General features: G+C 34.3%; 8 protein-coding genes and 2 pseudogenes across 12 annotated transcripts; 3 read left to right on the top strand and 7 right to left on the bottom strand.

The window, feature by feature from the left end:
* Nucleotides 1-39335: 39335 nt before the first annotated feature.
* LOC145607247 (uncharacterized) lies at nucleotides 39336-40565 on the bottom strand. The gene has a single exon (XM_081662966.1). It carries the CDS (start codon nucleotides 40563-40565, stop codon nucleotides 39336-39338), a length of 1230 nt encoding a protein of 409 aa, XP_081519092.1.
* Nucleotides 40566-55719: 15154 nt separating this feature from the next.
* LOC145609093 (uncharacterized) lies at nucleotides 55720-58391 on the bottom strand. The gene is made up of 2 exons (XM_081664658.1): nucleotides 58266-58391; nucleotides 55720-56329 (listed from the first exon to the last, which is right to left on the bottom strand). The coding sequence occupies exon 2, from the start codon at nucleotides 56287-56289 to the stop codon at nucleotides 55861-55863; it is 429 nt and encodes a 142-aa protein (XP_081520784.1). The 5' UTR covers nucleotides 56290-56329; nucleotides 58266-58391; the 3' UTR covers nucleotides 55720-55860.
* A 2165-nt stretch (nucleotides 58392-60556) lies between these two features.
* On the bottom strand, nucleotides 60557-65544 carry LOC145609709 (protein CYTOSOLIC ABA RECEPTOR KINASE 5-like). 4 transcript variants are annotated; one of them, XM_081665171.1, is made up of 8 exons: nucleotides 65388-65544; nucleotides 64268-64442; nucleotides 62344-62600; nucleotides 62116-62242; nucleotides 61721-61994; nucleotides 61297-61429; nucleotides 61082-61165; nucleotides 60557-60996 (listed from the first exon to the last, which is right to left on the bottom strand). In XM_081665171.1, the coding sequence occupies exons 2-8, from the start codon at nucleotides 64356-64358 to the stop codon at nucleotides 60862-60864; spliced, it is 1101 nt and encodes a 366-aa protein (XP_081521297.1). In that variant the 5' UTR covers nucleotides 64359-64442; nucleotides 65388-65544; the 3' UTR covers nucleotides 60557-60861. The 4 variants fall into 4 exon arrangements, with proteins under 4 accessions (XP_081521297.1, XP_081521296.1, XP_081521298.1 ...); XM_081665170.1 differs by having other exon boundaries at nucleotides 65383-65537; XM_081665172.1 differs by lacking the exon at nucleotides 65388-65544 and adding an exon at nucleotides 65027-65204.
* Nucleotides 65545-71401: 5857 nt separating this feature from the next.
* Nucleotides 71402-72136, bottom strand: LOC145607246 (uncharacterized). The gene has a single exon (XM_081662965.1). It carries the CDS (start codon nucleotides 72134-72136, stop codon nucleotides 71402-71404), a length of 735 nt encoding a protein of 244 aa, XP_081519091.1.
* A 4545-nt stretch (nucleotides 72137-76681) lies between these two features.
* On the top strand, nucleotides 76682-79270 carry LOC145607245 (putative truncated L-gulonolactone oxidase 7, mitochondrial pseudogene; annotated as a pseudogene).
* Nucleotides 79271-80351: 1081 nt separating this feature from the next.
* On the top strand, nucleotides 80352-85358 carry LOC145607243 (L-gulonolactone oxidase 2-like). The gene is made up of 5 exons (XM_081662964.1): nucleotides 80352-80621; nucleotides 82556-82978; nucleotides 83554-83809; nucleotides 84272-84373; nucleotides 84622-85358. Exons 1-5 carry the CDS (start codon nucleotides 80352-80354, stop codon nucleotides 85356-85358), a joined length of 1788 nt encoding a protein of 595 aa, XP_081519090.1.
* An 855-nt stretch (nucleotides 85359-86213) lies between these two features.
* LOC145608793 (uncharacterized) lies at nucleotides 86214-89382 on the bottom strand. Its single transcript, XM_081664390.1, has 2 exons — nucleotides 87057-89382; nucleotides 86214-86834 (listed from the first exon to the last, which is right to left on the bottom strand). The coding sequence occupies exons 1-2, from the start codon at nucleotides 89115-89117 to the stop codon at nucleotides 86409-86411; spliced, it is 2487 nt and encodes an 828-aa protein (XP_081520516.1). The 5' UTR covers nucleotides 89118-89382; the 3' UTR covers nucleotides 86214-86408.
* A 3492-nt stretch (nucleotides 89383-92874) lies between these two features.
* On the bottom strand, nucleotides 92875-98104 carry LOC145608557 (guanylate kinase 3, chloroplastic pseudogene; annotated as a pseudogene). The gene is made up of 2 exons (XR_014105835.1): nucleotides 96951-98104; nucleotides 92875-93139 (listed from the first exon to the last, which is right to left on the bottom strand). The product of XR_014105835.1 is annotated as a guanylate kinase 3, chloroplastic pseudogene (transcript).
* A 22381-nt stretch (nucleotides 98105-120485) lies between these two features.
* On the bottom strand, nucleotides 120486-122990 carry LOC145607242 (protein FAR-RED IMPAIRED RESPONSE 1-like). The gene is made up of 4 exons (XM_081662963.1): nucleotides 122886-122990; nucleotides 122560-122601; nucleotides 120932-122399; nucleotides 120486-120778 (listed from the first exon to the last, which is right to left on the bottom strand). The coding sequence occupies exons 1-4, from the start codon at nucleotides 122988-122990 to the stop codon at nucleotides 120486-120488; spliced, it is 1908 nt and encodes a 635-aa protein (XP_081519089.1).
* Nucleotides 122991-123478: 488 nt separating this feature from the next.
* On the top strand, nucleotides 123479-136864 carry LOC145606839 (putative ubiquitin receptor RAD23a). Its single transcript, XM_081662682.1, has 14 exons — nucleotides 123479-123603; nucleotides 125303-125367; nucleotides 125489-125610; nucleotides 127279-127440; nucleotides 129208-129246; nucleotides 129324-129415; nucleotides 129497-129538; nucleotides 133495-133672; nucleotides 134009-134143; nucleotides 134219-134284; nucleotides 135255-135302; nucleotides 135391-135500; nucleotides 136262-136340; nucleotides 136413-136864. Exons 3-14 carry the CDS (start codon nucleotides 125545-125547, stop codon nucleotides 136527-136529), a joined length of 1134 nt encoding a protein of 377 aa, XP_081518808.1. The 5' UTR covers nucleotides 123479-123603; nucleotides 125303-125367; nucleotides 125489-125544; the 3' UTR covers nucleotides 136530-136864.
* Nucleotides 136865-144179: the final 7315 nt, after the last annotated feature.

Below are 144179 nucleotides of genomic sequence, written 5' to 3'. Positions count from 1 at the left end.
TATTTTATTATGATCTTAGTAATAAGTTTTTCAAGAAATTTGTGTGATAATAGCTAGAGAAAACAAGTCTCAGAATTACAAGGCTTTTGTGTCGATGATTTGGATTTTGGACCGTGTGAAAAAAAATGCTATCTAATAAGTTTTGCATTTAGTTGTAGATTTCAACTTTATTACAATTATATTTAGTTGATCATCAAGGCCTCTGGTAGTTCATCGCTGCTATGTTAAAGAAACTGTCGCAAAGGTCATCATTCAAGAATACATTAGTCATTAGATACATAAAAATTCAATATTTTCGGCATTAAATCGATGTTGTAAGAGTACTGTTATCTTTCATTGTTAAACTCAAGAATATTGTGGAGAAAACGGCTTCGCCTTTATATTGATAATAATCACATATATATACACAATACATAACTTGCCTAAAACTCCTAACACGATAAACTTGCCAAATATACAATATTAACATAAATATAACAACCAAACTCTAATACTCCCCCTCAAGTTGGAGCATGTAAATCACGAATGCCCAACTTGCGTAAAAGAAAACCAAACTGTTGTCGTCCAAGAGCCTTGGTAAGAATATCTGCCAACTGATTACCTGTCGAAACATATGAGGTAGAGATATTACCGGTTAACAACTCATCACGAACAAAATGACAGTCTACCTCTATATGTTTCGTACGTTCATGAAACACCGGATTCTTAGCGATATGCAAAGCCGACTGATTATCACAAAACAACTGCATAGGCTTTGAATGCTTAACACCAAGAACAAACAACAACATTTTCAACCATTTTAACTCACGAGAAGTGAGAGCTATAGACCTGTATTCGGCTTCAGAGGATGATGTGGCGACAGTAGGTTGTTTCTTAGTCTTCCAAGAAACAGGGGAACGGCCTAAGAAAACGAAATAACCTGACAAGGAACGCCGACTCAACAGACACGCCGCCCAATCACTATCACAAAATGCCGTCAAGTGCAAATCCTGCGTTGGTCGCAACAAAATACCTTGTCCCGGACTACCCTTCAGATAGCGCAAGACACGAATAGCCGCATCCCAATGAGAAACCTGTGGAACACTCAAAAACTGTGCCAAAACATGCACTGAGTAACTCAACTCCGGTCGAGTGACCGACAAGTAAACCAAACGACCAACCAAACGACGATATTGTTCCGGATGAGCGAACGGCTCACCGGAAGCATGTGCAAGACGATGATTCTGCTCCATCGGAGTATCAATGGGTTTACAACCCAACATTCCTGCCTCAGTCAAAATATCTAGAGCATACTTTCGTTGAGAAAGAAAGATGCCCTCGGGACTCCGAGCAACCTCGATGCCTAAAAAATACTTAAGCAAACCCAAATCTTTCATATAGAAGCATTTGCTCAAATAAGCTTTAAATCGAACAATGGCATCATGAGAGGAGCCTGCAATTATCAAGTCATCGACATATACAAGAACATGCAAAGAAACGGTACCCTGTACATAGCTAAATAGAGAGTAATCAGCATATGAGTTTTTAAACCCAAAAGCTCGCAGAGCACTTGACAGTTTTGAAAACCACTGTCTCGGGGCTTGTTTCAAGCCATATAAAGATTTCTCCAACCTGCAAACTTTGCCAGGTGTCGGAGTACCGTACCCTGGAGGAAACTGCATATATACTTCTTCATCCAAATCACCATGAAGAAATGCATTATGAACATCCATCTGATGTAACTCCCAATTCAAAGACACAGCAACAGCTAATAAGATACGTACCGTAGTCATCTTTGCAATTGGAGTGACATTTCATTATAATCAACACCTTCAACCTGACGGTTGCCAAAAACAACTAAACGAGCCTTGAGACGTTCCACTTTTGATTTGTCGGTGTACTTGATTTTACACACCCAACCACTACCAATAGCCCTCTTGCCTGGAGGAAGATCCACAACGGTCCATGTGCCATTGCGTTCTAGAGCATCAATCTCATCCTGCATAGCCTTACGCCAACCGACGTCTTTAACCGCCTCTTTGAATGAAGGCGGTTCCTTTCCCTTAGTGATCGTCGCCAGAAAACACCTGTGTCTGTTAGAAAAACGATTATATTCAACATGACAAGCTATAGGGAAAGGTTTACTTGAGGAATGTGATTGAGGAGGAACGACAGTTGATGTAGATGGGTCTATATTTTCTGTGATGATAGTGTGAGTAACATAATTCCGATGCCACGAAGGGGGACGTTTCTCACGATGACCTCGACCCAAATTATCCGAAGAACTCCCCCTTAAAAATTCTGGATCAATAAAAATATTTTCGTCGACAGTTCCTTGCTCAAGAACAACTCCCGAGCCTAAACCTTGATGATTAACCTCACCGGAGCTACCCGAATTTTTCTCAGGCGAAGCTGCTGAACTTTCCGGCGAGTCTTCCACCCGCGGTGGCGGAACAGGTGGCTGGGTGGGCACCTGCCGCTGCTGACAGGGGCTGCTGGCAGGTTGGGCAGGCCTGCGCTGCTGGCTGCCACTGGTCTGGCCAGCTGCCGCTGGATTTCCAGCAGGCTGACCAGTGGCTGTTGCTGGCTGTTCCAGCGGCCTGCCAGTAGTCGCTGGCTGCTGAACTAAAGGAGGAGCAGGCTGCTCCGCAGCCAGGTTGCGGCTGGGCAGCTGCTCCCGCGGCCTGGTTGCGGGTTGACTGTTCCGGCCACGACATCCCCAACTTGAGCACCATTTTGCGTCTCTATAAACTCCATATCATCCTCCCACATCGGAGGTGATGCAAAATATTTTTCCCATTGCAACCGACGATCATCCGGAAGGGAATCAAGATAGGGAAACTGATCTTCGAAAAATTGTACATCCCGACTTACAAAAAATTCATTCGTACTTAAATCATAGAGACGCCAACCTTTCTTTCCGTGAGGATAACCAACAAAAATACATTTACGACTCCGAGAGTCGAATTTATCCTTAACCCGAGGACGGTTCGCAGCATAAGCATGGCAACCAAAAACTCGTAAACCATCATAAGACGGTACTTGACCAAACAAACACTCATGAGGGGTTTTACCATTCAAAATCGGAGTAGGAGTGCGATTAATGAGATCAACGGCCGTCATAACACACTCACCCCAAAAATATTTAGGCAACTTTTCCTGAAACCGAAGAGCACGAGCCACATTTAAAATGTGACGTTGTTTACGCTCAACTCTCCCATTCTGTTGAGCCGTGTCAACACATGTCGTTTGATGCAAAATGCCTTTCTTAGCAAAGAAAGAACCCAAACTAAGAAATTCCTGACCATTATCACTACGAACCACCTTAACCTTACGACCAAACTGAGTCTTAGCCATAGCACAGAAGTCACAAACCAACTGAGAAGCTTCATATTTACCAACCATTAAAAACACCCAAGTAGAACGCGAGAAATCATCAACAATGGTAAGAAAATACCGAGCATCACAACTAGACAAAATCTTATTCGGACCCCAAATATCACAATGAATCAAATCAAATATACCAGTTGCTCTACTCACACTCAATGGAAAGGAGTTGCGGGGTTGCTTCCCCATAAAACAGATATCACAATCAAACGAACAACCAGAAGAATTATCATGATCATGAGAATTACGAGAAACTCCCGGAAGAGAACTAACCACTTGCATTGATGGATGACCAAGACGTTTGTGCCATAACAAACTCGCATCAGAAATCACCACTTTGTTTGCTTGAGGATTCCGAGCACGAACCGGACGAAAAATATAGACCCCATCACACTGCTCCCCCGCTCCAATCAGGTTCCTCAAACTGCGGTCCCGAATAATGCATAGCTTGTCAGTGAATATAATAGAATAGGATTGTTTTTCTAACAACTGAGACACAGACAATAAGTTGCATTTAAGAGCAGGAACATAAAGAACATTATCAAGAGTTAAATTATCAGATAGAATAACTCTCCCTTCTTTTGTAGCAGTAGTGCTCTTCCCATTAGGCAAACCAACAGGCGACGAAATATCAGATAAATGAGTAAATAAATCAATATTACCAGACATATGGTTTGAAGCTCCAGTGTCAATTAGCCAATCGACTGAATTATAGGTGCGAATAGACGAAGAACTCGAGCACGAAATGACAGATAAAAGTTCTTTCCATTGCGCATCAGTGATAGTAGGAACACTCCTACGATCTGCGTCGGTAATACGCTCAAATCTACGGTTAGATTGAGCCCCCATTACAAGAGAACACCAATCGAGCTCAATCAACAAACTAACTCACACGATGAGAAACGGAAATATGAGCTATGAAACCACGATGAAAATGCAACCACACGCACCAAAACCAAACTAATCACCAAAGTAAGGCAATAAGGACACCAAATTGCCCAAATTCCACCACAATTACAAAATCCAACCAACTTGCTCCAACAAAAGAACTAACAGCAAGTATGAAACAAAAAACAAAAAAATAAGAGGCACTAAATAAGAGCCACCAACTGTAATATCCTCTAAAGAAAAGATACTACGTACTAGAATGCACCAACTAGTCCTTTCGTTGATAATAAAAAATAGCAAATACCAACCTTAACAAGAAGGATTAATATTACCATACGCAAGGACAAACCAAGAGGTTGGAGCACACACGAAACCAAGCAACACCTAGGCAGCAGCAAACGCAAATCGGCAGCGCAACAAACCCAAGCCAACAAGTGCAACACACACTAGAATGAAACCAAACCCGAACCAAAATAGAACAGCAACTCAGCAGCACACAATGATGTGCACCACAACAAAATCAAACCAAACTCCACGTACACAACAAAGGACCACGGCAGCAGCACACCACTACACCAGCAGCGCACCCACGTAGCAACTAAAACCACAACACACGCACCAAAGCACGCAGCAACACACGCAAACCAAAAACAGAACGCTCAAGAACAGAACGCACCAAGCGAAATAGCAGCACCCACACGAGGCACCACACACAAACACGCACACACACCCAAGGATGCGTATACCAAACCAAAATAAATTAGGGTTTGTGAGCCCTAATTTAGAGAAAATAAACCAGAATTTGTAGAAAAATAAAAAAAATCGAAGCCAAATTTCTCAACCAAACAATGAAATTTGCGGAATTAAACAAGAACTAACCAAGATCGATGAAAAAAAAATCTCTAGAAATTAGAGAGGCCTGATACCATGTTAAACTCAAGAATATTGTGGAGAAAACGGCTTCGCTTTTGTATTGATAATAATCACATATATATACACAATACATAACTTGGCTAAAACTCCTAACACGATAAACTTGCCAAATATACAATATTAACATAAATATAACAACCAAACTCTAATGTTCATTATTAAAATTTGTTCATTATATTAGTTTATCTGCACGTATGAATTTTATTCAAGTACTCGTATCATATTTCTATTTATGATATACTTGGTCCGAAAGATTGATCCATTGCCCATTAGGAAAGTATTACCAAGTATCGGCAATGTATTTTACGCTATGTGTTATCCAAGTATGTTTTTCTTATCTTAAGATTAGGGTCTTTTTGGGAGGCCGGGATAACCTTAGTTTGGTTATAATGTACTCCAAACATGTGTATTTTATACCTCCGTTTCGTATTATTATAAAAAATGGTATTAATTATGAGATATAAAAAATTCTTTTGTTTTAAATTATAAATAACAGATCGGAGGTAGTTATAGAAATATAATGTATTAATAATAAAAAGGATCAAGAACCTAAGACACATGTAACACTTAAAAAAAATGAAGAATTCTAATCACTAAAATTGACATAACATCGGCGTTTCAGCACCTAGCACTCTAGCATTAGAATTTGTTATATAAACCTGGTACACCCAAGTAACCCAAGGTTAGTGTTTGCTTTTCATTTAATGATTAAATAAAATAATCATCAAAATGAGAATAAAATACTCATGGGTGTACGATATACCGGGTGTATATAACAAACTCTCCTCTAGCATTATTAATAATGAGAGCTCCAAAAAAAAATTATTAGTAACTAATAATAGTATAAACCGGATATTTAATACTCAACATATAAGTAAATCCCTACTTTTTAAAAAGTATAAGAATGTAAATACTTATAAATAATGTGAGGATAGTTATATCCTCAAAATGTTAGTTTACCTATGATAATCCCCTCTTGATATGATATTAATTGTATCTAAACTTTAATGATTTAACTCTTATGAATGGAATATAACCTCTAACATGTTTATTTACTTATTTGCTGTTAATTGCCTTTTTTTTAAAAACTATTAAGTACATTGTGCGGACCCCTAAAAAATCTGTTTGGATATTTTCCATCATTAATATTTTCAACAATTGGAAGGGTCTCCAAACATGGCTAGGTATGGCTCCCGCATCGTGCGCGTTAGCTAGATCTGACAAACGGGTCGTTCGGGTCGGGTACGGGTCGGATCAGTTTGGATCGGATCAATTTCAGGTCAATCAATATTCGATTCAGTCGGGTCGGGTTAATTCGGGTCAATTTTGGGTCAATGGTAATTCGGGTCGGGTAAAATAGAATATACTAAAATAGAATAAATAATATCATTAATAATTAGAAAGTATAGTTATCCGTTTAGTATAGTTATCAAACTTTTGGTTTACTGCCTAAAATAGAATATAATTTATTTTCTTACAATAAAAATTACCTAATATCTTTATTGTAACTTGGCCCCAAAGAATACTCCGTATAAACCTAAATGTTATTATAAATGTATGTAAGAAACTATTACACTGATCATATTTCCTTTTGATCTCTATTCTTATTACCCTCCATTGAGTTTGCCCTTACTCCATTATTTCCCTCCATCTTATTTTTTTCCTCCGACTTGTAAAAGTAAATTAGACACAATGAAATCCATGAAGCTTGTAAAATTCACCATTGTTTATCCATCGTTGAATGAACCAGGAAAGACAATCCGAGCTACAAAATTCGTCAATATACCTACATCTTTCTTGAATGATTCCAAAAATATAACCAAACCCTTGAATAATTCTTCTACACAAAAACCAAAAACCCTAAAAACTCAAAAGAGTATTACCAAACCCTTAATTTCTAGTCACAAATCAAATTTACTTAAAAAACTTAAATCAAAATCCTTCAAAGAAGTGACCGCAAAGAGGAGTACATCGATGCCGCACTTGATCAAGGCTTCCGGTAATTCATCGCTGCCGCGTAATGGGATCGTCACAAAGGCTATCGGAGGTAATAAAGCTGTTGTTGTCTCTAAGGCCGTTGCTGTTCGTAATGTTCCAACACTCCCTCAAAGTGTTCTTGAGAAGAGAAGATATAGTAGAGATTACTCTTTCTTACTTGAAGCGAATTGAAGAAAATCATCAAGAATTCAGATGATATGTTGTTATTAATTAGTTAGTTTTGGAATATGAATTATATCCAAATTGAATCTTTACGTTCTATTGTACTAGTATTGTTCTGTTTATTTTCAAGAGCTTTCTAAATTGATGCCTTGTTTTTCTAAGAATTTTCTTTACCATACAATTATTTTGACAAAAGGGCTAATGTTTATTGTTTTGGAATAGTTTGTAGTTTTGTACTAATGCTGCTTCTGTACTTACGAATAAGAATTGTCAAGTTGAGTAGTTTGTCATTAATTGCGTCATTTTTTATATTCTATGTGAATTGTTTTGGAGTATTAGATTTTATCTGTGTTAATACATCATATATATCTAAGAATATGATTGAAATATAACATGTGTACATAAACTCAGGCTTTACTTGAAACGGCGAAATTGGCTCAATATAATAGAGACTGCAATTGATACGACATTAATAACTTATATAATGACCTAATTGTATCATTTGAATTTATAAAATACCACCCAAAAAAAAATAATATACTTGTAAGAACGCCAAAATTGAGGCAATTAGCAAAGTTTCTTTGTTAGTTGATGAGGTTTTATTATAATTAATTGCCTTGTTGGTATTATTTTTATCCCTTAACTGCTTAACATACAATAATATAAAGAATTCCAAAATATATGATACTCGCCATGTGCTTTAATCTATGTATTTATGCAACTATTAATCAACCAAACTCTACTAGCTTAGTCCATTCTTTTATCAACTCTAAATCAATCAAATCTTGGTATATTTTTTTTTTAAATATCAAACTACACTAATTTGAATTATTTATCATCCAAAAAATATATGCAAAAGATAAATGATACAGTACTTTATTAAAAACTTTAAAACAGAAAATGTATAAAAGTGACATGCATGAATCATGATGGACCATTAAATTCTTAGTGTTCTAGACAAATAATCCTTCGTTTTTTTAAGCTACACCTTTTATTTTCGCCCGTTTTTTTAAAGCTACATTTTCTCTTTTGAAAAACCCTTGTAGTTTAATATTATATCGTCACCCACTAATGTTGTACAATTTCTCTTAATTTATTACTCAATCTTCCAATAGTCCCCACTCAATCTCACATCAATTACTAAATGATTGTCATGGGATATTTTGTGAACTAATTTCATTGTTAAGTATAGATCTTAGAGGTTACTGTGATGGCGCATAGACAAAGCCTAGACCACCCTTCCACTAAGTACTAAGCAACACAACGTACAACAACGAGAGCAAACACAAGAACACTTTAATAACTTTGAGAACGAGAGTACAATACAACACAAAGTGCTCAAATGAAATGTGCTACGGGACAAGAACTTTAAGATGGAGAAATGAGGTTTCTATCAATGGATTATGGGGTTAGGAATAGCTTTCTTTCTTCTCCTCAAAATGTTAAACCAAAAAAAATTATAAGTTATTAATAATTGAGAAATTGTGAAAAATAACCTTTTAAGTGGTTGACTTTTTGAAAAAGTACCTTTAATTTTAAGTGAAGAGTTGTGAAAAATTAAAGGACCTTTTAAATTGTATTTATTTTGTATGGGGTACTAGGGTGAGCTTGCTTGGTGGTCAATGCTGAAACTAAAATTATGGCTTAATTTCTATGGATAAGGCTAGGAGTATCAAAACTGGTGTCTAAAATTATGGTTTTTAAGTAGGTTAATGTTTATTATTCTATTTTTTAAGCATATTAATATAATGTTAAGTGTTATTAAGTCAATTAATCATGTTTTTATGTAAGAAATAAATAATTCGTTTCATATTATTTACAATGATTATACATTTTTCGACGTAATATTGACCATTAATATCTCTCTTTAATGGTCAATAAAAATTATTTTATGAAAGTAGACATTGTGATGAATTTGAATGATAGCATTTTTTAAAAAATGAAGGGAGTAGTAATAGTTTTGTTGTTCATCGCCAAGGGTAAATTTTACTCTAAGTTAGATGCTATAGACAGCCTATAGTTTGACTTTTCAACAATTTATATGTCTTTTGAATTTCTTTTTACCAATATCGTGTTGCAAATAAATTAAAGGTTAATATGTAAGATGTGATTAAATTATTCTCAATGTATATTTTCGCTATGTCAATTTTTTAAAACAACTTTTACAAGTTTATAGTTTTAGGAATAGATATTAATGGTTACAGTTACCCATCAACAATTATACTAATGACCTGATGCATTTAACATAGAATGAAAGGAATAACTTGCTTTGGGGTTACTAAAATCTATAAGATTTTTAAAAAACTGATAAGCTATTTTATAAGGGATATGTTTTGTAGAAGGATAATAAGTGGTTATGCATATGATGATTGATGAGTGGTTTTAGATTTCACATGTAGATAACAACTTTTATTAATTTGTAAATATATATGAACTTTTTTCTTTGTTTATGTAAATGTAACTTTGTTTTATATTAAAATAAGGTTTGATTATTTATTAGGGGTAATTTTAATTTTCAATATATAATATTCATTTTATAGCAACTTTATTATCCGCCTAGCACTTGCTAAAACCTTACCAATATACTTGTATATTTGAGAGAATCTAACAACCATCTAACAATGTTCGATCTTGTTGGAATACGTATCTTTTATAGTTCCTCCGTTTCTTAATATTATTGCAACAAAGGGTATTAACTGCGAAACAAAAAAATTTCTTTTATTATAGATAATAAATAATGGAGGTAGTAATTACTAAATATTAAAAATCAGAGTGTAGCTATATATTAAAAAGGTTCAAGAACGTAAGACAAATGTAATTATACGGAGTTGCTAATTTTCATGGTAATTTTTCATATTTTCAAGTGTCTTCCTAAACATGATCAATATCTTTGTTTGTATTAAAATAATTTCATTAATTATATCTTTGTTTGTATTTAAATTATTTTCATTAATAATTAGAAAGTATAGCTATCCAATTTTTTTAGCTTTAATTTTTCATAGATATGAATTTTTGATTTATTGCCTAAAATACAATACAATTTATTTTCCTTCAAAAAAGATTACATAATATCTTTATTGTAATAACTTGGCCCCAAAGAAAACTCTGTATAACCTAAATGTTATTATAAATGTAAGAAACTGGAGTATTAGTTTTGATCTCTATTCTTACCCTACCTCCATTACGTTTTCCCTTACTCCATTAATTATTTCCCTCCATCTTATTTTTTTCCTCCGACTTGTAAAAGTAAACTAGACACAATGAAATCCATGAAGCTTGTAAAATTCACCATTGTTTATCCATCGTCGAAGGAACCTGGAAAGACAATCCGAGCTACAAAATTTGTCAATATACCTACATCTTTCTTGAATGATTCTAAAATCATAACCAAACCCTTGAATAATTCTTCTACACAAAATCCAAATACTTCAAAAATTCTAACACAAACTCGAAAAAGTATTACCAAACCCTTGGTTTCTAATCATAAATGGAACATACTTAAAAAACTTAAATCTTTAAAGAAGTGTTCACAAAGAACGAAGACGCAGTTGATCATCAAGGCCTCCGGTAATTCATCGCTGCTATGTTAAAGGAACTATCGCAAAGGTTGTCGAAGACTCGAAGATAAGGGTGTCGTTCTCTAAGGCCGTCGCTGAGCGTAGTGTTCCAATACTTGTTCTAAGTGTTCTTGAGATTACTCTTTTTCAATTGTAGCGAATGTTATAAGAATTAATTTGGAATTTAGCATACAATAGATACATAGAAGTTCAATGTTTTTGGCTTTTGTGTCGATGATTTGGACCGTGTGAAAAAATGCTATCTAATAATTTTTGCATTTAGTTGTAGATTTAAACTTTATTACAATTGTAATTATTTATTTATTTATTTTTTGAAACAACAATTGTATTTGTTCTATCTTTACTATTCATCAAAATATCATTATTCATAGGAAATTTTGATTTTTACCACTTCAAATAACGACTTTGTTGAATTTACCACCTTCCAAAAAAAAAAAAAAAAATTTACTTTACCACCTCATAAAAAAATAAAACATCACTTTTACCACCAATCACCTCCAACTATTGGATTCCGTCCAGAAATCCGTTAGTGGGGCCTACCTTGCACACGTGTCGCCATATTATTGGGTAAGTTTTAAAAAAAATAATAAAAAAAACAAAAAAAAAAATTTAAAAAATCCCCATCAATCAACCGATGGTCCCTGCCACCGTTAGGACCCCCCACCTCCGGACCAGCTACGACCAGCCCCACCTCCGGACCGGCTACGAACACCGTCGGGAACCATAGCCACCGCACCGATTTCGACCCCCTTTCCGCCAATTTCCGACCTTAAACCCTAGCCAACACCTAATAGCTACGACCAACCCCGCCACCTTACCGCTACCACCGCACTGCACACCACTGCCGCACCGATTTCGACGCCCTTTTCCACCAAACCCTAGCCACACCTAACAGCTACGACCAACCCCCACCACCTAATCGCTACCACCGCACCGAACACCACAGTCGGCAAAAAGTCAATGACCGGAATCCAATCAAAGGACCCTCGCCACAACCCAAGTGCGATAAAAGGACCTTTAATGCCACATTATTTATTTAAATAAAAGAACCTTTACAACAGTAAGACCTACTTAAAAATGACTTTGTTGACAAAATTTTCTAATGATTATTTTCATAAGCAAAAACTTTTTATGCAATAAGTGTGATTATTGCTAGAGAAAATGAGATTTAGAATTACAAGGCTTTTGGATTGATGATATGAATCGTGTGAAAAAATGCTATGTATCTAATAATGCAGTTTGGCACTTATCGTAGATTTCAACTTTATTATATTAATATACGATATATCTGTAGGGTTATATTGAGATATAACATGTAATATTACAGAGAATGATAGATGAACAAAATATTAGGACCGTTAATTTAACCAACATGACTTATATATAATCTATAACTTATACTAAAATAGGATGAAATCAAAAATGTTACTCAAAGGGGTACTATTGTATTTTAATACTGCCATACAACTTTCTCTTCCCTCACTCCTTTTCTACAGTTCTACCTCAAGGCTTCACCACAACAACTACCATCACAACCATGGTGCTGCAACTCGACCTCACTTCTTCATCACCGCAACCACCATCTCTCTGCCGAACAGGGCGGAGCCAGAGGGAGGGGGTTGTGGAGGCCCGACCCCCGTGGCCCAATTACCGGCATTGTTATATGCATACGTGATTTTTTTTCCCCAGAGTAATATAGAAGAATAAGTTATGGATATAAGTAAGCAAGCAAACATATAGCTCAGTGGATGGAGCAACTGTACAAAGGCCCATCAAGTATGCTAGCAGGTCATATAAGTATGTTCAAGCATTGTTATTTGCATACGTGATTTTTTTCCCTTCAATCTTATACAAATTAAGTTTTCCCAAACATTTTTATTTCAATTTAAATTAATTATTTCCATATATTTCTAATTAAATGAATTGCTTAAAATACAATTTTATTAACACAAACTTTTAAATAAATCGAATGTACAATAAATATTGTACATCCGTTATAAAGTTACCCCTAAAATAAGCAAAAGTTACCCTAATATGGATAAATGTTACCCTAACATAAATAAATGTTACTAAGTATTTATACTTTATTGATAACAGTTACCCAAAAAATTGTAAAAGTGACCCTAAATTTGATAAAAAGTGACCCTCAATGTACAGTAAATTACTGTACACCGTACCGGATGTATACAAAAGTTATTGTTTTATTCAATACAAAGTATCTAATTTGCCATACTTGTGAACGTCAAATCTAATTTATAAGTGTTAAAGCTTAGAAGTTTTTCCAAACATTTTTATTTCAATTTAAATTATTCTTTCCCTATATTTCTAATTAAATAAATTTCTTAAGTTAAAATACAATTTTATTAAAAATTTAATTTTCCATACTTGTAAAAGTCAAATTAAATCTAACTTATAATAGTGTTATAACAAATTTTTATCATGAGAAAAATGTAGAAAATAAAAACTAATTTACTTAGCATATATATATAGGTCTCCACCCCCCTAAATTTTATTTTTTGGCTTCGCCCCTGCCGCCGAACACATCACCACAACTGCCACCATCATCACTTCTTCGCCCTTTTTCGAAAATTTAATTTAATTGAGGGAGCTTTAATGGAGGACAAGGTCACCCATTCCCTTAGGGGTATATTAACCATGCCATTAATTTCACCCTTCGTTCCTAGGATTTTCGTTTTGTTCTGATGTGGGTGGAGATCGGGGGAGGTGGGTGGAGATCGGGGAAGCTTTTCCTTTGTTCTGCCATGGTGTTGTGAGCTTGAGAAATGACGTAGAAGAGGAGGTCGATGGGGGAAGAAGAAGATCAAAGGTCGATGGTCGACAGGGATAGAGATCGGTTGGACATATGGTGGATGTGTTCGGCGTAGAGATGGTGGTTGTGATGATGGTGGTGGATGTGGTGGTTGTGATAATGGGAAGGAAGAAGGAGAAGAAGCATGAGTCAACAATAAAAAATAATACAATATTGTCAAGGTTACAATTATTTATAATTATGCCATTTGAGTAACAAATATTGTTATTCAGAATGAGTAACTGGGGCTAGCCCCAAAAGTAGAATAACTGACATTATTTTATTTTAAAACTAGATTAGTCTTGTGCAATGTATAACATTACAAATTTCTTTGAAATATTGAGTATATATTTTATGCATTCTTATTACTTAATTACCTCATATATATATATAAGAAACATAGAGTATATATTTAATGAAGCATAAGGGAAAGATGCATTAGCTATAATGTTGGTGATAGAAGGAAAATAAATAAATTAAAGAGTATAGATAACTTGAGAGGATGTGAAATTATATTTGAAATTTGAAACCAAAGAAAAATATAATGACAACATATTTTATTTAGGCGGGAACTTGTAAAGCCACATATGGTGTCAGCGGTTGTTACTTTAATTATACAAGCTGTGAGACACACGCAAATTGCATGTGCAACATAAGAAATTAATATGCACAGCTCGATTCTCTTTTTTTTTTTTTTTTTTCCCTTAAAATATTATCTACCTTATTCTAATAAATAAATTAATAGAAATATTAGTGGGTTTATAAATTGATGAAATCATAGAGGTTAAAAGGTAAGATAAAAATTAAAAATAAAATAAATTAAAGGGTGGTAGTTTTTTTGTTTTTTGTTTTTGTTTTTTTTTTTTAAAAAAAATGGTAGGTATATTTTTTAAATTTTGGTAGTTTTCTTTTGAAAATTATAAAAGATGAAAGGGGTATTTTGGGAAAGTAAAATTTATCACCCAAACCCCCCTTTCACTTTATATATTACTATAGATTTATAGAATTATAGATTAGACACATGTTATTTTGTCATTTAAAATTTTCCCTCCAAAACTATAAATGATGTCATCATTTTGTGATTTTTATTTTAGTTTATTAAAATTTTGATTAGCTACATAACTACATTATTATAAGGATATAAATTTCCAAAAATCGGTATATTCTCTCTAACAATTAATCCGTATAATTTAATTTTTCTTCATTAGGTTCTCCAACATCATTCAATTTTTCTATAAGCTCTATTGATTTTTAATATTTGATGTTTTTTTAGGCTTTTAATTTTGGTATGAAAAAATAAACAAATTTAAAAAAATTTATATGATCAAATCGTACATCACACATTTCACACGTCACTAATCTAGTGCCCTAATAATATAGACATGCTCATCTTGATATATACACTAATTATCTAATCAAAACCGACCATCTCGATAAACAAATGTCACCAAATCTATTCACTTGGGAGATACTTTTCTTATCTGATGATTAATCTTTTCGCTTTATATTATTTAAATAACACAAACTTTTAAATAAATCGGATGTACAATAAATATTGTACATCCGTTATAAAGTTACCCCTAAAATAAGCAAAAGTTACCCTAATATGGATAAATGTTACCCTAACATAAATAAATGTTATTAAGTATTTATACTTTATTGATAAAAGTTACCCAAAAAATTGTAAAAGTGATCCTAAATTTGATAAAAAGTGACCCTCGATGTACAGTAAATTACTGTACACCGGATGTATACAAAAGTTATTGTTTAAATAATAACTAATTAACCTTCTTCAAAAAAAAAAAAAAAAAAAATAATAACTAATTAACCAACTATTTTCCTTATTAACTATTTCACTACAATCTCTTATCTCTATTTATTACAATTTAAGAATTGATTTCACGCGTAGCGTTGTTGCTTAAGCTCAATAAATTAATGATTGAACTATTTAAGTAAGAACAATTTAATTGTTTAATTTTGATCCGTTTCTTGATAATAACCAAACTGATTATTTTATTTCCTAAATTAGTTAAACATATATAATATTCTAAATCTAGGTCTATCCATATAAATCCGATTCTATTTACTCTAAATTAACTTTTTTTTTTTTTTTTTTTTTTTTTTTTTTGAAAGGACTCTAAATTAACTTAATTAGGCACAAACTCCAAAGTAACTTTAGCTACAAGTAATGTATTACCTCTTCTTATAAATTAACTTGCCCTCTGTCAATTTATTTCTCCAATTTAACCTACCTTCATTTTCTTTTTTATTCATATTTGATTTCCCTTTCAGTTCTATTTTCCGATTCAAAAGTCTTCTAACCACAATGAAGTCCACAATGAAATTAGTAAAATTCACCATTGTTTATCCATCGTTGAATGAACCAGGAAAGACAATCCGAGCTTCAAAATTTGTAAACTTACCGGAATCTTTCTTTAATGATTCCAAAAACATAACCAAACCCTTGATTACTTCTACACAAAAACCAAATACCCTAAATACTAAAAAGAGTATTACCAAACCCTTAATTTCTAGTCACAAATCAAATTTACTTAAAAAACTTAAATCAAAATCCTTCAAAGAAGTGACCGCAAAGAGGAGTACATCGATGCCGCACTTGATCAAGGCTTCCGCTAATTCATCGCTGCCGCGTAATGGGATCGTCACAAAGGCCGTCGGAGGTAATAAAGCTGTTGTTGTCTCTAAGGCCGTTCCAACACTCCCTCTAAGTGTTCTTGAGAAGAGAAGATATAGTAGAGATTACTCTTTCTTACTTGAAGCAAATTGAAGAAAATCATCAAGAATTCAGATGATATGTTGTTATTAATTCGTTTGAGGAAAAAAAAAAATAGTTAGTTTTGTAATAAGGCTTACAAAAGAACGAGATACATCCAAATTGAATAAAATCATTCTGTTTAGTTTCGAGAGATTTTTATATTTATGCCTTGTTTTCTTTACCACACAATTATTTTGACAGGCCAAAAAAAAAAAAAAAAAAAAAAAACCTACAATTTTTTTGACAAAAGGGTTAATGTATATTGATTTTTAATTAATGATTATTAATTAATGTTTGCCTTGTTAATTTGTTATGTTAATATATATGCGAGTAAGAAGTTTTCTCTAGATACACGTTTTTGGAATAGTTTGTACTAATGCTGCTGCAGTACATACGAGTAAGTTTGTCGAGTTAATTAGTTGTTAATTATGGAAGAAATCAAGGCTTCGCCAATTGCTTTAAAAACTCACAATGAGATCTATGAAGTACTCCGTATTATATTAATTGCGTCATTCTTTACCTACTGCTCTTACTACTAGATTTTATCGGTGTTAATACACAATATATCTCTTAAGAATATTATTGAAATATAACATGCATGTAATATTAGGCTTTACTACATACGAGAAAACACTGTCCCAATATAATAGAGACTGCCCACCAATAGTTAACCCAATCTTACTTCCCTCAAAAAAAAAAAAAAAAAAAAAAAAAAAAAAAAAAAAAACCTTAACCCAATCTCACATCATAATATATTTGTTGTGTTATTAAAAATTTGATCCGTTTCTTCAAAACCAAACTGTTTATTTTATTTCCTAAAAAAAACAAATGTAATTATCCAATTCTAGTTCTATCATATAAAATCCAATTCTAGATACTCTAAATTAACTTTTTTTTTTTTTTTTTGAAGGGATACTCTAAATTAACTTAATTAGGCCCAAACCCTAAAGTAGCTTTTACTAAAAGTAATGTATTACCTCTTCTTATAAATAAACTTACCCCTGTCAATTTATTTCTCCCATATTACCTTCATCCTTTTTTTCATTCATAATTAATTTCTTTTCCTTCCCTTTCTGTTTTCCGATTCTAAATTCTTCTAACCACAATGAAGTCCATGGAATTGAAATTAGTCAAATTCACCATTATTTATCCGTCGTTGAATGAACCCGGAAAGACAATCCGAGCTTCAAAATTTGTCAACATACCAAAATCTTTCTTTAGTGATTCCAAACCCATAACTAAACCCTTGATTTCTTCTTCACAAAATCTAAATACCCTAAAAACTCAAAAGACTATTACGAAATCTTTGGCTTCCGGTCATAAAACAAACATACTTAAAAGACTTAAATCTTTAAAGAAGTGTTCACAAAGAACGAAGACGCAGTTGATCATCAAGGCCTCCGGTAATTCATCGTTGCTATGTTAAAGGAACTGTCGCGAAGGTCGTCGAAGGTGAATTGAAGGTGAAGGTGTCGTTAGTTCTCTAAGGCGGTCGCAGTCTTCCAATACTTCTTCTAAGTGTTCTTGAGAAGAGACAGTAAAATAGTAGCTTAGAGATTATTGTTTTCGGCATAAGATGTTATACTGTTATTTTTCATTGATCACATTGGTTAATTAGGTTATTTGTACACGTTTGAAGTTTATTCGTGTACTCGTATTATATTTAATTTCTATCTGTGATATACTTGGTCCAAAAGATTGATTGATTAATGCCCATCATATTCATTTCAATCGGAGGTTTCTTTGTATTTCTTTTATTTCGAATGAGAAGAATGCGTTCTATTTATTTTGTAATTTATTATGTTTTTTCAAGAATGAGAAGAATGCTTTTCAAGAAATTTGTGTAATTGTTGTTAGAGAAAACCAGTGTTAGAATTACAAGGCTTTTGTATCGATGATTTGGACCGTGTGAAACAAAAAAAAATATTATCTAATAACACACTTTGGCACTTGATTGAAGATTTCAACTTAAACACTATTATATTTGTTTTAATTTTATTTTTTGAAACAAGAATTATATTTGTTCTATCATTACTATTCGTAAATATGTTATTTGTTATACGCTTAAAATAATAATTTTTAACTATTGTCATTTTGTATAATTAAAAAAAGGGGAGGTTACCATTGGTGCGTAGTAAAAGTTGGGGGTTACCGTTGAGAAATTTCCTTATATTTGTAAAAAAATTCATTCAAAAAATCAACTCTTTTTGCATGTTGAAAATAATGTTTTTTTTTTTTAATTTTTTTTTCTTTTTGCTTTTGATAGGGAAATTAATTTTGGAAAATAAAAAGATTTTGGGAATTAAAATGACTAATTAAATAAGAAAATTAAATTTGGAAAATTGAAGGAAGGACATTAAATGATATGAGTCAAGGTTCATTACGGAAAAAAGTGGTGAATTGTAAGAGGTGAATGCATAATTTCATATTCACTGAATACACAGACAACGTATATCTATCAAAGAGTCAAAGTATTTTTTTTTTTTTTTTGACAAATGAGTCAAAGTATTTTGAATCAAAACAAAATAAAAAAAAAAAGGAAATTTTGACAATTACCACATTCTGTTATGTCCATTTTAGCAATTACCACCTTCTATTTTTTTATTTGAAAATTACCACCTTCTATTTTCAAAAACATCAAAAGTTACCACCTTCTTGCCCCCCAACTACCACGTGACGTCATTTTGGGCCCATATTTTCCCTTTTTACCTTATTTCCCTCACATTTCTCATTCCTATTTGGATTCTCATCTCCCATTTCACTTTTTTTCCCCCAAACCACCAATAATTGTTCGTCAATTTTGATTTAGAGGAGTGAATTGAAGTGTTTTTGATTGTTTGGGGGAAAAAAGTGAAAGGGGGGATGAGAATCGAGTTAGGAATGAGAAATGTAAGGGAAATAGGGAGGAAAGGGAAAGAATGAGCCCAAAATGACGTCACGTGGTAGTTGGGGGGCAAGAAGGTGGTAACTTTTGATGTTTTTGAAAATAGAAGGTGGTAATTTTCAAATAAAAAAATAGAAGGTGGTAATTGCTAAAATGGACATAACAGAAGGTGGTAATTGTCAAATTTTCCTAAAAAAAAATCAAAGAGTCAAAATATTAAATGGGCTGAAAATGGAAAAAATTGTCAAGAGGAAGATTTGAACCAGGGTTGCGACCATTAACATAAGCTAGGGGCCCTCTGCTTGTTATAATAATTGTATTACCCAGGCTCGTTTTTGAGATTTTGGTGGCCTAGGGGCAAATAAAAAAATGGACCCTAATGAACTAATGTTTGAATTAATTATTATATTAGAAAAACTAATCAGTGTGCAAAAAAAAAAAATAGTACTCCTTATATAATAATTTCTAACGTATTAGAATGATTTGCCCAATTGGTGTTAAAAATAAATAAATTACTAAAATAGTGTTCACTTAAAAATATTTCTCAAAGTAGTGTTTATGTAGGTTCGGAAATAATTACAAAGCTAGGAATTAAAAATTAATGGCTAATACAATCCAAATATATATATGTATACCATTAAATTCTTTATTTTTAACGCTTACAGTATCATGATCAGAGTATGGATTATGAATTTCGAAGTAATATAAATGTTTAAAAATTTCTAGCATTTTTGTTATGGACATAACCTTGTCAAAAAACTTATATATAACATGATATATAATGCATTATTTAGACGGATTTAAATTATCAAAGGGAACTCAATCACCATTCTTGAAACCAAATGCTATTTCTACAATGCAATCAATTTGGATCGGAGATGGTATTACTTTCTTACAAAATAGCTCAGAACATGTCATACTAGCTAAATAAAAAATTCAATTTAGCACCATTTTTTATGAATTTGGAGATGATGATCGAACAACCTTCAAAGTATAAATGTGTGCTCATGCTTCAAATGAAAATTTGAAGAGTCATGTTGGCCAAGAAGTAGAGTTGCAAGCTCCATTTGATCCGTTAAAAAGTAGACATGCAACATTATTAGTAAGAAAAGTAATTCCCTTTGAACAACTATATATACATATAAGAAGCTTAATAATCTTAAAAAATTAGCTAACCTTGACGAACAAATTTTTTTATTGTGTCCCTTTGTCGACAAACACTACATGTCACCTTTGCCTCGATTACCTTCATCTGTCTCATTTCGTAATCTTTGGGAAAGAGGTCGTCCGGGATCGAACTACGCTTGAGACTAGCATCAGCAACAACTTTTGGTCCATTATAATGTGTCCAATAGTCTTTGTCAGGGATAGGATTAAGTAGTACTCCGTAAAGATATACTCATATACATTACCGTAAAGAATTTAATGGTATACATATATATATTTGGATTATATTAGTCATTATTTTTAATTCCTAGCTTTGTAATTTCCGAACCTACATGAACACTACTTTGAGAAATATTTTTAAGTGAACACTATTTTTGTAATTTATTTATTTTTTAACACCAATTGGGCAAATCGTTCAACGTATTAACATTAAAGAATTAAAGCCAAAAATCATTTAACAATAAAAAATTTCATTTCAACAAAAATAATGTAAATTAATTTAAGTTCAATAATAATAAGGAAATTTTGATTTTTACCACCTTCCAATAACGACTTTGTCGAATTTACCACCTTCAAAAAAAAAAAGATTTACTTTACCACCTTATAAAAAAATTAAACATCAGTTTTCCCACCTCGTCTGAGCTCAGGTGACGGAAAACGCATGGGGACCCACCATAACGGCTACTTTTTGAATTTATCCCCAATTTCTCTCGATTTCTCTTCTATTTAAACCTAGGTTTTCATTTCTACACACCAAATTCTTCAAATTTGGGATATTTTTTTTTTGCAATTTTCTTGACAAATCAGTAGTTTTGGCCAACCTTAACAATCCTAAACCATCAAATTGTGAAGCAATCAGTTGAACTCTTCGACATCAAACATCAATCAGGTAAGCAATTTGTGTTAATTCTGTTGTAATTTTTTGCAAATCTTTGTGCGATTTTGATGCATTTGCTTAGAGTAATTGAAATAAAACGCTTTGTTATATCAATTCAACCCCAATTTGATTTAAAATATTAGGGTTCATGCAACATTAAATTAATTTGGGGTTTTTTGATTTTTTAATTGGATACTGAAATTAGGGTTAGATAATAGTGATTGGTGTTGAAATACAATTAATTTCCCTCCGCCTGATGAAGATGACAAGCAAATCTGATGTGTATCAATTTTGTGGTTCCAGCGCGATTTCAACCACCCAAACTAGTTTAGGGTTTCGGTTTTTACAGAGAAAAAGAGAAAAATCAAAGGAGAGAGAAGGTGTTACAGTCAAAGGAGAGAGGGACGAAATTGACGAGGAGGTGAGAAATTGATTAAGGAAGGTGAGAAAAGGAGGAGAGAGTGGGAAATCGTGTTTAAATGAAATAAATTGGAGGGAAGTGACAGTTAGTGGGCCCCACTGGCAGTTTCCGTCACCAGAGTCAGGGTGGAGGTGGGAAACCTGATGTTTAATTTTTTTATGAGGTGGTAAAGTAAATCTTTTTTTTTTTTGGAGGTGGTAAATTCGACAAAGTCGTTATTGAAAGATGGTAAAAATAATTAAAATTCATCAAAATAATTTGAGTTCAGTAAAAATTCAAATTATTTCAATAGAGTAAAAATACGGTGAAGTAAATTGCGCCTTATATTGAGTTATACTGTGCATGTAATATTTTTTTTAAGGAATTGTACGGTTTGTACAATGTAATATTACAGAGAATGATGAACTCAAAATTGAGACCCTAAACCAACGAACGTTACTTATATACTGACCATCTCGATACACCATGCTTATCTAATCTAATTGCTTGGGAGATACTTTTCTTTCAAAGACTTATCTTATCCGCTAGCTTAATCCCTCCACTTTATATTATCAGGACAACTTTTTGTTTTTGATCCGTTTCTTGATAGCAAAACTCTATATTTATTTCCTTAAAAAAATCAAATGTAATTATGGAATTCTAGTTATATCTATCTGATGTAATACAAATTCTTAAATGGACCTAATTCACACTAATTTATTGTAGACCACTAACATAAGAAAATACAGTTGTTTTATTAATAAAAAAAAAAGTCACTATAATTAAAAAAAGTCATTGTGTTGAAATAAAAGTCATTTTAGTAATGCATAGGTTATAAGAGATTAATTTTTGTTAATGAAATAGTTTATCTACTTGTCACTATGTTAAAATTAACGTCGTACTTCAAGTTTACATTAATATTAAAATTAAAGGTATACAAGTTTTAATAAAGGTTACTATATTAAAAACAGAGTTACTATGTTAAAAATAAGGGTCATTATGTTCAATATAATGTCAATTGCGTGTGTATACACCTCGGATCCACAATAATATTATTGTAGACCATTGGTCCACACAAGTCTTACTGTGGAAGCCCCTTAAAATTCAAATGTAATAATTTTTTTTAAATTATTTGTTTTCCCTTATTCCGAAGTATTTTAATACATAGTACATATATCATTTATGAAGGTATGTATTAGGATTCTCCATGGTAATCAAGCTCAAAGCAGTAAACATTGTGTGTGAACAGTACATCACTGCTTTTGATCAAACAAAAACTATAAAGATTGATAAAACAGCGATACTATAACAACAGGCCATAACTGTACGTATGAAAATCATATATAAATCTGATCCAGCTAAATCATCAAGGTAATGATGAGAATTATTACCAATCTTCCGAAATGTTTGAATTCGATAAACACGAAAAATGACAACGAAAACACAACCAAGTAACAATTAAACTACTGACAATCTAAGAAGATCATCAGAAATAGGAAAATTTGACAATTACCACCTTCTATTATGTCCATTTTAGCAATTACCACCTTGTATTTTTTTTTTTGAAAATTACCACCTTCTATTTTCAAAAACATCAAAATTTACCACCTTCTCCACCACATGACGTCATCTTGCCTATTTCCCTCCTATTTCCCCTTCCTCACTTCGATTCTCATCTCCCTTGTCTCTCTTCACCATTAATGGCAATCAATTCTTCCCCACCCACCTAATACAACCTGAAAATTTACTCCCTATTGTCACATCCTTTCTCTTCCTCATAATTCTTGGTCAAAATAGTTGCTAAATTGCCCAAAATTGTACCTTGTTCCAAGCGCAGTATCATAGTACAATTGGGTTGGAAATGTCATTGTTGAAGGGGGGACAAGCTAGGATTCTCAATTAATTCACCAATTGAACACCCTCACCCCTAATTTGATTGCAAAACCCTAATTTCAACCAGGTAATAATTCACAATTTGTTGTCAATTAGTTCACCAATTGAACACCCTCACCCCTTATTTGATTCGCAAAACCCTAATTTCAACCCTAATTTGTTGTTAATTTGATTCCCAAAATTACAATCATGCATAAACCCTAAAACGCATTGAAAACCCCTAAATTTAAGAAATTAAGATGAACAACATATCTTTCTTTTGGGAATCATTGTCATGTTGCAGCAACCACCAATAATTGTTCGTCAATTTGGATTTAGAGGAGTGAATTAAAGAAATCTGATTTTTTTGGGGGAAAAAAAGTAAGAAGATAGATGAGAATCGAAGAAATGGGAGGGAAATATGAGGGAAAGGTAAAGGGTGGGGCCCACGTGACGTCATGTGGTGGAGAAGGTGGTAACTTTGGATGTTTTGGAAAATAGAAGGTGGTAATTTTATAAAAAACAAATAGAAGGTGGTAATTGCTAAAATGGACATAATAGAAAGTGATAATTGTCAAAATTTCCTCAGAAATAACCTTAAGCTGGTGCTGCCGAATTTTCTTCTTCCTCTTCGCAATCTTGTGCTGCCGAATCTCTTCCTTCAACTCCTTCTTCCTCTCTATGCACGCCTTCTTCAACTCTCTATCTCTCTTCTGCTGCTCCAACGCCCCCAAAATCCGACTGGGCCGACCCTTCCGACCAATAAATGCCTTCTTTGGATCGTCAGTGGATGAAACTGCGGCTCGTTTTGCTGGTAGATTCACGATTTGATTGCCGTTGTCGTTGTCGTTGTCGACCTCTGCATCAAAATGAGCTGTTTCAGAAATAACAGATTGAGCTTCGGGCTTTCGTTTTGCCTAGAATATTATCTCCCAAATTCTCTGTTTCCATAGTCTTGTTCCTGTCCAAAATCGAGTCTTGAGAATCACTCCCTTCCTTATTATTCTTTTCCAGGATTTCCTCATTTTTCTATCTCCATTCCCTCCTCCTTGTGTAAAATACCAAATCTCCACCCAGAATTTGGCTTTTCTTGATTTGGTATTTCACTTGGTCTAAAATACCAATTTTTTTTTTTTATTTTTTTTTTTTTTTTTGGAAACGTAACAAATATGAATATTAATCCGTCTTATTTCAACACAATCATATTTACTATATCCTTACTATTCGTGAAAATATTATTTGCTATACGCTTAAAATAATAGTTATAGAATTATTCTCTTGGTATCAATCAATCAATCAATTTAAATACTACTAAAAGCGAATCTAAAGACACACTTGTCAATATATTATTAAATAATTTCCCGCCAAAAGTACCGTCTAAAAAAATTATTGTTATGTAAGGAAAAAATAAATTATATCTAAATTATAACATAATTTGTTTTACATAAAATATAAATATTTTCCTATAAGATTAAACTATCCATTATAAATTTATTATTACATGTATTTTAAATATTTTCTCTTACATGCTTTTATTTTTAATATACTCTATAATTTTTAATACTCAAGTCATTATATCAAAAAGTTTATAATAAAATTGTCAAAAATATTTAACAACCATGCATTGCACGGGATTTAACCTACTTAAGATATATAACTATATAAATTAAAACATTTACTTCCTCCGTTATTTCTTTAATTTAATCGTAATAACACCGAGAGTTTCATGTTTGTAAATGCACATTTTATAACATTATTAATATAAACTGGATCATCAAGACTAAAATTTCGTTCATTATTCTATGTCATTGCCTCGTAATGTTACTATATATATTATATGTCTAGATACGCACGATAACAATCATAATTAATTGGAAATTTTGTCTAGAACTACCCTATATATAGGGTTATTTGTGAACAACTACCCATTATTTCATTTGTTTAAAAGTACGCGGAAGTTACAACACGTTTGGCTAGCACTACCCGCTATTGTTTTCCGTCCAATTAAGACGTCATGGGCTCACTTTTTCACTTAATTAACTCTCCTAATTACCTTCTATCTCCTCCCTAATTAACTTCCCCTCAATTCTCACTCAAAAAAATCTAAGAGAACATTTTTAACCAATTAAACAGAAATTCTCAATTATTCATGTAATGTTTCACAGATTCCTTTTAATTCATTGTTTGTTGTATTTGTTTACAAGTTTTAATTGAACACAATTAACGTAATTAGGGTGTAAATTAGTGATTCGGATTAGGGTTTATGGATTCAAAAAATTTGGGGTTTTGATTTTTTAGGTTTAGGGGTTCAATTGAGTTCTTGGTTTCGGTTATTTTGACTTTGAGATTGAATTTAATTGTATTTTAATCATTAATTAGTCATTGTAATTGGTAGGATGTCTCATTGGCCATTGTAATTGGTAGGATGTCTTAATTGGGGGTTTTAATTTCTAGGGTTTAAGGAGAAGTTAATTAGGGAGGAGAGAGAATGTAATTAGGGATTTAGGGTTTTATATAAGGAGTCTGGTCAGGAGTTAGTCGATTAATCAGTTGGGGTTACTTAAGGAGTTCGGTCAGGAATTACTCGGTCAGGGGTTACATTAAGGTTCAATTAGGGGCTAATGTTACTCAGGCAAGGGTTACTTAAGGGGTTACCCGATCGGTCAGAGTTTCAATCATGGATTACTTGAGGGGTTACTCGGCAGGAGTTGTCGAGTAATTTGAGTAACCTCAGTAACTCAAGTAACCTCGACCCTAATCGAGTAACCCCCGCATGAAACTTGAGTAACCCCTGATCGAGAAAGTCGAGTAACCCCTAACAGAGTAACTCGAGTAACCCTTGTCGTACGGTACACTGGATCGTATAAAAAAATTGTGTTATTTAATTTAAATACTTTTAATGACTTAATTTAAAATATAATAAGTGACAGGCATGATGGCCGATTAGAAAGATATTCTTAGTGTTCTAAACAAGTACTTTCTCTCCGTTTTTACTAAGCTATAATTAGGGCCTATCAGTTCAGTTCAGTTCAGCTCCAATCACACTACTAGAAAACTGCTGTTTTCCGACGAAAAAAATCCCTCGAAAACACGTTGTTTTCCGTCGGAAAACCTGTTTCCGACGGAATTCCGTCGGAAACTGTCGTCGGAAAACCCTTTGTAGGAAAATCAGCCTTTTCCGTCGGAATTTCCATCGGAAACACTTTTTCGACAAAAATTCTGACGGAATCCTTTCGTCGGAATGCATTTTTGGGCACTAGAAAAGTCCGTCGAAAAATTTCGACGAACACAAATCCGTCGGAAACTGATTTTAAGAAATAAAAAAAAAACGCCACGCCACCAGGGGCGCGACGCATCACCACCTCAGAACACCACCAACCCTAAGCCCAAACCGCCACTCCCTAAACTAACCAAGATCCATCCACCACCACCACATAACCCTAACCCAGAGCCACCCAAATCACCCACTTATCATCATCAAACCCTAACCTAGATTCACCAAACACCACCACCGCACCCTAACCCAGATTCACCAATCACCACCACCGCACCCTAACCCAGATTCACCAACCACCGCCACCGCACCCTAACCCAGATCTTCCCAAACCCTCTTACCCAGCCTTACCCTAACCGCACCACCACTCCCCCTTACCCAACACAGACCCACCCCCTAATCCTAAACGACCATTTCCACCACCCTAACCCACCCAAATCAATATCTAACACCAAAACAAACCCAGATTTACAACAAATCCGGCCGTACCACCACCATAAAAAACCACCACCACCGCCAAAAACCACGAATTTCAACCAAAAAAACAAAAAAAAAACCCACGAATTTCAACCAACAACCAAAAAAACAAAAAACAAAAAAAAATTAAAACCAGAAAACATACATTACCAACCGAAGCTTCCAGTTTCAACCCGTATTTGGTTTAATACGGCTAAATTCGACCCTGAAACCTCTAGATCTAGAGGTTTCAGGCTCGAATTTGGCCGTATATATGTTTGTTAGTTTACCTGCCCTGGTTGGTTTGGCTTAGGATCCCTGGAGCGGGGTAGCTAGGACGAGAGGTACCCATTAATATGAAATAGCAAGAAAACTAAGTCACGGCGCCGGTGAGAATTGAGAAAGAGGAGGAGGAAAGAAGATGAGGAGAAAATAAAAAAAATAAAAGAAAAAGGGAGAGAGGACCGGAGAACTGAGGAAGAGGAGAGGAGAGAGAGCTGAGAAGTGAGGAGAGGAGAGGAGAGAGAGATAGAAGAGAGGCGGAGTGAGAAGAGAGGAGAGAGAAGGAGAAGTTTGAATATATATGGTGGGAGGGGCGCCGTTTTTAATTAGGGTTTGAGGGGTTTGTTTTTTTTTTTAAAAAAAAAAATTAATTTCCGTCGGAAACTTATAATATTCCGTCGGAAATTTTTCGACGGACTATAATTCCGTCGGAAACTTTAATTTCCGATCAATATTCCGTCGGAAATTTCCTACGGAATAAAATCCGTCGGAAAACACTTAATTTATGACGGAAATTCCAAATTCGTCGCAAATTTCCTACGGAAAAAAAACCGTCGGAAATTAAGTGTTTTCCGACGGATTTTCATGTTCGTCGGAACCGCTCCGTCGGAATTAGACCTTTTTCTAGTAGTGTCAGTTCAGTTCAGCTCCTAATTTTCTTCTCTCATAAAATATTTAGTTCAGTTCAGTTCAGCTCCAATCAATTCAGTTCAGCTCAGTTCAATAAATGTGAACAAACCCTTAATTTACTGTTATTTTATTGTACTCCACATCCTTATGTAAGAAACGTTAAAAGTAACAAACAAGGAATAATCTCCCATTGTAAAATAAAGCCAACAAATAACTTGACTTGGTAGTCAATGATTTTCAACAATTAAACGGATAAATGGGTAATAATCAAAGCTAATAATTAGACAAACAATTATGACATGCCGCAAAAAAAAAAAAAAAAAAAAAAAAAAACGCGTAGTACTTAAACTATCATGAGATGTAATTTGAGATATTATAAACACCCAAATAGATTATTTAATAGTTGATACAAGTCATTAAGTAACCAATTAAGCGGTGATCCTACTAAAACTTTCCATAGTTATGTTGTGTCTTATAAATATGTTATTCCATATCAATTACATTCTCCATTATTATTACCTTCTACCATTCTCTCCATTCTAATACAATTTCAAATTCTTCAGAGCAACCTCACCTTTCCTTTCTTTTTTTTCTCCAAATATTTTTTTAACCTAACTACAGCAATGGTGAACTCAATGAAGTTGGTGAAATTCACCATCGTTTATCCCTCAATGACCGAACCCGGAAAATACATTCGATCTTCAAAATTCTTGCCTAAATCTTTCTTTATCAATTCCAAACCCATTGCCAAACCCTTGATTCCTTCGACACAAATTCCAAATACCAAAAAAAATCCTACTTCAAAAATTCTAACAAAAATTGAAAAGAGTATTACGAAGCCCTTGATTTGTAGTCACAAATCAACCATACTAAAGAAACTGAAATCTTTAAAGAAGTGCCCGCAAAGAGCAGTACGAATGAGTCGATGACGCAGTTGATGAAGTAGGCTCTTCTGGTAAATGGTAATTCATCACCGCCGTGTAAAGATGCATCTATAAGGTAGCTGCCGAAGCCTAGTGTTCCGATACATACTTTCTTTAAGTGATCTTGAGAAGTAAGAGATCATACATGTAATAGAGATTATTCTTTTTTTTAATTGAAGCGAACGGAACAAGTTCATGAAGTATAGATATGATTTGTTCATTTGTTTATGATCTTTATGTGCACGCATATAAACTTAATATACTACCTCCGTTAAATGTTATCTGCAACTTTGGAGTAGTTTGCGGTTCACGATGCAAAATTTGATAATGGTGATTAATGTATTTTAGGGGTATGTAATTAAGGTGGAGAGAGAATGTTTGGATAATTAATCACACCCACTGCCACCACCAAGACCGGCCACCACCCACTGCCACCACCAAGACCAGCCACCAAGAGAAATTAGTGATTACTTAAATCTGATTATAATTAGTAAATTGTGTTTTAATTTTTTTAATGAGGGTAAAATTGACATTTGACTAGTTTTTTTTTACTAAAAGAGGAAAGAAATTTTTTTGTTGCACATAATACTTAGCGGACAAAAATGGCAAAAGTTGCAGATAACATTTAACAGAGGTAGTATGTATTATATTTCTATCTATGATATTCTTGGTCCGAAAGATTGATTGATTGGCCATATTTATTTATTTATTTATTTATTTTTTGATTTAAGCCATATTTATTTATTTCGTATACGTTGGAATTGTTTTATTTTTTTTATTCTTTAATTGTTTTAATTTATTTAAGAAAAGATGAACGGATACATATGACTAAAGGTACGCGGGCGGCACGGGCCCGGCACGACTCCGGCACGGCCCGGCACAGGCACGACCACCGGCACGGCGGCCAGCCTGTGGGCCGTGGGCCGTGCCGTGAACAAAAGTTCTGGGTCTGGCACTGGCACGGTCCGTGGCACGGCGGGCGGCACGGTGTCCGGCACGAGGGCCGGCACGCTGGCACGACCCGCCGGCACGGCACGTGGCACGGCCAGGCACGGCCTGGCACGGCACGGCACGGCCCGTGCCTTGTACTAGCCGTTGGAAAGTAACTGTTTATGGCCGTTTTTCAACAGCTATAAACGGCTACTTTTCCACCCAAATCCCCTATAAATGCCTCATATTTTCCTCCAAAATTTTCACAATTCATCAACTCATCTCTTCTCTCTTATTCTCTAATTTTCTTACTCCCAAATTCTCAATTCTCAAATTCCTACAAATCATACAATCTTCCTCTCTTTTGTGAAAAGAAAAAAAAAATTCCTACTCTCTTATAAATTTTACATTTTTACTATTATTAGTCTACTACCAAAAAAAATAAAAAAAATTGTTATATTTACATTCGGGAAATTATAAGTTCGAGAAATTATAAATTTGGGAAAGCATTGAAGCGTCATTGTAAGATCTAACTCAACTTTATTTTAATTTGTTATTGTTATTGTTATTATTATTGTTATTATTATTATTATTATTATTATTATTATTATTATTGTATACTTGGAACTACTTAATTATATAAAAACTACTTTCGATAATGCAACTTCTATGACATATAGTGCGAACTTGGTCAAATCCCAATTGAACGATGTTATATTAGATGGAGATGTACTTCATGTTAGATGCATTTGTCATGTTCTTAACTTGTGTGTGAAGGATGGAACACAAGCAATTGGTCCATTTTATCACAAAATACGGAGTGCTATTTGCATTATTAATAGCTCTAACATGAGATATCAAGAATGGAAAAGTTTTTGCAGGCAACAACGGATTAAAACCATAAAAATAGCACCGGATTGTCCAACTAGGTGGAACTCCACCTATGAAATGTTGAGTCGGGCAATCGAGTACAAGGTTCATTTAACACTTTTTTATAATATGAAATATCCACAAAATGCTTTACTTGAAGATGATTGGGCTAATTGTGAAAAATATATGCAATTTTTACAATTACTATATGGTATAACACATTGTTTTTCTTCTGTATATAATCCTTGTGCTCATACTTTTCTTAGCAATGCATGTTTACTTGCACAACTTTTTGCGGAACACCGATCACAACATGTTTATCGTGGATATCTTCCATCCATGGAGGATAAATGGCGTAAATATTACACGGATATTCCTATGATTTATATTTTTGCTTCCATTTTAGATCCTAGACAAAAATATGATGGCACCTTTTTATTAATTGATATTTATTATAGTAACATAAATTTTGAAGATGATGTTGAAACTTTTAAGAATAAGGTGACGGATGAGTTTTTTAATTTATATAATGTTTATGAAAGTAAATATGGAACCGTGTCTCGATTTGCCCCTTCTCAAACATCCAAAAATGTAAGTAAACGGACCAAAGGTTTATTTGCACAAGCTGCTAACTTGATGTCTAAGTATTCAGGTACAGAATCATCATCATCTAGGAGAACTCAAAGCGATGTTTCGGAGTTGCAAATGTACTTAAGTTACGACTTCATGAAAGGCATGGACGATAAAGAGAAATTTGGCCTCGACATCCTCGATTGGTGTAAATCACAAGCCGTGAAACATCCAATTTTATCGGCAATGGCTCGTGATATTTTTGCTATCCAAGTCTCCTCCGTTGCTTCCGAAAGAGCTTTTAGTGCGTCGGGAAGAGTTCTAGACGATAGAAGAACAAGACTAAAACCCGAAACACTTGAAATGTGTGTTTGATTCAAGGATTGGTTGGATGCCGAAACACAAGATCGTACTTATGCACAAAACGACGACGATGAAGGAACGTCGACTTCTTTTAGTTCTCAATCCACTCAATTGGCGGATGAACTTGAACCTCTAGGAGACGAAGACGAAGATGAAGACGAAGGCGAAGACGAAGACGACCAATAATAATTACATGATTACATATTTACATTATACACTATTGTATTCTTTTTGTATTATCGAACTTCGTATTCCGTATAATAAATGAAGTTATTCAATATTCATACACTATTGTAGCATTTTTAATTATCATTACTTATTTTGTAATTTTGTATTATTCAATTATCGTACATTCGTACCGGCTACCGTCATATAATAAAATAAGTTATTCTTCAATTTTTTGTGTTTTCGGATTATCGCACTCATATTTTTTTAAATTATTTGCATTTTTTTTAATTCGTTTTTTTTTAACATTTATTTTTTAAAAAAAAAAAAAAACCGAGGCACGGTTTGGCCCGCGGCCCGGCACGGCACGGCCCGCTAGGCACGTGGGCCGTGCCGTGCCGTGAGCTGGGGTGTGCCAATTCCAGGCACGGCACGGCACGCCGCGGAGCCGGCACGGCACGGGCACACCCCGGCACGGCCAGGCACGGCCCGCGGCGGCACGAGCACGGCCCGTGTCCACCTTTACATATGACTATATCTATTTTTTGTTTTAGAGGAAGATATATGACTATATTAGATTCTAGTCGATCGAATCGGGGTTTCTTTGTATTTCCTTAATTTGGAGGAGTATGCGTTTACTATATTTTTAGGGTTTAAGGCAATTAGGGAATATTTTTCTCTAAAATTTGCCGTGTCATTACTGTGATAATTATCCATGCATACCCTTCGTTGATAATTAGACAATTTTTCATGTTTTTATATATGAGTAAGAAATTGCAGGGAGGGATAACTCAAGTGGTTAGAGCTCCCCTCCCAGCTCCAGAAGATTTTAAAATCGATTCTCATCACTACCCTTGTGGCTCTCTAAATATTAACGAACATATACGAGTATGAAATAATATATAAAATTGAGCTTTCTCTTGATACATGTTTCTGTATTAGTTTACACTACTAACGCTACAAATGTTGATGTATGTACATACGAGTAAGAAGTGTTGTTCAATTATGGAAGAAAGCGAGGATTTTCTACAAAGTAATATATCCGTCATCATTCTTTAATTTAAATATTGTTTTACTAGATTTTATCTGAGCTAATACACGGTATATCTAGCACGAAGAATAATAATATTATTGAAGTATACATGTAAATTTAGGTATTCAATACGACGAAAATCACCAATGTTATAGAGACTGAACACAAAATTAGGAAGTAGAACTTGTAACAAATTTAATAAGCTAAAGTTTTATGTGGGAAAATGTAATTTTGTATGTAGTTGAGATATTTTTTAGTTGCTTGGTCTTGTTAATATCCCTTAACCAGTTAACGTACAATATAAAGAATTCCAAAATGATATTCGCCATCATGTGCTTCAAACAATGTCGTTATGCAATTTTTAATCAGCCAAACTCTAGTACTCTACTAGTTCATTCTTTTACCCTGCAACATTATTAATAAATCAATCAAATCTTGGTATTTTATTTTTCATATCAACCTTAGCTACAATCATGTAATGAAACTACACTAGCCAATTTTAATTCTTAAATATGTGTGTATGTAATAGATAAATGAGACTTTTATTGAGTGACAAAAGTAATAATACTAGAACTAATAAAAGAGAAAAATTAAACACAAACTTTTCATTAAACCGGGTGTTCATTATTTTAGTGAAAATCAAAAGGAAGCATGAGTTTGGTGGACCAATTTTGGCAAGGAAAAAAATGAAATCTTATTTTCTCTCTCCTCTTTATTCAACAGATTCTTTTTTTTGATCTTTCTTCTTCAATCTTCTTTTTCTCTGTTTTTTCTCTCTCCTCTTGTTCTCATCTTCTATTGTTTTTCTCTCTCCTCTACTTCTCATCTTCTTTTGTTTTTCCTCTCTCCTCTAGTTTCTGGTGATAATTGATGATGTTGATGTTTCTGCTCTAGGTTAGTGTTTGTACTTTTTTGTAAATTTTTCGTCGCTTTGCTCGGTGAGATGGTCGGAAATGGTAGAATCAACAATTTTTTCAACGCGATCGGCGTCGCTAACGGTGGTTTCGGCGGTGACTTTTAATTTGTTTGAGTGATTATATAGTTTTTTCATGACTATTGTTAATTTTTGTGTTTGTTTCGTTAATTTTGATACTCTGTTTTGCATATATAGTTTAATTACTTTTGTGAAAAAAGGTCACTTTTATGAAGAAAAAAGGTTACTTTTGTGAAAAAAAGGGTCACTTTTGTGAAAAAAAACAAAATCATTTTTGTGAAAAAAGGGTTATTATTATGTAAAAAAAAAAGGGTCACTTTTGTGAAGAAAAAGGGCCACTTTTGTGAAAAAAAAAGGGTCACTTTGTGAAAATATGGAACAGTTTTGTAGAAGAAAAAGGGTCACTTTAGTACAAAAAAAGGGTCACTTTCGCAAAATGTTCGATGTACAGTAAAAAATACTGTACACCGGGTGCATGCAAAAAGAATTGAAAATTTCCTAAATAGGAAAATTTGTAATTATTAAGTCAACCTTTTGGCCGTCCGCTTTTATTACGTCAACCTTTTGATTATTTTTAAACACGTCAACCTTGTACTATTATTAACTTATATTACGTTTATTTACTGATTACCTGTTAAACCCTTCACATTTTTTGAACTTATGAGATAGAAAATCTGACTTGGCATTTTAACCCCTAAAAAAATTAAAAATTATCATTTAATAATGCCAACTCATCAAGACTATACTCCAATTTTAATGAAAAAAAGACCTAGTACTATTATACTCCAAATTTCCAAATTTCCAAATTCACGATCCTCCTTTTCACCATGTTCTTTTCATCATCATACTACTACTCCATTAAACACAATACTGTTCAATTCTTCCTTTAATTTTCCTTCATTCCTTTAATCACCTTATATTCATCTTTTATCTTTAAACTCCATTAAAACGCACTCCATATTCCAGGTGGTGCATGCCGTAGAAGACGTTTCAAGCATAATTGGCAAAATTTAAGGTTAGTTTGCAAAATTAAATCTCCTAATTTGTGCGTTTAATGTGTAATTGGTGTAGTTGATGGAATTTATGGTGATTGCTTGATTAAATTGCAAAAATTGGGAATTATCTAGGGATTTCTAAAATTGGGGGAAAATTGGGAATTAGGGATTATGACTATGCGATTGTAATTAGTGATGTGAAATTAAAGGGAATTCAACTAAGTAATTTTAATTGTGTATTCATTTTTATTTAATCAATCTAATATTGAATCTTATAAATATCAATTTAGGTGGAAATGGTGGACCAATTTTTTGATACTGTGACATTAATATTTTGGCATGGTGGTCAGTTTAAAGTGATAGATAATGGGCAGTTGGTGTATTTTGGAGGAGATAGTAAAACATTTGACCTCGATCCTGGTGAGATAAGCTATTTTGATGTGGTTGACTTGGCTAAGAAGTGTGGTGGTTACAACAATGTTGATGAAATTTTATACTTAATGCCTGGGTTGAAATTAGAAGATGGGTTAAGGAAAATTTTTAGTGATACCGAAGTTGTGGAAATGGCAAAGTTAGCTGTGAAATTCAAGGTTGTAAATGTGTATGTTGTGCATTTATTTGTGGACTTGAATATGGCCTCCAATCATACAGAAAACGGTCCCCCCAAAACACAACCATCTAAAGCATCTTCTTGTACCTCAACTTTAAAAAAATTAACACCAAAAAGGGGCCCACTTGATGCTGTAAAGAGGATTTCCCCCCTAAAAAATATTCCAGACCAACAAAAAAATAGTGTGGAAACATCTGTCCATAAATGCCAAAAGCTACCCTCCACATGCTCTAAAAAAATACAACATCCACCCTTATCTACTTCTACTAAACCTAGTCTCACATCAGAAGCTCAAAATCCTACATATTCAACTTTTTCCAAATCAACCCTTCATCAAGTAGATACTTCAATTGATGATTATGATTGGACAGATCATAGGCCAGACAGTCCATTAGGTTGGGATGCTCTGGTTAGTGATATAAGTGAGAGCACTAACTCAGATGTTCCTTATGAACCAGATGAAGATTTTGTTGGAAGTGATGAAGAGGTTTTCTATAATTATGATGTAGATGAAGAGAATGAAGGGATTTATGGTGGTTTAGAGGAAGTAGAAGAGTAGTTTGTTGATGGCATACTTGATAATGAGAGTGATAATAGTGATGATGAGTACAGGGATGTTGTAAATAAAGTGAAGGTGGTGAACTCTAAACTAGTTGATGTTGCTTTGCAACTCCAGAAGGAGGCAGCTGAATGTAAGCGTAGTTCACAAAATAATGAACAAGAAGATCAAGGGAATGAGGTTGCAAGTGAAGTTGATGGTGAAGGCCAGGTAATGACTCCGAGTACTTTGATAGTGAGGATGACATACATACTCCACCAGAGAGTGATAATGAGGACAGATCTGAAAGAAGATCAAGAAGGGGGATGTTAGTGAATTCCGAAACTGACTTCAAGGGGTTTAAGTGGAAGGTGGGGTTAAGGTTTCCTAATAGGGAAGCATTTAAAGAGGCTGTGGCTAAGTTTGCTATAGTGAATGGCAGGAATTTATTTATAAGGATAAGCTCTACGAAAAGGAGACAAGAATTAGGTTATAAGTGTGTGCCTAATTGTCCATTTTATCTTTATGGTTCTTGGCATTCTCATAAAGCTAGTTTCATAGTGAGGGTTGTGAGGGATAAACATACCTGTAACAGAGATATGAAAAAGAATAGACAACTTAAGTTTACATGGGTGGCCAAGCAATTATTAGAGGTGTTTAAGGCTAGGCCACACTGGCCTGCAAAGGAGATAGTGGAGACAATAAAGAGAGCTTATGCAGTGTTGGTGACCAGAGATTTTTCATACAAGGTTAAATATGCAGCTCACAAGTTGTTGCATGGATCCATGAGAGATCATTATAGTAAGATTGGGAGGTATAGCGAGGCATTGCAGTTGGCTAGTCCCGGGTCTGTGTTAGAGATTGTGTGCGGTGGAAATAAACAAACTGATCCCCCTATGTTCCAGAGATTTTTCACATGTTTCGAGGGTCTTAAGAAAGGGTGGAAGGATGGGTGTAGGCCTATCATTGTGTGGATGCTGCCTTCTTAAAGACTTTTCTTGGTGGTCAAATAATAAGTGCAGTTGGTAGGGACGGAAATGAGCAAATGTTTCCCATAGCTTGGGCCGCAGTTGAAGGAGAAAACAATCTTTCATGGGAATGGTTTTTCAACCATCTTAAAGCTTGCCTCCAACTAGGAGATGGCATTGGAATTTGCATAATTTCTGATGAACACATTGTAAGTAATATTTTTTCCTCTAGTTTTCTTTATTTCATGTTTAAGCATGTCTATGTTTCACTACTTAACTTACATTTTGTGATTTGCTATGTGAAGGCCATATTGAATGCTGTTAGCACTGTATTGCCTAAGGCTGAACATAGGCATTGTGCAAGACACATTTTTGCACATTGGCACAAAGCATATAAAGGGGATGAGATGAAATTTTTATTTTGGAAGGTTGCTAAATCCTGCGATGAAGCTGATTATAATGATGCACTAAAAGAATTGAGTGATGCAAACGAAGAAGCTGCTAAGGCCTTTACTACATACAAACTAGAGTTATTTTGTAGTTCTTTCTTATCCACTACCATGAGGTCGATGCTATTACCAATAATATGGCAGAGACTTATAATGGATATATAATTAATGCTAGAACTAAGCATTTGGTTTATATGTTAGAGGATATAAGGGTAGCATTAATGGAAAGATTAGTTTCTAAAAGAAAGTATATGGAGAAGCAAACCTCAACCCTTTGCCCTAGAATTCAAGCTATATTAGAGAAAGAAAAGACCAAGGCAGCTTATTGTGATGTTTCACCTTCCACAAACACTCTGTTCAATGTTAGGCATAACTTAGATCAGCTTAATGTAGACTTAGAAGCTAAGACTTGTACATGTAGAAAGTGGGAGATGACAGGAGTACCTTGTTGTCATGTTGTCGCATGTATTTTCTTCTTACACAAACAACCTGAGGATTATGTTGACCACTGGTTTACGAGGGAGGATTATTTGAGATCATATGTAGGAAAAATACCACCTTGTGCTGGGGAGAGGCATTGGCCAAAAGTGAACATGAGGTTAGACCCCCCCTGCAATCAAGGTGGGACCAGGAAGGCCAAGAAAAAACAGGATAAAAGATCCATTTGAGGATAAAAAGAAACCTGGGACTTTAAGAAGACATGGGATGGAGATGACTTGTAGTTTGTGTAAGGTCAAGGGGCATAACAAAAGAAAATGCCCTAACGGCGGTCAAATTGGATGTGAGGTGACAGAACCAGCACCTAAGAAAGCTAAGGGAAGGCCTAAGAAGAGCACTACAACATCTTTGAGTCAAGTTGCATCCACATGTACACCTCAGGCACAACCAGAGCACTTCACCACTACCGCACACCCCGCTCAGATTGGTAGAGGTGGGAGAATGATTTTAGGTGGCCAAGGATCAAAGGGGAGAGGAACTGGAAGGGGAAGAGCTACAACTAAACAAGGTGAAGGTCAGACTCAAGCTTTTCAAAGCAAAGGAAGGGGTAAAGGAAAGGGAAGGGGTCGAGGTCGAGGCTCCACACAGGTATGATATCTTCATCATATGTAAGTTATTTTTATAGTTCAGATCACCATCTAATAACAACGTAATTTGTTTATTTTCAGGTCATTCCAAGTGGAGTTGGTGTGTTTATTACAGAAGATGGAACTCCCATGACCAATGTAAGCTTCTTCTCATTAATGCTATACACACTATGCTCTAGTTTGTTCTAACTTCATTTGACAAATCTGTTTTTTTTTCTCTTTTTTTTGGTTTTTATTTGCAGGCAAGTGGTAGAAGAGGCTCCGGAAGGGTTCTGACTAGTCAATCCAGTCAAGTTTGATCAAGATGCTTCTGTTATTGAATTTATTTATGTACTAGACTAATTTAAGTTATTTGATGGACTTGAGTATGTAATACACTTTTTTTTTTGAAACATAGTATGTAATACACTTAAGAGATGTATTTAAGAGTATGCTTCTGACCCTTGCTTTGTGAGAAATCATAGTTTTAGATTATTATTAATATATTATATACAATGAAGCTTAGCAAGAGATTTTTTTTTTTTTTTGACAAAGAGAACTACAAATAAAATTAAAAAGTAAAAGATAACAGCTCCCTACGACGAGCAGCAACCGCCAGACGATGAGCAGCCTCCACAGACAAACGAGAAACCTTACACAGAAAACAAGACTCAAAAGAAGCTAAAACTGCCCGAATATCATTCAGGATCCAGACCACCAAGATGTCAGTAGAACATTGATTGAGAATCAGCTGGGGAATAGCAGAACAGTCCGTATAAAGTAAAATACGACGAATACCCCGTTGAGCGGCATGGCGAAGACCCAAAAGACAAGCCTGTAATTCCGAGTGGAGAGCAGAACTATCCGTACATGCACGAGCACCACCAGTAATTAGATCCCTGGAAATAGGATCCTGGATACACCAACCTACACCAGCTGAAAGACTAACCCTATCCCAAGCACCATCAAAAAGCAGAATATTGTCAGGGTCAGAATGGGAGGAACCACACAGGCTATAGACCAAAGGAGGAGCAGTAAAACCCGGGGGAGTAGGAGAACTGAAAGAAACCAGCTCCCTAGCCCTGGAACTTCTATTTTTCCAAGTAAAAGCCAAGTCCAGAATTAATTGGGGAGAATAGACCTCTGAACGAAAACGAACATTGTTTCTCGTTAACCAAATTGCCCAACAGAAACCAAAGAAACTGTCCATTTGGTTCCAATTCAAAGAACATGCCAAGCACGATAAAATTTCCACAAACCAAAGTGGAAAGGAAAGAGTACCAGCTGGGGGATGCAAACTATCCCCATCAAAGGATCTCCATAATTCCCTAATAAACACACAGTCCCGGAATAAGTGATCAACTGTTTCAGGAGCTTGACTACAGAAAATACAAGAGGTATCAACTGGAAAACCCCGAAGGCTGAGTAAAACTACAGTGGGTAACACATTATGTATTGCTTTCCAGGAGAATAACTTCCATTTGGGAAGAATAGGAAGACCCCACAAACGTTTCCACCAAGTAGTAGGAACCAGGGTATCCAGAGTAGGCAAAGTTTGGGAAATTATCAGAGAATATGTTGATTTTGTGGTAAAGGAACCATCCCTAGTGTGCTTCCAGTAAATAAAATCATCAATTTTCTGCCTAGGACGTTCAAGACCTAAGATAGCCGAAGCAACCGGCTGAGGGAAAAGAGTCCTAACAAGAGTTGCATTCCAAGAAGTGGAATCTGGTAAAAGTAGATCAGAAACAAAGGAAGGCTTAGCCTCCTCAGGAATAGAAGACTTGAAAACCACATCCATATTTGGAACCCATCTGTCATTCAGAATGTGAATATGCTCCCCATTTCCAATTTTCCAAGCAAGACCCTTATCAAACTTCCCTCAAAAAGACTTCGACTACCCCAGGAAGGACGGGAAGAAGATAAGGTGGGATGGTGAGAAAGTAAGGCCGGGTATTTAGCCTTTAACACCCGGGAAATTAAGAGCTGAGGATTGTGCATAAGCCGCCAGGCTTGTTTTGCAAGCATAGCCTGGTTAAAAGAACGAAGATGACGAATACCCAAACCCCCTAAACCTTTAGGAGTATGGATCATAGCAGCAGAAGCAAAAGCGACACCCCTTGAGTCACTGCTAGACTGCCTCCAGAATCTCAAAATTAGAGAATCTATCCTATCGCAAATTGTGGAGGGAACCTTAAACACCGAAAGTATATGATTAAAGGAGGCCACTAATACTGAATTAATAATGACCAGTTTTGCTGCAGAAGACAGACGAAGGGAAGAAAGCGAAGATAAACGCTGAGCGACACGGTCCACCAGAAATTGAAAGTCCTTGCATTTGCGCCTACTCAAATCCACAGGAAGACCCAGATAATCACCAATAGAATCATGACTCTGCATACGAAGTTTGCGGGACAAGAAATCCCGGTAATCCTGAGGAGTATTTGCACTAAAGCGAACATAAGACTTCTGCAGATTGACCATTTGACCAGAAATCGAGCAGAATTCATTAGTTACGGAAAGAATCTGATCACAGGCTGCTGGTGAAACCCGGAAGAATAGCAAAGCATCATCAGCAAAGAACAAATGAGAAACCGACGGAGCACGACGAGAGATACGTAACCCTTGAAATAAACCAAGATCCTCATCCCGACGAAGCATCAGAGAGAAAATTTCCATACATAACACAAAAAGATAAGGAGAAAGAGGATCTCCTTGACGTAAGCCACATTTAGGCTGAAAGGCACGAGTCGGAGAACCATTGACCAAAATCTGATAAGAAACTGTCGAAACACATTGGCGAATAATGTGGATCCAATACGGAGGAAAGCCAAAATGACTTAGCACCTCCCAAAGAAAATTCCAGTTTACCCTATCATAGGCTTTGTTCATGTCAAGCTTCAGAGCCGCAGAACAGGATTTAGAAGGAGATGTAGACATGAAAGAAAGCAGCTCATGGGCCAATAAACCATTGTCCGCCATTAACCGACCCGGAACAAAAGCAGTCTGTGCAGACGAAATGAGAGAAGGTAAAACTTGACGCAATCTGGTTGTTAAACATTTTGCAATACATTTGTAAACAACATTGCACAGACCAATGGGCCGAAACTAAGAAGGAGTTTCTGGGGTATCCACCTTGGGGAGAAGAACTAAAAACGTGCGGTTCCACTCCTTTAGCATATACCCGTGAGCAAAGAAATATTGAACGGCCTGAGTAATTTGAGGACCCACCACCGCCCAGTGTGACTTGAAGAAACCCGAAGTAAAACCATCCGGACCGGGAGATTTGTCGTCTCCAATATGGAACATAGCTTTCTTAATTTCTATGGAGGAAAAAGGAACAGATAAAAATTGAATATCAGACTCCGAAAGGGTAGGGATATTCAGACTATCCCATGAACATTGAGCTGGAGTAGGAGAGTTCCCTTGGCAGTTATAAATCTCCAAGAAATGCTGTTGTAAGAGATTAGCAATCCCAAAATGGTCCGAAATCCAGTTATCATTGGAATCGTGAAGACTCATAATCTTGTTTCTCCGTTTGCGAATCTGAACCGATCTGAAAAGCAAACGGGAATGGGAGTCTCCAAGAGCATCCCATTTTGTCTTGCATCGCTGTTTCCAGAAGAGAAAGGAAGTTTGAGCTAGAGACACCTTCTCCTGACGAACTGTCAAAAGAGTTTTACGGTCATTCTCATCCGACAGCGAATAAGAGTTTGAGCCCACCGAAGATTGCAGATCTTGCCAATCTATACCCCATTGCCTTTTATGAGTAACACACCATGACAAAAGAGCCTGTTTCAAATTCTGCAATTTCCTTGAAACAGAAAACATCTTAGAACCCGGGCAAACCTCTTGCCAGTAAGACTGAATAAGAGATGTAATTTCCTTGAGACCAAGACACCAACTTTCCACCTTATAAGGACGACGCCTAGGAACAGACAATCCTGATTCACGTAAAACTATGGCTCCATGATCCGAGAACAAAATTGGCTGATGAAAAACTGTAGCATCAGGATGTAAATCTAACCAGGTAGAAGTGGCTAACCCCTTATCCAATCTTTCATAAGTTGGGTTTTGTAGTTGTCCATTAGTCCAAGTATAACGTGGTCCTGAAAAGGGAATATCCTGTAATTGGGAAGTAAGTTTCCAGTCCATAAATAAATGACGTCCCGGGATTTCCCTAGACCCACCTATCTTATCAGCTAAATATTCTACTTGATTAAAATCGCCCAAAAGAACTGTTGTTGGAGTGGTTTGTAAAATAGCAGAAAATTCATCTAGAACCAAACATCTACGAGAAGTATTAGGCGATCCGTACACAAAGCTTAGCAAGAGATTGAATGAAAAAAAGAAAAAAAAAATAGTCCAAGGTAGGATTGAAGAAGGCAGATACGTGCCACATTAAGGCTCAAAATTATTCTTTGTTAGGTTCAAGTACACAGATATGTGCATTGTATTAAAGAAAAAAAAAACGTCTTTCGTCTTTTTTTTTTTTTAAAAAAAAAAAAAAAAATTCAGATGTAAAAAAAAAAAAATGATGTTACAAGGTTAACGTATTAAAAAAAAAATAATCAGAAGAATGACGTAATAAAAGCAAAGAATCAAAAGATTGACTTATTATTTACATAATTTTCATTTTTGGAAAATTACATCAGCATTTTTACCTCCACCTAATACTCCACGTAAGCAATTAACCCGTTTTTGCAGGTCATTTTCTATTTTACGTAATATAAGTTAATAGTAGTACAAGGTTGACGTGTTTAAAAATAATCAAAAGGTTGACGTAATAAAAGCGGACGGCCAAAAGGTTGACTTAATAATTACAAATTTTCCAATTAAATAAGTGGCAAGCTTGATAGACCACTAGCAGGAATATACTCTTAGGGGTCGTTTGGTTGACAGTGATTTCCGGCGGAAATTAAATTCCTGGGAAATGCTACAGTAACTTGTTGTTTGGTTGCCTTTACATGTAGGAAATGGGATTTCCTAGAAAATGGAAATTCCCACAATATGGAGGAATTGATTCGCTGACTCCCCCCACAGTGAATCAAAATTCCTGTACTTATTTTCTCCTTATATACACCATAATCATCATCATTTTGCCTAAATCATCACCATCACCTTCATTATCAACCATCACCGTCATCATCGCCATCCACCATCATAAAAATCAAAATTTTCTCCTAAAATCATAAAACTTACTCTAAAATCATCATAAAAACCAAAAATTACTACAAAAATCATCAAAAAAAACCAAAACTTCCTCTAAAAAATCATCATAGAAACCAAAACTTCCCAATCTTCATAAACATCAAAACTTTCCCCAAAAATCATAAAAATCAAAGCTTTTTACAAATACCTTGATGAAAATCGAAACTTTGAGACACCCAATTGAAGTTAACATCCAAATTCAATTTTATAATTTTGATTGTAAAGCTTCAAACTTTGATAAAATCAAGTGGGTTTTTATTACAATGTGATATTCATAGTGAAAGAAGTATAATTTGTGGATGGATTTTTTTTTTTTTTTTTTTTTTGAGTGGTGTTTGTAGTGGTGGAGCCGTGGAGGTGAGAGATGAGGGGAGATGATTAAATTTTCAGATGGGGAATTAGGGAGGAGTGATTGAGAGAAAGGGAGAGGATATAGAGGATGGAAATTTGGGGTTAATTACAAAGTATTTGACCATGGGAATTTATTTTCCACGGTGTCAACCAAACAGATATTTCACACATCCTATAGATTTAGCTAATGGAATTTATTTCCCATAAATTAAAACTTCCTACGGTAATTTAATTCCCATGGTAACCAAACGACCCCTTAGTGTTCAAAACACAAGTATTACCATGAATCCTATAAGGCAATATATGTCATGTTACTTGTTACCCTATGATCTTTTTAGCGTGGCTAACCATATTTTGGTTATATTGTATTCCAAATCACTATTAGGAAGAGTATCATTGGATTATGCTTTTATTCAAAACGAAGTGTTATTTTTCTATAATCTATAATAATAAATAAATAAATAAATCAAAATGATTTGTATAGATCCGACTGATCGTGAGTCCGATCCGCCTATACAATTACTTACCCCAATTTCGCACAACACTTCCGATCCCAATCATGCCATCATTCCTCTCCGACGATGAATTCGAGGTATTCAAAGCCTCTAGTGATGCTTCTGCGTTGGCGGAGAAGACGGATTATTACATGCGCAACCTCTACGTGAACCTCGAGACCATCAAAGCCAAAGCCGATGTCGCCTCCATCACTGCCGAGCATAATTTAATTTGCTGGAAGTTCTAGTAAAAGATCGTTGATTCCGGCGTAGAATGTATGTGCGGAATTTGTCGATTTTCGATGGTGGAGTTAGTAGGAATCTAGGGCGGCGTTTGTTGTTGTTGCTGCGGTATTGATCTGAGCAATGTTTGGATTCCTCATGCTACGGTGATTAAGTCGAGGATAGCTTTGAGTGTGAGTTTTGAGGGGAAGGTGTCGGATGGAGATGAACTGTTAGGGCTTGTTAAAGATGTGAAATCTAAGGATTGGGGAGAGAGAAAGTATTGTAGCCATGGAAGAAGAGGGTCACTAATGAAGGAGAGATGAATGGAGAAGAAGTAATCAAAGGGGAGAGGAAGCTAAAGACTAGAGAGAGAGAGAGATAATGTATGGTTGATGCACCCGGGTGCACCATGCACCATGCGCATGGTGCACCCGGTTAAACAAAAGGAAAAATTACTTTTAATAAACCAATCTTTTCTCCATTCTCCTAAAATAAATCAACCTTTGGATTATTCCAGAATAATCCAACCTTTTATCCCTATCTTCCCATATCACACTCAAATGACCTACTACCTAAGCAACAGGTCAAATTTTTTTATTTCCTTTTTTTTCGTTTCGACCACCCTTAACCACCTTATACCAAAAAACAACTACCACATACACCTTTGGCCACCATTAATAACACCTACAACCACCTCAACACACAAACATCACCACTCCACTGAACACAACACCTGCCGCCACACAAACATCACCAATCGGCAGCAGTCACGCAATGACTAGCTCGTCACCACCGCCGCTTCCACCATCCTCACCCACCAAAATATAAGAACATCACAAACTTCAGCTCACCACCATAAAAACTCCCACCATCCACAACGAACAACAAACCACCCTGCACCCATCAAAATCTGTCAACACCACCCTTACTTACCACGGACCACCACCAACACGAACCCAAAACGACCCTTAAATTTTAAACCCCAAACTTAACTTTCAAACTTTCAATTATGGTTTTATTTGGTTAAATTTAACAATAAAAACTCTAGATCTAGAGTTTTGGTGGTTAAATTTAACCATCAAAACTTCACACTTGAGAACTTTAATTGTGGTGAAGAATTGAAACACAAAATAAAAAAAATAAAAAATAAAAAAATATGGAGACGAAGCAGCGGTAAGCACCCGGGTGCACTATACTATTTTTAACTAGAGAGATGAAAAATAAAAAAGGCCCCAGAGTATTTATGTCATATATTAGATTACTAATGTCAGATATTTGAATATTATTGTCATATATTAAAATATTATTGTCACTTATTAGAATATTATTGTCATATATTAGAATATTAGATTATTAATGTCATATATTAGAATATTATTGTCAGCCATATTGGACTTACGGTGAGTTCAACGTTACGGAAAACCTTCTTAAAAAACATATACATATAGGTCTTGTTTGAATCATCATCCCAACAAGTGCTTTTTAAAAAAATCAAAGTTATAAGATGTATTAATAATTTTTTCTTTTTTTTTTAAAGGATATGTATTAATAATTAATAAAAAAACAAACTTATAAATATATATGGTGTATATCAAATATTTGAATATTTTGACTTTTACTACAAATAAAAAGTAACACTTTGATTTTTGCTACACATTTAAAATTTTATTTTATTTTACTACCAGCAAAAACACAAAAAATAGATTCTGCTACCACTTAGCATTTCTTGTTGGGGTTCCGTTATTAATCAGCCATTGAATTATTTTTTCTTGATTTGCTTAACGAAAAATGTTTCGTTAAGGTTTTTGGGACTAATTTTAGTCATAAATGATCTAAATTGAGCTCAAAATTAACAAAAAGTTACGTCAATGTCTCATTTTATATGTCCAAAAATATTTTGATTTGTGTGTAACCATTTTTTTATACAAATTTTTACCTAGACTCTACGGCAGGGAAAACTGCCTGCACCCCCCACCCCTCCGCGCATGCCCCGCCCCCGCCCCTTTTCATTTATGAATTTTCTGTAAATTTTTATAATATGATCATTTCTATATTGGTAAATGTTCGTTCATTTATAAATCATTAGATGTTTATTTTTATAATAAGGATAATAAGGAGTTTTGTTCAAACTAATACGAAGTACATTTTATGAATTGCATTTTAAGAATTTTTTTATCAATAAAAATGAGAGCAAATTTATTTATTTATATGGATTGCTGCGTTCAAATCATTTTTATTATTAGAAGTATTGTCATCCAATGTACATTTTTGTTTATTCGTGTTTCAACATATGTTCATTTTTGTATCATTAAATGTTCATTTCAAGAGATATGTGTAAGTTTTATAGTAAGATTATAAAAATACATACGTCTTAGAATTGTATTTATATAAATAAAGAGTTGTTAAAAATAATTTCCAATATAAAATAAATTCAATTTAATTACAATAATAATGCATTTAATTTCCATACAGCTATACTATTACATGTAATTGTTTCATAAACACGAAAGTGGACATTTCCATCACCCAATATTCATTTATGTTTAATGTTTGTTTTCAGTAGTTAACTATAGGTTTATTGTAGTTGTATTTGAATATAAATGTTGTACACGTGAATTTCAATGATTTTTATTCTTTTAAAGACGCTAATACATATTTTAACTAATGAACATATTTTAAAATTTGTTATTTTATCTATTTATAATAATGTTCATTTATATATATATATATATATATATATATATATATATATATATATATATATATATATATATATATATATATATATATATATATATATATATATATATATATATTTGTGTTTATGGGATTATAAGTTGTACATGTGACTTTTATTGATTATCAATATATGTTTTGTAGTTTCATAAATAATGTTCAGTTATGTAATTATAGATGATCATATATATTTTTACATATGGTAATTTAACTGTAATTGATCAAATGCATTATTGTGACTGGCCATTATTGCTATTATATGTGTTCATTTGTTACATGTTTAATTATCTATTAACATGTGAATGATTGTATACTATTATACAAATGAACATCTATCAAAATGGAAAAGAAAATTTATTAAATAAAAAACCCACTACGAACTAGTTTAATTAATGCTTACTTTTCTCAAGATTTTTTATGTTCTTCTCTAAAACTATTTCCTTCGTACTGCAATAAAAATGAACATTCATCAAACACCTTTGATGTTCTAATAATCGTATGTTAATATGTGAAATTTTGAATGACCATGTATTATTATGTGATTGAACATTTACCAAAATAAAAACGAACATTCATCAAAATAATTCTCCACTTCAAACTATGAAAAAATGAACATTATTACACGAATGACTGTAAATTATTAAATACATATGAATTGAATGAGCATTTGTATTAATTAACTGAGAGTTTTTCGAAAAAAAAAACATGTGAATGATAGTATACTAGAGTATAAATGAGCATTTATCAAAATGGAAATGAACATTCATCAAAAGAAAAATTTCACTACGAATTAATTTTATTAATACTTACGTTCTTCCAGAATCTTTGTTTTCCTTTTCTGGAACTGTTTTCTTTATTGTACAAAAAAAAAATGAAGACTGTAATGATTTAATTTACTAATTTTTGAACAAAAATTACTAAAACTATAGTAAATACTTACATGATGCATTTTCCGCAGTTGATGTTTCAATAATTGTTTTGAAATACAATCACAACAAAAATTTTTTTAGTAAAACCTAGGTTTCATACTCTTTTTTGAACCAAATATGAACAAAACCACTTATTCTTTCGAATTTCAATCTTGTTTTGTTGAATTTTGTAGTGATTGAACAATTTTTATTGATAATTTGTCTCAAATTCGTAGAAATTTTGGGTTTGAAAAAGTAGATCAATGGGTTTTGATAAGTGTTTTATTTGTCCACTTATCATGGCTTTTTAAAACACAATTTTGTACTCTTTCCCCTACTTTAATCCCTTTTTCTAACTCCTCTTGTGCTAATTTGCATCTTTTGGCTTCCCCGTTTCTTTTTATGTGTGTGCTCGTGCTTGTAGGTACGATGAAAAATGGGCTAATAGCATAAGCATGAAGAAATACTCTTTGGAAGCAAAGGAAAGCAGGAGCGGGCGTGCAGCCTTTTAGGAGCGGGCGCTCCTGCCTGAACTGCCACATTCTGCCTCCCCTGCACTTTTAGGAGCGGGCGTGCACCTATTTAGGAGCGGGCGCTCCTCCCTGTTTTCCTACAAACTGCCTCAAACTGGTGCAAGAGGAGAGGGCGTGCAGAGAGCCCAGGAGCGGGAGCTCCACACCCAGGAGCGGGCGCTCCTCCTTATAGGAGCGGGCGCTCCTTCTGTTCTGAAGCTCGATTTTGACGGATTTTACGATGTAACTTTTGGGCATATAAATACGACCCTTGGCTTCAGTTTTCTGGATCTTCTTTTCCTTTTTAGTTTTCTTAGACCCTTAGTTCTCTCAACCCTCATTTATTAGCTTAGAACTTCTCAACTCAATCATTGTAGTAGATTAATTGAAGATTGTTCTCTTGAATTCAACAATTTCTCAACTTTGAAGCATTTTAAGTAATCTCTTTCCTCTATCTCTTGCTCTTAATTTTCAATTTTAATTTCTTTGAGTTGATAATTTCTCCCTTAATCTTGTTTATTTATTCTTGCATGTTTAATCCATCCTTGTTTCATCTCTTTCCTAGCTTATTTGAATTCATGAAAACCCTTACTTTAATTGCTAGATTAATTTCCACCATGTTTAGTGAGTAGTCTCTTAGTTAGGGGTTGGGTGAAGACCCAACCAAGCTATGGTTAATTGACTTGGAATTATTCATGTGCTACATTGGATTGATAGTTGTTTATGCTTGAATTGATAATTGCATGTGTATTTTGTTGGCCACATTATGCCCATGTGTTCATCCCTTTTCTCGCATCGAAAGATGGGGCTTCGGAGTGAGTCTTTTCTTGTGTAATTAGATTATGCTACTTTCATGATTTTGGATGTTTGGTTTCATTGACTAGGTTGCTTTAGTATGGTAATTAGGTGAGAAATCCCAATTATCCGAGCTTCATGCTAGTTCGGAGCGATCGAGAGACAAACTCGAGCTAGAAACCCACTTCCTATCCTTGAGACTTAATCCTTATCGTGTTAGTGCTTAATCTAGGGAGTACTTATGTTGTGACTTTGAAAGAAGGCAATGTTAAGTTCCTTTTCTATCCTCTATGTGTATTCATGATTTGTCCCTGTTATTGATTCCTTGGCTTTGGTTGGTGTTGAATCCCGTTTCCCCTAGCGTTCTCTTATATAGTAGCTTACCATTCAAAACCCAATTTGTGACCGAACTAGATTGCAACCGTTTCATACTCTCGGTGTACTTACCCATTCCCTGTGGATACGATCCTCTACTTACCCTAGACTTGTTTTAGGTTGGTTTAGGTAGAAATATTGTTGGTTTTAGGGTGATCGTCCAACGACCGAATATCCTTCTACCAGGTTTAGAGAGAGAAAATGGGTAAGGAGAGAGAAAATGAAAAGAAATGATGATTTGAATATTTTTTTTTTTTAATCTATAGGTGGGTAAAGTTGTTGGGTTTGTTTATGTATTGTTTAGGGATGGGGGTGTAGGGATAGATAGCTACACTAGAGTCTAGGAGTATATAATTAATTTTTTTATGCACGAAAATTGTTTGGTTAAAGTTTTGTAGCTCATTTTAGTCTTTAAGGGCCCAAAACAAAATGATGATCAAAATATGTACATAATCAAATGAGAACCTTTATTTTCGAAACAAATTAGAGGGTCTTCAAAAAAGATAGAAAAGAGGAAGTCAATACGAGTTAAAAGTCCAACTCTTACCCTAATAACACTTTCCGTCTACAACTAGGAAACTTTTACCCCAAGTTTAACCTGAAAACCCTAATTAATTAATAAAACTTGATTAGTAACGTTAACATCACTGCATAATATATATATATTAAGTTATTTTCTTTACAATTATTACTTTTAATTTCACTTTTCAGAAATTAAAAGAAAATTTGATCAAGATCGAAACCTTGAAAGAAAAAAGCAAGAATGATAATCGATAGTAATGGTAATCATCATTATCTTCCTAATGAATTCGGCTTCGCCTCTAATCAAACATACAACGAAAGTTACGGCAATGGCGATCTTTCGACTTTGTCGTTTTCGAGTAGTGAATTCCAGTTATCAAACCAGTTTTTCAATGATCCTGTTGATTATCCTCCTGTTAATAATGATACAAATAACAATGTTGTTGGAGTTGTTAAACAAGATTTTTGTTCATCGGATAACACTGCATTCACTTCTCAGGTACTTTCTTTTTTACATCTTTAATAATGGTGATTTTTTTTTTTTTTTAATTCTATTGTTTTAGAGTAATTTTAAAGGCGATTATTGTTGGAAAAAAGTCAAAAACCCCTTGATGTCTAATATAATCGTGATTAAAAAAAAGAAAAGAAAAGTCTAGTAGAGAAAAACTTGTTATGAATATGTTTCTTGTTTAATTATGTTTTTAAAACTTTTACTTTATGAACTTTATCGAAGAATAAAGATTAAATCATCAAATGAATCGAAAATTACTGTATGAGTCTTTTATAAATGTTGAATCACAATTATTAATTTTTACAGAAAAAAGTGGGATTTGGTTTTAGGTATTTGTTAATTTAGGTTTTACAGTTAAATTCTGTTATTCTGTTCGTTCCTAAATAACTGACACATTTGATTTTTTTTTTTTTTTTTTTTTTTTTTTTTTTTTAACACTATGCATATACATCCTCTATTTTTTTTTACTTGACCCTTGACCCGCTTTGATTTTTACACTATTCATCACCCCTCTTTTGATCGTTTTTTCTAAATAATATGTAAGGAAAAATATATTCATGTGAGATCTTTTTGAATTCGTCTCAATTAATACTATCATAATATGTAACTTTTATAATTTTTACTTATTGAGAATTAAAGTTATTGATCGTTAAAGTTTTACACTGGTAACCGTGATAAAAAAATAAAAAATAAAAAAAAAATCAAGTTTAAAAGAAAAGAGGTATTAAACTTTATCTTTTAAAAAAAAAATGAAAATTATAAGAAAATAGGAAGTCAAAACGAGTTAAAAGTCCTACTAACATTTACCTTAATACCCCAATCATAAATTAATAAGACTCTCCTTGTACAACTGGGAAATTATATATTTCCCAATGATAATATAAGTTTAACCGGGAAACCCTAGCTAATATTTAATTAAACGTGATTAGCAACGTCAATATCTCCGCAAAATACATATATAATTCTTTTCATCAACTTTTCACTTTTCAGAAAATAAAAGAACAACTGATCAAGGAACCTTCAATGAAAAAAGCAAGAATGACAATAAACAATAGTAATGGTAATCATCATTATCCTCGCAATGATTTCGGCTTCGCCTCTAATCAGACATACAATGAAAGCTACGGCAATGGCGATGTTTCGACTCTTCCATTTTCGAGTCGTAATTCGGAGTTATTGAACCAGAATTTGGTTAATCCTGTTGATTCTCCTGCTGTGAATAATACTGCATTCACTTCTAATCAGGTACTTTCTTTTTTTTTTTCATTCTTGTTTTTTTTTTTTGTTTTCTTTTTTTTTTTTTTTTTTGGAGTAATTATACTGGAAATTATTTTTAAAAGAAAAACCCATGAAATCTAACGTAATTGTGATTAAAAAAAGAAAAGTCTAGGAGAAATATGTTTCTTGTTTAATTTTGTTTTTAAATTTTTTTTTTTTCCTCTATATTTGTATGAACTTTATCGAAAAACAAAGATTGAATCGTCATGATGAATGCCATAGTTCATGCTAAACTTGTTAGAATACGTTTCTTGTTTAATTATGTTTCTAATCTTTAATCGAAAATTACTCTATAAGTCTTCTATCAATGCTGAATCACAATTATAATTTTTAAAGATAAAAGTGATTATTCAGGTTTTACAGTTACATATTGATATTACATATAAATCAGGTATCAACTTTTTACATTTTTTATTAATACGTAATATATTATTATATTATTTAATCATAACTAGATTAGGTCCGGTGATGACACGGTTATTTCACTAAATTTAATCAATAAAAGAAAAAAATATTGTATTAAAAAATAGCATAAATAAAACACGCAAAATAATAAATATGTTTCTGTTGTAGTTAACATTAATCTGTTTAGAATCGATACTCATAACTTTTTACCATATATTTGATTACTATTATGTAATAATGATTATTATAATATTATTTGTTTTTTGGATGATCTCAATACAATTACTTAATCATTAATTAAATGTTTAGATTATTATTTTGCACAAATTCTTATATGTGGCTAGCCACATGGTGTGGAAACTTAAAATAATCATATACTATAAGGCAATTAATTAAGTAATAGGGGTCCGATGATGAACAAATGGAGTTACCTTAATGTATGTAGGTTCTTTAAATGAGATAAAGAGGTTACTCTCTTAAATATGTAGAATTATTCCTTCATTTTTTTATGACAAAAGAATAGTGGTTACTCGAACGAACAAATGGGATTAATTACTTATTTCTAAATTAATTGATTTGAACAACATGAGTTACTCTTATGAAAAAATGAGGTTACTAATACATTTAAATAAAAATTACTCTAATAAACAAATGTGGTCATACCATGTGGCTAGCCACATACCAGACTTTCCCATTATTTTGACATATTATATCTCGTGAAATAAAACAATATTCTCATCTTCCAAAATTATACGCAAAGTTATGATTACCCATGTTCTCATGCCCTATACTTCATAATATGCTTAATAGTAGTGCAAAGTATGATATTCCTACCTATTTATATATTCTTGTAAGACCCTCCTATTTATAATATGTTATGCCCTTGTGGCTCATTCGAACTAAAAAATCATTATGCGCTTTTTTTCCCTTGGTGTAGGAAATCGATTATATGGCTTTTTGGAGGAGATCTAGAGGTACTAAAGATCTTGGTCTAAATCTTAGTATTAATGCTGAATTGTTGAATTTGGTGAATCCACCTTCACCACAAGTTACCTCTGCTACCTCGTCATTTAGCTTCAAAGCTTTGTCTCTTCAAATTGGAACTTGGAAGGTAATTTTTATTGTAGCCTTTTCTATTTCATTCTTTCAATTTCATTTCTTCTAATAACTACTTTCAATTATCAACTTTTGTGACACCTACTTTTTCTTGTGCATATATTTTTCATAATACAGAAGATAATAAAAGATAGTTCAGAGACTATAAAGTGCAAAGGTTTCCCCAAAGGATCATATTTTGTTTGGGAATTGGAAGAATTAATTGACAACAAGCGGCTGAAGAAAAAAATCAAGTTCAATTGGTCTGATATTAAAGATATGGAGGTTTTTATCCCGTTCAATGACGACTTAGAATGTCTTGTTTTCAAGGTATGTCAATTATTTTAGAACAAAATTGTATTGACGCTTAACTATATATGTTACTTTTATGGATGTTTTTCATACTTATATGACTTCTTTTTTTTTAATAGTTGAAGAACAAACCTTCACTTTTCGTCGAAATTGATAATTCACCCTCAGAAACTCGTCAACATACAAAATGGAAGGAGATACGTTACGATTTCACAGACAACCAAGCTTCCTTATTACGGTATATAAGATATATGTTCATCCTTTGCATCTAAATTTATGTTGAACTTTACAAACAAATACATTAGTATAGTATACCATATTTATGTTATCGATCTTGTTTAATTATTTCTTGCAGTCCGCACATTTTAAAATTCAAACGAGATACTTTGAAGAAGAATTATCACAGTATAATGAAAGCTCATCCCGATCCAAAGTTCTACTGGGATTCATTCTCGCTCCAAGATGTTAGCACGAGACTTCGAGACATAATTAACTTCATACGTTGTGATGATACTCAAATGCAAACTCCACATGAAGGTGCAACAGGTACATTCGCAAACAAAAAAATGCTACTACATACGCGTTTTGTGCAAGGTTTTTTTTTATATTTTCTGATTATTAATCATCTCTATTTTTCGGTCAATTTGCAGATAATACAAATAATGATTATTACAATCAAAATAATGAGATGAGCCACCATATCTCAATGGTACTTGACAATGGTTCTCAACAACTTGTAATCAAAGATCTGCTTAACCACCTTCCTTGTGATAATAATGAATTACAACCTCTATATGAAGGTACAATAATATGTACATTTCTTATCTTTTTTTGTTTTTGCAAACAAAAAAATTAAGTGTTTTGTGCATGCTTTTTTGACGTTTCCTGATTATTAATCATCTCTTTTTTAGGTCAATTCACAGAAAATGATACAAATAATGAGTACAATCAAAATGATGAGATGCGCTACCAGACTGCCATCCCAGATGCTTCAAGAATGATTTATGATAGTACTCAGCAACTGCATCCGAGTTCTATGAACGAGGCTTCATCTAGTGGTGTTCAACATTTATGGGGAACCAATGACTTGTTTTCAAATGGCTCATTAGGAGATATCATGAGGAGATTTTGTTAGATTTGGCATAACGAAAAGAAGATAATCCACATTCTCTCTTTTTAGCTCGAGAATGTTGATTATCTTCTTAGAACTTAGAACAGTTAGAAGTGCAAAATTGAACAGTATCTAGCTTGCAGTCATACAGTTGTAAAATTATCGCAAAACAGAGAATTATTACATCTAATTAGCAATATATGTCCTAATTTTACTGAAATCATACACTATATGAATCCGAAAAAAATCTTACATCTAGTCATCACCATAAGCTCGAAAGCTATAACGCTCCTGGTAAAAGTCATTGAACCATAGGTCAGCCTCAAACCACTTGGGATAGCGCACAAGGTCACCAGCCTTAAAACTCATAAATTTCTTGCTCCCTTCCGGAACAACTCTAACCTCTCCCTCTTCGATATAGACAAGCTGATCCACATGCCAGTCCCAGGGCAATTTGCATTTTCCGGTCTTCCATACTGACCATCTTGATACGCCAAGCTCATCTAATCGCCTGGGAGATACTTTTCTTTCTACCCTTATCTGATAAAGTTCTTCCAAAGACTTCTCTACTCTCATTGCCTTTACACAGAAAACTCTGCCAAGATTATGGTCACGCCTTTTAACTTCTATGTTGGTCCGGATAGTTGAGCCGTGAAATGTTGGTGTAAACAGAACGCTGGCCATCACTGAATACAGAGCTCCTAGCTTGTTTCCGCTAATTTTCCTGCAGCAAAATTTTGAAAGACCAAAGTTAGAAATTAAGAGCCCTACAGCATTACTGTAAATACCGAGCTAGCACCTAAATGGCTAACAATTGAAATAGAGATGCTGAAGAAACAGGGGCCTATTTGTTTCGAGGGTACAATAGATGACAAGAAAATCAATAATCTTCATAACTTTAACTGTTGTATTTAGTTTGAAAATTTTTGGTCTCCTTTCTCTAATATTTTCTGTACGGATTTATCCCAAACGAATTCACTGATTCCACACACCCCACAGGATTTTCGATTCCCCCATATTTCTCTACACCCTCAACTCTTCCATATCCACCAGCTAAATCTTGTAATGACCAAACAAGTGTAAGAGCCCCAACACATTATGCAGCAATTAAAACATATTGTCTGTAGAGCCGTAGCTGAAAAAACGGCTATAAGATAATGTCGAAAGCACAAAACATAAGTATTATACTATAATCTTATAAGATTTACTAGTGTGGATTGCAATCAACATTCCGAACCGAATGTGAAAAAAACACAATATAATTCATAGCTTATTGACAAACAATAGCAGCATACAGCTTGACGAAATGGTATGCATCAATTACATCCAATACCAAGCCTTTTCATTAGTAGAGAGTTCAGCTTTAAATTCAGATATACTACTCTGAACCCCGAAACAGATACAGTATACAGGAATACTACTTAACTAACTTTTTTCATATTACAATTACTCCACTTATTTAATCGAAAAATGATACTTAACTACTCTGCAACCTTGTTCATATTATCGGGACTACTTAACTATCATCTACAAGTATTATTTCACTATCATCACACCCAACAAGATTTTCGATTCCCCCACATTTCTCTACACCCTCACCTCTTCCATTACCACCAATCCACCAGCTAAATCTTGTAAAGACCAAACAAGTGTAAGAGCCCCAACACATTATGCAGGAATTAAAACAAATAGTCTGTAGAACAAGAGCTTAAATAAGGACAACAACAAGCATCTGGACAAAATGATCTACACCAATCACAACATTATTGGCAAACAACAACTCAACAAGCATCTCGACAAAATTGTGTACACCAATTACATTCAGAACCAAGCACTTTCATTGCTAGAGAGCTTAGCTCAACTTGAAATACAGATATGCTACTCTAAACACTAAGGGGGTGTTTGGTATAAACATTGTAAATGAAATGGAAAGGGATTCAAATAAGTAAGGGAAAGGGTAATGATAAACGTTACCATTACTAGTAAGGAAACGTATTTTGTTTCCACTAGTTTGTCAAGGGTAACAAATTGGGGGATTTTGTTACCTTTTGGAAACGGTATTTGTTACTTTTAACTCATACCAAACAATTAGAATTGGAAACACTTAAATGAATCCGTTTCCCACATCTAAAACTACTATACCAAACGCCCCCTAAAGCATAAACAATATAAGGGTATTAATCCCTCCAGTTTACAATATCGGAATAACTACTTAACCAACTATTTTCATTATTGCGCCTATTTCACTAACTGTCACACCCAAGGAATTAGCTTCACCCGAAGCATTGGATTAACAATCACTGTTTATAATATAAATCAATGCATAATACTGGGAATTTCCCTAATCTTAAACCAACTATCTAGCAGAATTCCTTCCAAGGAATTGATGTAATAAATTACAATTATACCCTCTTTCGCCTTATCTGTAAATCTGTAGTCCTCACAACAACTACTAACATCACTGCCAAAGCTAAATTACCACCATATTTCTCAAGAACACCCAGAATTATACTGGATTAAACAAATTAAATGAACTGGGTTTCTTAATTTTTAAATTTCAGAGTGAAAATGAACTTAAATAACATAGAATTGAAATTGAAATACGCATTAAAATTACATAAAAGGAAGTGAAATAAAGGAGGGTAGAATAGAAAACATACCAGAGCCTTAAATGGCGAGTAAGAGGAGAAGTGAAAGCTGAAAGGGGGTTATCAGTTTACTGGAGAAAAAGAGATTGGTGTAATTGATTTAGCAAAGTTGTTCAATTTAACTTTGTTTTTCATTACATCTTGTTTAGTTGGGTGGGCTGGATTACCCCTATAAATGGTACTGTATTATGGCCCATTTTGAGGCCAGGTTTGGGGATTTTCTTCTTCTTTTTTTTTTTTTTTATAAACACTTTCACAAAAAATTTCATTTTTTTTTTTGAACGGGAAGTAATAATATCATTAAATAATAGTCATACGACATCTAAAATAATAAAGATCTGTAAACCACAAATTTAGAGAAAATATCTTAACTTTTACAATCAAAAGTATAGCTAATTTGCATATTTGGCATAGCTCACGGCCTCACGCTACATCACTTTAAGATTGACGTGAGTAATGATTTTCAATGTTTTTGTATCTTTTCAAGTTGAGACCTTTGCTATCTGCGCTGATGTTTTGATCAACCAGTTGACGACAAATCCCAGACCCATATTATAAGAACCCTAAAAATAAAATTCTCATTCATGGATGAGAATCAAAATCCCAGATAATTGAGAAAAACTTAGAAAATTGGGACAGGCTCTCACAAATGAAGAGAACAAAACAAAACAAACAAACCAAAACGTAAAACAAAACAAAAAACTAAGGGCTTGTTTGGCATCATTTTTAGTTTTCAGTTTTCTGTTTTTTTGAAAACCAAAAACCAAAAACAGGAAACAAGAAAAAGGTGTTTCTACTTTTCTGTTGTCAGTTTTCAAAATTATCATGATTTTAATAAGTCTATATAATTTTTGTTTCATTATGTGACATATATAGTACACTTTTAAAAAACAAAAAACCAAAAAACTGAAAACCACAACGATGCCAAACGAACCCTAAGGGTTCGTTTAGCATCACTAACGGTTTCTGTTTTTTGGTTTTTTGTTTTTCAAAAGTATATTATATATATATATCATAATGAATCAAAAATTATTTAGACTTATTAAAATAATGATAATTTTGAAAACTGACAACAGAAAAGTGGAAACACATTTTTCTTGTTTTCTGTTTTTGGTTTTTAGTTTTCAATAAAGCAGAATAAAACAGGAAACTGAAAACCGAAAATGATGCCAAACAATCCCTAAATTTAATTAAAGAAAAGGGTCGGAAGTAGTCTAATTTTGGAAATTTGACTATTTTCGGCCTAAACGACCAAGAAAACGAAAACCCTAGAAGATCAAATATGTGTATAAAAATTTTCAGTACTTCCTTTGTTTTTTTTTTTTTTAAAAAAAAAATCCAACCTTTTACATTTACAAATCATTAAAGAAGATCAAATATGTGTATAATTATTTTCAAACGTTGTGATTAAAAAAACGTTTGAAATATTTTTTTTACTGGTACGTGTTTATGTATAGAGTTCTTAAATAATTCATACGGAGTATATGCTTAAAATTGTGCATCAAGGATCCTACCAAGTCCATATCAAGACTTACCCAGCTAAGTTTGGTCTAGTGGTAAGTTTGTCACCTTACAACCAAAAGGTTGTGGGATCGAACCCCACTAGAGGCAATTTGGGGTGGGGATTCCCTTACTTCCCCCCACTCCCAAATTGTCTAGCCCGCTAACCCGGGTCGGGTTGGACCTTTGAGAGGTTTCGGCCCGATAGGACCCTTCTCCTTACCGTTAAAATAAAAAATAAAAATAAAATAAAAAAAAATAAAAAAAAAAGTCCATATCAAGACAGATCTAAAACTTTTTAAAAAAATTATTCCATCAAATCACATGGTCAATTTTATACATAAAAAATTGGAATTGATTTTGGCACACCCTAAATTGATTTGGCACACCCCTATGTGAGAAAAGCATAGAAAAATGTGCTCTCACACAGGGGTGTGTTTCTATGCTCTTTTCACATAGGGGTGTGTCAAAATCAATTTAGGGTGTGCCAAAATAATGCATAATTTCAAACCATGCAAATTCTTAGCATACAAAATGTAAAGAAGACTCCTATAATTTTAAACCATGCCCCGTAGCTTGCTTATCTTTCACTAAAGCAAAAGGTGATAATTGGTCCAATCAAAGTTGACTAGATTGAACCCAGTGAGGAAGCTAGCAGAAGTTGCGGAATTTTGAAGTAGACGACTTTCTATAACATATTCTACGCTTTTCCTTAATAAGCAAGCAGTCTCAACAACCATTCAAGACTTGACTGAAAGAAATAAGAATTAATGAGTATATGCCAGGGATGGGGAAAAAAATGATACAGCAACAAAGTATACGTCTATTGACGTTTTCGAACTTTGAATTTGATCACATATTTATCTATTCTTCTCATACAAATAGTCCAGTAATCCGTAAAAGCACAAAAAAGACTTGCAATGGATTTTCGAGACATCAAACTCTTTTTTTTAAAATCCAAACAAACTCGGGAACGAATAAAAAAAATCGGGATATATATGCTGATGAACAAAAGCCTGCCATAGTCCAGGAACATGAGAAACCAAACAGTAAAAGAATTTTTCTAACACAATCAACGCAATGAATTTGACAGTAAATATTCTCTCTATTAAGTTGCTTCCGGAGCTGAAACTGGTGCAGGTGCTGGTGGCTTTAGTAACGGCTGGAGTGCTTTGACAACGATGCTCATGTTTGGCCTAAATTCACCTTCATATTGAACACAAAGAGCTGCCACAGCAGCCAACTGCAAATGTTCCTCCAATCATGTCAGCAATTAGAAAATTTTCGAATGGAAAAAAAGGAAATAAGAGGAAAGGTAAGAAAGAAACCTTAGCAACTCCTTTTGCAGGGTAATCCTTCAATCTGGGATCAACACACTGCTTAACTTTATCTTCACTAAGCCTTGGAGTCGCCTGAACAAAAACAAACATATACTTTTAGCGTTGTTAATGGGACAACAAGACACTTAGCATGCCGAGGACAAAACAAGTATTATTTCTAAATTGCTCTTGTACAGGTTCAGTAAAAGGAATAAAGAGTTTACCCAAGTAACAAGACTTTGCTGACCACGAGGCATAGTATGATCAACGGGTTTGCGGCCAGTTAAAAGCTCCAAAAGAACCACACCAAAACTGTACACATCACTCTTTTGTGTTAACTGTCCAGTCATTGCATACCTGAGACAATTATCAACAAAGCATAGTAAGCAGTCAATTTCAAAAGAAAAATGTGTGATGATTGTCCATCAATCAGTCAAATTCACAAATTACTACACTTTCACCACCTATATGGCCTTTAAGGGTGCTTTCACAATTGAGAATAAATTCAGGATATAAGCAAGTTGTGATGATCCAGCTACCATAAAGTATAAATACTCGAGAGAATTAATGTGTTCCATACTATACTTTCCTGCCCCCTCCCCCAACGGTTAGACACCTGACTAAGATACAAGGGGGTAAAAAAATTACTCTGGTGCATGATATCCGAAGGTGCCCAAAACTCTGGTGGAATGAAGACGGGCAGCCATATCAGGAGCCTGATTTGAAAGATTAAAATCTGCAATCTTGGCTTTGAAATCTTCAAACAAGAGGACATTACTAGATCTAATATCCCTGTGAATAATAGCAGGTTGAATCTTCTCATGAAGATATTCCAATCCCCTTGCAGCATCAACAGCAATTTTTACTCGCTGCATCCAGTCGAGCACTGGACCAGGTTGAGCACCTTGCACACCTTTCCTGCCTGCAATAAAATGATTCCTATATTACTTTCAAAATCCATTTCACACAATCTTCCAGATTATTTTCACAGTCAAATAATGAATTTCATTATTTCAAAACTATGATTCCAGGTAAATCCATACCATGCAAGATATCATGCAAGGATCCCATGGTAGCAAACTCGTAAGTTAACACCCGCATGTTTCCCTCTACACAGTAGCCTTGCAACTCAACAATGTTTTCATGTTTCAACCTTGATACTCTAGAAACCTACAAGAACCAAAATACATAACCTGCAGATTAGACCGAAAGCATAATAGGTATTAAAAGTAAAACTCCATACACTAGTAGTTTCCAGCAGTAAATCACACCTGTGTCAAAAACTCCACATTGGACTCTGGTTCTTGGGAAACGTCAAGTTTTTTAACAGCCACTGCCTTCCCATTCTCCAAAGTAGCATAATACACTCTTCCATAGGAACCTTCGCCAATCAATGCTTTCGATCCAAAGTTATCAGTTTTTTCCTTTAGCTCATCCAAAGACAAGATAGGCACTTCAATCGGTGGTGGTGCTGACTTCTGCACATCTTCCTTTACAGTTGCTGTTGGCTTTTGGTTCCTTACAGCTCCTAATTTCACATTAAAAGCAGCAAATAAGTTCAGATGCATCAATTCTTTAAACAATTTAGAAAAAATAATAATCTTGTTTGCAAGTAATATACCAACTCAGATCCATCAAACACTAAAAAATTCAAGATAGCACGTTTTATAAGATTAGGAATACTATCTTTAGCCAAGCAACATAATTTACAACACATTTTCCATAACTCTTCCTGCTCTCCCGCCCCAAAATCAGATGATAAGGACTGGTGGACAATGTACCATTGACCATGAACAGATCTGACGCTTATTCAGCCAAGAAGTGCACTATTAAGTCATTGACCAGAAATAATTACTTTAAAAACATGGCATCAAAAGTCCATCTAAAGCATGCACCTTGACTACAAGCAAATAACCCTAAAGCCAATTCGTTTAGAAAATACAAAGAAAGAAGTGAGAAAAGTCTTCATGAAATCATTAAAATAAATGCAGCTTAAGAAATTTGGCCCATTCAAATTTTTTAATCACTGCTTCAACTTGGCTATATTGGACATATTAGAATCAGCAAAAAAAATGTTTGAATAAGTCAAGAACACCTCCAAGGTTCCAACAATATATAAATATCAGTTGTACATCTGACAGCAAGAGTCCGCCAATGACCAAACAAAGCCACCTCATATCAGATATTAATTCATGTTTAAGTATCAGTTGTACAATATGTTAGCTCTGACAGTGTTCAGCAACTAGACTTTTAATTCCCTTATATCAGATATTGTCCTGAGGTTCAGCCATCTTACATTCATGTTTAAGTAGATGAGGGGACCAGTGATGAGTTGGCAATTTAGTCTTCAGCTTGACCCACCGTGTATAACTGTCCATTTAATACCATTGAATGTTTCTATCCAAGCCATTAAATTACAAGTTAACATCAAGGCAACTAGTTACAACCCTCTCACTTTGATAGTGCTGTTTCACACTTACAGTTCAATATTCAAATGTAACTGCATGCCATCAGAAATTACATTCACTATTAAACGGCTTATGATTATGCATACTGATCAGGACACACCATTAATAAAGGCATCATTACGAGGTCATAAATATAATATCTAGCACTTATCATAATTGAGATGGAGTCAATAATACTCTATTTCTCCAACATGATCACCAAAACTTAAGAATTCTCTGAAATGCATCCTAGGCCAAATCGCTTCAAATATCTAGCCTTCAATTATGGCAACATCTGCAATAAGGATCGCTTTCGCAGAAAACAGTGATGGCAGGCATTTAGTACAGGAAGATAGCATCTTTGCCTCAGACTAAGAAATAGAAGACTGACAGCAGAAACTCAAAGTTTATCTAATACTAATCCTACTATTTATAAACATTTAATAGCTAAATTAATACTGTAACACTTAAGAAGCTAGAACATGACAGTCAAACTCTAAAGTTTCTACATTCACACATAGCGTCACATTATCAAGCATCCACAACATAATAAGCTAATCACAATTCACAAGTATTTTTACATGCTGAAAATCCTCATGTTTCATACAATAGCTCTTTAATTCCAATCTACACATGATCCTTCCCTCCTCAACAACCCCCCCCCCTCCTGCCCTGCGCCCCCGAAAACCGGATAAATCATTAAAACATTCAAAATAACATCACGCAAAACATATGAAATGTAACATACTTTCCGCATTGTTCCTCGGGCTTTTAAGGGGTTCATCATTTGATGGGTAAGACTCTTCAACATGGCAAGTACAACAAAGCCACCGCCGCATTCTCGATGTTGGCCTTCTCAAACTTAAATCGTCTCGAGAATGTCCTTGCAATCGTACAAAATGGCCAGGGGGCGGTGCATGTGCCTATTAACCATTACAAAAATTTCATCATTTCATGTTATTGTGAATCAAATCACATGGAACCACCAGAATGTGTCAATTAAAACAAACTTTTACTATAAAATAAGATACAATTATATTATTCAGAGCTATATTATATACAAATTCACACAAAAACATGCAAAATGCCAAAAACCCATTCATTATTCAGTCAAATTAATTCCATATGTAGAAAAATTGCAAACAATTGAATATTAAGGAAATGAATTATAAACCAATGGATAAACAACATGCAAATAAATCAATACCGAGTAACAAATAAATCAAATTCATTAATATCAAAAAATTGATCAAAGATTTTATGCCAATAATTAATTAATCTTATAAAATGCAGACCCCTAAGATTAGAATAAGCAAAAAAATTGAAAAATTAAACAAATTAAATTGTAAGGGGATCAACTGATCCTCACCACTAAACCACGTCGGTGAAAGTTGCCGTCCATGAATAAAATTCCCAAAGTTCAAATTAAAGAGGGAATAATTCCAAAATTTCAAAAAATTGAAAAAAAAATTAAAAAAAAAACTTTGTAAATTGTAAGAAATTTCACCTTTTAATTAGGTCGAAAGCAAACAATAGAACCCGCAAAATTAATCACAGGAAATGGGAAAATTCCGAAACAGAAAAAAACCCAATTAAAGATTTTGCTTAAGAAACCTAAAAAAAGGAGAAATTTCAATTTCAAATTCAATACAATTGAACAACAAAAAAGAGTCAAATTAAAGAAGAACCCCTTTATACCCAGAAACCAAAAGGCAATAATAATAAAGGGGTTGTTAAAAAAAAACCAACAACAACAACCAAAAAATAAAAATAAAAATTAGATCGAAAAATTGCGAAATAAAAGGGAAAGTGACATCGAAAATGAGTTGTTTGATCGAACTTTTAGAGAGAAAAGGGCATTACCTTACCTGGGTTTTGGCCAAGGAGAGAGAAAATGGTAAACAAATTGAATTTTAATTTGGAAAATTAATTTTGATTTTTCTGGTTCGCTGTATTTTTGGGTGAGGTGGGGGAAAGAGGAAGAAGAAACAAGAAATGAAGACAGATGTATAAATACAAATTTTCACCAAAAAAAAAAAAAAATGTATAAATACAAATTAGAGGATTATATTTGAAGCAAAATATAAATTATTACTAAGAAAAATACAAGTATAAGATATTTATAAAATAAAATTGGGCGGACCAAAAAAGAAGAAATAAGAAATAGGCCGGTGGGTTGGAACCGTGTGGGAGTAGTTTGAGGAATCTTTTTTGGTGTGTTTGATTGATTAATTGAATTGTAGAGTATTGTATTTTGTTTCTTTATACTTTGTACTAGCCGTTATATTGAAGGAATGTAAGAACATAAAAATATCAATGAATAGAGGAGGGTATGGAAGCAAAGATTTCACTCATGGTGGAGTATGGTTTAATCTTTGAAACCTACACTTTCTATGTGTAATGGGCATTTGAGATTTGGTTTTGGGGTTTCGTAGTTTGACTGGTTAATTTGGGAGGATTGGATTTGAGATTGGTTGTGAATCGATTTAGAGGGGATTAATAGAGTTGGCTCTCTGTAGTGGGTGTTCGCTTGAATCTGTTGTTCTTGGAGGTGGATAAGGTGTATGCTGTCGGGACTTTGGGAAGGGAGATGAGTGTGGAGACCAGGTAATGGCCTATTGGGCAAGTTTGAGTTTGGTGAGATTTGTGGTTTTTCGATATGCAGACTCGGAATCATAAATCTCTTAAAGAGATCACGAAGAATACTTGGAATTTGTGATGTTAATTATTTTTCGGGTGAGCTCAATCTTTGAAATCTAAATTTTCTATATTAAAGGATAACTTTTGGGGTTTCATGATTTTTTATTAGCTGATTTGGGAGGAATGAGTTTGGAGATTGGTTGTAAACTGGGAGGAAGGAAAGCGTTAATGGAGCTAGTTTTTAGTGCTAGGTGTTTTACTCGGTGTGTTTGTTTTTTTGTGTTACAGGCTTATAGGGTTGATATATTTGGTGCGACATTTGGGAAAGAAGATGAGCGTTGGGATGAGGTAATGATTCAGTCGGGTTGGTGTGATATATGGATCATCAAAATGTGGATTTAGAATCATGTGTTCCAAAGGATTGTTTAATATATAAAAACTATGCATTGAGATGATTCTGACAAATACTCAAATAACTATGTTTAGTCTTATATATAAAGCGCAAACATTGGTATGTGAATAGTGTCAAAGTCAAAATGTGACACTTAAATAAATAACAGTGGGATTATGATTAAAGCTGAACTATATGGATGACTCTTATGATAAAAGTGATATGGAGTATCACTATGTGTAATACAAGCATGAGTAACAATGTATTCATTTTTTGAAAGTTGCAAACTAATTACAACATTAGTTTATTTGATCATACTCATTATGTTTACTTCTCATCATATTAGGGCATGTTTCTAATTGATTGAACTGAAGTAAACTGAACTCATTGGAGCTAAATTACACCGAAGTGAATATTTTATGAGAGAAGAAAATTAAAAACTGAACTGAAGTGAAATGAAAATAATCTGAAGAGAACAACCCTTTAATCATATTTTTTCTTCCATGGATTTTCCGGGAATCTAAAACCTAAATTCCTCCAATCTCTACTGCAATATGTAATTCCTGTTGCTATCCGCTCCTACCATCTTCTCAAGAAAATGGGATTAGGGTATACCTTTTTGTAGCTAATGCATATCTATGCATATTTCTCATCCCTTAAAATATCGCGTATTCCATACACGTTGCCGAAGGAGAATGAGAATGCTTTTAAGAGTCTTAACCTGACTTTATGCAATGGACCGAACATAATAAGTGAAAATTGGCCACACTAAAATGAGACCAGCCAGATAAACTCATAAATGGGCTTTATACAAAATTAAATGAAGATGAGCCTATGAGATGTAAATGTAACATGGAGATATTGTATATGGGCTTAAAATATATATTTATTGAGAGTGAACTCATGAAATAAGCCCCAGGTGATATAAACTCAAGAGAACTAACAATCAGCATGCTGAATTCAATGGGATTAGAGAGTGGAAATGAATGTAACTACTCCCTCCGTTCCTAAATTAAATTCCTGTTTGTAAAATTACACGGAAATTAAGGAAAAAAAAAATAAGACAAGTAACAATAATGAAATATTTCAATGAGAAATACAAAACATTAAATGATGTTTTTGAATAAAACAAAGATAGATTAATGATTAATGATGCCATGTCATCAATCGTTTGAAAAAAAAAAACCAATAACATGCTTCTAATTGAAAATTAAGAACCAATCATATTCATTAGGTTAATTATGGGAAGTATAAACTTGAGAAAAAAGATGGAGAGAGAAAATAAGAGTGAGAAAACCTTAACGCTTTTTCTGGATAGCAAATAAGGAAGGAAAGGAAGGGAAGGGGAAAGGAGGAAGGGAAGGGAAAAGAAAGGGGAAGGGGAGGTGAGCTCTATTTTCCCTCCAAATCTCTCCAAATTTGGAGGGATTATGCTTATTAATGAGAGGGTCCTTCTCTCTCCTTCCTCTTCCTTGCCCCCCAATTCTTTACCCAAACAAGAGAATTTGTCCCCCCCCCCCCCCCCTCTCTTCTCTTCTTTTCCTTCCATATCTTTCTATCTAAACAAAGTGTAAATATACAACTGAAAAAGAGAGTTGATTTGATTGGGATATTTGGGAAAAAATACTACTAAAAATGGAAAGGAGGAATGTAATTTTGGAATACCCAAAATAGAAACCAGAAATGTAATTTAGGGATTGAAGGAGTACTAACTACAGTACGTGACTACAACTTACAAGTTTACAACATGAAAGTATGGATATAGAACGGCCAAATGGGCTTAAAAAACAAAAGATTTACAAACTTGAATTGAGATTAAACATGTACTCTCTCCGTTTTTAAATACTTGCTCTATTTTTCCATGCGTGGAGTTTTGGGAGAAATTGGAGAAAGTAATAAAATATGGAGGTAGTGGGGTAGTTGAAAGAATAAAAAATTTTATAAAGCAAAAGTAGTAAAAGAATAGGAGGAGAGAATATTATGTTGGGTCCACTAAGTGTGATAAATGAATTAAATATTGTAAAAGCTTTCCAAAAAAGGAAATGGAATAATTATTTAAAAACGGCCGAAAAAGAAAAGCAGAACAAGTATTTTTAAACAGAGGGAGTATTATGAGTACATTATACTCCGTATGTACACCTTTTGTTTCATAATAATTGACACATATTGGTTTATGTTATTACTTGGTACTCGTATTATTTACTACCTTTGACCATAATTTTTGGGAAATGTATGATAAGTATAGTTAATGATAACTAGCCCCTCGTTTGCATAAAAAATAGAGAGCTCCTTAGCTCCCTATACTTACATATATAAATATATACTCCCTCCGTTACTTTTTACTCTCAACTTTTACCATTTTTAGCCGTTACACATTACTTGCAACGTTTTTATTTCTTTCCTTTTATGGTAAGTTTTTTAATAGCAAAATGACTATTTTACCCTTATTTTTTTAAAACCCTTTCTAATTTCCACTAACCTATTCTTATTTAACTCCTAATCTAATTCACTAACACTAATCTAATTTAACCATTCCCACCAAAAAATACCCACCCCAAACTGATTTCATCAGAAATCATCCACCCTCTCAACTACCAGAATTGAATGAAGATCATTCAATTCTCTCATGGTGCCCAGAACTCCCTTCTTTTGGAGATTTTTCCAGAAGAACCCTAGATCTACTCCTTTTTCATCCTTTCTATCTCATCCGCGTCCTTTGTTTTCTCTTCCTCCTTCTCTATCAAACCCTAACTGCGCTCTCTTCCTCTGTCTTCTCTATTTACCCTCTTATTATCTAAGAAAATGAGTTCCAAAAAACGCGAATTGAAGTCCCTTGAACTCCCTGAGGAAGATTCCAACACTGTTACTCGGTATCGTCCTCAAAGAGGTATTGGTATCGATCATGAAACCAGTATGCCGCTGTTCTTCGTCCTTTTCCAGGTACAAGTGGGGCAAAATCGGGGCAAAATTGGTGGAGTATATCTCCAGCGATGACGAGAAGGAGGAAGTGGAGCCAAATCCGGCAGTGGTGTGTCAAGATCCGATGGCTGTGGTTGCTGATGTCCCTGCTGCTGGTGGAGAAGTGGTTGACGCTGATGATGGCAACAAGGAAAGCCCTAAAAAGGCTGATTCTGGGAAGAAGACCACCATTGGTACTGCTTCCGGCAGTGGTGGGTCACCTCATGAACAAAAGAGGCGTAGATCTGTCTGGAAGGATGATTACAGTGACTGGGATCCCTGCTACATGGCTTATTTGAGGGACAATTACCCTCATGACTTCCCACCAGATCTTTGATCTTGCAGCGTAACTATTACTAAACCCTAATTCCTTGATTTTAGTTTTAATTCTGAGTCCATTATGCTTACATATGCATCTGAGTCCCTTATGATGTTGTTGGCTTTATTAGTTGTTTGTTGTTGCCCTGTTTGGTAGTTGTGGTTAGGGGTGAGCATAACAGGGTACCCTGTAAAAATTCCAGGAACCGGAACCGGAACCTGTTGCAACAAGTTCCTCGAAATGGGAACCGGAACCGGAACCTGTTGAACAGGTTCCTAGAAATTGGGAGCCGGAACCGGAACCTACAGGTTCCGGTTCTGATTCAGGGTACCCTGTATTATAAGATACTCACTAACTTTTTGTAGATTTTTAAATAAAAAACTGGTTAGTCACTAATTTATAATGTTTACAACTCGCAAATAAGACAAACTAATAGTAGTTATCTTACAAATTTAATATATATATTTTTATAATTGCAATTTTGATATCTATTATTTAAAAATTGAGTACAAATTAGTGTATAATTAAAAATTAAGTGATATTTTTATCAGGTACAGGGTACCCTACAGGTTCCGGTTCCTAAAAATTGAGAACCTGATCCGGAACCTGTTACAACAGGTTCTCCAATTTGCTACCCGGAACCGGAACCTCTTGTACAGGTTCCGGTTCTGGAACCTGCGGTTCCTAACAGGTTCCGGTTCCGATTCAGGGTACCCTGATTTTTTGCTCACCCCTAGTTGTGGTAGACAGATGTGGTCATAATTTTATACTTTTGACCATTTTGAGTGATGGTTTTGATGTTGGTTTGTGTAATTATGTTTGTCTTGTGCTTTAAATAATTATGCTTCCTATGAGTCCCCTACTGCTGGTTGCTATGATTTGTAGTTGATGTGTTGGATGTTTGTTGGTTGGCTGTTGAATTGAGTGCATAAGTATGCAACTTGGAGAGTTAGTGTTGTATGGATGATGACCTGTTGGGTTGTGGAATAGACACTGGGTTTTTCTGGTTTGTTGTGTGCTTCTGTTCTTGGCATTGTGTACAAATACTTTGGAGTCCCATTAGGTGTTTGTATTGTTGATGCTTTGAGTCCCCCCCCCCCCCTTGTACTATGCATCAAAGTGTAAATTACTTTCCAAATGATGAAGGGACTCTTATGACTTGAGCGCATAATGAAAAGATGCTCCAACATTCTCCCTAAAAGAGATGTTGTTGAGGTGCCTACTTATGGTTGCTAACTTGGTTAATCCATTCCAATCTGATGAAATTAACTTAAAATGACCCTGCCATACATCAGCACCTTTAAATCATGTTAATATTTCCACTTCATTTGGGCAAAAAGTTGTTGATTTTACAAAAGTACTACTTCATATGGAATACCATGTCATGACTGCCTAGTCAATCTATTTAACAAAAGACACCTAACCATTACAAAACATACAAAAAGCCTAGTTTTAGTGTAAATGGTTATGTGTGGCAGTCTCTGATCTCGTGTATGTTGTCACTTGTGTCTTCCTTTGCAAAAAGTTATCTGTTACTTACAAAAAGTTGTGTCTTCTCCCCACCTCTGTCTTCATCACCTACTTGCATCTACTTCCATCTCTTCATGATGTGGTTGAGGGCCTGTTGTTGGGACAAAAAGTGTGTTGAGATACTCTACTGTGTCAGCTACCAGTTTCTTGTCTACCTTCAAAATGTCCTCCAAAGCCCTCTGCCTGTCTAGCCTAGCCTTTCCCATGTGTGGTGGATTAAAGTTGTTTCCACCTTGCTTTTCCAACACTTTAATCATACAAGATTGAAGTGTGATCCAAGTGTATCTGTTTAGTGTTGGATCAAACATCTCAAATGCCTTAGCCACCTTCTCAATTAGCTCATCCAAGTTAGTTGAAAATGATTGGTACTGAATTGATTGTATATCCTTGAATAACCCAAGATCTAGTACATTTAGGTTAGGGGATTGGGCAGGTTGGAATACAAATTGAATGTTGAACCCATTAGCTTGAGTGGCAGCCAAAAACTCTTCATCTTTTGGAACTTGATGAGGCCTAGCATTGTCCCATTGTATGATTATGTTTTTGGACAATTCTGGTGGCCATTCTGCATGTATTGTTGGAATGGTTTTGTCCAAAAACATTTCCCTAATTGCATCTTTGTTTACACTTTGAATGGCTTTTGTTTCAATTGTCCCTGCCTCTCTGTTCTTGCTTTTCTTTCTTGCCCTTTCATGCTTCACAAAGGGGAACAAACCATACTTCCCTGAGTGTAGCATAGTCCCATCTTGTGCATATAATGGTTTTCCAACCATACCCATGAACATTGCCTTCAATTTAAACCTTTTTTTTTTTTTTTTACTATTGTGCTCTGTAAGGAACCTCCTCATTTGGTGTGAGATAGAAAGTCCTTGTCTCTAGGTTCAAGTAGAACTATTTCTCATCAATATGGATGTAATGTTGCATATCCATGAATGAAGGGTCCCCTCACTTGGAACTGGATGTATGTGCTGTAGGTACCACTTGAGCGTTGCAATCTTGTGATTATCAGTTAGTGCAGGGTAATTACTTGCTGAAACTGCCCTGAGTTTGCCTCTTTTCTTTAATCTGTGAATAAGAACATGACTAACATTCAGAGCTGCACCATAGCTTCTGTTTGTGGTTCTCTTGTACAGTGACACTGACATAAGCCACTCATCAGAATATTCAGTAGGCTTTCTTACTGTTTTTCCTAGCTTCTTGGTTCTGACATCAACTACTTCTCCCAGTTGCATGTGTTTTTTGATTACTTGAAGCCATCTGGTTGTAGTTGATTTGTGTACATGATGTTTCCTAGCCAAAGAGGAGAGCATTCCCCTTGGAAGTGAGCCACCTTCCATATTCAGTAAAATATCATCTACAATCTGTCTTTTCAGTTGAATGCTGAGTTCTCTGCTTTGCCTTCCATTGTTTGCTACATTGTTGTCTTGCTCTTCCTCTGTATCTGAGTCCCCTGTCTGAGTGCCTTCATTGTGTTCCTGTTGAGATGATTGTTGTGATTCTGTCCCTGACCTGATGGTGAATGCATGGAATTTTCTTCCATCTCATTCATATGCTCCATGAGCAATTGGTTGATATAAAAAAAATTCATCCTCGATTTCTACCATGAGTCCCTTTTATTTTTGGCAGATTTGATGGCAGGTGATGAAGTGTAGGTAACTTGCCTTTTTTTGAGAGCTTTCAATGGAGCCTAATTATGTACAAATTCTCTTATGCTACTACTACTAACTCAACAATTAGGAATTAGGATTAATTCTAGATGATGTTGATGATTTTTGTAATTTTCAAACTTTGGTCTTTTGAATATCTGGTTTGTAATTTAACAGTAGAATTCGTATTTCCCTCTTCCCCCCCCTCCCAATTCCCTTTTGAAACGCTAATGGTGTTGTGAGTGTGGAATGAAACAATTTGCCCCTTTTAAAGGGAGCTTATGGCTTAAATTTGGTGTTTAAATTTCATTTTCAAACTTTTCAAATTTTCATGAAATTTTTGGAGGCAAAATAAATTTTGGAGGCTAAAGCATTTAGCCTCCAAAAAATCTGTCAGCCAAATGTGTAAAAAGAGAGGGAAAGGAGAGAGAAAGAAAAATAAAAAAGTCACATGTACCCACTTGCTAATGGGTCCACTACTTTTCCCTCCCTTTTTAACTCTACTATCACATGCCCCTCCCTTTATAATCTCTCCTTAAAACGTTTGCCTAGGAGTCCGTTCCTCCGTCCCCCCAAAGTTGTGAGGTATAAAGTAACGGAGGGAGTATATGTTCGTTAGACAAAAAATTTCAATAGTTTTGCTTCAAATATCACATCATCATGTCATAAAATTTCAATAGAGTTGCTTCAAATATCACATTATCATGTCAAAATTTGATCATTAGACAAAAAATTACGCAAATTACAATACAGTGAAGTCGCGCAAAAACACACAATAGTGAATACTTTATTAATGCTATACATAGCCCTTAGGGCTACATATAAGCATTGAATTTAGCCTTGAAAATCGTTAAAAGTTAAGAAATCATGAAAATATAAATACTACCTCCGCTTCTTATTACTCGCAACAAAGTACAAGATTGCGGAGGTCGAGGCAAAAGATTGAAGGGGGATTAATTAAAGGGAGGGGTAAAGTATTAGGAGAGTTAAAAGAAAGGGAAAGAAAAGTGGTCCATGTGAAGGAGAGAGAAAATGAGGGAGGGAATCTTTTTTAGTGGGGATTAGGAGTAGTTCGTAAGGGTAAAATTGTCAATTTATAAGAAAAAACCCACCATAAAAGGAAAGAAAGTAAGTTGTTGCGAGTAATGTGAACCTTCCAAAAAAGGAAGTTGTTGCGAGTAATAAGAAGCGGAGGTAGTACTAATTACACTGATTTACGCGTGTGTTTGTCATAAATTTCTAATTTTATACCATTTCCAATAGTATATTATCCTTATTTTAATAGTCACACAGAAGAAGAAGAAGAAGGAAAAAAAAAAAAAAATAGATACGTGATTATGTATCTAAGCAATCTTTGACAAAGTTAGTCCTCTATAACATATAGTACTTCGTAATTTTATATTAGTAATGTTGTGATTGCATGCAATCTTTTAAATTATTATTAAACTCACAACTCATCAGATGGCTGAACTGCTGAAGTACAAATTTCTATATAGGTGTCCCGTTTTTTATTTTATTTTATTTATTTATATATTTTTTCTATTTTAAATATTGAAATTCCATATTAAATAAAAAATGAAGCTCCAAAAAAAAAAAAAAAAAAAAAAAAAAAAAAAAAAAAAATCATTTGTGGATGTGGCTCGTTCAATAAACCATAGTTGCTAGAACTCCTGAATATGTAATTGTCACCGCCATTAAGTTTGTTACGTTACACAATCAATAACTATATTGTTTTTGAAATTCAACATGATTAAATTTTATATATATGTCGCAAACCTTCATTATCTTTTTCAAGCTCAATAATATCTTTATCCTATCTTCCATTGGTTATTTGTTCAGAAATACTACGTGCATTGATCCTCTTTTTCTAGGTTAAACATGTTACATATTTTTAGTGTTTATGGCACACGACCATACGGTCTTTTAGGGCCAATTCGGCTAATTTTATTGTACTATTTGATTCTTTGTAACAACAATGTTGTTCATTGTGATCCTCCAGCCGAGCCTGTCAAATGCTCTTCTGGAAACTCCGATTGCACCATCTCCAATTCTTATGGCGCGTTCCCTGACCGGAGCACTTGCCATGCTTCCAATGTTGTGTACCCGGAGAATGAAGAACAACTCATCTCCTATGTTAGAGATGCAACTAAGATGAAGAGAAAAATCAAGGTATTAATTGTTCGCTAGCTTGTTTTATTTGATATGTACATATGTTCGTGTATGTTCTTGCCCTAGTAAAATTTACATACAAATTCTACCACGTTGTGCTTTATTCCTTTTAACCCCTTTTTCTTTTTCTTCATTAAAGTTGGAAAAATTTAAAGGATAATGTATAATCTGTAGATAGGAGGAGAGTAGGAGACTAGGAGTAAATCATCCTACTAAATGTCATATTACACATACTATTTTGAATGTAACAAATATATGGTAATTTAAGGGGGGTATTCGCATTAAAATCATAAGTCAAACCACGTTGTATATATATATACTCCCTCCGTTACGAATTACTCGCAACAATTACTAAAAATAGCCGTTACACATTACTTGCAACAAACTTATTTCTTTCCTTTTATGGCAAATTTTTTTGTATGATTTTACAACATTACCCTTACTTTTTATACTAAACACCCTAATTAAACAACTAATTTTATCTTATTAACTTAAACCCTAACATTGATTAACTTAAGCATTTCTACCAAAATCATTATCCTTCTATCTAAATTCATCACCACCTTAATTGGCAACCACCACCACCACCACTACTACCACCAGATCTCCACTCTATTTACCCAGAATTTCTCTCTCTTTGTCATCCCCCCCGATCTCCAGTCTACCACCGACCTCCATCGCGACCATGCCGTCTTGCTTGTCGTCGCCGCCTTTTTCTCTCTCTTCCTTTCCTTGCTGCTTCGTGGTGGATGGTTGGTGATAGGTGGGGGTGCTGGTTGGTGGGTTGTGGATTTGGGTTCGTGGGTGGTGCGATTCGTGGGTGGTGGGTGGTTCTGGGCTCGTGGGTGGTGCGATTCGTGGTTGTGGGTGGGTGGTTCTGGGTTCGTGGGTGGTGCGATTCGTGGTGGTGGGTGGGTGGTTCTGGGTTCTGGGTTCGTGGGTGGTGCTGGCTCCGTTCGTGGTGGTTGGTGGTAAGTTTTTTTTTTTTTTTTTTTTTTTGATTGGATTAATATTAAGCACATCCCTTATTTTCCAATAATCACACTTAGGATATTTTGCCTAGGAGTCCGCAATTGACCCCTTTGTTGCGAGTAAATCGTAACGGAGTATATGTTTTGTGTTCCTCTTCCTCTTCATTCTCCCCCTTCGACCTCCCTAGCCACCCACAGACCACCCGGTCCACACCAATGGTGTTGATCCAAATTAACTTGATTCAATCGATTTGTCACCTCTAATTAAAGTGAAATAAAGTATGTGTTCATATGATATTTGGTTAAATAATTAATGATCTACGTATAAGTTTAATCAGGAAAGTTATAAGTTTGATGCAGAATATAACGAGAAGTACAAAATATGTAATAAAGTTACGTGAGATTTTGTTTATATTACGCACGAAAGCTAGATAAGCATCTGTCTTGTCAAAAAAAAAAAAAAAAAACAAAATAGATAAGCATTTGTAAGGATATCAGGATATGTACACAATATATATAACAGTTGGATTATGATAATTACAAGTTTGACTAGAAAAAGTCTACTATGAAAGTATAATTGGAAAGAAGGTACGTAGCATAAGATTATAATATTAAGAAGAAAGGAATCATAATTTAAAATTAAATATCCCTTGCCGACGAAAGTAAGTCACACTATTCTAACTAACCAACGAAAAGCAACATATCGAATTGACAATCGAGTCCCAACCTCAACACCTGGAAATGGAGTCTATGACGTCATGGGCTTCCGATCTGTACCAAAATTTCTTTTAGAGTCTTCTAGAACAGCAGGTAATGTATGTGAGCCTATGAGGTCATTGAACAAACCACAAGTTTAATTAGCAATTTTCTTCTTTTTTTTTTTTTTTTTTTTTTTTTGAAACAAGTTTAATTAGCATTTTGATTAGTAAGGAAGCATTATTTAGAGTTGCATTACTATATGTTTAATTCAACTTAGATATCCAGTTATTTCAAAAATAATAAAATCAAATCGGACTAGATTGAATCTTATTTTTTTTATTTACATTATTAATTATTTTAATTATATAATATAAAATGTTATAAAAATTTCATATTTGAAAACTATGTATCTATACAAATTTGATGATAACTCTTTTGATTGTCTTACTTATTAGACATCAGTGTATACATTAGGTCAAATATAGTTTGGTCAAATATGGAGATCATACCAGATCAAATTATGTGAATTGAACATTAGTCTTACTATGAGTTTATGACCCTATTCCAAAGGTTAGTATAAATCAAAAAAGTTTATAGAAAATCAAATAACATCAGATAAGTAAAAATCAGGTGAATAAGACACACCCTTAGTTATTAATTAGCTGTTTGAATTAGTTGTTTGTCTAATAGCAAGTTTTATTTGATCTAATTTACCAGTGTATTAGCTAATTCTGGTTGTGTAAAGGTGTTTGATTGTTATATATTTTTTATGGAGTGATTCATAATGTAAAAGAACCAATTAGCTTAGAAAAGCAATGGGATCTCTAGTAATTAATTTATAACATGCATAAACCACTTTTCAGAAAAATTCTTACAACCAAATTTTTTGATAATTAATTTGATCTCCTATTGGATTATACGTTGATTATGATTACACCACTCAGAGGATATTCAAGAATCGCTTGGTTGCGGCAAGTTAAGATGCATCACAGCTACCACTTCCACGACCCTTCTTATTAAAAGCGGATTTGGACTCTCAAATAATGGTAACACTCCTATTCCTTTATTTGGTTTTACAATTGTCTTTTTTTTTTTTTTTTTTTTTTTTTTTTTTTGAGATGTCCTCATCACAAACTTTTAAATAAAACGGATGTTCAGTAAATTACTGAAATCCGTTATAAGGTGACGATAAAATACGCAAAAGTTACACTAAAATGCATAAAAGTTATCCTGATATATATGAGTTATATATGCTTCATTGATAAATTTGACAAAAGTGACACTAAATTTGACAAAAGTAACGCTAAATCTGACAAAAGTGTACCCGATGTACAGTAAATTACTGAAAATCAGGTTTATACAAAAGTTTTTCTGTTTTCATAGCTTACACAGATAAGGGGAATAAACCATAAAGTTAAAAAAAATATTAAAATTTGATTATCATCTTTGATCAAACCATAAAGTAAAATTGCATGATTAGCTTCCCAAATTATGATTGTAAACTTATAATCGGGAATTAGGACAAAAGATATTTTTATATTTTGTCCCAGGTTTGTAATTAAAATTCCTAACCGATAAGAAAAAATTTCTGATTCCGCCACAATATTTGAGTAGTGTACATTTTATGACTCTTTTTCTTTTATATTGTCTTATTTGGCTCATTATCAAATGTTGTTTAATATGCATGTCTCTAGGTATCTTATTCACTGGCTACCCAGTTATTGGATATCAAAATAAGATGCAAGCTTCCGCAAGTTGTCTTAATAAAAATAACATTGTTGATGGTTATTGTGGATGGGATCCAAGAATAAATGGTCATTTTTTTAATAGCAATGGTTTTACTTTGCCTTTAAACAAGGTAACAAGCTTCATTCAAGACCTAAAAAAATTGGTTAATATGGATCCTTCATCCTTTTGTGGCATTGAGTTTCACTTGGGTATCCTAATGAGGTATGTCAAGGTTTCCTCAGCTTATCTCGGAAAAGACGAGGATGGAGTAGACTTTGATATTGCCTATTATCGACCTAAGGAAGAGTTGGGGCCTCGGCTCAATGAGGACATAATGAAAGAAATCGAGCAATTAGCGGTTTTTAAGTATGGTGGCGTGCCACATTGGGGTAAAAACCGCAATGTAGCGTTTGAAGGTGTGATTAGTAAGTATAAGGATGGAGAAAAGTTTTTAAGGGTTAAGGAAAGGTATGATCCTTTGGGATTGTTTTCAAGTGAATGGACTGATCAAGTTCTAGGGTTAAAAGATGGAATAATCATAAATAAAACAGGTTGTGCACTTGAAGGATTGTGTAGATGTAACACAGATGATGATTGTGGGACGGGGTACACTTGTGAAAGTGGTAAAGTTTATGATGAGGCTAAAGTTTGCAAGAAGAAGAAAAGCAACCTAATTTTTGATAATTTCTTGATTGGATGATAATCAATAAGGCAAAATTAATGGATGTGAAGTTTGTAGTTATAATATTAAGGTGACTAATCCTAGATGGGTGTTGTATTTTTTTTATTGCTCATGGTTTAAATTTAAAAATATGTTTGTAATGATTTATAAGACTAAGTATTAGTCAATGTATATGTAAATTGGTGTTAATAGGTGGCCGTTATTCATGATTGAAGTTTACAAATATCTTTGTAAGAAAAATAAGCAATAGAAATTAGAAAGTCCTCCTTATGAGGAGAATTCATGTAGTAAATGTAATAAACTATTGGCCTCTGTATATATATATATAGATGATTGTTAATTCTGAATAATGGATGATGTATATATTATTTTATAATCCATGCTTTGAAGTTTACAATTATGTTTATAATGATTTGCAATAATACTACTTGTCTCATTTTCAATTATTTCATGATTTGTTAACAATTGATAATGTATAAAACTCATATGAGTCAATAATGGGTGTCCCTATTTGTTTGTTTATTATTAAATCTACGTATATCCTCCGTATTTAATAGTTCTTCCTAAATAGTGATTATCGCTCACAAAAATGTTAATATAAGACTTTCTAGCAACGAGAGAGTATTCCTTTTTTTCTTTTTTTTTTTCCTCTTTTTTTTGAGAAGAGAGAGTATTCCTTTTAAAATCATATTAAATTTAAATTAATTATGGAGTAAGACTAAGTCTCTATTGGTTAATTGGTATTATCAATATCAAAAATTGGTAAAAAGTCTCTATGAATACCTATTTTTAAGGGTGTGTCAATCTTCGTGGCTCTTATAATAATCGATCCATAGTTGGCTACTTGCAAGTTTAAATGATTTATTTACTCTTATTATTCATATATATACTCTTTAATTATATTATTATTATACTCTATCAATAATGTTACGCGTTTTTTTTATTAGTATTATATACTTGTACATGCATATAAACTACCCCAAAGTCCAAACCTTCGTTAACTTGCTTAAAAGTTGAATACTATCTTTACATGATTCCATATTTCCATTTGATCAGATCAAAATAACTACGTACACACGTTGACCTTCTTCCTAGTAATATGTATGGAAGATGGTTTAATAGTCTTTTAGGACCAATTTGGGTTAGTCTTTTAAGCTATTTGATACTTTGCAAAAATGGTGTTAATTGTGATCCGCCAGAAGGACCCATCAAATGCTCTTACGGAGACTCTAATTGCATCATCACCAATTCTTATGGCTCGTTCCCTGACCGGAGTACTTGCCACGCTGCCAACGCCGTTTACCCGGAAAATGAAGATCAACTCATCTCCTACGTTAGAGATGCAACCAAGATGAAGAGAAAAATCAAGGTATTGGTTGCTAACTTTAGCTAAAGCTTGTCCATGCTACATTAAATTATACATATGAAAATTCTAGTCTTGAAAGAAGACTACCCTAAATTCTTATGTACTTTCAAAAAAAAATACGAGTATATAAAGTCGATCTACAATGTTTATCCATTTCATTCAGATCATTTTTATTCATTGAAATTAGCAACTGTAAACCTTGAAAGATTACCATAATCGGACAAGACTTATTGGCTCAGTTGGTATATATTACATTTTTTTTTTCATATGTTTGCATTGTCTAAGAATACTTGTGAACATTTCATATATGAAAAATTCATATTAATACAAATCTAATGAAATTTGGTTTGGTATATCTTATTTCCTAAAAGATTAGTGTGTATATAAATAAGGTCAAAATTTTGCCAAATAATGAAATTAGATCAATTTAACCAGACAGATTACAGTGGATAAGATGATGAATTAATACTTCCTCTGCTTTTTAAGTGCTCCTGTTTGACCAATATTTTTTGACCAATTATATATCTAGAATATCATTAATTAGCAATTAGTATAAATTATAAAAAGTTGACTTTCCAAATTATACATTGTCATTGTGACGATATATATACATACTACTCAAGTATCCAAATAATAAATTGATGACTATGTTTGATTTATGTATAAAGCATATTCATCGTCAAATTGGTATAGTGAATAATGCAAAGGTTAATGTAAGACACTTAAAAACATGGAGGGCGTATGAATAAGATAGTGGTGAGGATCAAGAGAGGAATGATAATAGAATAGTGTAATATACGTTATTGTTTGAGATCTTATCATTCGAATTAATTCCTACTCTATGTCGTAATGCCGTACGCTAGCCCTTGTTCTTTTATATTTTTTTAAGGTTTTTTTTTATTTTTTTGAACAGATATATAGTATTTTATTTAAAAAAGAAAAAAACAGCTGTTTACAAAAACGCATGATGCGCTTAACGAGCATGTATTTAATATCTGAAAACTAAAAATTGAAATGAATCCAATAAAATAACATATGATTATATTTTAAAGTATATATATTTATCCTAAAGTATTAAATCTCATTTGCATTTGAATCTCTCAAAAGTACAAATAAGACAATCAAAGGAAATGGAAAAAATTTCAATTTATTAATATCGATTTAAACTTTATTAATACTAGCTAAAAAAAATCAATTTAGGGCCTGTTCATATTTACTGAATTGAGCTGAACTGAACTGATTGGAACTGAACTGAACTGATTAGAACTGAACTGAACTGAATTGAGCTGAAATTAATATTTTATGTGAGAGAGAAATTAAGAGCTGAACTGAACTGAACTGAACTGAACTGAACTGATTGGAACTGAACTGAACTGAACTGAAATTAAGTAAATGTGAACAGGCCCTTAATCAATAGAGACTAATTTATAATCAATAAAAAAAATTGAAAGAAAAAAATTAATTAGATGAAGAGACTTGTCCTAAAATAAAATAATTGAAATAAAATAAAATTAGATGAAGAGACTTGTCCTGAAATAAAATAATTGAATTAAAATAAAATTAGATTAATTAGATGAAGAGACTTGTCCTAAATTAATTCTTCTAAAATAATCATGGCTGATTAATTAGAAGAAAACGTCCATCAAAGTTGAAATTTTTTAAAACCAATTTTTTCTTTAAAAAAATCATACTCTATATATAATGACACAATGTAGTAAAGAGATTCCTTTTTTTTTATCAGTTGTATTATTTTAATTTTCACACATTAATACATTTAATTATTAATGTTTTTATTAAAAGTAATAAAAAGTTTTACAAAATATTGAGTACAATGACTAAAAAATGTCAAAAAATCAAAATCAAAATATTGCAACTAAAATTTTTTGAAGAAAATATTTTTATAAAAAAAAATTGACTTAGATATTAATTTCCAATAGGTAGCAACCAAATACGGTCACAGTGCCACGAAGTTGGTTTGCCCTGATGGAGAAGATGGTCTAGTAATAAGCACAAAAAATCTCAACAAGATTATAAACGTCAACATGGTAGAAGAAACTATGACGGTAGAAAGCGGCATGACGCTAAAGCAGCTAATAGACGAGGCGGCGAAGGTGAACCTAGCACTGCCTAATTCGCCTTATTGGGCAGGTGTAACTGTCGGGGGAATGCTCGGAACGGGTGCTCATGGAAGCTCCCTATGGGGCCGTGGAAGCGCGGTTCATGACTACGTTGTTAGCCTTAAGATTATTAGTCCTGGCAAACATGATGACGATTATGTTAAAGTTCGGACTCTTAGTGTTGGTGATGAAGACCTTGATGCAGCAAAGGTTTCACTTGGTGTTCTTGGTGTCATCTCACAGGTACGCACAACTTATTATCTCTTATACGTAGTATTAGACTTGCTTTAACCTTGTTTTCTAATTTATTAACACGTTTTGAATTTTGACATTATTGACAAAAAACTATTTTGACTAGTTTTAATGATTTATAGATAAGAAAACCACTCATGTAACGGATTAATAAAATTATTTTACCAAACAAACAAAACAATACTTTATTATTTCAGCACTTTACCAAGTTTGGCTACTACATTATTAATTTCAGTTAACTGATCAATTTCAGATCCTTTTTATATATCATATTTATCATCGAACATAGCTTTAAAATGTGTTATACTACCTCTGTTTAATGTTATGTGCAACTTTGAAATATTTTATATCTCACAAATAATACCCCAAATTAAAGTTGCACATAACTATTAACGGAGGTAGTACAAGTATCATTTATGAATAAGAACAAAATCTATTGAATTGATTTGTGTTAAATATTATTATTACGTACAAATTATAACAATGAAAATATTTAAGAGATCAAATAATATGTAATGAAACACAACTAAACACACAAATTTAACGCCATTGCTTATTTTGTGAAGGTAACCTTTAAGTTGGAACCACTTTTCAAGCGAAACCTCACATACACGACAAGAGAAGACCATGACTTGGAGGTTGAAGCCCTAAAATTTGGGCTCCAAAATGAGTTTGCCGATATAGCTTGGCTACCTGCCGAAGGTAAAGCAATATATCGAATTGACAATCGAGTTCCTACAACAACACCCGGAAATGGTGTTTATGACTACTTGGGCTTCCGATCTATACCACAAGCTTTTATAGAGTCTTCTAGAAAAGCAGGTAAAGTATACGATCAAATTATGAACTACATATATAATCATTAAAATATTATGGTAGTCATATTTCAAACGACTTCTATAAAATTTTCACAAATTTAAATCAAATTTTAAGAAATAGTAAGGAATATTAAGGCCATGTTCTCTTCACCTTAAAAAAATAATATTAAGTAAAAATAATTTCAGTTCAGTAAAAATAAGTTTAGTTCAGTAAAAATAATTTCAGTTCAGTAAAAATAATTTCAGTTCAGTAAAAATAAGTTCAGTTCAGTAAAATTCAGTTTTCTTAAAGAAGAATTATAATAGAAAATCAGTAAAAATAATTTCAGTTCAGTAAAATTAAGTTCAGTTCAGTAACAATAAGTTCAGTTCAGTAAAAATAATTTCAGTTTAGCAAAATTAAGGTGAATCAAATAAGGCCTAAGTCTTCTAACGAGTTATATTATTGGTTCCTTACATCATTCAGAGGAGAATCTAGAATCACATGGTTGCAGCAAGTTAAGGTGCTTGTCAGCTAACGCTGCCGTGACACTATTTACTGAAAGTGCGTTTGGGCTCACAAATAACGGTAATAGCCTTATTATTTTCTTATCAAATTTTGTTGCTTTGGTCATCCAATTACAAATTCAATTACTTAGGGTATTTTTTATTTACATGAAACTAATTACCAATATATTTACTTATTTAGTGATCATTTCCGTAGGTGAATACATTCATATATATACTCCCTCCGTTTCTATTTAACTTGTCGAACTAACCTCATAGTTACATACTTACATATATAGTTACATGCTAATTTGATATGAATTTCTCTAGGTGTGTTATTCACTGGCTACCCGGTTATTGGATATCAAAATAAGATGCAATCTTCCGGAAGTTGTCTTAATGATCAAAATAACATTGTTGATGGTTATTGTGGATGGGATCCAAGAATAAAAGGTCAATTCTCTTCTAGTAATGGATTCACTTTGCCTATGAACAAGGTAACAAGTTTCATTGAAGACCTAAAAAAATTGGTTAATATGGATCCTTCATCCTTCTGTGGTTTTGATCTTTACTTGGGTATCCTAATGAGGTATGTCAAGGTTTCCTCGGCTTATCTAGGAAAAGACGAGGAAGGTATAGACTTCGACATCACCTATTATCGACCTAGAGAGGCCTTAAGTCCTCAACTTAACGAGGACATAATAAATGAGATTGAGCAAATCGCGATTTTTAAGTATGGTGGCTTGCCACATTGGGGTAAAAACCGCAATGTAGCCTTTGAAGGTGTGATAAGTAAGTATAAGGATGGCGAAAAGTTTCTAAGGGTTAAGGAAAGGTATGATCCTTTGGGATTGTTTTCGAGTGAGTGGACTGATCAAGTTTTAGGATTAAAAGACGGAATAATCATAAATAAAACAGGTTGTGCACTTGAAGGATTGTGTAGATGTAACACAGATGATGATTGTGGGACGGGGTACACTTGTGGGAGCGGTCGAGTTTATGCTGAAGCTAAAGTTTGCAAGAAGAAGAGAAGCAACCTCATTAGTGATGAATGCTTGATTGGGTAAAAACCAAAGGATACTTATAAGGCAAGAGTGGATGTGAAGTTTATAATTATATCAAGGTGAATGTTCATTCCAATTAGAAATTGTATTTTTTTTTTTCAATGCTCATGATTTAAATTTATAAATATGTTTGTAATGATTTGTAATACTTGTAAAATTATATATAAACACATTGTATACACAAATTGGGGTTAATAGGTGATAGTTAATTGAACGGACGGATATTGTGCTACATATCTAAGTGTTAGTATGGTTTGAAGTGATACTAATAGTTTTACCTGTTAATGTATGTCATGATTTATTAACATTTTGTTTGTCTCGCTAAAAAGCCCAAATTAGAAGGCATGTTGGTAGTGCTAGCTTGCTATCTAGATATTTATAACCAAGCTAAGCTTGGTTGTGAAAAAGGAAATCCTTCTAATCACAAGGTTGAGGGTTTAATCTTCACTGACGATTACTTGGGAAAGAGATTTTTTACGTTTTCCCCACTCTTCCAAATGGTCTTGCCTACTAACTCGGGCCTGACCAAGACTTTGGCATTGTAGGATCACAATTCTTACCTACCAAATAAAAATGTTTTCTAGATACTTATAGGACCTTAGTTTCAAGGATTGTGACAATTTCTTAGGGGAAGGATTCTTTGGGACTTTGTGATCTATCTTTGCTACTGGAGCCATGCCAATTGTTGTGGCACAAGGAAGCCTTTTCCGTTGTACTTTTTATAAATTACTCCCTTCGTTTCACAAAAATGGTTACAACTTTCTTAAATACTTATATGTATCAAAAGATTTAGGTCCAAAGCTATATGCTCTGAGGATCATGTAATAATTTGCATAGTGAAATTTATACGGTGGAGTATATATAAAATAAATAAATTATGCTCTATACAATTGCATTTATTACTCACTAAGAGGAAAACAACTACGTATATGAACCTATGTATATAGCATGACTAAACCCAAAAAATGCACACATCTTTGAGCATCCAGAAGAAATAACAAGGCAGAAATATGTTTAAAAATTAAAAAATAAATTATGTGAAATCTCCTGTTTTCACTCATTTGACAGCAAGTTTTGTGCAGTTTCAATCAATGAGTGTATTGATGTGTTGAATCTGCTTAATCCTACTGTTCCTGAAAATATGTTGAAGCTCTCGAGCTCTGAGGTTGTATCTAGAACATTTTCAAGCTCTGTTTCGAGTCCTAGATTCTTGAAAACCCGAATGTTTGATTCCTTATCTCGCATCATCCAGATTGCAAGTTCTATTGTAAACCTGCGTATCCTAGGAAATCTGGCAGGTGGGTATGTGTGTTTCTTCAGAATATGTACTAGTACATTTGCTATTTCAGTTTCTTTGATTCCTGCTTGCTCAAACATGATGCTTGATTCGGAGTATGTCATGAACTTGAATGCTCGTGCTGCTAATCCAACCATCACTTCGCGTAGCTTGTCATCTTCTGACATGATGCCCTTAAGAACCTGCAAAGCACATATATGTTATGTTATTTTCGCGTTAAATAAATTTGTTTCATGAAAAAAAGTTCTGACAAGTTTCAGAAAATTCAAATAATGGCTACTCATGCTCAATTTAGAGTTAAATCAAGTTCTGTTAAGCGTTTTCTGGTATAAAGAACACAAGTGATGGATTGAATGAGTTTTTAAAAATAAAAAATGAAAGACTGACGAGTTGATAAAACTTACTGAGGGTACCGCAGCAGAAACTCCCCTTAACTCCTGGAAGCAATCATCCACACTATAGGTGCACAGATTTCTTAAAATCCTTGCTGCATTTAGACGAACTAGTGGGATTTCTAGTGCGTTCACGAGCTTCTTCAACGAGCCTAATTTCAAGATACAGTTACAGTTCTGCTTGCTCTCAAAAGCAAGCATGACTAATGCTTCACCAGCTGCAGTTCTAACATGTACCTGACCTATTGGCATCCCACTTTTGAAGAAAATATTCAACAATTCCTTAATAATTCCACCTGTGGCTCCGATCCTCTCTGTTGCATCATCTTCCATTGCTAGGCTTGTCAGTATTTCAATACCGAGCTTTTGCAGATCAGGATATTTCTCCCCGTGCCTTAATACGTCCCTGATGTTGCAGAATGTGAAAACTATCTCTGATATCTCTTTCCGAAGCTGTTTTCCTGTGCTACCTGTTGTGCTAGCTAGCATTTTTATTACTTGCAGGGACCTTTTTACTGTCTGAATTTGAGATGCCGCGATATTATCATTCTTCAACAACCTCTCTTTAGCATGTGTGAAGTCTATGATTTTTGGTAGGAGGCCTCTTGTATTCCCAATTTTTCCACAGTTATCATGGTCGCGAGCAAGCTTCTTGAGAATTAGTAGTCCTAGATGATTGAATGTCCAGAAACTATAGTGCTCATGATCAGGAATAATACTTTTTTCACAGACTTCGTCGATTTCTGAACTTGAGGTCTTGCTAACATACAGAAGGGATGAAATTGATTCCAAAGCACCCGGAATCCCTGCAACTCGAAGGGAATTCTGTTTTTTCCCTGCTAGTTTTGACAGGATTTCTGCAGCTGATTTCCTGATCTCCTCTTCTTGTGGATCCTTCCAGTTTAACATCTCTACTAATCTTTCAACTGCTGAGAAAGTAATTCCTATTTTCTGCAGAGTGTCATTAGAAAACCGCGGATTCATTGCAAAGCTTCTAAGAACCCGGGCTCCCATAAGCTGCTCTTCTGGTGAATTTGAAGCCAAAAGTTCCATGGAAAAAGACACCATATCCATCTTTAATCCATCGAAAACGCTTCCATCCACGCATCTAGAATAGGCATCATAGAAGAATCTTGTGACTGAAATCATACCGGAAGGTCCAAACTCGCACTCTTCATTGACCCGCTCCAATATTTTACAGCACGTTACCTTTATTTCCCAGTAAATCTTTTCAAGCAGAAACAATGCAGCTTCGGCTAAGGCCAATCCGTAGAATATCAGCAGAGCATCTTTTCTGTTCTTCTTATCTGTATCATCCTTAGCTACCTCTCCAAAGTTACGCCAGATGATCTTCATCAACGACAGAGCTACACATGCAATCGCGGCTATAATCTGGAGAAATTGAAGAATCTTGCTGATGTTCCTTGACAGAAAAAGCCAGGAAGCATATGGTAAAACAGGTACATCAGAACTAGCCCATCTTCGAGTTGGCTGACGTTGTTTATCCCACTTCCACTGTCTATCCTCCCTACAGTCATTCATCTGTCTACCATTCTGATTCCGCGGTCTGAAGACTGATTTAACCGTGCTCCAGACTTTATTCGATCCCAGTTTCAGAAGCCGGAAACTGTTTATCCCAGCACCTGTAAACGACCACGTGGATTGGCGCTGCCACTCAAGTTCATGACTTCTGCTGTAAATCCTTGTTCCTTCAGTCAACAGTATGATTGTTATAATCCAAAAATCCGATTTATTTAAAGTTATGGCAAACCCACCAAGAAGAACAACAGTTGCCCAAATAAAGCCTAGAGTCCCTAACCCTGTAGCTGCCTTCTCAAGAATAGCAAGGCGAAGGGCGAAAAGTGTTAGCTTTTTCTCAGGGGCAGGAACTGATGGTCCTGCTGGTTGATCTCCTGTAGGGGTCTCAGCACTGCTTTCTCTACGATCATTATTGCTGCTGCTCACAGGTTCAAACATTGTCGCGCTCTGACTATATGCATCACTAAGCCTCTTCAGGTCAGATATTGGCAAATGTACACTTCTATCTTCTCCTTTAGGACTAGTATGGTCCATTTTGCAATCAGGGTATTTTTTTGCTGATCAAAAGGGGTAGGTCGATAATTTGAGGTACAAAAGCTTTTTTGTTTAATGATTTGTATTAAAATTTCAGAAAAACAGTTGGTTATATATATTTATTTTGTATATGAAAAAGGCGGTATGAGGTAGAGTGTAGGATTATGTTGCTGCCTTTTTTGTTGAAATATTTTCTGCAAAATTGGTTTTCTGTTATATGTGCTGATGTTTGGTACCTTCTTAAACAATACACGTTTGTCTCATATCTTAGTTTATTTTGCTTGAAAGGGTTTTGTTTTTATGGTTTATGCTTGGAAGTATGTTAAGGCCTGATAAATTATCTCTTCTTAGAGAAGCAATGATCAATCTTAAAGTCTCCTTATCTATCAATATCACAAGTGAAAAGTTATTTGACCATTTGTACGTCTCGTAACTAGAACTTTCAGACTCGTCAATTCGGTGTTTGAAGCGTCTTTGAGCCATTAGACAACTTATTTTGTAGCATGACTTTCTGTATATTATAGATATTACATGTGAAGTTATCTGAACTTATTTTGTCGTAACAAATAAATCAGAGAAATTGAACAAAATGGGGCCTAAAATAAAATATCAAGGAGTTATGGCTTATGGACATCTTGTAAGCATGTTTGGGTAAGGGTGTTTGTATGTCTGAAGACGGATTCAATAAACCATTACCGTTATTGAATGTTTGGTTGGTGAGTCTAGGTAACAATTACCTTTATTTGGGGATAATAGTTTCCACGGCTGGTCCGCTGGTCGGTTGTTAGTCCCTTTTTACTTTTTTACAATTTATAGTGTCAGTTATTATTACCTTTCTCGAACACACAAGTTTAGGCGATTCATTTTCATGGTTAAACCAAACAACTAAAAATGTAAGAGTTCAATGATTTCTTTCCTCACTCGTATTTGTTTGTCTTCTTTTCATTCTGCTTCCAAAAATTGTACCCAACGCCTTGAAGAGAATAGAAGACTTGAAAAAGAATAGTCTTGGCATTATGGCTATTAAACGATCAAGTCAAACTGAAAGCTCCCTTTGAACATGCATGTCCATTTCTTTTTCCTAAGGGTAGGCCTATTATACAGCCAATTTTAGTCCCGCGTTAAATTTGTAAAAATCCTTGGCTCTGATCGATGTGTACATCGCAATCATGCTAACAAAGTTCGATCTCATGTATTGGGAACCACATCAAAAGTTTATCAACTAAACTAGTTGACATCCATGCACATCTAGTTTAGACATGAAATTGTATGGTACGATTCCATTAATCATTGTGGCTTGTACTTCCCTAATTAAGCAATCCAAATGAATAACCTGTCACAAATGTCAACGAGTACTAATGGAATCGATGTCATATCGATGTCTTCATCAATGCTACAAGTAAAATTAAATGCCTAAAAGCATCCCTTTAATTAGGAGGATTTTAGATTAAGAAACAAAATCAATTCAATTGTAGCATCATCTTGATTAGTTTGCTTCTGATGATCTTGTGTAACATTTACAAGTGTCGTGGGGTTGAATTTATCATGTCGTATGATGAAAATGAGCATTAATACCGTGATTATGTGATGATAACCCAAGGTTAGGGACAATAAAAAGGAAATATTTAATCTATTATTATTTTTGGTTAATTAATAATATAATGTAGTAAGTAAAAAGTTTAGAATCGTGATTGTCTACTCAAGCAGAGTATGTTATGTGACCATTTGATAAGAAATTGTACTAGTCTTTCGGTTACTCACGGTGCAAAACAATCTTTTGCACAGAGGTATTAAACGATAGATATGAACACGTTAGGAACACGATATGAGAAACTAAGTTTACTATAAATATTTAATATGGTAAGATAACTAAACAAGTACTCCGATCCGTATTGGCGTATTCAAGACGTGTTGGTTTCCGAATTTATTAGACATTACTTAACATCGACAATAAGAGCTTTCACCTTCTTCAAATACATTAAAATAGTTGAAATTACTGATGTCAATTTTCTTTATGAGGAAAAATATGAGCTCTTAAGTTTCATCGTAACTTTCCTTCGTTGGCTTATTTTTTGAAAGTTCTACACAAATTCCAATCTTACAAAAAAAAAAAAAAAAAAAAAAAAAGAAGAAAAAAAGCTGGATTGTTTCACCATGTAGTTGCAACTTGTAAACCAATCTAGGCTTGATTGAATGATGTACATAATAATAGAAGGATTACTAGGAATTTTCTTGTGTGAAGCTAAAGATCTATTGTTTCCCTTAAATTGCAGGGTCCCAACCCAAAATGGCCTTATTCCCTATAATTTTCTTTGAGTGTACGGGAAATTGTCTTTTTAAATATTTATAAATTGAATTATTTAATAATTTATAATGTCTCGTTGATTTATCATGGACAAAGAAATTTAAAAAGTATGGTCATGTCACAATTTCTTTGTAAACAAATTATTGAAAGATGTATTTCTGGCCATAAACTCATTGATGATGAATTGAAAAGTAGTTAAGATAAGATATCTCTTCACGTAATTGTTGCTCTAAATTTGGTGGCTTTATAGTTCATACTTCGTCGAGATATTATTAAATTAAACTTCAAAACAATTTTTTCGGGTTTTTTTATTGGGTATCTTGTATTTTACAATAATTAATACCTTTATGTCCAAGTATTTCATTGTATACAATTGTTACGTGTTACATATAGCATGCAAAAACTTAACAATTAACATGATGTTTAAATTACTTGATTCTTTATATGAACTACAATAATTTAGAAAGCTTTGGTAATAAGCACAATATAGAGGCTTTGCAGCCTTCCTTAAGGGAAATGGCTCCTTTCGAACCAGAAATGTAAGGGGTGTTATTGGATGAGACTCGAACACGGGCCTAACCAGTAGAAGGACGAGATGCCTTCACTGGTACACCATTCAATCCTCTTATCTTCTAGACTAGATCATATTTGTGCTTGAATGATGTTTGAAGGGGTCAACTTTTTTAAGCTATTGAATGTTGTTTTGTGGAGTAGCAAAATCATAGCAAGTTTCTGGAAGTAGCCCTAGAAGGTGGGCAACTGAGCTATCAGAGGCATACTACAAAAAGTACTAAGTAATCTAGAAGTTGAAGCTCAGGGTCATATTTAGAAAGGGAAGAAGTAATGCAAGTTTGAACTAAGGCCCTGCTCTCTTCATCTTAAAAAAATAATATCAAGTAAAAATAATTTCATTTCAGTAAAAATAAGTTCATATCAGTAAAAATAATTTCAATTCAGTAAAAATAAGTTCAGTTAAAAAAATAATTTCAATTCAGTAAAAATAAGTTCAGTTTTGTAAAATTCAGTTTTCTTAAGAAGAATTATAATAGAAATCAGCAAAAATAATTTTTAGTCCAGCAAAAATAATTTCAGTTCAGTAAAATTAATTTAAGTTCAGTAAAAATAATTTAAGTTCAGCAAATATAATTTTGTTTCAATAAAAATAATTTCAGTTCAACAAAAATTAGGTGAAGAGAACGGGGCCTAAGTTACCAGTTTATTCGAGAAATAAGTTGTGTGTAGAAAGAAAAGAATACTCATTCTGTTTAAATTTAAAGTCACATATATCCAACTCATTACACTTTGGGTATTGACATTTTACAACAAAAAGTTACATCTTTGTTGAATCCTGTATTTTGTGAAAAAGAGCATTTAGCAGGAACTGTTGTGGGATACCCCCAAGAGTAGAAGTTAAACCCCAAATTCTGTAACATAGACTATTGTATTACTCTATGCCAAAGAAAAAGGATACATACATCATACATGAATACAAGACAAAATTTGAAATGAAGATCTTTCAAGGATCACTTTAGAAATCTTACGTTAGAGGGAGCAATAGAAGACTAGAAGTGGAAGCCAAAAAGATGTGTATCACTTGAACGACATTGTATGCCAAAAAAAATTGAAGGATGAAGCGATTAATGCATTCCAGCCTATAAACTCTTGCTTCTCACCAAAACTTGAGCCAGTACTAGTCAATAAACAGGTTCTTTCTCACCTGTAAAAACAAAGCAGGGCCATGAACAGACATATACATAGGATTCCAACAGCACCAGGTATTATGTATTCAAAGCCAATAGAATCAAAGATTCATGTAAGTAATATTGGCCCAATATTCATGCAAATCAGTTCATGGACTTCCAAATTAAGACTAGGTTTGGCAAAATAAGCAAAGCTGGGCATCCCGCTGATCTGCATAATGTAAGCATGACTTGAAGAGTGCAGGCAAAGGCAAGTAAAAAGAAGAAATACTACGTATAATTCAGCAAGTAAGCCTCATGCCATTTAACTAAGCAAGCATTGCTGAAAAAACACATAGAGAAGGGGATATGCTGGAACCCAATTAGATACATTTAGTATGACACTCCCTTGTGCTTAATAGTTGTATCATACTTACATCCATAAATGACATGGAGTAAGAGGAAATGCCTCTAATTTGTCCATTTTCCTTTCAAAATAGTTACTTTTCAGATAAATGTCTCGCAGATCATTCATTAAAAAGCTACCTCTCAAATAAGACCTAGCAAACAATCAAGTTATTAGCAGCAGAATATAAAATTACTATCACGGATAAATAATTTATTATTCTAAAAGTGATCATACAGCTATTTATCAGGGGAAATAGAAGTCAATCCAGAGGAGGTTTAAAGAATGTAAGAACTCAGGTTTCTGGTTTACTCTTAGCAAGTCACAGCTGAAATCCCTGAACATTCTAACACTCTAACCCATGTCATTATGATAGCTGGGAATATCACCAAGAAAACCCAAGACTAATCCTCAGAAATTAACCAAATCATGATCCATCAAGCTATTCCACATCCTAAGATTCCCAACACAATCACACACCAAGTCTCATCACATTTTTGACATTTGCACTTTGTTAACATATTCATAATCATATATGCCATCATCAAAATGAAAAAAGTTACACAAGTGGCTTCCGCTCAATCATACATTAAGACCATTTGGAATGACTTTAGTAGCCTAAGAATACATTTCTAGGCAACTTCACCAACCAATTACCCTTGGCTATATGAGAAAGAATATCTACAATCCCTTTATAAGGTATATATCCTGGGCGATTCTATATTGTATGTATAATAAATGCAAGTTTGAGAGCCTCGCCTAAAGAAAAGAATGGAAGAATACAGAATGATCAAGTCCTGCTGCTTATATCAACAGGTCTTGTGACACATCTAATGTTGGATTTCTGCTTCTGAAAAATCTAACTCAGTCTTCTGAGAAACTAATGGCATACTCAGTCCCTCACCAACGAACATATTAAATACTAATGCGCTATAGTCATACTCTCACAACTGATCATAAACTGATAGCATAAGGAACTAATCAAGGGTTTACCAAAACATAAAAGGCTTTAAGATTAAGGTTTAGGCTTCTAATGGACTCCTCAAAAGCTGTTGAAATTGGTTTAGACATCTAACTGAAAATAGAAGAACTTAGTATAGAATCATCCAATTCACTTAGCAAGTCTAATTGGTTAACTAAACATACTAAATCACATAACAAATGAAACGACAATCAAATTTTAGGTGATTACAACAAAACATGACCCTCATAATTTTCAACGTTACAAGTTTGTGAGCATAGGCCATTCACAATTACTTCATCCGTTACTTTAATATTGCAACATGGGGGAGTGCACAAGTTTTTAGGCAATGGAACAAAGGAAGAGAGAAAAAGGCAAATTATAAACTTGTCCATGTAATTGTAAGCATTAACTAGAGTAACAAGTAATAACAAGGGTGTATATAGGGTATTTACAGGAAAGGAGATAATTGTTTTCCTAAAATAGGGTATGTTGCAATATTTATGAACTTTGAGGATATTATACTTTGAGAAATTGTAGGCATGTCTGTTACAAAAGATTAGACATTAAAGAAGGGAAGTGAAGAAAGAAAGAAAATGCAGTAATAAGACAGCACTTTAAAATAATCATAGACAGTGAATCAATTAGGACAATTCTAACACCCTTCAGCAATATTAAGAGTTCATTTCACAGAAGGGTAAATAAAACGAATCAACAACTGGGAGGGACTTTAACCAACAAAGTGAAACTGAACAAGACATTCGAATAAAGTATTAAACAGAAAAATGCAATCGGGTTATCTCATGTTGTGTTTGATTCACAATACATAAAGAATCACTTCAAACCAATTCATCCCGCTCCAATCAGCCCATTTCTCCCTCAGGGCCACCTAAACCCCTTTTTCTTCAAGTTACACAGAATAAATACATCTCCCTAGACTGTAGTAAAATCCACTATTCAAAAAGTTAAACCCTGATCATAAAGTAAACAGCCGGACTTTTCCATAAATCTAATGAACCTCTCCTCTTTCATTTCCTAAAAGCATCCTCATTATTTTCTCCAACAAACATGTGAAACTCACTTCTTTCATAATCTCAAGGCAGGAGTTCTCCTTAGTCCTTAAGCATGGCTTCGAAATCAAACTCATTGTTTGAAATCTACACTTTTCTCTGTCTCCAGAAGTTCACTCCAGCCAAATGTCATTCTCTACTTCTAATTCAGTTGATCAGGATTCACGAAAGCTCCACATCATGGATGATTTCTCTTTCAAACATTTTTAAATTAAGAAAGTTGCTATATCTATATCCAAATTAGATGGTTGATGCACTGGTTCTTTTAACTGCCATCTATGCTACTCACTCTCAGTTTGTCAAGCATCAATTCCCATTACAAAGAGTCAAATAATAAGACAAGAGTCTATAAGAACTTTAATAATACATAGGCAGTGTATCTCCAGGCCCTCAAAAAATAGAGTATGGGCAAGGGTCAAACACATTATAATTTCAATCATTTATCACTCAGGAAAAGACCAACAGTTATTTATGTTGCATGTATAAATTTTTTAAAACAATACTCACTGTATGTATTACCAAACTAGCAAATAGTTACACTTCACACCAATTATATCAATCCATCAATCAAAGCCTACTTCACACCCATTATTAGTTGGTTAATTTGAATATTGACTACCATCCACAACTTCAACTCCATTATTAGGTGGTTGCTCCATCTAGGAAATTCCATCCACTTCCAGGATACCATTAATTCAAGCTATGAAGTTACTATGACGATTTGACTACTAGCGTATTATTTCCTTTGACGTAAATAATATGGCCCACTTTGCTACAACTAACTCGGGTCGACAACAATGTGATCACTTAACCCATTGAGGCTACCCAAGCTATTTCCGAGCCCATGTTCATGCATAATTAGACAAAGTAGTCTAGAACTATTCCCTTAGATGTTCTCATGCTCATGCTCCTAATTTGCTGAACCACATCCCCTATGGCATACCACTTTCTGGGACATATCTAATTTGCTCAACCCCCCCGATAGAAAACCACTTTCTGGGACGTATGAACTTGTGAATGGTTACAGTAGTTCAATTGCGATCTAGTTAAGCATAACTGAGAAGTGAACTGGATTCCTGACTCTATTCCTAGTACCAAAATGTACCAAATTTCTGGTAACACTGACAGCAATTAGAAGCTTATTGATATAATAGGCAGAAAACATTAGATACAACAGAGCTTAAATACAAGATTACAAAGAACACACAAATGATCTCACATCCTTCAACAAGAAAGCAACAAAGAATAGATTAGGCAACTACATGTAGCGGCTCCACCTCTTGCTTAGATCTTTTGCATCTCAAATAACAAGCCAAAAGCATGAAACTAAATTCTGAAGCACATCTTCAAAAATGAATTACAACATAGTTTGGGAAATCATAATTACATTAAAGTAGTAAATTAAAAATTACCTCATCAATAAGAACAAAAATTAGCTCAACATAGGCTATATACTAACATTCCTTGGGCTAACTCTAGCTTTCTCAGCATCAATCACAGACTCAACCAACTTCACCGCGCTCTCAAGCTGCCCATCCGCGTTAACAACTACATAATCGAAATTACCGGCATGTTTAATCTCCTCCCGAGCAGTAGCAATCCTCACCAACAACATCTCCCTCGTCTCGGTCTTCCTCCCAATCAACCTATTCACCATTGCATACTCACTCTCAGCCACCACAAATATAAAAACAGCCGAATCCCCAAGAATCCTCCTCAATGTAGCTGCCCCTTGAATATCAACCCTCAACACAATGTCATACCCTTTACCCATAAACTCCCTAATCTGCTGTTTTGGTATACCCTTATAATCTCCATACACTAAAGCATGTTCTAACAATTCATCCCTTTCCACCATTGACAAAAACTCGTCTTTCGAAACGAAGTAATAGTCTTTCCCATCAACCTCCCCAGGCCTCATTGGTCTACTAGTGGCAGTAACAACAAAATGTATGTTATCCCTTACTTCCCTCAATCTCTTGATCACTGCATCTTTCCCAACGCCGCTCGGCCCGCTGATGACTATGATAAGGGGGTTCGGTTGGGGCGCCAATGGCGCCGTGCTGAACGCCGAACCCAGCGAGGTTTCGAGGGCTCGAAGAAGCTCAGACCGGTCTGATTTGTTGATGTCCGGTATTGGGACCGAAGTGGGTCGTCGGGCATCACCCATTTGGGAATTTGAGGAGTAGAATTTGTGGGTTTTGAAATCTGGGGTTTGAAGGGTCAATTTTGCTGGTATTTGGGAAGAAATTAGGGTGATTTTTCTAGGGTTTGAGTGGAAATTGCGCAATTTGCAGGAATTGCAAATTGGGTTGATCTCTAAACGAGATAAAGTGGCAGAAAATCTTCTAACGAGCATCGAATTTATAGAAGAAGCGGAAATAACTGGAAATTTGCAACAACTTGAATGACTGACAAAGGGGAGAGAGAAGTGGAGCGAGAGTGTGGGAAGAGCTGCCAAGTTTTGAGACCAGTCAATTTGAGATGTGAGAAGAACCAACCTACATATTGTGTAGATGTAGATTACCAATTTCATTAACGGCATGTCTCATTCCACTCCATTAATCCATTATTATTAACGAATCAATCAATAGTTTAATATCGAACAGTATTTAGGAGTCGTTTGGTTTGGAGCTTAACTGAATTGAAATCAAGTAAATGTGAACAAGCTCTTAGAGCACTATCACTTATGGTCAAAAATATGCCCATGAGGAGAATTTTAAGGTAAAAACCCAAAAACATGTATCCCACTCATGGGCAAAAAAATAAATGCCCATGAGGAAAATCAGATATGCCCAAGGCCATGGCATTTTTGGAATGCTACAGTAACTTGTGTACTCACTAATTAAATCTAAAAATAGCTATTTTGACCAATTTAACATATTTAAAAACAGAAATAAAAATTATCAATGTTCATAATTTATTTTTATCTATAAGTAGACACCCATTTTGTTATATTTTTGTGCACTTCGAAAAATCACAATTTTCTACTTAATTCGTTATTATTAAAAAATTTACTTTTGTTGTGGGTTTATTTTAGCCCATGAGTGTGTGAGGAGTGAGGACTTGTATACAAAAAAAACGCCCATGAAAAAAAGTGGAAAAAAGGAGTGAGAAAGTGGGTAGAGAGAGAATGACATTTTATTTTTTTGACCATGGGTGAGAGTGGTCTTAGTTGACAAACTTTGGTCGACACATGATTTGAGCATTAATATGGAATATATATATATATATATATATATATATATATATATATATATATATATATATATATATATATATATATATATATATATATATATATATTAACTAAATATGGAAAAAAAAATATCTTCGTTGGTGTTGTAGAAGATTGTTTGAGAAGATTTGACAAAAAATAAAAATAAAATAAAAGGAGAAAAAACATTTTGTAGGGAAAACACAACACCAGGAAATGACACGTGTCATTCCTGGTGTCTCTTTTATAATTATGTTATTGATGTTATTGATGATTGATTGGAATGGAGTTAAAGTCTATTTCTACCATTTTATTGTTTGGTTTGGCATTTTGGGTATAGAATCTCATACTAAGGGTTCTAATTCCGCCATGTCCCCTAGAATCTATATCCACTCTAATCCTTAAAATTCACAATCAATTCCTTTAATAAAATGTATATATAAATCATTTCAAATTAGAATGTCAAAATCTAATATAAAAATATCTAAATATGATATAAAAATAAATCAAAATATACAAAAAAAAAACAAAAAAAAAAAAAAAAAGTCAAAATTTGATATGAAAAAGTCAAAATCTGATATGCAAAACTCAAAATATGGTGTTAATAGTAATCTGAACTCACGATAACGCCATGTTCACTTCACCTTACAAAAATAATATTCAGCAAAAATAAGTCCAGTTTAGTAAAAATAAGTTCAGTTCAATAAAAATAAGCTCATGTTAATTAAAAAAAAACATTAATTTTAAAGAAGAAATATAACAGAAAATCAATTCAACAAAAATAATTGGAAAAATTGACAAAAATAATCTCAATTTTGCCTCATTCGCCCAAAATAATCCCAACTTTTGATTATTTTTAATAGTCTGAACTTTGATATGAATTTGCTTTCAATGGTCCCAACCGGTCATCCAACTTGTTATAACAAGTTATCGGTCTTACAAAAATAAAAATCAAACTCAAAAAAAAAAAAACCAAACCCAACCTTAACAGGCAGCAACCCCTTTCCGGCAAATAGCAGCTCCACCATTCCCTTTCCGATTTCATCCACCTTCACCATTACCTTCCTCGATTCCGGCCACCCCTCCCTTTCCCTCCCTGATTTCGGCCATCCCCTCCCTTCTCCTCCTCGAATCCGGTTAAAATAGAGGATGAAGTTGTTCTATGTAATTGTAGTGAATATTATACCTTCAATTCGCGTCAAAATCGAATAAGAAAACTTGCATAGGAAAAGAGATGAATGAGGACTAGAGAATGAGTCGAAAATTGCCTCAATTATCAGCCAAATGGTTCGAGAGTCGAGAATTGCCTTGATTACCAGTCAAATAGTTCGAATTTCAATCAAGAATAAGTCAAAAGTGGGGTCTGGTAGTTTTTAGCAGGCTGGTGGCTGGGGTTATCATAGGTAGGGTCGCTAGTAGGGATGGCAACGAGTCGAATCTGGACCGGGTCTAGATGGACCCGGATCCAGATTCGTTTTTTTCATCAAGGATCCAGATCCGACCCGGATCCATCGGGTCTGGAAAATGAAGACCCGGATCCAGATCCAACGAGTCCAACGGATCCGGGTCCAATATATTCTGCCTAATTTTTTGCAAAAATTTAATATTTGGGTCAAAAAATGCATTTAAAACTTCTGTCGGGGGTTATTAAGTTCAACCTAAATTATAATTATACAACTAATCTAAAAACACAAAGTAACCAACTAATACACTTATATTTTGAAATAAAATTATAAAGGACGATAAAAGTACGATTTTACAAATGAGCTAGTAAATTTGATATGTGGCATCCAAAATTCATCTCTTGAACTTATCAATACTAACATTGTCAACATTTTTAATAAGGAAACAAACAATTATAGTTTTTTAAAAATAGGAAAAATGAAAACTGGTAAACGAATCTGGATCCGGGTCTGGGATCCGTCTTTTTCAGCAGGACTCGGATCCGACTCGGATCCGTCGGGTCCAAAATTTGAAGACCCAGATCCGTGAAAAACGGATCTGGATCCACGGATCCGGACCGGGTCCAGATCCACTGCCATCCCTAGTCGCTGGGATGCTGGCGTTCGTTGGGGTTAGTTGGTGGGGGAGGGGTGGCTAGGGTTGGTGGAAAGGGTGGTTGAGTGGTTGGGCTGTCAGTTTTTTTTTCTCTGTTTCAATTTTTTAATTTTTTATTTTAATTTTCTTGTTTTTTTTTATTTTTTTATTATTTATTTTTTATACCAATCACGTGGTGACATGTGTACAAATAATCCCAAGTCACAAATGTTAACCTATTAAGCCGGTTTCAAGTCACTAGGGACTGTTTAAAATTAATGGAGTATAAAGTTGAGATTATTTAAAAATATTATATAGTTGAGATTATTTTGAACGAATCGGACAAAGTTGGGATTATTTTTGTCAATTTTTCCAAAATAATTTCAATTTAATAAAATTAATTTCAGTTTAGTAAATATAATTTAAGTTCAGCAAAAAATATTTCAATTCAGTAAAAATAATTTATGTTTAACAAAAATAAGGTGAAGTGAACGGGGCCTAAGTCCAATGTCACTGCAATCTCACATAAAACCTTTAATTAAAATTAAAAAAAAATACGCTACATAATTAAATAAGTATTTTTTTTCTTTTTTGTACTCATATAAAATAATGGATTATTTTAGAATCTATTTGATGTATTTTGTAGTAGGAAAGATAAATAAGCAGGAAAAAAAAAGGCCAAGGTGTAGAGATCAATGGACAGTATATAAAATTTGACTCCACCCGTCGAAATTTTGGCAAGGATTAAGTTTTTTACATAAAAAATTACCTTTTTAATTAAATTGGGGCTACCTCCTTCCCCCAAAAGAATGACCCAAATGCCCATATTGAGTGATGTCTTTGTCATCTTTGGGGGGACAAGCCGATGAATGTCTAAAAACGACACCTTTGCCATCCATCCCACCTAGTTAATTTCAGCTCGGTAGGAGCCACACACTCAACCTCAGGATCCGAATATGAAAATCACAACCGAGGACTACCAGGGGGTAGCCTTCCCGCATGACGATCCTCTGATCATGACAGTTGGACAGGCCAACCACAATGTCCATAGGACATTGGTAGATGGCAGTAGCTCGGCGAACATCCTGTTCCGAGACACCTTCGATTAATTAAAATTGGATTCAAAGCACCTAGTTTTGATATCCTACCCTATGATTGGGTTTAATGGTTGTTGACCATTCCAGACGGAATAATAACAGTCTCCACCACCTTCAACCCTTTTTTCATTACAGAGTAATAAAAATAAACTAAACTTGATAAGTTCATTTATTACAATTATGTGTCTTGATAAAATTATATAATAAACTGAGACGGAAGAAGTATAAAGAATAAAATGGTGGATGGCACAATACAATACTACTTTAAAGGTTAGGTGAAGAGCTATATTGAACCACATTAAGAGAATTTCCCCCTCCAAATAACCCATTAGATGCTGAAGCGAGGTGTTAAAAAAATAAAAAAAATTTAAAAAACAAAAAAACCAAAAAACCTCAAGCGTTGCTTGATATGACGTGCACAATAGTATGATGCTCTGTACTTTTTTAAAAAATATAAAATTTAATGAAAGTAACAACATGAAGTTACCATCTTCACTAGGGTTTAACCTAATTATCATCGTCTACTTGTCTACAATAGAGTGAATATGTGAGCTTGACAGTCAACCAACATAGCATCACTAATAGATGACCTACTTTTGAAACCCAAATGTCGTTTTAATTTATTTTATTTGCTAGAAAATGTGATTTAAAGAATAGCTTGTTGCCAAACTTGGTGAGAAGGACACGTAATTTGAGTACTATAAATCAACTTTCCAAGGTATTGAGAAATTAAATGAGCTTTATTCGAATATAATTTATGGAAATAAGGTTGTTTCCTTCAATATCTATACATGTAAAACCCTACTATAATGCTTGTAGAATGCCATCACGCAAAGTTATAATTATGTAATGATATAACATGTCGTGATGTAATGATTGTGATATATGTCACATACATAAAACTTGTTGAAGTTGAACTGAGTTTATAGTGGAAGCACCATCAAAATTGAGCTTGATTGTTGGAAAAGTTGATGGCTTCTAGCCTTTTAGGAAATCATATTTGTATTAAAAGACTTGGATTAACAGTGATGTATGGAATGTAACCGAGAAGAAAAAGTGTCAAAACAACTTGAAAAGATATATAAGTAGCACAATATCAAATAAATGGATTGTTTTAGAATTTCAATGATTATAACACAAGTTTTGTATTACATTAGTAAAGGAAGAAGGTGTTTTGGAGTTTCGGGATAGAGACAAAAGAAAAATGTTACAAGTTAATTTTTGTGAAAAACTACCTTATTAAAAATTATTGTAAGAAACTACCTAATAAACAATAGATTTGTAAGAAACTACCTTATAAAACAATTAATGTTGTAAAGAGCTACCTTTTGGCGAATTATTACATTGAATAAGAGACGTTTAATGATCCATTTCCAATAATTTTTTTCTCCTTTTTTCTCCCAACATTTCCATATCCTAAGGGTGAGCATGTGACGGGTACCCATACCGTTAGTACTAACGGTTCGGGTAATCGATAGCCAATATCACTAAATAGTGACATCCATAAACCGAAACCGATAAGTTCGGGTACCCAAACTTCGGGTACTCGGATCGGTTATCGGGTACCCAATAAGATATCTATTAGTGATAATTAAACTTAATAATGTAGTTATTATGATATCGTTTAACACTAATTAACAACAATACCACATGATCTTGACCAAATTATTATTAATATTACTTTATAAAGGGCCTGTTCTCTTTAGCTTAATTTCAGTTTAGTTCAGTTCAGTTCAGCTCCAATCAATTTAGTTCAGTTCAGTTTATCTCCAATCAATTTAGTTCCTAATTTCCTTGTCTCATAAACAATTCATCTCAGCTCTATTCTATTCAGTTTTGTTCAGCTCCAACCAGTTCAGTTTAGGCTTAAAGTGATTATGAAGTAAAAAAATACTTAAGATTTTGGAAAAATAGATTTAAATAGGAAAAACAATTTCTTGTCGGATCAAATCGGGTAACCGTTAATTTTAAAATGATACCCCATAACCTAATCCGATAACATTTTATCGGAACGGGGACATAAATCGTTAAGGTTATCGGATCGAGTACCCTAATTTTCGGAACGATTACGGAACGGGTTGTCGGGTTTTCAGGTAGTTTTGCTCAGCCCTACCATAGCCCCCTTATAACCCTTAATTTCCCGTCACTTTCTTTGTTAAATTAAGCACATGGTAGCAACTTACAACATTTAATTTTTATAAGGTAGTTTTTATAACAATTTTTTTAATTAGACAGTTTTTCACAAATTTAATCTAATATATATAAATAAAGTAGGCATTTTTGGAGAGCATTCAGCGCGCCACATAAGCAAAGGTATATTTTTGACCAATTAGAAATTAGATTTCTATTTTATTTTAGAATTTAAAAATTCATTTGCCACCTAAACAAAAGTAAAGTAGGCATTTTTGGAGAGCATTCGGCCCGCCACATAAGCAAAGGTATATTTTTGACCAATTAAAAATTAGATTTTTATTTTATTTTAGAATTTAAAAGTTCATTTGCCACCTAAACAAAAGTGACGAATGAGATTTAAGAACTTTGCCACGTAGGTAAAACAACGAATAATGATTTATAAAGATTTAATTTTATTTAAAAAACTAAAAATAATTTTATTTAAAAAAAAACAATCATATTTAGATATAAGATTTATATATCTATGATAATCTTGATAGTGTTTATAATAAGAAATAAAAAATTATTCCTTAATAATGATTAAAATAAAATTTTTGATGCTTACCGTACCACTATAAATTGATAGATTTATAAAATTTTATATCAATACAAAACCAAATCAAGAGAATTTTGTGTCATAATTTTGTGTCAGTTTGATGTCATCAGTGCCTGCCTAATTCTTAGTTTAATTTTTAAAATCCATGTTTAAATGAATATTTATGATTATGGCTTACAATGTGTTACTTGGAATGCTTAATGATTATATGTTTATGTGTTGTTTATTGAATTTTGTTTTTACATGTAGATCTAATTTAATCAGATAATTAAATTTGGTAAAAAATGATTGAAAAATCTAAGTACGAAGAGGTATCTATACTTCTATATTAAAAAGCGTTCCTAAAATGGAGTATGTGCCACGTGAGTACGTGACACCTTTCACATGTATTAGATATATACCACATCACCTTTTACATGTATTATATGCCACATCAATAAAATTGCTTATTACAAGGTTTGAACACAAGACCAATAATAATTATACTAATGTTCTAACCATCTTTGTGACGTGGGGAAAACTAGGTCGTTGGGCTAATCTTCCCTAAGCCAAACAAATTTTATAAACACTCAACAAACCTAAATACAAGTATAGAGGTAAGTCAAGGGTCGAACCCAAAGGAACGGTAATGTCTAAGTGCTTCCAATTATGTGCCTAAGCTAGGTCGAAGTCTAAGGGTAAAAGGTTGCACTAACAACTACTAAAACGAAGAAACCAAACAAATATAAGAGCTAGGGATTAGGATCCACAAATAATAGCAATGAACATAGCAAATTGGAATGGAAAGTCGACTAAGTCAAGCAATGTGAGGGTAGATCAAACATGCAACCAAAAGAGCATATCAAGCTATTCTCCTAGAGGTCTAACTAGCGTCAACTACGATAAACTCTAGCTAGGAAACATCACAAGACACCTCAATCGTGTAAATGCAAGCCACAAATCAATGGTCCGTATCAATGTGAACTTACAATGCAATCTAGTGCAATAATCAAAGTTAGCTACTCTTTAATTAATCACACACATGCACATGATCAATCAACCAAGTTTAATCACATCATCAACTCCATCAATAATCCCCAATTTACATCAATTCATTACATCATAAGCTTCATCAAATCCGCAACCAAACAACTACTCAGCTCTAACATCATCATCTAACCAACAAACAACTAAAGAAATCAACAATCAACAATCTAAGAAGAACAAATCCACTAATCAAAGATCAAATATCAATATAAAACCAAACAAACATGAATATCAAAGATCAATCATCAAATCATCAAATTCCAAAACAATCCAAACATTAATACTAAACAAAACAATAAATGAGATAGAGTTTAGAAATGCTCATTGATAATAAAGTAGATCTCCAATACAATTGTCACCATTGAATCTTCAATCTCTCAATCACCATTGAAATTCTTCACTTTCTCTCTCTAAAATCTACTCCTAAAACTGACCCTTAGATCTAGAGAGAGAAGCTCTCAACTAAGCTAAGAATATGATCTAATTCTATTATGAAACTTGCTTACAAAAATTGGGTTCAAATAGGTATAAGAAGAGAGAGAAAATCGTCAAAATCCGATCGGAAAAGACCCACGCCGGTGCGGCCGCACTACAAAGGATGTGCGCCCGCACCACCATGATGTGTGCCCGCACCACCATGGTGTGCGGCCGCACATCCTTCGCGTGTGGCCGCACCATCCGCGCGTGCGGCCGCAATCAGCTAGGTTTCTTCGAATCTTCAACTCTTCAAGCACAAGGGGTGTACACATGATTTATGATGGTGATGAGCACTAGGAGTGGTAGTAGCTAAGGCTTAATATTGGAGGGCACACAATCCTTTTGAAGGGAGCACCGCAAGCGAGCACAAGAGAAGAGCCAAGGCTTGGAACTCCACTTCTTTGCATCTTGAACTTCCCAAATGCCATGAACTTGATGATCCAAAAGCTTCTTCCACCATAGTGGATCACAAAAATCAAGACCCGAACCTCGTTCAATACCTACAACCACGAAAATAGAGCATATAAAGGAGAAAAGGCTAGAAAACCAACGAAATGCACGAAAGCTACGAAATGAGAGAGGAAAGGTAAAATTAAGCAATAAAGCATAAAACTAAGCATTTATTAAGCATGAAAGCTATGAAAAGAGGATAGAAAGGACTTAAATGCTCATCAAATGTGTGCCATTTATGACACACATCACTTTGCTATCGTTTAATCATGTTTCATATTCAATTAAAATATACTAAATAATTTGTATTAAACATCAATTTGAGAGCACTTATTTAGTTTCATAGTTATTATTATTCACTCTTATTTTAATTATATAGTTAATATTTTATAGGTAAAATAATATTTGTTGATATTCAAAGTAAAACCCGAGGCATCGCCCGGGGTACACACTAATTATATTGTTATAAATCGTATAAATTTATTAATTTTTTTTACAAACCTTTTTAGTTTTTATTAATTAATTTTATGATTAAAACAATTTTTTTTTTGTGATTTAGCCATTTAGGTAGCTTAATCAAGTCATCAAATTAACTTAATTTTTATTTTTAATTATAGGATGATTACGTTCATGTCTCATTTAAAACCAATTTTGTACAATTTCGTCCAAAATTAATTAAAAGAAAAGTTTATTCCATTAGATACTTTTCAACTGTCACAAATAAAAACCAAGCGGCGATTAGGGACGATTAAAAATTTCCAATAAAATCCATAGATTTGATTTTGTATAGTTACAATTCTTAGATCAATTTCACAAAAAATTTCACTTCATGGTAAATAAATTGATTTATTTTACACAAAGTCTTATATGTGGCTGGCCACACCGTGTGGCAGGGGTTACTTTATTAGTGTAATAGGGGTTACTTGATCAGTGTTAAAAGGGTTACTTCGTCAGTGCTATAGGGTTACTCAGTTAGTGCTATAGGGGTTACTCAATTAGTATTACAGGGGTTACTTGATCATTTTTATATGGGTTACTTTGTTATTTTATAAGTGGTCACACGGTGTGGCTGGCCACACACAAGACGGGCTGTTTATTTTATAAGACTATAAAGATTAATTTTATTTTTTTGCTAATAAAAACAAATCTTTTCACATTAAATATTTTATCCTAATATGTAACTGATAAATTACCATATTTACAATTTGTTATTTGAAAGATATCATATTTACAATTTATTCATATTTTTAAATTCAATTGTCTTATAACTAATAACCACAATAAAATAAAAAAACAACAATAAATAAAGTCACATTATAAATTACATTACAAAAAATTATACTTTTGTAATAGGCAATAACACTTTAATTAAACTATTATGTGTTTTTTGTTTTAAAATTATTAAATTGTAAAATCAATTACGAATACAAAAATATATTTTCTTGAAATTTATGTATGTTTTGATATTTATAAGGTAGTTTTTCAAAAAAAAAAAAAAAAAGTGGTTTTTCACAAAGTATAAAAAGATGAGTCCTCCTCAGCGCATAGCTCCTATTTGCAAAATTTGCATATAGGAGGGCAGGGTGGTAATTTATGGTGCATTAGTCACCATTAGTCAGCATATGAGTGTTTTTGCTTTTTTTTTTTTTTTACTTGATGACATGTCAATCCCGTTTTGAATTTGAAATGTAACGGGGTGTTGGTTGAGTGAAATGAAAATTCAATTCATTTCATTTCTTCGAGAAAATTAAATTGCTTCTCTCTCTACTTTCCTTCTCTCCTTATCTCTCTGTACTGCATTCGAGTCTTCTTCTGTACTCGTCGTCTTCTTTCCTCGGTGTTTAAGCTTCTCTTCGTCTCCATCTTTTAAGTGCTGACGGTAGTGGTGGTGCGTCTGCTTCGTTTGTTCGTTGTTGTTGAGTACAATTGAGTTTAAAGGTAAGGCTTAGTTGTTTAATCAATTTTATTTTGTGTTGTGATGATGAAATGGACTACGGATTCATGATTTGATGTTGCGATTCTGATTTGTTGTTGCGATTCTGATTTGTTGTTGGTTTATTTCGTTTTTTTGCATGCTGTTAAGTTAGCTAAATTTAGTGAAGTCGCGAATTGGTAACCTTCAAATTGAATTAGGGTTATCGGGTATGGAATTATGTGTTTGGTTTTATGATTTTGAGTTGTTGTTTGCTATGTTGAAGGTAAATTTTGCGGAATTGTTTGAAATTGGGTAATTAGGGTTTGTTTGTGCGGGCAATTGCATGAACAATTCTTAGGAAGTTAGATTGTTGTTTGGTTAAATGACGACAAAAGAAACCAATAACCAATGAAATGTGGTCCTTTTGCGTGTAGTTTATAGGAAATTGTTGGTTTATTGTGGTTTGGTTGAATTGAATTTGCTGAGTTGTTGCTAGAGTAAGAAGGTTATTTGTGTATTTTGGTAGAACTGAATTTGGGGAGTTGCTGTGTAATGTGTGGTTACTAGGTTAGGGGTAATTGTAGTATGACTTAAACTTGCATAATAAACATCCATAGATAGTATTGAGCAGTACATTGATTTAGTTGTGTTTTATGTATTGATTTTGATTGTTTACTTGGGGGTTAATTTCTGATATGTGATAAAATCGTGAGTAATAGGATTGAGCAGTGAAATAATTGGTTGTTCAGTTGTGGTTTGTTATTTGGTGGTTTGTTTGTGAAGGGAATTAGTTTATATCTATGTTCATTTATCCTACAGAGTAATGAAGAAGAAGAGTTCTGTTAGTGGTAGTGTGAAGAGGGATGTGGTGAATGATGGTGCTAAAAGCAAAGGGAAGAAGAAATTACTGATCCAGTGGTGTTTGAAAGAGAGGAGTTGGAGGACACTAGTCAGGAAACCACTAATGTTTCTGATGAAGACTGTTCAGAGTATGAGGCAAGTGGAAATGAGGATGATGAGTCAGATCCTGATGTGGGGGAGGATGAGGATGATGACGAGGAGGAGTATGATGAGATAAAAGAAGGGTGGAAGGCACTAGCATTAAACTTGATGCAGGAGAAGATGACATCTGGGAAGAGGAAGGGAGGTAAACAAGTGAAGAGCAAAGCAAAAAGGGCAAAGGTAATAGTTTGGAATGGGTATTTAGTTATGATTAAGTACTGTATTAATTTGTGACTAGATGATTAACATGGTTTGTATTCTGCAGGTTGGTGTTAAGAAGACACAAGGTGATAGGGTTAGGGAGAGAGGGATTGTTGTAAAGACCCAGTCCAGAACAACTCAAAAGGTAAATTAAAGTTGTCAGTGTTGGTGATGTTGTATCTGATGATTAGCTACTACATTTCGATATTTCAATTAGAAGCTTTCCATGGTTAGATGCATGTGTTTTGGGATTATATTTGATGTTTGATATTTTGGTGTTGTGCAGGCACCAAACATGAATGGTGTGAGGGCGTTTGGTACCTTGGTTAAGAAGTTTGATGATGGCAGGAGAAAGTTGGTCGAAGAAATGGGTTTTGGAGGCCTGCTTTTTTCACCACTGTCCTATCTTCCCCGGAAATTTGCTTACTGGATTATGTCTAGGGTGTTAGCTGATGGGTCCATGGTTTTTGGTGATGATTTTGTGCTACCGTTGACTGCTGTCCAGGTGGAGTATGTCCTCGGTATACTGAGGGGGTCGATGGCAGTGCCATCATCAATACCAGAAGAGAAGCAAGCTGAGTTCAGCAGAATTAAGTCGTTGTTTGCAAAGGGTGATAGCATTAACCTGGCAAATGCTGCTGGCTCATTGGTTCGAGCAGATCCAAACGGAAAGGTGTTGCCTCTTACCACGAAGGCGGAGAAGACTGACTTCAAGATTGGGTTTTTGGTTGTTGCTTTGGGGTACATATTGTGTGCAACAACAAACTCAACTAATCTGGCAGTAGCTTTGAATGGAGCTCTTTTGACGTACGATGATGCTGCCAACTATGACTGGTGCACATTGGTGCACAACTGGATGTGTTCTACATCAAGGAGGTTCCAAAAGAAATTAGACGATCAAGGGTATGCTGCAGGATCTGGTGGCTGTATTCTGTTTGCCTTGGTAAGTGTATATTTGTTTTTTGTGTCGTTGTTAATTTTGGTTGAGGAGTTTGAACCTTTACACGATGCCTATTATTTTATATATGCAGATATTTTATCTTGATCACCTTCATCGTGTGCCTATGTCTTGGGGCTTGACACCGAGGTTGAAGGCATGGTCTCAGGATGTAATAAGCAAAGTTGTTGCAGATGATAAATTTGAATCGGGTGACTATGGGCGTACTCCGGTAAGATTAATTTGCGTTTTGTGTTGGGGATAAATGTGTGAATATATTTGGGTGTTGCTTCTTCTGATTATATTGTGTTGTTCTTTAGTCGTTGAATATCGCCTATGGTGAGGAGCATCCGTTAGGTCCCCGTGATTTAGATCAAACGGGTGGATCAAAGAATGCTGTTGTAGATAAGGTTGTAACAGAAATGCCTGTTTCAAGGTCTGAGTCTGTGATGGATGATGAAGAAATTATGGATAAGGTAGTGATTTTTTTTGTGTTAAAGGTATCGATTTATTTTGATGTATATCTTTGTTAAGGGTTATTTGATATATGTGAACGTTGTTGTTGGTAGGTGGTGGAGAAGGTGGTGGAGCGCGTGACTCCTCAGATTAGACCTGCACCTGTAGTGGATATCGAGGGAATCATGGAAAAGGTCTGAACTTGACTCTATTTTACAAGTATGATGGTGAGTAGGCATTTGTGTGTCTTTGTCAATTGTTGTTGTAATTGTGTTTACATCTTGTGTAGGTTGTTGAGAAGGTGATGGATCGGGTGAATCCCCGTTTGAATTCCCAACCCGTTGTAGACGTGGAAGGAATGACTGAGAAGGTAGTACCCGTGTGAAATATAGTAGTCAGGTAGTATTTAAACTTGTATAAATTTTGTCGAGGGTATTGGTATTTATTTCAGTTGTTGTTGTAGGTGGTGCAGTCCGTAATGGATCGGGTTACCCCGCAGTTGTTGACTGCTTTGGATAAAAGAACGAACTCTATTTATCTAGGGGTGACTGATTTGTTCGCACAGGGCGTCGCTACGGCGAAAAAAAATAGAGAGTTGGCTGGGAAAACTCTGCAGGAGTCAGGTGTAGTTGATGCATCTACATGTGGCAGCCAGGGTTTAGGTGTGCCTACTCCAACTGAGTCACAATGTGAAAAGTTGGTTGTGGCTGATCCTACACCAAGTGAGTGTCTGAATCAGTGTGACACCTTGACTCCAGAAAACCCCATCCAGGCGGGGTCGTTGAACGAAGGCGATAGGTTGCAGGCTGGTTTAGATGCTGATGCTTTAGGTGAGAACCCATCAATGACTGTGACAGGCTAAAGTCGTATCACCTAATCAAAAATAATTACCTAAGTCCACTAACTTATGCAGATAGGGAAGTAGGGTCGAATCCACAAGGAAACTGGTCTTTCTATTCCTAATTAATTATTATAATCCAAATTATTAAAGTAACCAATATTTGTTGTGATTATAAACTATACTACGAAGATTATGAGTAAGGGAATGATTAAGGAAGAAATCAATAATAATAAAGCCTAGGGCATAGGTTCACTAATAAACAATATTCCAGGGTAAAACACAATAATCAATCATCAATGCATTAATTAATCAGATCATAAAGGGCTTTCGCTACGTATTACGATCACAGAATTAATTTACCGGTATTAAATCTCATCTCTCGAATCTCGACCTAACCATTTATAAATTAATCTGCCTATTGAAACTAAGCCTAAACATCAATTCTCATCTCTCGAATCTCGAATCAATATTGCTAAACTCATACAATTAAACCTGGCCAAATCTAATTGCATAGCATTTAAACAATCAATAGGAAATCAATTAAACATTAATAATCAACAATCACAAAATTACCCCTTCATATTATTTATTAGATCCCCATAAACCCTAGAAGGAGAACTACTCTGACATAATTAAAACTAAGCAAAACATACTAATTAAACAAGACATGAAGGAAAATAGAATGAATAAAATACTAAGATTAATTAAGAGAGAAATCGTACCAAGACGGCGGAATTACAAAAGAGTTGAGGAACAAGAAAGAAAATAAAAGTCTAGAGAGAGAAAGTTGAGTAGAGAGAAGGAAGAGAATAAAAACTAGAGTAAGTAATAATAAAAAAGTGTTAAATCTTGCCTAATAAAATTACATTAATACTAAGCAAGAATTATCCGCTAAAACAAAATAATCGGAAATCAAGATCCCTAAAATCTACACGCGCCCGGTCGGGCAAGGGGCCGCCCGACCGGGCCCACCTTTTTCTTCCTCTGAGGTTTTCTCGCGCCCGTCCGGGCGCGAGCTCCGGGCGCACTAATGCTTGGCCCCGCCCGGCCGGGCGCGCCTCCGGGCGGAGAACCTGGGCCGGGCCGCTAATGCTTGGGCCACCAAAACCTCGATTGGGCCTCTTTTCCTTGGCCCAATCCGAGTTTCCTCCTTGGATCTTCATACTCGAGCCCTTAATCACCGATTTGATCCCTCCAATCGGTCTTGGGCTATCGAACTGGGTCGCGGTCTTCCAATACTTGTAGATGCTCCTCGAAAAACCCGGGAAAATGCTCCAAGTACGCAAATTCCTACAAAACTCAAGCGAAACTACCAAAGCACTGGAAAACACAAATTAGTAATAAAAGTGGCTCGTAGGAGCCAAAAACACTACTAATTACGACCAAGGGACGGGGATAAATATATATATAAAATGAACACATCAGACAGTGACTGATTACACGGGGGGTGTGGATGTACTAGGTGAGCTGGAGAAGGAGGGTTTGGTTGGTTCTGGGGCTGAGAGGGAGGAAGCAGATGTGAATGCTGCTCAGGATGTAGGTGTTGTGGATGAAGCAGATCGGAGAGGTCCTCAGGAGTTAGGTGCCAGTGGGGATGAGCTGGAGGAAGAGGATGATGAAGCCAGTAGTGGCTTTGTGCTTGGTTTGGTTGGTACCAGGGGCACGACGGTGTACGTTGATAAGGGAGTAAGTGATGATTCCTCTGATGGGGAACAGGAGAAAGGTGAAGAAGGGGCCGGTACCGCTGACAAGCGTGCGGTTAAACCGACTGAGGCCGCGTGCTCCCAGAAAGCGTCTGACACAAGAAGGCATACTACGTTTGAGAGTCGTATGCTACAGTATGTCCGTTCGTGGAAGGACCTTAATGATCCTTTGTGGTAGACTTCTTATTTCATTTCATGATTTGGTTTTTTCCATGACTCTGTTGTTAATGCTAATTATGGGTTTTAATGCTCATTGGTGCAGTCTTGGTCTGGTGTTAATATCCTGTGGTGACATGACAGCAACTCAGAGGGATGCTTTTACAGTTGTGCACCCAAGAGAAAGGGTTGGAGATCAGTACGTAAGGATGGCTAGCAAGCTTTACACAAAGCTCTGGGCTACCACGGAGTTTTTGGACCGGAGCAAGTGCATTATGTTCGATCCGAGCTTTGCTGTGAGAATTATATTTTCACCCTGTTTAATGTTGTCTGAGTATGCAATGGTGCTTTATGAGTATGACAAGGTACATTGATTTCGCAGAGCCGGCTGTTGTTGAAAGAGGACAATGAAGCGCATGTATGCGAGAAGTATGGCCAGTTGTTTCTTAGTTACAGAATGCGTCTTGTGAAAACAGTAAGTGTGGCCTTGGAGTACTGATGATTTAATGGACTGTCTTTATTTCCTGCGCAGCTGATGGTAATCTTTATGAACTTAATGCAGATCTTTGTCCCAGTGCTAATTGTTCCTCGGGAGTCGCCAGATGATGCACATTGGTTTTGCATTGCACTGGATCTGAAGGCCAGAAGGCTGTGGATGATTGACTCAGTTTACCCCGATCCTTTCCAAAAGCATGCACAAGTACTTAGGACTGTGGTATGTGAATTGAATTAGTCAGTACCTTAGAGGCTTTCTTTTTAAATGTTGTTTGTTGTTAACCTATGTTAATCATTCACTTGGTGTCCAGCTCAAAGGGATTGATGTGCTCTTTACTATGAGTGATAAGTCTTGGAAGGATGGGGAGATACATGGCTGGGAAAAGTGTATCGTTGAGCCAAAAGGCCCTAGTGACACGTGAGTATATTTGTACAAATGTCTATCCTGTTTGAGCCTTGCCATTTATCAACTTTGACTTATCGTGTCCCTGTTATTTGTCTTTAGGTTATACTGTGGGGTGTTCATGCTTGCTGCAATCAAGTTTTGTGCAAGAAGATTCACAACAAAGTTTGGTGTGGTAAGTGTTGCCTTATCTCTGAAGGAGTTTGTTTCTCTTAGTTTGGCAGACAACCATTTTTACATGCTGACCTAACTACTCCGCCTCGATGCAAATGTAGGGCAAGATACACATGGCTAGGGCCAACTTATTTCTAGATGATGCACAGTGCGATGCAAATGATTTGAAGGACAAGCTCGAGGAAATAGTGCCAGCCGGGAGGAAGACTCGACAACATCAATAGCTTTGACCAAAACATTAGTTGGGTGGTTTCTATAAGTTGTGAGAAAACAGTAGTTCTATTACTTTTGCTAGTATTTGTGATTTGAAATAGTGGTTTCCATGTATATAGTTGGCCTTTTTGCAATGTCTATAGTAAGTGTACATATTGAAACAGACAGGATGCCTACACTAACGACGCTGCTTAGGTGCATATTAAAACGCAGTGGTACAATTTAACAACTAATTTTTTTAACGAAAACTAATGGTACATTTAAACAATCACTGGTGTTTTTTTTGGGCATTCCAGAAACAAGCTACTAGTGGTACATTATAACTGCCAAACGTAATAAGTAGGCATGAGTGGCACAATGTAAGTGCTAATTTACCACCTATCTTGCAGTGGTACAATGTATTCTTAATTAATGTACCATCTATAGATTTATTGTTCAAGTTTAGAAGATATTATACCACTGTTGACGATTTGACCACTCCCCTACACTCCACTCTAACCAAAGTGTGAACAGCGAACAGCGTAGACTAGACTTTTTTGTAGGTTAGAGTAGATGCGTGTGAACATGTCATTTCAGAAATCAGTGAAACGTTTTCCAAAAAAAAAAAATTAAATAACATGAGTCATACAAAAGGTCAAAGTACTGAAAAAGATAATGTACCGTTCAATGCATGGGAATCCCATTAAGCTATGCAATGTATTGTTCTGCACTATTATTCTTAGTAGTACAAATAAGGCAAGTAACATATACTATTGAGCTTCTAGTGGTACATTTGTGTACGTAGTTGTTCATTTATTCGGAATTGCGGGATACCAATGACTTTGGAAATCATGGTCAAACCTAGGTGTGTGTGAACAGTGTATTCCAAAAAATTATGATGCACCTTTAGAACTTCCACTGGGAAACACAACAGCATTCAGTGGTACAATATTTGACCCAATTAATGCAGACGAGACTTTGACCCACCCTTACCTTACTATAAATACACATCAAGTAGGGAGTGAACATTCACAAACTCAGAACGTATCAACAAAGAGAAACCAAAGAAAAAAAAACAAGTATCCTTTCATCCCTTCCTTTCCAAAAAAAAAAACAAAAAAATCAAAACATGTCGACCTCAAGTGACTTTTCGGTGTATAGCGATTCCGAGCTCGAGGAGTGCTTGGAGAAACCATACATTGCGCTTGTCCACGGCACCACGAAGCTGCGTCAAACCTTGGCGGGGTTCAGGTGCCCTTTCTGTTTGGGGAAGAAGATCAGGTACTACACGTACGTTTCTCTTCTCCAACATGCACACGGCATTGCTTACGGCTCCGATAAGCGGCCGGTGAAGGTGAGGGCAACACACTTGGCCCTGGAGAAGTTTCTCCAGGTCAACGAGAGCACCTTCAACCCCCCTCCCCCCTCCGGGTAGTGCATGGGTTGCTGTTGTTGGATGTCTTCCTTGCTGCAGTAGTTGTTGGAGCCTTGTTTATTTTCAGCTTTATTGTTTTTTTTTTGTTTTTTTTTCGTGTAATGTAATGATCTCCTACTTGAAATAATAAAATTTGCTATTTTGAAAGTATTGTTATTGCAGTTCCTATTATTTTTACACATTCAATCTTCTACACTTCTCCACCATGCTATATTTACCTAAACTGCACATATGGAGAAGAAATATGGTGAAAGCTCTCTGTAATAAGTACCCTAGGCCCACACAAAGATGTACCACTTAATCTTAATCAGTACCATAACAAAGTAGTGGTACCCTAATTTGTTAGTAATTTCTTGTACTGGTATAATATAGAATCAAGTGGTATCGTAGACGTTTTTCCCTCTTAATGGTACCCTCAAAACATATTGGTGTACCATATCGTTTAGAATGGTACAATACTGACCTTTAAATGTACCACTGGATAAGTGGTTATGGTAAGGGTCATTAAGATTAGGGTGAATACAACATGTTTAGGGTATTGCTTAGAGACCTTATTGCCCCTAAACATGTTTATAGGAGTAGGGTAGAACATCGAAGCACTAAAATTGGATTCCGATAAGCGAGAACCATAGGGTGCGTAGTAGCGGAATAACTACCTACACAAGGGTTGATGGAAGTGTATGTTGTGTTACAAAGTGACTCAATACAAGGATGATATAGTGATTCCGATTCGTAGTTGTTTCGATTTAAGGTATACGTAACTCCATCCTCTACCAAACCACCAAGGACTCTTAACGCCATAATATATACTGCATAAACCTCCAAACCATGGAATACTCAAGGTTTTTTTTTACCACTTCACAAATTTAAGTACACTAACTCACTCACTCAAAGGGCCTGCAATTTCTACCATTTTACTGCACAGTGGTACATAACATCAGGTAATTTACACCACTAACAGCATAGTGGTAGAATATAGAATCAAGTGGTTGATGGAAGTGTATGTTGTGTTACAAAGTGACTCAATACAAGGATGATATACGACAAACATTGCGGATTAGTAATGAATCAATGCGCGCTTTACGTCCATGATGTACGACAAACGGATGAACGATATATGAGTGACTTACGCTTGTCCTTGGGGGAAGTTATTTGATTGGGTTAGTCATGGTCCTTTTTTTTATTATTTTGTAAATATTTTTCTTTTTTCCCATACTGTAACAGGGTATCTTAAAATGATGTACAAAAACAACATGTAACACATAGTAATAGGGACACTTAATATGTGATTATTTTGGAAAATCAACCGTCCATTTGATGAACCACGTGAACAATGTATGTAGCCTATTTTTTAAAAAAGATTGTAGTGGTACTTAACTTACGAAATAATGTGCCATCTTGAAATTGGGTACATTAATGGTACATATTTAATTGCCTCACATCAAATGGCGCGAAGACAGACATAGGGAAAACTGACAAAAGGAAGTTGAAGAGTTTATGACATCATCCAATAACTTCCTCATCCCACTCTATTTATGTAACTTCCAATTTCCCATTTCAACAATCTATTTCCCATTAGTTTTCTCTGTGTTCTTTGTCTGTCTCCCTCCTCTTCTTCAAAGGTCTTTCAAATTTCTTCTCTTCGTCTGTCAATTTTTTTTTTGTTTAAGTGTCAAAACACTTTCTTTTCTTCTTAACAATGGTGAAGAGTAACAAAGGCAAAGAACCAATGGTAGAGTCTGATCCCCCAAAATACACAGAGTTGCAATTCCTCCAACTTAAGGAGAAGTTGCTAACAGACCAATTAAATGATCATCAGTTCATATGTAGTGCATTGCAGGCTCAGTTGAACGATGTTACCACGGCCATTGCTAGCATTGAGAAGGCGAAGGCAGAGATCCCCGTCGCACAGACCGGAAGCGTCAACAAAAGCCCTCTCAGGTTGGGGGGAACAAAAAGACCCACCCAGGTTGCTAAGACAGCAGCGACAAAGAGGGTGTCTCAGCGTGGTGGTACAGCAGGCCGTGGAAGAGGTGCTGGACGAGGGGCTACGGTTTCCGGACAGGAACCCACAGAGGCTGGTGGTGCAACTGGCAGAGGAGTGCAGCCACCGGTGGAGGACGTGCCACCAAACAGGCCGAGGCCAAGACAATGGCAAGTTCGCCAGAGGAGCCCCGACAGCCCCAAAGACGTCCTACCCTATGCTCCTTATCATGTGCGTGATCGTTGGTCGCCAGAGGTATCTGCCCAAGGATCTGGTGATTACGGTCACTCAACTTCCACCATAGAAAAATTCGACTGATAATCCTTAATCATCTAGTGTATATGCCTTTTGATTTATGTTGTGTTTGTTGGTAACAAGTTTGAACATTCTATTAGTTTCAGTATGGTACTGTTGAACAAGTTGTTTATGTTTTAACTTCTGATGTAATCTACTCAAATTAAGTGATATTTTGATTGTTGTCAATTAATCCCATTACTCATTTTTGTTTTCTTTATTATTGGGTTTTAAATTAAATTGATACCATTCATATGGAGTAGTACAATATTGATATACATAAAGTACCACTACATACCATTCAAACTAGTATACGTGGTACTACTTATCAAAACCATTTGTGCCATTTGAGGATGAGTGGTACAATATTGATATACATAAAGTACCACTACATACCATTCAAACTAGTATACTTGGTTTTACGTATCAAAAACAATTGTGCCATTTGAGGATGAGTGGTACAATATTGATATACATAAAGTACCACTACATACCCCCCTTTTCTAGCAATCGCTTCAAACAACATATTAAGAAAGAGTAAATTGCAAATCCCCATTCCTTATATCAGCAAAAATAGATATATCTAAATAATAGAATTCTGGGGTTCAATTACCCTGAAAAAATACGTAATCCAGTCATTATTTGAGACACAACTACAAGAGGGGATGGGAACTTGGGGTAGCCATACTGTTGTAAGGAGGACTTACTCCAAGCAGACTAGCAAAAACCCCACCAGAGTTACCACTCCTACTAGTGAAGTACCCTAATGACCCATCAACATCCCTCATTTGAATTCCTCCGGCCGATCTAATGTATTCATTTCGTGACAAAGACACAGGTGTTTGGGCAGCTGCAACAGCTGCCGCCTTCTTTGCTCTTGCCCTTGCTGCATTTTTTTCTCTGATTGCAGCCTTTTCTTTTCCCTTTTTCTCTGTGCAAGAGGGATACCTTACAGTCGTGGTTCGATGTGACTTCTTTTTCGGCAAGGGTGGGTCTTTAATCACACTGGGGGCTGAACCTTCACAACTGCCTACATAAGCACTACCAGGTGTGCTAGTGTTTGGTAATACTGAACCTTGTACCCCTGGTCTGTGTGAGCCATCACCTCTACTATTTTGTCCAACTGATGAGGGTGTGCGGTCAGTAGTAGCTGCTGTTTCAGTTTCAGCAGCATTAGCACTCTCCCTTGCTGCTTTTGCTGCTTCTTCACGCTTTTTGGCTACCATTGCTAAAACCTCATCAACTCTGACATCCATCAATTGCAAAAGCTCTGCCACAGCCTCAACACCTTCCTTACAAGTGGAAGCCTTGGAGCAAATGGGTTCATAAGTACCCATAAGTTTTTGATACTGTCTCACTTCATCTGTCTTCAATGGATCGTGGTATGCCACTTTAACTCGTGTGTGCTTCCGTTGCACGTCCTTCCGCCAACGACGCAAAACGTACTTCTCAGGAACAATGGTCACTCCACTTAGGTCATACACTAGGATCATGTGCCTACAAATTATCCCACGACACTCGAAGTGTTTACAATCACATACAGCTTCATATGTGATCCTGTCAAAACACACCCTATAGCATCTCCGTGCTTTCGTCACTTCCTCTTTCCTTGCATACTTAGGCTTGATCCAAATACGATCCTCAATAACAAACTCAACCATAGTAGTCCCTATTTCGATTTGATCTAAGCAGCGCAAATACAAAATCTTAGTGCACTCCCGTTGCACTTATTTGAATTTGGCGTCCGTATAACACTTTTGGAACAATAACTCCGCTGGGAAATCAGTGATTACTGGCTTGACATAACGCAGTGTGTTTGAGTCGGCTATTCTTTCAGCTTCCGCTCTAATCGACATAGCATCACAGTACCGAACAACAAACTCAGACAAGGTCGTGTGACTGTCAACATATCCTTTAAAAAAATGGTTGAAACTCTCGGATCGTTGCGTTGTTTTCATTCCTGCCCAAAAGAAATGCTTCAAGTACGCAGGGATCCACATGTGCCTCTCCTCATACAGCCCTGTTGTCACAGACAATGGTGTATCCCAGTATCAATCACATACAATCTAAAGTGGTGAATTTGACTGTGACTATGTGTGTGAGTGAGACTATGATAACGTATTATCACACAAGCTGAAACAATAACATGTAGCATACAATTTGCACCACATACCTTCAAGCCACTCATTGTCTTCCAACTCGTAGTACAAAATTGCTTCCTCCCAACGATCAACAAACTCATCAACTTCCAAACTCCCATAGATTATATTTTCCAACTCTTCCTTTATTGCATCATAATCCTCAACCTTCCCTAAGTACTTCCCAAACTTGTGAAGAATGTGCCATATGCACCACCTGTGGCACGTATCAGGCATTGTCGCGCATAAGGCTTTTCGAATAGCAGGATCCTGATCGGTAAGGATAGCCAAAGGAGCTTTACCCCCCATGCAGTGCAACCATGTTCTGAAAACCCACGCATACGTCTCCGCAGTCTCCCGAGAGATTAAGGCACACCCAAACAATATACTTTGCCCATGGTGGTTGACCCCAAGGAATACCGCAAAAGGAAGATGAAATTTATTAGTCAAGTAGGTGCTATCAAAACACACTACATCGCAAAACTCCTCATATGCTGCCTTGCTACGCGCATCTACCCATACAACATCCTGCAACGCACCATCCTTCCCAAATCTACAAAGATGAAAAAAATTTTGATTGTCTGAACTCATTTTGTTAAAGTACTCAATCATCCCATTAGCATCGCCCTCCGTAAGCTGAAGTTTCTTCTTCTCCGCCACTGCATTCTCCAAGTCCTTCTGAGTAAAACCCATCTCCTCCACTCCATTGCGTTCACGTGCAAAAGAACTATACATCTGGGATGTTTTAACCCTAGACTTGTTCGCATTTTGAACCTGCTTCACCAAGTGATTGTTCTTCTCCAGCAACTCATGCTTCCGAAACATTGATACATCCTTCGCTTTTCTAGGTGTAACAATATGACCATCATGCTCCAAATTCTGCTTTCTAATTACCCAGTTCCCATCCTCATTCACACTAGCATATATCTCAACTGGACAACCACATTTTTTGGATTTCCGCTTCACAGCTGTTTCCTCGTCATGTGCCAAACCTTCCTTTAACATATCTACTTTACGCTTCCTTGAAGGTTTCCCATAGCACTCACATGTCCACTTTGCATTCTTTTTCTGCTTACAACACCTTCCTTCTCCCAATTCCTTCTTCACCTTCCCCCACCCAGCTGCTGCCCTAACAATACCAAACCCCCTCTGTCTACCATATCTCCAAAAATAGGTATCTACCTCTTCCCAACTTCCAAATACCATGCCCACCGCAGGGGGTGGTATTTCCTCCTCCTCCTCCCCAAAAACAGTCTGAACCATCCCTGTCCTTTTGGGAGTTGTAAACCCTGATCCACTTGCACCTACATCCCCTACACCCTCTTCTGCTTCTTCAAACTCGTCGTGGTCTAATCCCTGAGCATCTCCCTCGCTCTCAACCTCATCTACATACTCAAATACTCCTTCACCTTCTTCATCACTACTGCTCAATTCCCGCTCAACTCCTATACCAACAACACCTTCTTCTTCATAATCTTCAAAGTCAAGTCCAACACATACACCCTACATATCAATAAACCAAACTATACATAAATACACATTGACAAATCCACCACACTGATCACATATTATTGCACATACCACCATTAACAAACAAAATCACAAAATCAATTCTACAGTCTTTGATATTAAGCATATGAATCAGATTGAAACTAAAACATACCAGATCATGAACCAATTCTACTGTGTTTGATATTTCAAGCCCCTATAAATACACAGAAGCAGCTCCCATATCCAATATTTTAATCAAAACCAATAACTTTCAAATTACCATAATTAATTATACAAATTCATCATATTAACAGCAATTTGTTACATTAATACAGCTACATTCAACACACAATGACCCCAATTATACACCCATTACTCTTTAACAACAGATCCACCAACAACATGAACATACGACAAACCCTAACGACAAATTCGTTCATTCAATTGATAAATAACAGCGTATAACAAAAATAGTCAACAGCAATTACAAATACTCACATTTTCAGTATCAAACCGTAGCTCCCTCGCGCAGCCCTGACCACCTTCTTCATGCATGGCTTCAGCTAAATCGACCCCCAATATATCCACTAAACGATTTCGCATCTTCTCAATTGGAGTATAAAATTAATTGTTTGTGAAATCAACTTTAAGTTTATCAATGTCCGAATTCAATACTGGTTTCGCCTTCCTCAATTGACTCCACCCCCTTTCTGAGTTTTTCGAAAAGAAACAGAAAAAAAAAATTTACCAAAATGAGGAAATGAATACTTGCCTTTTGTTTTCCCGCTCATTATTTCGTTTCCCGTTATAAGATTAGCCAGCTATTTGCTCCGTTATACATGTAAGCATACATGTTGGCATTATTGGGCCCACTTCCTTACACCAACTTCACAACAATCACAGAACTGTCATCCTATATGTTTAGAAACATATAGGAGCTATGCGACAAGGGTTAATCTAAAAAGATCATATCATATCATATGAAATTAATGAAAACATCTTTAAATTAATTAAAACCAAATTTAAACAAGAATGAATTTAGACCGTTGATATTGTTTAGATCTCACGGTTGATGCTACACCTCATATGTTTTCATTTTTTTGCCTCGTTGGAGCTTTTCACTTTAACGCTGCACCTCTCTTTCTCTCTCCTCCATTGAAGCGCACTCTGAGTTCTCCATTGAAGCGCACTTAGAGCTCTCTTTCTCTCTATTGAGGTATGAAGTTTTCCTCTTTTTTTTGGTATTCAAAATCAGCGAATATCAATTGCACAATCTAGGGTTTTATTTCACGCTATCGTTAATTTTAATTTTCAGTATACTCAATTTAGGGTTCATCTAATGTGGATTATTGAACTATAGGTTGTAATCACTTATGTAATGAGCGAATTTGTTGCTATAATTTTGATGTATGCAATTTACGTTTTTGTTATTAAAAGAGAAGAATTTTATGTGATTTATCGACCTTGTTTGATAATTGAGTGAAATTTGGTTGCTAATGTGTTGCATATTTAAAGCCTAATCGAAACTACGAGCCGAGCCAATAATTTTTGAGCCTGTTGGAGCCCGAGCCAAGACTGAGTTTTGAGCTCGAGTCGATCCTATATCTTATTCGGGCTCGGTTCGATGGTTAAACTCAGTAAAACCCTTACGAAACCCTCTTAATATTGTTCTTGCCCCTATTTCCCTAACTCAGCAGGCATATAGATGTGCTTTGCGTTCGGCACGTTCACTATGCTGGAATGATTTATAACTTTATAAGGTATTTTTTTTTGGGGAAAAAAAAAATGAAATTGTGGTTTGTAATTTGTTATCTTATCTATTACTGAGTATGAGAATATTACTTTATGTAGTTATTGATTTTTTGGGCTTCATAAGTAGATTTGATGTTTTCACCATTGTGCTTGTTAGGGTCATATTTTGTACACTAGACAAATCTTGTTTGGCCGGAAATTGTTAAATATGACTACTTGGTATGAACATGTATGGTATCTATTAATACTTGATTAAGTGAAATCAAGATGGATGTGTTTATAATGATGGTCACAAGAATGGAATGCTTAGGCTTAGATTTTTGACATGATGCCCCAAATATAATTATGCTTGGGTGATGAAATAAAAAGGATTGCCGAGTTTTGTTAATTGTTAAGGGACTATGCATTGTTAGCTTTTGAGGTTATATGAAGATATTGATGAGCCTTGGACTTGGTTTACAGTTGTATGTAATTGCCCCAAATTTATAAGGTTCCCTTTTGGGGTATAAATCTCTTACCCAAGTGTGTAATAAATGAAGAGATGCGTGGTATTGCGTTACATCTTTACGGTGCATAAATAAGCTTAGATTATCGAAGACAAGCTAACTTTATTACTATTTGTTTTTGTGAGAATTTGATGATTTGACAATTTAGTTAGGAAACTGATCAACTAGTAGCAATGGGAAACTGCTAAATGGAAGGACTTGTGAAGTTAACACATCTGTTATCTGTTGGTTATTTATTAAATTATAATCTGGACTGCTCCCTTTCCTTGGTGTAGATTTTTGGTAGTGTTTCCAGACTATAGTTTGGTGATTGGGATTGGGTGAACTTACGGCTATTTTAATGGTTAAGAGGATTAACTGTGTTATTGATTTGTTCATTAAATGTTGTTTTTGGTGTTTTGCTGGTCATTAAAGTTATATATAGTGATGTTCGTACTTATTTTATTTTACTTCCTTCTATTCAGAAAGAGTATTCACTAAAGATTTAGTTTGAGATTTAATATTGTTGGTTGGTGATTGAATTCAGTTGGAGCCAACATAATATTTGTTATGATGTTTTAAAAAACAATTATTTCTATTGGGGTGGAGTAAATGTATCAGATTCCCCCGATTTTGTATGTTGTGGTGTAAAACAGTCTTTACTGTTTTTGGTTACAGGTGGGTATTTAGAAGATTGTGTGAGTGCTGTGATCATTGTTTGGCTATTTAAGAGTGATTAGCAGGTTTTTACTTCTCGCTCTAGTCTTGCTTTTGTTTTAAAAACCATGGCAATTGTGCTCTATAATCAGGTTGAGCTTCGTTACACCTTTTTACCTCCCTTGACTTTTGATATTTTTTTGTTAGATAATTGGGAGTGTTACACTCTCCTCCACTCCCCTCTCTATTCAAATTTGCCGAAAATGAAGTTGACTGTCAAGACACTGAAAGGAAGTCATTTTGAGATTCGAGTTCAGCCCAATGACACTGTTAGTATCTATCATTCTCCTTTATTTTATTAATGTACTTTTTTTGGTATATGGATGGACGTTATGCAACTGAGTTTTTAAAACAATGTTTTCATGCATTGATTCCATATAGTGTATACATCATATGTCAGCAAACTAAATAAATATGGTTTAGATTTTTGTAGTTGATTCAATGGGGAAATTATTTTTGTGTTGATTGAGGTTTATAATAACAGGTTAGTAATATAGAGTTGTCATTTTATGATAAGTTATGAGTTTTAAATGCTTGCAATAATATATCTTAAGGATTTTAGATATTGGTGAATTAGGCCTTGTTTTTTTTCTACTTATTTGACTTGTCTAAGAGATAGAGTTCAGATAAGTTAAGTCGAAATAAGTTTTTGTCAAACAGTTTCAAACAAAATTATTACTCTCTTCATCGTGAATTTATTGTCTTAATAGGCTTGGCCATGATATTAAGAGTATAGTAGGAAAGTATAGGCTTTTTAGGTAGATAGTGGATATATAAGAATAAGAATTTGATTGAGGGAAAAATAAAAGTTTGTGGAGGGTTCCCACTTTACATTAGATAGGAAGAGAGAGAATGAGAGTAAGATAGAGGTAGGGCCCACATTACAGGGAGATCCCGTTTTGTACACCTGGGTTATTTACTCATTAAATTTCGCTCATTTCATAAATGAGCAAATTTTTTTTGCTCATTTATTAAATGAGCTAAAATTAATGAGCAAATTATAACAAATTCTACATTACAGGGGGTAGATGAGTTGGGTAAGGTAAAAATCTGTTGAAGGTAACAAGACAATTATTTGGAGATTGACCAAAATAATACTTCCTCCGTTTCTATTTAGTTGACGCGTTTGATTTAGGCACATATATTAAGGAGAGGAGAGAGAGTGCTAGAGAACGAAAAAGCAAGTGGGGTAGCTTGTAAATGCAAGGTAAAAAAATTTACCCAAAAAGGAAACGTGTCAACTAAAAAGAAACTTCCTAAAAAGGAATATGTGTCAACTAAAAAGAAATGGAGGTAGTATATTATTATAGAGGAGAATTATTGAAGGACAGGAGGGAGTCTTTTTCGTTACACTTCCACATGAAGACAATTTCGAACAACATATGTATTATTCAAACAAAGTTGAGACTAACTGAATTGATTCCTATAATGCATTAGTTTTACCTTTGTTGCTCTTCAATAGGCCATACTTGACTTTTTTTGTAATCAAAGATTTTGTACTTCTTCCATTCATGAATAAGAGTAACACTTTCTTTATTAAGGTTAGACTTCATAAAGTTTGATTGCTATTTTTCATTAAATGTGTGAAAAGATTATTTTGGTTGGGATCTTGTTTGATAATGTTTTCATTCTTATTATTGTAAATTTACTTTTATGAGATATATATATATATATATATATATATATATATATATATATATATATATATATATATATATATATATATATATATATAAATGCCGACTTTCAGAGACTGAAACGAAAGTGATGCATTCCTTTTAGGTCGTAGGAAGTAAATGAAACTTCTTGATTGTGTATGTTTATCATTGGATATTTTAAAAAAATGTATTTTGCGCATGTTTGTTCAATAAAAAATGTAGCTCATGAAGTATTCTTTGAAATGTATCTCATCTGTTTGCATTTGCATTGGTCCGAAGATTATGGCGGTGAAGAAAAATATTGAAGATGTGCAAGGGAAAGATAATTATCCCTGTGGGCAGCAGTTACTAATTCATAATGGGAAAGTCTTGAAAGATGAAACAACCTTGGCAGAAAATAAGGTTTCTGAAGATGGCTTCCTTGTGGTCATGCTCAGCAAGGTAATTCTCACTTTACTAAATTATATTCATCTTCTGTGCTGTTTTTTATTTATTTAGTTTCCTTGGATTTAATTACAATGACATGATCACTCTTCAGCACACTGTTGTAAATTTTGAGGTCAGAAATATGCAGCTTTAGCACTAACCTGTGAAGGCTAGCTAGAGAATTTACATTGTTCAAGAGGTTGTAAGTACAGAGTAGCAAGGAGTAGTAGATGTCTGATATTTCTTTTTCCCTCTTGCTCCCCTTTTTACTATTTTCTCTAACATTGAGACATTGTGGAAACCTTGAAGCAATGTAGCAAAGAGTATACATTAAAAATTTAGATGATGCCACAAGCTCAAAGTGCTTGCAAATGTTTGCCTTCTTAAGATAGTTCTCATTAATTATTCTTAAATTTAGTCGGATCAATATCAGACATTTGTCTGAATCTGAATATCCACATCATTAAAAATGTAACCTGAACTCTCGATGATTCAGGTTTTGGTCCCTCTGCAATGAAGTTTATTATTTTTATTTATTTTTATTCTTTTTTCCTTTTCTTTTTTCTTTTGGGGTGGGTGGGGCTGGGGGGAAGGGGTAAAAAAACATTTATATTGATAAAAATGGGGTCATACTCCTTGACCACACTAGGCATCTCATCCGACTACACTAGCATCCTTTTACACAAGAGTACACTAGCGTTATGTCATACTCTTGATAACATTAAAACAAGAAATTGCTGTCCATCTGTCATTAATCAGATTCTAAATTCTCCAATACACCTCATGCTTGATGGGTGGTTGAAATCACCACATAAGGTGTCATTACAGCTCTGTTCCTAAAAGCATAATTGCTGACAAACCCGATATGATAACCAAATGAGCCAGACTACCCAACATTGTTCCTATCTTCATTTTGGATTGATGAATTCTGTTCCATCTTTTCCTGCTTGAGAAAAAAACTGTCATTATGATTGAATCTGATCTGCAACCACTTGCATATTTATGCATTGCAAACTTTAATGTAGGGGCATCTAAACGGAAGGTGTGCTGTGCTCTCCTTCTCATCATTGCATAACACACAGCTCACTTTCACAGATTCCAAGCTTCTGAAATTTCTCCCTTGTTCTCAGTTTATCCTGAGCTGCTACCCAAGCTATATAATAGTGCTTGAGAACATCATATCTGCTCCAGGCTTATTTTATCTACATAATAAGAAATGAATCGTAAATGGAGCACACCTCAAAAATATTCTGCTGTGTTTTGATTTAGCCAAACTTTTCCTTCTTTTTATGTTTTGTGCATGTTTGAATAAGGGTATTAATTTTCAGTATCTTTATGCCCAGTTCTCGTAATAAAGCTATAAGACGTGTTTGGAGATTGTGTTTCCACATTGGTTCTTTTTGTTGATGGTTTGGAGTGGAAGTTATGGACCTTATGGTATTTAGGGCGTTATTGTAAGGAGCTTGCAAAATAAGGACTTTATGGTAACGTCCTGAATATGGTCTTGTTTGTTCAAAAATCAAAACTGTGTGATGTCTTTAGGGCTTGAAGCCATAGTATTGTTGGATATGTTTCAAAGTGTGTTCGACATGCCAAAAATTGCAATACAAGTCTTTTGCAAAATAAATTATATTTTATGGTAGTTCGGAGAGTGCCTTGTTACTGGATGCTTATGCACTGTGTTTCCGTTTTCTTTAATGTTAGATTCTTCTCCGTCTTTTGATAATATTACTTTTCACTTCTGCTGTGTTTTTTTTCATTTATTTTATTACTATCTTGCAGAGCAAAACATTAAGTGTGGGAGGAACTTCAAGTGCCCAGGTAGTGTTGGTCTCCCACTTAAAAACTACTCTGTGGTTTCTTAGTCATTATTAACTCTTATGTCTGTCTTGCTACAGTCCGTACAGCCTACACCTAATCCTAATCCTGCTCCTAGTCCTAGTCCTGCACCTAGTACTACGGCTGCAGCTGCCCCACCTGAAGTACAGATGTAAGATTCAATAGCATTATGATTTGTGCTATATTAGATAAATTTCTCATAGTTGTTTCATCTATTTGTTAATTGCTGCAGGGACTCAAAGGGTGCAACTGATTCTAATGCTCAAAATTCCAAGTATGTGAAATTTAATTCACTTTTACAATTTGTGGTTGAAATAAGATTGTTGCTTTATATTTTTTTTGGTGGCCACAAGGGCACAAGTGTATAGCCTATGAATGGCTTGTGAAGATAGGTTAATAGTGTAGATCCACAAGGATTAGTTGTAATTAATAGCTATCTACTAGATGTGATTTACTAGTTATTCAATTTCTTTTCAAAGCTCAATGTAAAATTAAAACATGTGAACCAATGTGTGTGTATATTGCTTGTCAAGCAAGTATTGTAAAACATAGCTGCTGAACGATTGCGAGATTGATAGAAGAGAAGTCTTTTTTATTATACTATCATCTGAAGGGTTCAAGATTCACTATAGCATCAAGTAGGAAATTTGCTGGTTTTATGCAACTTTGGCTTAATTTTTTGAATTCAGTTACTTTTAGTGATTGAAGAGGCATAGTAACATTTAGCATGAGGAAATTCCTGCTTACTTTTTTCAGATTGGGGATTAGTGATTTTATTTTAACCAAGAGCCTGTTGAAGTATTTGTTTGACAAGTCTACGGAATTTAAGAAGTGAACAAAGCTGAATTAAAGTCTAATAATATCTTGAAATCGTTTTTGCATTGTATAAGGCCTATAAGCTCATGCTTTATTAACCTCTACTTTTTTTTTTTTTAAAAAAAAGGAAGTCTTTTTCTGTGACCTTTTGGGTTACTATGCTAAACAATGAAGAATAAAAACAAAAGACAGAGAGGGGTGTCGCCAATGTACATTTTATAAATGGAGAATAAGAGGGGAAAATTAGCAATCATGCTTTGGTGGCTCATGTATAGTTCAATTAACAAGATCTAGACATGGGAAGTCTGCAAGTGTCTTCTAAGTGTTGCACCTAGGCCTGGAACCTCCAAAATAGGAAGTTCAAGCCAATTTCTCTCCCTTTAGTAATCTATGGCTTCTTCATCCTTGTTCACCATGCATAAGCATATCTTTAGCTTTACAATTTAAGCCATTTTCTTTAATCATAAATGCACTTTATTTCAGAAAGATTTTGTTCTTATTCTTGAGTCGGTGTGTGCTTATGAACCAACACCTTGTTCTCTGTAGCCACTCTCTCATTTGGTATGGCCTTACTGTTAGTGTAACTGTTCCTTCAGGAAATCTAATGGATTTGATTAGATCAATTTAAATCAAGTGAAGTTTACAATTTGTAAATTGTAAACCTGGGTTGGATAAGATCAAGTCATATATACCATAGCAAATTCAAATTCAGTCTCCCCTGCCTCAGTGCCTCGTGACTACTTTCATTATCAAATCCTCTATATGCACTTGCAGATCTAGAGATAATGGCCTATACAGGACCATTCAGATTTTCTCTAATGTGTGTCTCCCTTTGAGAAATACCTTCCTCATTAAAGCTCTTTTTTAACCGTCGCTCAAAGATGATATGAGGTGCATAGGCTTTGAAGTCAATAGTTTCATTGCAACATTTAACCTATACTATCTTAACTCTTTGATTTTGGAACCTTCACCAGATTCTTGGTGAGACCAGCCACCATAATGCCAACTTCATTCTGGTTCCTCTGTTGGCCTTAATCTCACATCTTGTATATTACATGTACATTAGTTCTAACCTTCTCTTTTAACCATTTTCTTTTCTTTTAACCAGAGCTGATTGCCTTTACAAGCCCAATCAGACTAATGAATATCTTCCTTTTAGAAATGCCATTCGCATTGAAGCTCTTTTTCAACTTCTGCTCAAAGATGACATGAGGTGTATAGGATTTGAATTTAGCAGTTTCCATTCTGCATTTAACCTGTACTATCTTCATTCTTTCGTTGATCTTGAAACCTTCACCTCATTGTTGGTAAGGTTATCCACAATAATGCCAACATCTTTCTGGCTCTTTCGTTGGCTTATATTGCGAATCTTGTACCCCACAGTTACAATAGATTTAGTCAATTCTTCTAACCATTTGCTTCGTCGAGACGTAAGATTATTACTTCTACCTCTTTTTTTTTATTGTCTCACTATTGTATCTCCTAGAAGCCATGCTTATTTGACATAAAACCATGGCGACAATGTGTCATGCAGATGATGATCTAGCAACCTTAGCATTGTTTTTACTACACCCATGTCTATGAAGTGAGTGTGTCGCAATGTTGCTGATTAGGAAGTACCCCTGTGAAAAAAATTATCTTTAGTCATGGGGATGTTGCATGATAACATAACATTTTTACATGGGCTGTCAACTACCTATCACAACCCCACTTTATCAGAGGAACTGGTAATGAATTATGAAAATCACTTCATCCCAAGCAAATGTAAAGATAATTTTTGTAGCGTTTCTGTCCAATAACATAAATGCAAGAGGTGATCAATGGATTCATCTTACTTCGACACATTTTATCAGTTGCCGGGGAAAAAGCTTGAGCTTTTTTCCTGCTGGAATTTTTATGTTTCATGCTTCCAAGGAAAAAAAGTTGTAGGCAGTCTTCAATATCCAAAGACCAGTAGAAGAGAAATCAAGGTCACACAGTGTTCTTAGATTAAGTAGCAGAAATTCTCAACTAATAAGGATCCTCTTTTTTTGTTCTGACAATTGTCTTCTTCATGATTAACCTCAGTTCTATACAGTGACTCTTTCAACATGTAAATTGAAAAATTCTTCTAGGTATTGTGGAGCATAAAGAAAGTTTATAATGGTTTATGATGGGAATAGCTCTGGTAAGGGGCCTAGTCGCCTAGGTAATGGTGAAGATAGTAGTGTTCAAATTTGCATTCTTAATAATATAGTCCAGGCCTAGAAGGGGTTGGGGGGAGATTACTGCTGGCAAGCCAAACTTTCTTGGGTACTAGTTATGCTTTAATTCATTGGAAAAATAGGGTTCATGGGAATTTCTGAATTGTTAATGTCCCTTTCGTGCATTCTTAAGTACAGTTAGTCAGCATGCTTTTAGGTGTTGCACTGTTGCATTTGACCAGTTTATAACTTTCTGTTGTGTGGGGTTCCACAGGCACCTTCTTTTTTATTCTGGTTTTGTGCGTGAGTAATATAGCTTTCTGGTTTTGATGTTGTTTTTCCAGAATCGAGATTGTGTTATTGGTTAACCCCTTCTAGTGTGTGTACAAATCTAAAATGACCTTACTTCTAGTATTCCCATTTTCTTAGCATGTCATATCAGTTTAACATTCGAAACAATATCAAAGTAGCTGTGCTAGGTTGTCCATAGATTCTTCCTATTCCTGTTGTGAGAATCCTTATAAATCCTCTCTACGAATTATTTTGTTTTGGTCTGTGAATTAGTGCTCCATCTTTCAAGAAGCTCAATCTAAAGCATATTTTTTGAGGTATCCTGGTCTCAAATGCTTCCTAATGAATTGAAATGATGGTTTAGTGTGCTGAGTTATTGATTTTATCATGTGAAACACAAAGTGGCTATGGATGTTAGGAAATAATTTCAGATATAACTGTTTCACCCACTTTTTGACCTTAGGAAGAATGGCATCCCTGGAACATCTAATGGCAATAAAAAGAAGTATAAAATCAGTTCAACTTGGCTAAAACATCATTGCTTTCTCTAGTTTATACTTCCTCCGTTCTTTTTTAATCGTAATGTTGGGTAATTTACGCTTGCCAATGCACATTTATAACATTATTATCTTCAATCATATTTTATTCAAATTTTTTAAAAAGTTGATATTTTGAAAGTGCTTCGAGATAAATCCAACAAGATTCCGCATGACTGATTTTTCCAACATATAAATCATATAATTTGATCAAAAAAGTGTGTGTGAATAGTGTAAAATTTCAAATGTTGCGATTAAAAAGAATGCAGGTAGTATGTTTCTAGCTGGGGTGTGTATTTGAAACAAGTGAATTGCTTGTTTTGCTGTGACTCTTTCAGGTAGTAGTCTGGGTATTTATTGTGTGTATTTTCTTTCAGTCTAAAACTCTTGATTTCCTTTTGTAGTGCACCCACTGCTACCTATGATCAGGCTGCTTCTAATTTAATTGCCGGTAGTAATCTGGAGCAGACCATACAGCAAATTATGGATATTGGTGGCGGCGGTTGGGATAGAGATACTGTTATCCGTGCTCTTAGGGCCGCTTACAACAATCCTGAACGGGCTATAGATTATTTGTATTCTGTGAGTTCAAAATTTTCAAATGGTCTAGTGTTTTACTCCCTCTGTTTTCCTAAGTTCTACTCACTTTTGTTTTTATCCATTTTTCCAGTTCTACTCACTTTTACTTTATTCCTTTTATGGCAACCTTTTGTTCTTTTTTTCTTAACTACAAACCCACTTTGTGGGTCCCAACTATATTAAATAAATCCCTTACTCTCTATCTCTCTCCTAATTAAAGCAAAAGTGGTCCATTTTTCCTTGGTTTCTATTGCTACAGTAACTGAGTAGACAGGAAAACGGAGGGAGTATATGTTAGGATTTATCTAGCATTAATATGTTCCACTGTTCTGTACATAGGAAATTCCACACACCGCAGAAATTGTTGAGCCAGTGCCACAGCTTCCAGCAAATCTGGTGAACACTGCGACAGAAAGCGGGACGGATCCTGTTTCTGGGGCACCAAATGCTTCTCCTCTAAATATGTTTCCACAGGTAGAATTTATTCTTAATTTGTACGTGTTTGCAAGACTTTGTATCCTTTTCTAATCTTACGAGGGAAATGACTAGGAGTCACTCTCTGATGCGGCTGCTGGTGGCTTAGGATCACTTGATTTTCTCAGAAACAATCAGCAGGTGTGATTCTTTTTTTCTTTCCTTTCACTTTATACTTATTCATTTCATCTAAAATGACATGCTTGCATTGTTAGTTTGCATTTCTGAGATATATAGTGCAAAAACCTTGTACGTAAAGTGGGTATGAGGAGTCAGATCTCAGATGTGCTCATTATATGATCTTCGAAAAGCAGGCTTTACTCTGGTAGCCATGGTAGATGGATACTCCTGTTGGGGAGAGATCTATGAGTCCACAAGTGCTATTGGTCCATAGCTCAAGTTGTATCGGCCCATAGATGTTTTATCACTTAATTTTTAATTTAAAACTTGTGACCATGTAATCTGTTGCAAATTTATAGTTGACAAACTGCCAAGAGGGTTAAAAGAGCAGATATAACTGTTGTTTGGAGAAGATGTGGAAAGGGACTGAGAGGAGTAGATTTGCAAAAGGAGTAATCGAGGAGATTGACATAATGACGTGAGACTCAATGGTAGAAAGCAATGGGACAGAATATCAGATTGTATTAGTGAAGAGACACTGTAATTAGAGTGATGTACTTGTACTTAACTCATGCCAGTTTGGGATGGGCATATCATATTTATGCTTCAGATGCATGTAAAAGTTAAGAATCAAACATGTGACAGACGTATGTGATCAATCTCTGGATGTCTGCAATTGAAGTCGATTTAGTTTCTTCATTTAAAGGCTAATCAAGCTATCCTTTATAGTAAATCTTTAAGGAACAACTATAACACCTGGAACAGCCTTGAAATTGTAAAGAGTAGGGCTTCCTATTATTTACAGAATCAGTCATGATCTGGCTTAATCATCTGTAATCAGAAATATATTAGAATCAAATTTCTGTTTGATAAGAAGTATATATATAGCATTGCTTGGGTGCAGGCTTTTTTCTTGTAGTTTGTACTGACAGGATTTAAATAATTTCCGTACTATCTTTCATGCTTATGCTTTTGACTTTTGGTTTTACAGTTCCAGGCATTGCGCAACATGGTGCAAACGAATCCTCAGATTTTACAGGTTTTGATTTCGGTTTCATTTGGATATTTGGATAATTATTAATCTTTATGAACCTTGTATTAAGCAGGAGTAATGTTTTGGAATGCAGCCAATGCTTCAGGAGCTTGGAAAACAAAACCCAGAGCTTTTAAGATTGATTCAGGATCACCATGCTGAGTTTCTTCAACTCTTAAATGAACCTCTTGATGGCTCTGAAGGGTGAGTAGGAGTTTGTTTTCGCTGATTATCAGGCAATGTTGATACTGTTATGTTTCGGATTTATCTTTCAAAGTACTGATTTTTTTTTGCCTGCTGTGCATTTACTTACAACCGAGTACTGACTGACTTTTGATGCATATCCCTTATTATTCCTTATCATAATGTGCCAAATTATATTCTTTAATATTATGCCCTTTTGTTCTATTTGTGATGTTGGAATTGTTCAAATGGGCACGCTTGAAGTATTTTCTTTGTTGTCTACCATTTGTTTTTTTTAGAAGATTTAGGTTTTTTTGTTCACTTTAATATAAAAATTTAGTTTCAGGAAAATGAATTTTAGATTAGGGTTTACCCAAATTCAAGTCACAATCAAAATAAGTTCAGATAGGTTTAAAGAGTGGTTTTTCAGTTGAAAAGAATATGCCTGATGGTTTTCTTATAAATGAATCTATTTGTTTTGGACTTCTGGTGTGATTGGTGTGGAAACACCTGTGCGGAGGATATCTATGATGATCACTTACTCACAATCTGAACAGTCTTTAAAGTTCTGGCTGCTCATTTAATGGATTGGATTGGCTGTACAAATTTTCCTCTGCAAATTATATGTGGGGGCTTAGTTAAATTTTTTTATTTACCAAACTTTTGCTTTGAGTCATTGTATTGACTGAATAGAAACCAACTGTTGTTTACTTTACTTTTTTTTTAATTAATCCAAATTATAGTGCTTTTATAAAAAACTTTTGGTTGATTTCACTCTGTAGGGATATATTTGACCAGCCTGAGCAGGATCTACCCCACGCAATTAGTGTCACGCAAGAGGAGCAGGAGGCTATTGAACGGGTATGGATATGCTTGCTTTTATATTCTGACTTTATGCAACAGATGCTGATTAATATTGTTCCTTCTGGCCAGCTGGAGGCAATGGGTTTTGATAGAGCACTAGTCATTGAAGCATTTTTAGCTTGTGACCGAAGTGAAGAACTAGCAATTAACTACTTGTTGGAGCATGCTGATGACAATGAAGATTAGACAGGAGGTATATTTGGTTACTGATCTTTGAATTGCTGATTGTAGGGAAGTGTACTTCGTTAGTTGTCACCATCTGATATAGTAAAGCTTTTGAGAACAAAACTGGTTTGAGTATCATTGGTGGATATCCACTCTGTTTTGGCAATTTTTTTTCCTTCCCCATTTTTTAACCTAGTCTTTTTTCCTTCCGGTTCTTCATCTCCATTTATAATGTTTTCCCTGGCTTACAAATTAAAGGTTATTGTTTGCATTTGGGATTACATGTACAATTTTAACATATTGTTGAAATGCGTTGGTTGCTTATAATAGTGCAGCCTACTAAATTATTTGAGAAACCCTGTTCAGCCTCTCCTCTATTGGTAATCTCGCCTCTTTATTCTGCTAAAGTAAATACTTGTAGTACGTATCATTCATTCACAGCCAAAACCTGGACCCTGTTCAATTTTGTTACATATATGCCATATTTATTCTTCTGAGACATCAAAAGTTGTGTGACAAAAGTAGCAGGATGAACCTAACTTTAGGTCATTCATATACTAGGCCTATGTTAAAAACAGAAACTACCTTTTCTAGTTTAAACGTGCTTTTTTTTTAATTTTTTTTTTAATTTTTTTTTTTATTGAGGATAGCATGATATTATGTCAAACATTCTGTGTGCGTTATTGTTGATGATGCTCAACAATTATTGATGTTCGAAACGTGGTGTACTTCAGTACTTGTGTTTACACTGTGCTTATACATTGGCATGTAGACCATGTAACAGCTTGGGGAATGAGGAGTTTGCAGGGGTGATAGCTGTATTGGGATGCATGGAGTGAAATGAAATAATAACTATAACTATTCATCAAGGTTGAGGGGTAATAAAACCCTTTCTGAATTGTAAGCGAGCTAAAATAGGTGGAAAGAATCGATAGGGGGAGCTTAGGAGGTGAGGCAAGGGAGTTAGGAAAAGGAAGGAGAAAATGGCATTCCTTTCAAAGGAAGGCATTTTCCATTATGATAAAACTACTTTTCCTTTAGGAAAAATTGTATTTCGTCCCTTACAAACCAAGCAAATAAAAATGGGAATCAGAAAATTCTTTTGAAAAAATACTCTGTAAACTAGAAAACGGAATAATGTAACGGAGTATTAACCAAAACAAACGGATTCTTGAGATCTTTTTATAAAACAATTACTCCCTTTGTCCTCAAAAGAATGATCCTTATGGACATATTTCTCGGGGATTAAGAAAGTGAAAGAGATAGTCAAAATACATTGAAAAGTAAAATTCACATGGGGTTTGCATAAACTTAGAGAGAAAGTCATAAAAAACCACGGAAAAGCAAAATTTATGTGGAGAAGTTAATTTTGTACAAAGATTGTTGCAAATTGAAGAGTATTTTAATGCAAATGGGATACTCCATTTTTGGGACTAGATACTGGCCATGAGGGTTATTCTTTCAGAGGGAGTAAGTGGAACGTTCTTCTTTGTGCACATATGCATGTAAAACTTTGACTGATAATATGTTTAAGTATCAATAAGTAAAAATTATAATAATTAAATATTGTTTGCAAAGAAAAAAAAAAGTTATTATTAATACACTATTCATTGAAACGAATACAACAAGTCTCCACAAGAATATATTTGTTCTTATGTATAAATCACAAACATGAGTAAAAGTGAATTAGATGAATATCAAAGCGTTTTACTCATTTAAACATGGATGGAGTATTAATTAAACTTAGGGTCTGTTTTGATTTACTGAGCTGAACTGAACTGATTGGAGCTGAACTGAACTGAACTAATTGGAGCTGAACTGAATTGAAATTAAGCTGAAGAGAACAGACTCTTAAGCATTTAAGTGTGCAAAAAGAAAATTTATTTGCGGGGATAGATACATAACTCTATAATATCCATTTGATTAACTAAAATTAATAATTGTACCATGTTGAGATACATATAAATAATCATATGATCAAATGTATGATTTTAAAGCATGTATCTAAATAATAGGTTGTATCACGGTTATGTTTAAATTTAGTAAATAGGTGAGATTTAGAAGAAAATAAATATATTTGTTGGTGTAGTTCACACTGTTAGCACTATTAGACAATTATATATATATATATATATATATATATATATATATATATATATATATATATATATATATATATATAGGGGAGGGATCCGGTAAGAACTTCACCTTATATAAGAACCCTTTCTTATGTAAGAACACTAATTATGTTCTAAATTTTTTTTCAACTTATGTTCTAAAGTTTTTCCTATATTCTAAAAATTTTCTTACTTATGTTCCAAATTTTTTCTAATAATGTTCTAAATTATTTTTTTTTAGATTATGTTCTAAATTATTTTTTTCAGCTTATGTTCTAAATTTTTTTTCTATGTTCTAAATTATTTTTTCAGTTTATGTTCTAAAGTTTTTCCTATTTTCTAAGTTTTTCCTACTTATGTTCCAAATTATTTTTAATAATGTTCTAAATTGTTTTTTAAATTATGTTCTAAATTTGTTCCTATGTTCTAAATTATTTTTTCAGCTTATGTTCTAAATATTTCCTATGTTCTAAATTAATTTTTTTCAGATTATTTTATTAATTATTTTTTCAACTTATGTTCTAAAATATTTTTCAACTTATGTTCTAAATTATTTTTTCAACTTATGTTCTAAATTATTTTTCTTATGTTCTAAATTTTTGCTATCTTTTAAATTATTTTTCTTATGTTCTAAAATTTTCTGCTTATGTTCTAAATTTTTTCAGCTTATGTTCAAAATTTTTTTCAATGTTCTAAATACGAAATTGTCAAAATTACAAAAATGTCATTACTAAAGGAGTGTTTTAGATGGTTAGATCAAATCCAATGAATGGCTAGGATGGGTTCTTATATAAGATTGGGTTCTTATATAGAGGAGGGTTCTTACATAAGCCTTTCTATATATATATATATATATATATATATATATATATATATATATATATATATATATATATATATATACATACATACATACATACATACATACATACATACATATATATATACATACATACATATACATATACATATGTATATATACATATACATATGTATATATACATATATATATATATATGTGTGTGTGTGTGTAATATAGCAGCTATTCAATAATGGTATTATTTTTCTTTAAAAAAATAAAATTCTAACTCCATACGGGCCTTAGTCTGGACCCAAGCCCCAAATACTAGTGTTTGACAATTAAATCAATCAAGATATTTCTTTATCTTTCAAAAAAAAAAAAAAAATCAAGATTTCTATATAAAAGCATATGGAAATAATCAATCAAGATACACTAAAATCACGTACTTTTATATAAATAAATCATTTTGATTCAAAAAAATAATATAAATAAATCATATAGGATAGCAATCCATTCCCCTGATTTACAAATATCTTGAAAAATCTGTAGAAACAATGATTTCTTAGCAATAAGTTTCACCTATAAAAAGGGGGGCAAATGGCTAATTCATTTCCTCATCATAAATTGCAGCTATTCTAATTTCTAAATATGGCGAACCTCCTCTCAAGTAGTAGCATTATTATTGCAAATAGAGAAATACCTCAAAATTATGTGGTTCTACCTAAACAAAAAATGGGTTAGTTTTCTTATAAATTAAATCTCCATCTAATTTACTCCATCCGGCACTTACTAATATTTATGTAACTATATTCTATGTATTTAATTTGGCTTTGTGCACAATATTTTTAAAGGCTGGCCAACTTAATATGCATGCATGCATGTTACTTATATTAAGTGAGCCAATTGATGTGCTTATTTGCTTGTTAGCAAATACTTCTATGGTAGTTTTAAGTTGGCACATTTTAACTTAAACACTATTCACAATATTTTGTTATTTATAACTATATAAAATATAGTCATATGGGATCTTGCTTGAATCGTTTCAATGTAAATTTTATTAATATCTACATTTTTGTAATTTTAAAATATTAATAATTAGAGATAATTAATTGTTAACTTACATGTTGGTAAATGTGATAAATAAAAATGTGTCAACTATAGAAAAATGGGTGAGGTTGTATGGACATCCTTGGTTATTTTGAGTTATATTCTCTCTCATTTTAATTACTTCCTCCGTTTTTTTATTGCACCATGAAGGGTTTCACTCTTGCCAATGCGTTACTTTGACTAGTATTATATTTGGTTATACTTTTGTAGAAATTATTAAAAGTTAATATTTGAAAAATATATTTTAAGACGATCTAACCAAATCCCACATGACTATGTGTTTCATCATGGATAAATCACAAAATATAGTCAAGTCCTATTGGTGCAATAAAAGAAAAACAGAGGAAGTGTAATGAATTAACAGTCAATTAGAGTGTATCATTTTATTACAAATTTTGAGAAATCGAGTATAAATAGTTCCTTAATTACAAAGTACTTCAAGAATCAAGATATGTGAGATTTTTTTAACTTATTTTGAATTATTATTTATAAAATGAGAAAGATAAATTTAGATAGAAATAATCTTTAATAAGTTCATACAAGTTCGGACAAAATGAAGTTATGTTTCAAATATTAAAATAACGAGTTGAATATAACACACCCCTTATACATACGCTGTAATATTGCACTCCATTCGTCTTTAAGTGCATTGATCTGATTGATAAATATTTATTGGAAGGTGAGTTGAATGAAGTAAAACATTGTGTAAGTGAGGTTTGTTGAGAAGGGGGGGGGGGGATAGAAATAGTATGATAATGCTTTGTTAAAAAATAAGGGATGTAAGAGAAGAGCAATAATTGGATGACAAAAAATGGTATCTATATGTGCATGCAAAACAAGGATAGTGACCATGTGAGTACATAGAGATTTTTTTTATAAAAAAAAGGGAAAAAAAGAGTAAATTTTATACATAACTATTAGGGTTACATATGAAAAGCTAAAAATGAAATAAAAAATATAATATTAATTACACTTATTGAGCGTGATTTTTTGCCTCAAAAAAAAAAAAAAAAAAAAAAAAAGCGTGATTTTTAATGCATTTCTAAATTAAGACTAAATTAAAAAGAATATTAAATGGTTATTATTCTTAGTCCAGGGTTACATATAATATTACCCTAAAAAAACACTATAAAAGAATATATCCAAAAATAAGAAGTGATGCACATTAGGTAAGTAATGCACTTAATTAAGAAGCGGAGAGAGTATGTTAACCTCTTGATTTAGGCTATATTTAATTCACCTTATTACTGCTTATCACATCTGAATTTTTTTTTTTCATATTTAATTTATTCTTTTTTTCGTAACCTTAATTGTACATTAATCCATAAGGAATAATAAATCAAATTAGGTCTTACTAAATTTGTATTAATGTGTATTAAAAATGCAATTTCTATAATTTAATGATGAAAAATTGCATATAAAACGATAGTAAATATGAACTTAATTTTTCTAATCTAATCTAATTTGAACTTTTTAATCTGAAAAAAGTAATAAAATCCTTATATAAGGCTATATTTTACCGCAAAAAAAATTAAATAAATAAAATAAATAAATAAAATAAATAAAAAAATAAAAATAAAAATAAAAATACGACTATGTTTAGTTCACCTAATTTTTGCTTATTTAATCAGATATAAACTTAATTAATTTTCTAATCTAATTTGATATGACCTTATTTTTTCATTCTAATCTAATATGATATGAACTTATTTTTCTAATTAAAAACGATCTAAATTTATTGTTTCCAATCTGATTAGATTGACTAATTTTAGTAAACTTTAACCTAATATGTGGGTTAATCCATGTGGAAAAAATGTACCCTTGATCTAGAATAATTGACACAACCTTTTTTTCGCTATTTGTAGATTAACTTTGACCATAGTTTTAAACAAACTTAGGCCCCATTCTGTTCACCTTATTTTTGCTGAAATGAAATTATTTTTACTGAACTGAAATTATTTTTGCTGAACTTAAATTATTTTTACTGAACTGAAATTAATTTTATCGAACTGAAATTATTTTTGCTGAACTAAAATTAATTTTACTGATTCCATGTTATATTTTTTCTTAGAAGTTACTGATTTTTACTGAACTTAAATTATTTTTACTGAACTGAAGTTATTTTTACTGAACTGAAATTATTTTTGCTGAACTAAACTTATTTTTACTGAACTGAAATTATTTTTACTTAATATTATTTTTTTAAGGTGAAGAGAACAAGGCGTTATCATGATATGTTGTTATATACGGAGATACAATGTAGGTATTTATATATAGTTTCATAATATCAAGTTTTTTTTTGATAATTTTTTATTAATATATAATTAATTATACATCTAAAGTCAAACTAGTGCATTGATATGCATGTGATCAAGTTTGACTGTGTCAATCAATTATTTTGGAATGATGGGAGTATGTATCAAATTGTGTTTTATTAGATTTGTATTAATGTGTGTATATTACAATTATATATTTTATATATTGTTTTATTATGTAATTAATGATTTTTAGCAATACAAATCTCACAAAAACGATTAATTATGACTTTAATTCTCATTGAAACTTATTCTTTCGTATCCGATATGAAATAAGTAATAAGGTACTTGGATGAACTAACCATAGCCTTACTAAAATTCTATGACATGCTTAAACTTATAGTTAAAAATTCTTTTAGGTCATGCATGCAAAATAGAAATTCCAATAATTGATCTTCATGATGAAAAGAATTCAATCCAGCACATTATGAAGGCTAGCCAAGATTTGGGATTATTTCAGGTGTGTACTTCACGTATTTAGTACTCTGTAGCAATTGTATAGCTATATAATATTTACTTTTGTGCTGATACACTAACTAGTCGAAGTTCATGGTGCTACATATGCACCTTTGATAAAAGTTTGTGCGGTTGAGGTTACCTTTGTTTAAGAATAGTAATATTAATAATAATTAAATTAAGAAAGATTTGACTTTTCTGGTGGAATCTCCGACCTCTGGCCTCATTTATGTCATTGTATGCACCCAAAGCCATAGTGGTTGTAAGGTATCTAATGCATAAGTCATATTGTTTTATGCACCTCGTCAATAGGTAGTTTAATTGTGGCCAAATTTATCAATTTTTTTTATTAATAACTTGATCATAAATATAGTTTATGTATTTATTTTCTTCTCTTAAAATAGGTGGTAAACCATGGAATTTCAAGAGAGTTAATGAATGATGCAATGAAAGTGTTCAAAGAAGTATTTGATTTACCTCTTGAGGAAAGATCAAAAATAAACATGAAAGAAGATTTAATAAACATTTACAGAATTTACTCAAATAGCTACAATTATGACACCGAGGATTTCCATTTTTGGAGGGATGTCTTAAGGTACAATTGTAACCCTTTGGAAGAAAGCATCAGGTTTCTGCCTCAAAATCTTGAAAGTTGTAGGTAATAATCAATCTTACTATCACACATTATATGTAACATTTAACATGTAATAAGTGTGAATTGAGATATGACATACATTGATATGTTAGTTTGTGTCTACACACATTGTTTAACTATATGCCCAAATAATAATATATAGACGTGTAGGCTTCTTTTAAAAGTTCAAGCTCATAAACCTCAATACTAAAATCTAACAACAGAATACGGAGTAGTTAT

The sequence above is a fragment of the Chenopodium album genome, chromosome 23 (assembly GCF_948465745.1).
Source record: "Chenopodium album chromosome 23, dcCheAlbu1.1, whole genome shotgun sequence".
In the NCBI taxonomy this organism is placed as follows: Eukaryota; Viridiplantae; Streptophyta; class Magnoliopsida; order Caryophyllales; family Amaranthaceae; genus Chenopodium; species Chenopodium album.
The sequence above is the reverse complement of the archived record's forward strand: the minus strand, read 5'-3'. Positions and strand labels throughout refer to the sequence as shown.

Bases quoted from the DNA above. Each gene is read 5' to 3' on its own strand.
- LOC145607243 (XM_081662964.1), top strand. From the start codon at position 80,352: ATGTATGGAAGATGGTTTAATAGTCTTTTAGGACCAATTTGGGTTAGT. The intron at 82,979-83,553 runs GTACGCACAACT...TATTTTGTGAAG, and splicing joins TTCTTGGTGTCATCTCACAG to GTAACCTTTAAGTTGGAACC. The intron at 83,810-84,271 runs GTAAAGTATACG...TACATCATTCAG, and splicing joins AGAGTCTTCTAGAAAAGCAG to AGGAGAATCTAGAATCACAT.
- LOC145606839 (XM_081662682.1), top strand. From the start codon at position 125,545: ATGAAGTTGACTGTCAAGACACTGAAAGGAAGTCATTTTGAGATTCGA. The intron at 134,144-134,218 runs GTAGAATTTATT...GGAAATGACTAG, and splicing joins CTCTAAATATGTTTCCACAG to GAGTCACTCTCTGATGCGGC. The intron at 136,341-136,412 runs GTATGGATATGC...CCTTCTGGCCAG, and splicing joins AGCAGGAGGCTATTGAACGG to CTGGAGGCAATGGGTTTTGA.
- LOC145607242 (XM_081662963.1), bottom strand. From the start codon at position 122,990: ATGCGAAATCGTTTAGTGGATATATTGGGGGTCGATTTAGCTGAAGCC. The intron at 122,602-122,885 runs GTGAGTATTTGT...GTGTATTTATAG, and splicing joins TACGGTTTGATACTGAAAAT to GGGCTTGAAATATCAAACAC. The intron at 122,400-122,559 runs GTATGTTTTAGT...ATTGATATGTAG, and splicing joins TAGAATTGGTTCATGATCTG to GGTGTATGTGTTGGACTTGA.
- LOC145607246 (XM_081662965.1), bottom strand. From the start codon at position 72,136: ATGGGTATGGTTGGAAAACCATTATATGCACAAGATGGGACTATGCTA.
- LOC145609093 (XM_081664658.1), bottom strand. From the start codon at position 56,289: ATGGCCAGCGTTCTGTTTACACCAACATTTCACGGCTCAACTATCCGG.
- LOC145609709 (XM_081665169.1), bottom strand. From the start codon at position 64,921: ATGGACGGCAACTTTCACCGACGTGGTTTAGTG. The intron at 62,601-64,267 runs GTATGTTACATT...ATGTGAAATTAG, and splicing joins CCCGAGGAACAATGCGGAAA to GAGCTGTAAGGAACCAAAAG. The intron at 62,243-62,343 runs GTGTGATTTACT...TGGTTCTTGTAG, and splicing joins ATGTGGAGTTTTTGACACAG to GTTTCTAGAGTATCAAGGTT.
- LOC145608793 (XM_081664390.1), bottom strand. From the start codon at position 89,117: ATGGACCATACTAGTCCTAAAGGAGAAGATAGAAGTGTACATTTGCCA. The intron at 86,835-87,056 runs GTAAGTTTTATC...TGTGCTTTGCAG, and splicing joins TTTCTGCTGCGGTACCCTCA to GTTCTTAAGGGCATCATGTC.
- LOC145607247 (XM_081662966.1), bottom strand. From the start codon at position 40,565: ATGGATGTGGTTTTCAAGTCTTCTATTCCTGAGGAGGCTAAGCCTTCC.